The 144179-nt window shown below is 39.7% G+C and overlaps 6 protein-coding genes and 1 long non-coding RNA gene across 15 annotated transcripts in view; 3 read left to right on the forward strand and 4 right to left on the reverse strand.

Moving 5' to 3' along the window:
- Positions 1-14677: 14677 nt before the first annotated feature.
- On the reverse strand, positions 14678-18577 carry LOC146698201 (uncharacterized). Of its 4 annotated transcripts, XR_014922889.1 has the most exons (5): positions 18322-18568; positions 17113-17189; positions 16401-16495; positions 15185-15346; positions 14678-14917 (listed from the first exon to the last, which is right to left on the reverse strand). It is a non-coding gene; the product is annotated as an uncharacterized LOC146698201 (long non-coding RNA). The 4 variants fall into 4 exon arrangements; XR_014922892.1 differs by having other exon boundaries at positions 14678-15397; positions 18322-18577; XR_014922891.1 differs by having other exon boundaries at positions 14678-15391; positions 18322-18576.
- A 2147-nt stretch (positions 18578-20724) lies between these two features.
- azi2 (5-azacytidine induced 2) lies at positions 20725-31456 on the forward strand. 2 transcript variants are annotated; one of them, XM_085473228.1, is made up of 8 exons: positions 20725-20897; positions 22367-22621; positions 23344-23460; positions 23709-23814; positions 25122-25255; positions 25604-25668; positions 26786-26910; positions 29418-31456. In XM_085473228.1, exons 2-8 carry the CDS (start codon positions 22388-22390, stop codon positions 29858-29860), a joined length of 1224 nt encoding a protein of 407 aa, XP_085329354.1. In that variant the 5' UTR covers positions 20725-20897; positions 22367-22387; the 3' UTR covers positions 29861-31456. The 2 variants fall into 2 exon arrangements, with proteins under 2 accessions (XP_085329354.1, XP_085329355.1); XM_085473229.1 differs by having other exon boundaries at positions 23709-23808.
- An 804-nt stretch (positions 31457-32260) lies between these two features.
- cmc1 (C-x(9)-C motif containing 1) lies at positions 32261-39670 on the reverse strand. Its single transcript, XM_085473230.1, has 4 exons — positions 39562-39670; positions 39042-39134; positions 33167-33257; positions 32261-32973 (listed from the first exon to the last, which is right to left on the reverse strand). The coding sequence occupies exons 1-4, from the start codon at positions 39578-39580 to the stop codon at positions 32853-32855; spliced, it is 324 nt and encodes a 107-aa protein (XP_085329356.1). The 5' UTR covers positions 39581-39670; the 3' UTR covers positions 32261-32852.
- A 13982-nt stretch (positions 39671-53652) lies between these two features.
- Positions 53653-59201, forward strand: eomesb (eomesodermin homolog b). Its single transcript, XM_085473231.1, has 7 exons — positions 53653-53911; positions 55164-55825; positions 55993-56147; positions 56534-56655; positions 57161-57319; positions 57670-57731; positions 57887-59201. The coding sequence occupies exons 2-7, from the start codon at positions 55296-55298 to the stop codon at positions 58668-58670; spliced, it is 1812 nt and encodes a 603-aa protein (XP_085329357.1). The 5' UTR covers positions 53653-53911; positions 55164-55295; the 3' UTR covers positions 58671-59201.
- Positions 59202-59853: 652 nt separating this feature from the next.
- ankib1b (ankyrin repeat and IBR domain containing 1b) lies at positions 59854-94015 on the forward strand. Of its 3 annotated transcripts, none has more exons than XM_085473232.1 (20): positions 59854-59987; positions 61942-62227; positions 63017-63317; positions 64588-64770; positions 65511-65628; positions 71055-71263; positions 73951-74039; positions 74175-74319; positions 75599-75765; positions 76276-76364; positions 78222-78352; positions 80976-81110; positions 82428-82514; positions 82805-82871; positions 83801-83946; positions 84354-84532; positions 84663-84714; positions 87826-87937; positions 90141-90184; positions 90741-94015. In XM_085473232.1, the coding sequence occupies exons 2-20, from the start codon at positions 62040-62042 to the stop codon at positions 91650-91652; spliced, it is 3354 nt and encodes a 1117-aa protein (XP_085329358.1). In that variant the 5' UTR covers positions 59854-59987; positions 61942-62039; the 3' UTR covers positions 91653-94015. The 3 variants fall into 3 exon arrangements, with proteins under 3 accessions (XP_085329358.1, XP_085329359.1, XP_085329360.1); XM_085473233.1 differs by lacking the exon at positions 59854-59987 and adding an exon at positions 60141-60244; XM_085473234.1 differs by lacking the exon at positions 59854-59987 and adding an exon at positions 60396-61802.
- Positions 94016-94203: 188 nt separating this feature from the next.
- On the reverse strand, positions 94204-101454 carry LOC146698206 (protein lifeguard 1). The gene is made up of 12 exons (XM_085473235.1): positions 101328-101454; positions 101102-101211; positions 100098-100235; positions 99586-99754; positions 99110-99188; positions 98584-98637; positions 98311-98401; positions 98106-98143; positions 97389-97476; positions 95777-95866; positions 95300-95347; positions 94204-94740 (listed from the first exon to the last, which is right to left on the reverse strand). The coding sequence occupies exons 3-12, from the start codon at positions 100197-100199 to the stop codon at positions 94588-94590; spliced, it is 912 nt and encodes a 303-aa protein (XP_085329361.1). The 5' UTR covers positions 100200-100235; positions 101102-101211; positions 101328-101454; the 3' UTR covers positions 94204-94587.
- A 17353-nt stretch (positions 101455-118807) lies between these two features.
- LOC146698207 (CUB and sushi domain-containing protein 3-like) overlaps positions 118808-144179 on the reverse strand; it is a 259780-nt gene continuing 234408 nt past the window's right edge. Inside the window, exons 60-71 of one of the 3 annotated variants that reach the window (XM_085473236.1) lie at positions 140736-140909; positions 135820-135993; positions 135335-135408; positions 134104-134215; positions 126705-126884; positions 126315-126380; positions 124317-124475; positions 123820-123932; positions 122988-123075; positions 122246-122479; positions 121982-122123; positions 118808-121266 (exon numbers count right to left, since the gene is read on the reverse strand). In XM_085473236.1, coding sequence (XP_085329362.1) covers positions 121107-121266; positions 121982-122123; positions 122246-122479; positions 122988-123075; positions 123820-123932; positions 124317-124475; positions 126315-126380; positions 126705-126884; positions 134104-134215; positions 135335-135408; positions 135820-135993; positions 140736-140909 — 1676 coding nt within the window. In that variant the 3' untranslated portion in view covers positions 118808-121106. Of the gene's footprint in view, positions 121267-121980; positions 122480-122987; positions 123076-123819; positions 123933-124316; positions 124476-126314; positions 126381-126704; positions 126885-134103; positions 134216-135334; positions 135409-135819; positions 135994-140735; positions 140910-144179 lie in introns of those variants that run through there. The other 2 variants (XM_085473239.1, XM_085473238.1) reach the window with 2 other exon arrangements.

Here is a 144179-nt window from a genome sequence, read left to right on the forward strand (position 1 = left end):
TTTTGCAAAAAGGCATATCGGGCTGTGCTGAAAACCTCCTTGTGATCGGTTTTGATCACTAGCAGACTCCTATAGCCACCCACAGGTTTTTGGGGCAGCACCACATACATCTTTGTGACCAATCACACCTAGTAGCAACCAACAACTACTCACCAACCAGTCAGGGAACACACATTTTTCCCAAGTAACCAGAGGTTCCTGGGGGTTGCTAGTTGGTCTTTAGGCCTGTGTGTGTGGTTTTAGGTGGCTCAGATGCTGACACAGTTACTGTTAACATCCACAACCTGGTGTTTCTAGCTATAAAGGCACATCTTCATTTTTTTTGTTAGATGTTTTTCTATTCTGCCTACTAAGATGGCTAACTGAGGCCTCACATCCTTATCTTCACGTGAGCTTGCTTATCTTAGCCGCTTTAGCCTCAGAAAACCAAATACCTGTGTTAGCCCTGTCTTGCCAACAAGCATAGAAAGAAAGAAAGAAAGAAAGAAAGAAAGAAAGAAAGAAAGAAAGAAAGAAAGAAAGAAAGAAAGAAAGAAAGAAAAAAAGATCTGAGTGCATTGCAAGATAAAGTAATAGACTCTTAGTCAAGGTACTCCCTTTTGCCAGTTTGTTACCATTTGGTTTTATCAAAATGTGATAAACAAAACCTGAAGACAACACTTTGATTACCGCACGAGAAAATAAAGGGGCACATTGTGAAAACAGACTGAATAAATCCTGAGATTTGCTTTTTAAATGTTTCAGATGTTTGTGAAAAAGCCCGCAGTGGGTCTGCATGAAAACAAGATGCTTGGCACAAAAGTGTAAGCAAGAAGAAAAGAGACAGGCAGAGAGCTTAGAACTCTGAAAAATTACACATGTAATCACCATACAAGCTCATATTTTTCAGACAAGTAGAGAAGAATAGCTTCAACAGAGTGGCTTTAAAGGAGGTGGATTTCCTCTAATTGCACTTCTGCAGCATGCCTATGGATAGAAATATGCTTTTTGGGGTGACACATGAGCCTGAATGAGGATATCTCACATATATACTCCAAAATACAGAAAAATAGGAAGCTTAAAATACATACATTCTCATCAGAAAACACCAACAATCTTCCCATTTAAGTAAAAGATTTCAATAAGTTGATTCAGCACTTTTCCAAAGACATCAAGTCCCCTATAGGCACATTACACTGCATATAAAGTGTGTGTAATGTACACGTGAAGGAAAGCCAGAAAGTTTTAACAGGCTTTTGGTTTGCACAGCCTTCAACCAGTATTGAGTCTCTCTCGTACAGCCACTCCTGCTAGCTTTCCTTCCATCCATCCATCTTTCTGTCTCACTGCATGCTCTCTCCCTCCTTCTTCTCACGCTTCACTCCTCACCCTTTTCTGCTTCACTCCCATCTTCCATCTTTCAGTGTCCTCCCTACATCCCTCCCTCCACAGCCAAGAGACATCCAGCTTCTCATAAGTCTTCATTAGAGCATTCCCAGGCATCCACGGCTGCATCGTGTAACAGTGCAAAGTCCGACAGCAACCAGAGAGAGAGAACTGAGCCCCAGAGACAATTAGCTCAGCCTGGAAAATAACATCATACTCCAGTCCAAAGTCTCTGTGTGTGTGCTGGGTTCCGGCAGAAGGGCTGAAGCTGGCTTTGATTAGAGCCTCATATAGAAAACATGAAGAACTGACGCGCCCGAGCACTTAATGACATACAATCAGCACAAGGATGTGCCGATATTTCTGTGTTCACAATAGGACTCTTTTGAACACAGCAGAGGCAACACTACTACAAAAGTTTCTTTCTCTAACTTATTAAGACTGGTGTGCACTTGGGTCCATAGGTTTTTGGAGAACTACGCATTTTTTGGTAGTTTTGCCTCTGCACACCACGAAAGTGGATTTTAAATCAAATAATTAAAATGTGACTGGAGTGCAGACTTTTAGATTTAATTCAAGATATTTAACAAAGTACTACTTTACTTTTCAGACAATAGAGCATTTTATATTTATAGTATGCTGTTTTCAGGAGCTCAAAAGTTATTGGACAAACTAACACAATTTTTTTGATATTTGAATATTTTAAATACTGTTTTTCGTAATTGGATGAACATTTTTTGGACATCACCTTTACTGGAAACATCTTCAGTTGCTGTTTGTTTGTGAGTCTCTTTGCCTTCAGCTTTGTCTTCAGTAACTGTAAGGCATGCTGTATTGGGGGAGATCAGGTGACTGACTTGGCTATTGAAGAATATCCCATTTCACATTTTGCTGTGGATCATTGCCAATTTGCTTTATGAAGTGTCATCTAATCAGTTTTCAGCATTTAGCTGGATCTAAGCAGAGAGTATAGCCCTGTACAGTTCAAAATCCAGCACCTTGGTTGAAACACTCTGTATTTTTACATTCATGAAGACAATTTTTTTCATAGTAGAAAATTGTACATCTACCTCCTTGAGAGTTTTCTTGACTTTGTTAGATTTATTGAAGGGTTTTTCTTAACACTGGAAAGAATTCTGCCATCATCCACTTCAGTTGTCTGCGAAGGTTCTCAGTCATCCAGGTCATCGCAGTCTAAGGAGCTTGGAAAGATGTTCCACCTCTCATCCAAGAAGCTTCTTCAGTTAGAGGAAGCTTAGAACTGACGAAGCTTCTCGGATGAGTGGTGAAACGTCTTCAAGAAACTTAAAGAAGTCCAATCGCTTTTCTTTCCAAGCTCTTTAGACATCCACTTCAGTTGTCTTCTGTGGACCTTCAGGTCATTAGCTCATTAGTGGACCTTATTTGGTAGCTGCTGCCAATTTACCAGATTTTCAGAAAACCTCAAACTCATCTTGAAGCTCGTCCGAGATTTTGAATAGATGCACCTGTGATATCATTTTGAAAATACTACATCACTTCATGTTCATGCAATCATTTTGTCAAAGTTCAATTTGAATTTCAATTTTGTTAAAGTCACTTCAATCACATCTTGAATGTTTCATTTAAAAACCCCCATGATGTTGTATGAAGGCAAAAATTACAAAGAAGTGGTGCCATGCTAAAAGCTACTGCTTTTAGAGGTAGTGTAAGTCTATTTACAGGATTATCATTATGTTTTTTTCCCCTCACCTGCATGATCTAAAAGAAATCAGAAAACTTCTTATAAGAAGAGAGTAAAGCCAGTAGACTAACAGCAGGTTCTCCCCTCTATATTGCTTCATATTAGTGCAATATGTCATATAGGTATGACACATGAGAGAACGGCGGTGACCTATCAACACCCAAAGAGACACCAGACAAATAAATCCCTGTCACTTTGACAAGGCCTGCTGAGTGTGTGACTGTTAGACATGTTAAGAAGCATCAGGTGTCCTGAGGGGTAATTCCATAGACAGGAATAGAAGGAATGGGGAAATTCCATTGCATACTCCATCACAGATAAGAAAAAAAAAAAAAAACACATACACAATAAAACGGATTAGTTTTTCATTTTCAGAATGCCAACATCGCCCACATAGGAGTTCCCCACCGTGCAGCAATGAAGGCCTCTTTTGTCATCAAAGATTATATGTGACCAAATCTGTCATCAATACTATGCTAATGTCATGGTTTTCACTCTTATCTGTGGCCACCCTCTCATTCCACTGGGTTCATGTGCCTCCGCGTGTCTTTCTGCCAGCTGCTTTATTTCAGCATTTCACATTGAAATCTTGTTGTTTCTTTTGCAAACGTATCCACTTGACATCATCGTTGCTTTGTGCCTGCCTGCAATACAATTACAGTAACTCCTCACAGTTGAATGCTCTGAATACCAGTCAAGGTGCAGCTTACATCCATGTCTGTCCAGATTCATTTATGTGGAGAAGATTCTGAAGCAATAATAAAAGGCATTTATGTAAGTATACATTTGCTTATAACGGGTCACAAAGTGGAAAACATGTACACAAATGTTTTGCATGGTAAATGGACTGGTATTTATATAGTACTATTCTGCTCTAACTGAGCATTCAAAGCAATACAAGCGCTTTCACCTAATCAAACACATTCATACTACTGCTTTTTTTTCCAAATACACAAGGAACTTGTCTAATAATCACACACTTGATGAATAAACGTGTTCAACTCAGGGTTCAGTATTTAGCCCAAGGATACTTTCCTTTCAACACTCCTCCAGCCTTTCATGCAGACTGGAGGAGACAGGAAGCAAACCTCCGACCTTCCAATTAGTAGACGGCCCACTTTACCTCCTGAGCCCCAACAGCTCCAGCTTAGCTTTTTAGCACAAGCCATCACAGTGAATGCCTAAAATTCAGTATTTGAAACTAAATTGTGGTCACTGTCTTCCTCTTTGTCCTGGGTTCAGAACATTGTGATTAGTCAAGGTAACCTTTGACCTTTTGGATATAAAATATCCACCACTTTACAAGTTTATCCTACAGGAAATTTGATCGTAAATACCATATCCCACTAAAAAAAAAATATATATATATATATATATTTTATCAGGTCACACCTTATTCATTTATGTGTTAAAATGAAGTTTGAAGCACATTTTTAAAAAAATGACTTAAAACTACTGAGAATGGAGATGGACACCCTGACAGCCTTCTGTTATGGGCGCTGCCAGTAAGGTGGCATAAAAAAGATCCAAAAAGTGCAACTTTGTTGTTCTGTTTTACATTTATGTGTCAAATAAAACTGATTTAAGGGTGTATTTGAAACCCATCTCCCGTAAATCCAGTAGTGGAACAGCTGAGCATAAACAAAGCACTGTAAAATATAAGCTACGGTTTGCTAACTAATAAACATAACCTTAATAAAACAAACAAAAAAAATCTAAGAAAAAATACGACCTGCCATTTAACACCGTAAAGCTGCTTTGAAAATACATTTCTTCAACACAGTTTCCTGACCTCTTGGCAAGTCACTATTTAAGGTATACCCACAGGAGCCAAGAGCATTGTTTATTGTGTTTGCTTTTTGGTGCTGGGAATCTAAAGGGGATTTTAAAAGGAGGCTTGGACAAAGAAAAGATTTTAGAAGACTCTAAAGTCCTAAATATATAAGTCTCTGAATAAACATCAGTCCATAGATGCATGCTGCATAACAATGAGAGGCAGAGCACAAATAGCAGGAGTTTATACTTTGATACCTATAATTTGCCCACATTATTTCATGCAAACAGTCTGTCAACTAAAAGAGAAAAGCTGTAATTGCATTTCAGAGAACTAAAAACAGAGACTTTAACGTCTGAATAAAAGAGACAAGACTGTCATGTAGTTTATTAGGCCTTCTTTCATAACATCTATCCTAACAAATCCACTGTGGAATGCACAGCAATGAGATTTTACAAACTGTCAAAAGGCACTACTTTCCTCCTTATTTCTACCAGTCCTGCTGGGTTTTAAAATGCATATAAGATCATATTACCTGCAAATGTGAGAAGAAGGATGAAAGCAAGAAACCACACAATAAGCACTTATATCGATTTTTTTTTGTGAATAGCCAAGCTGAGTTAAGAAGCTCTCAAGTAATTAACTAGAATTATTGTTTTCTTGACGAATAATGCCATAATTCTAATGTGGTCTTCCAGTAATAGTAAATTATTGTCAATCATTTATACCATATATCATTTGTATATGTGACATCTATGTGGCTGACATTCCTTAAAAAACCTGAGTCTCAGTTGCTGTTGTGTCAGGCAGTTTAGCTTGCCTCAGACTTGAAGCATCTTCAACATCACTGGCATCATAGAGGAAAGTGCTCCAACCTAGACGAAGCTCTGCCTGACAACTTTAACCTCAATTAAAGACAACGAAACTCCCTCCTTTCATGTTTTTGGTACTGTCAGATACACTCACCAGAAACTTAATTCAACTGCTTGTTAATGCAAATATCTAATGAGCTAATGAAGTTGTAGCAACTCCATGCCTGTAGACATGGTGAAGATGAGCATCAGAATGAGGAAGATTACTTTGAACATGATATGGTTGTTGGTGGAAGATTGAAAATTCCAGTAGACCAGCCAAATACAACTATCATTCTGGTGTAGAGGGAATGGTCCAAAAAAACAGAAGAAGACAGAAAATATCCAGTGAGCAGCAGTTCTCTGGAAGAAAATACCCTGCTGATGTCAGAGGTCAGAGGAGAATGGTAGCTCAAATAATCACTTGCTACAACAACATGCGGGAGAAAATCTCTGAATGCACAAACTGTCAAGCCTTGAATACTTGGGTACACCAGCAGAAGAGCACACTTGTCACTCCTGTCAGCTAAGAACAAGAAAGTGAGCCTCAAAACATTTCAGACTGGTTTCTTGAACATGACAGTGAGTTCACTGCATTCAAGTGGCCTCCACAGTCACCAGATCTCAATCCAGTAGAGCAACTTTGGATGTGATGTTGGGATGTGTGGAATGGGAGCGTCACGTGATGGATGCGTAGCTGACAAATCTCCTGCAACTGTGCGACGCTGTCACATCAATGCAGACAGATATTTCTGATTGTTTCCAGCACCTCGTTAAATCTATACTACAAAGAATTAAGACAGTTACGAAGGAAAAAGACAATCCAACCTGGTACAAGTAATAAGGTGTACCTAATAAAGTGACCAGTGAGTGTACAATTATACACTGAAACCAGCTTATGCGGAGTACTACGTCATAACAAATACTTATCCATCTCACAAAGAGACAAATTACTGGAGACTGTCAATACCCAAACTCTCATAAGCAAAAGTGAGTATGCACCAGAACATATTTCATACACAACACATAAGCACACCTCCGGTATCCACACGCAAGTGTCTAAATCACACAACCACTGACACGCACCCACACACTGAGCAATCAGTGGTGCCAAGACAGACATCTCTCTCCTGCTGACATCCCCACACAAGACTGAAGATGAACCGCTGTCACACTGTCAAACCATCAAGAAGAGACAGAGGAAGACAGACAGGCAGGATAAGAGAAAAATCAAGAGTGCACTACAGAGAAGGGGAGAAATGCAAAGACTTCTTCCTGAGATAAAAATGACAAGCACAACAACAGTCTGTGATCTTCTGAGGGCAGTTAAGTCATGCTTGCTGTTTGATGTTTTGATGCTTAACGGGGACGCGCTAAAACAACAGCTGGCCTCACAGTCCCTACACAGGCTGCAGCAAGTGAAATAGTCCTGCTGTTTTAGGATGAATCACCTACTTGGTATCTGGAGAAAATGGTGTAGAATGCATACTAATGAATAACAGTGAGATGCACACTGGACCCCTCAGAATTGTGCATAACTAACACAAAAGCACACATAAACTACTATTTACAGATTATTTTTCCTTCTTACAGTGCTCAGACCTACTCCCCTGGTATATTTTATACTTTTTCCCTCATTTATCTCCAGCTACTTTAAAGGAGGAGTGACTCATTTCAATCAACCGGATTTTGGCCCAACTATGAATAACCTTGGTTCTGTCAAAAAAAAAAAACAACCTCCGCTTACCTCCGCCCATTCAGTTCAATTTTCACCACAGCCAGCTATCAAATGGGTCCATTCAATGAGATCACAAATTCCTCTCCATTTCATCCATGCAGATCTTTAGCCAGGCTTAGCGCAGGCTGTGTCTAGACCAGATCAGGATTTTTCCGCAATGCTGAGATGATTTTTCCATTTTTTTCTTTCTTTTATAATTTATTCTAACAAAATTACTGCAATCAAAATCTGAAACTGAAAGATGATGATTGCATTGGAAAAATATCACTTCATATGCTGCACTGAGTGAAGAGAAAGTAAAACAAAACAGAACAAATCCCCCCACACAGGTAATTATTTCACACTGACACACTTAGCTCAGGAAACAAAACTCATATGTTAATCAGAGTGTTATGTGTTGCTGATGCAGGAGAGCGTTTCTTAATGATACATCATGTCAGAAATGTACACTTTCCTTTTCTTTTATGTAACAATGAATGATGCATTTCTTACACAGGAAACTGAAAGCATAAACATTACAGGCCCAAAGAAATGTGCAGTTTCGCAATTATTTTTGACCAACATGTTTGCTGTTGTTTGTTTGCAAAAGTGTTGAGCCACCTCTCATTTCTTTATTTTGCTTCTAAGAAGCCAGATTGTGTGTTTTTTCAAAATAGTCTAGAACAGTAGTTTACTGCCTTTCATGGACATTGGCTGCTTATTTCCAGTCCAGTCCTTCTATCTGACCATTCTGAGAGGATTAAGGGTTTCTCTGTGTGTTTGTTTTTCGTGTTAAGTCTTTTAACAATGACTTATGAATCATTCATGCATAAAAAAGGCACCCACCTTAAGGGATGAACCAGCGTTGTGTCTACACATGACAGACCTCTTAGCAAAGAACCAATTTTAAGTTGTATCTTCAGGCGCTTCGTTACTAACAGCCTGTTGCAAAAAGTGGTAATTTGTTCCAATTTCTTTAGCTGAATCTATGAAAAATGACAAAGATAACACAGTTTGACAGCCATAACATAATATTTTTGTACTAACAGGTTATTTCTAAAAAAGCTATTAGCTGACTGTTTGGCATAACAGTATGTGAAAGTCATGTTCTGGAGAAATAGGGGGAAAAAAAGATCATAGACCTGGCACAGGAACTGAGAGATGTATCTGGCCCTTCAGTTGATCCATCTAGTGTTCACTGAAGCCAGTGAACAGAAATGGTCTCAGTGGGAGGGTGGCTATCAAGAAGCCATTCTTAGGGTAGGGAGAAAAGGTTGAAATATGCAAAATTGCACAAGAACTTGACTGAAAATCAGTGGCAACAGGTCTTACGAAGTGATGAATCGAAATTTGAAATTTTTAGATTAAATTTGTGCAGAAGAGGTCAGGGGAGAGATAAAACAGTGAGAGTCTGGAATCATCTGTAAAACATAGTGTGGGCTCTCTCGTGGTTTGGGGCAGCATTTCAGCCAGTGGTGTTGGAAATCTTGTCCAGATTGATGGAATTATGAACAAAAAGTACCATCAGATTTTGAGCCACCATGCAAAACCACTAGGAAAGCATCTGTCTGACAATGGCTTCATTTTTCACCATGTCCCTAAACACACTGTCAATGCAGGAAAAGCATAAATGCATTAAAAACACACACACAAAGGAACACCATTAGTCATGGATTGGTCTCCCCAGAGGTTCAAGAAGCCTGCAGAACTATTCCTACAGATTACTTTAAGACAAGATATCTTGCCTAAGAGAGCTCAGGCTGTGCCTGATCATACCAAATATTGACTTTCAAGCTCATAACATACTCCTGTGTTAAACTGTCCACAAATGTTCGCTTGTTGTTGCATCCTTCGACGTTTGAGCGCAATAAAATTGTGTATTTAGATTATTTATTTTTATATTGATGCAGCCCTTTAATGAGCCCTCTCCTCTGATGGATAAACAGCTTGCTTGTAGTGGAAAAAAAGATTAAGTTAAAAGGGGTTGGACATTTCATTTTACAGCATTCACATCCAAAATTAGAGTGGACTGCGGTCAATTGTCCACAGCACTGTAGAGGTGAGGCAGGTGAGGCTGAGGCACCCAGCAGTGCTTCTGCACCCAGCAAGGGCAGTCTTAATGAATAGCGAGATAAATGATAAATGTGGCCATATGGTGGAGCCGGCTGGCCAAGACAGGGGTGCTAGCAAGCTAAACACGCACACATTCACACATCCTCAAATATCTCGCTTGTTAATCCGTACCTAGAATTGAAGAGCCATCAAACTGCATAACTCAAGATAGCAGCAGGTAGGGGTTAAGGACCTCTAGGCTCTTTGGATAGATGGGGGTGTTACGGCCGACTGTGAAATCATCACCGCACTTCCTGTCAAAAAGTTTTACAGAAATTCGAGCGAGGACACAAACTGACTGCGCGTGAGGCAGACTGTCACTCAGCAGCAGTGACTTTTTAATTACAAGCATTGTATGTGCCTCACTCATAAATGCAGGAAGTCTTCTCAATTTATATGTGCTTCTCTGGTGATTTGCTGTGTGTGTGTGTGTGTGTGTGTGTTAACTGAATCAAAGTAGATGAAGCCATATGCTGTCTGTCATACTTTGTAGGCAGTCACTTTCTTGTTTCCTCTCATCTGCTGTATACAATACTCCTCTCTCATTACTATTCAGCACGCCACATGCTCATATAGTGTAGCTACACAAACACACACACGCACTAACTAGCCTACAGATACACCCACACAAACTTTATTCACACACATAAACTCAAACACAGTGAACAAGCCATTGTTCTCCTTTCACAGCAGATGCTATCTCTCTCTAATTGGCTCAGCAAAAACAAAGGAAGGGCCTTGGATGCCCCGCTGCAGCTATGCTCTTCCAGTCTACAGGGATGTCCTCTGCAGGACCAACACACATACAGGGTCCTTGGATATGGCTGACCTCTGCGCTGTGTAAAGAAGGCCAGTTTCTGATTACATGGCACAGTTTCAGGGTCTGTGATGAATCAGTAAGCAGGCAAGTACACTTCAGTTCAGTGCACTTTTGAAACACAATATGAAAACACCCTGTGGGTTGCCAAGAATGCTCCAAACAATCGAGGTCCCCTGAACGCTACATGCAAATGGCGATTTGGAGGCTGAGCATCACATCACAGAATACGCAATGTTTGGTCAAGCCATTTTCTCATCAAGTGTGTTTGTCAAAATCCAGAACTCCTGCTCAGATCTCGCCCCCAAAAAGTTTACACCAGTTCTGCCAGTGCAGCTTCACACATAGCTGATGGGCGATAAGCCTTCACTGCATGCAATCCACAGCTGTCAAACTTCCTCAGTGTTGTGAAACACAGAGAGAGAAAAGAATAAGCGGGGTAAGTGTTGGTGCAGTTTAGTTCAGCACTGTGAAATATGACTGTACTGCTGGTATCATAGATCTTAACTTTAACTGCAGTAGTGCAGTGGTACTTGATGGGGTGTTATATAGCAGAGAAAAAGATCAGAGAGAGTCTACTGTGACCTACCATCCACACGCGTTTCACTGGTGATTAATAATAGGTGAAATTGTTCTTTTTTGCCAAGGGACAAAGATGAATGTATTCTGCATACCTTACTCTCTACTATTTCTATATCAGGCATAAAGACTGTAAAAGACAACTGATTAAGGGCCCAGCCTTCAGGCACATTACCTCCACAGATGCTGCCATTCGCTGTAATCACTCGAGTGCCTAACACACGGGGACAAATGACATAAAATCACAAGAAACGGCATCCCCTTCTGGCAGAAAGTGTGCATAGCAGGCAACTGCTGTTGGTTCAGACCTCGTGGTTTCATCAGTGCAGATTTATTGAGAGCAGATGTTTATATGAAAAACAGACATGAGAAGATCAGCCGACAACAAACCGCAACTGCAATCAAAAAGACACGGAGCAATAAAGCACCATGGCTCCTTTACAAGACGTTTTAAAGAGGGGGCTGCAGCAGCTGCAGCAACAGTTTGAAGAGGTTCAAAGTCCCGAGAGTTAGAAAAATTTATTAAGGACCACACAACTGATTAATACTTGTGTTCTCCTGGTCTGGTATTTTTTCCCCATTCTTTCTGTTGTTGTTGTTTGTTTTCCCACCAATTACGTGGGCTGAAACATAAATAATTCATGCAGCACTTAAGGATGAAAACACAAGACTGATAAACAACAAAGTAACTTCAGTCATCACTAATTCAGCATCTGCTAAATGCTTTTTCACCACTTCTTATGCCACTCAGTCTGATTACAGGATGCTTTCGTCAGCATGTCTGCGCATCGCATGTCCAAACAATCCACGATTAGATTCTGCCTTCTATTCCTCTCCCTAGCTTCAGTTGCTAATTTTAATTCAAGCTTTCTTCATGTTCCAGTGACTAATACAGCTTACAATCAAATGTAGAGCTAATTAGATTTTTCAAGTGACCATTATTTCTATAACATGTTGTCATAGAGCTGGTGCTTGCAAACATATCCCGAGTGCTCCAAAAGAGGACTTAATTTGGGCACTGAACTAGCACATGCATAATAATGACCTTATTTGCATATATTATGTCAGTCTGTTTAGTATGTTAATGCTTGGTAAACTTCTGGGCTTAATCGTTCATCTGACATTCTAATTGGGAGTTTGTGAATTGGTTACATTGATGCTCTGACACTTTTTATTCTTCTGCCAGGTCTTGTTGGTTCACGTCGCAGCCAAACAGCCTCTAGTCCTTCTCGACCACGAACAGAGCAATGGATTCACCAGCTTCAGAATATATTTGACAAACTGCAGATTTTCATGTTTAATTCAATGTCAGCATCAGGGGCGGAGCGTGGGGGTGGCTTACGGGGCTTAAGCCCGGGTTGTTTTGTCAGAAGCCCGGGGTATTTTGGAGTGTAATTTTTTCATAGTTAGATGCCTGGCTGACAACTGTATAAAACAAAAAGTACACACAATATTCGAAGCACATAGTGCACACTGTGGGAATTTACGACTGTGCGTGAATCCCCCCCTGATATTGGTATGATCCAAGCTCAGGCACTAAGCGACTGAGCGAGGGGGCGGGGCAGCTGCTGCCCGTGAGTGCGCTGTTGGAGAGACGGAGCCAGCCATACTAAGGAGAGCTTAAGTTTGACCAGGTACCAAAGCAAATCATTCGTACCGTACAAATAATGTAAATATGACGGTGCATCACGAAAGATTGATATGAAACTGATCACTTGACCAATATTACGTTACTTGCTCTTCAAGTGAATCAACAAATGGCAAAATGAAAAGCCGAACAAATGCTATTTTTTTTTAGAGAGTCTTAGCTTACGTGTGTTTATTTCATATTTTCAGTTCTTACCCTCCCCGACTAAATCGGTTTCAGTTATGTACTGAAACATAAGAATGGACATTCGAGGGTTCTTTCAAAGAAAAAACTCAGGTAAATGTTATTTTATATATTATGCTTTGTAAGTTGTTCAGTATATTTCTATGCAAAACAAGAGGGGTTTCAGTACACAGCAGGATATTCACATTTGTAACCAGATATTTACACTTTAGGGAGAAAATTTTTTTACTGTACAACATCAATTTAGAGTAAACTTTTGTTTTAGATAAATATTGAAATATATTTTGAATTAGTTAAATTTCAGAATAAAGAGAGACAGAGCTATTTTTATCACTTTCATCAAATTTAGGAGTACATGTACACTAAATTTATTGTTAATTAATAAGAAAACTCCAGACGATTCCATTCTGAGCTGAAGAAGCTTCTGATAGGTTAGTAGAGTCCATGTGAGTAAATTGGTGGCACAGCTGTGGATGCATATAAGGCAAAACACAGAGCCTGTTTCTTTGACATGGGAAAATCAAGAGATGTCAACCAAAACACCAGGAAAAGAACTGTGGAGCTCCATAAATGTGGCTCAAGTTTGAATACAATTTGGTGCCATTTGCAATTAAGAAATAAAGATAGTTTCTCTCTTTACTCTTAAAGTTAACAAATATGTTTTTATATTTATCAATCTAAAAAAATAAACATTTAGTCTGATTTGATGTTACAATTAAAAAAGTGTTTTTATCTGAAGAGTAAATATCTGGTTTCAACTGTATATTTGATGATTGTCAGCACAAAGAGGGAGAGAGAGGAGAACGAGGACAGAACAGATGAAGAAGAGCAGGTGAGACACACATGTTAGTCAAATGGTTGTTTACCAAAAGTATCACCGTATCATAGGTCCTCATGTATCTCGTACCTAGTGTTTCTTTTTAGGTTTGTTATTTTTCAAATTCTGTATTTATTAAGTTCTGCAGGCTTGTTTGCACAACAAGGCTAAATAATTATATAAACTTTTCTCAATCTAAATAGTGGACTTTGGTAGAATTAAAAAATAAGTGTAGTGCAGGTCTATGATGATTTTTAGTGCTACTATCATCTAGTTCTGATTCTGGTTCTGTCTTGGTTAAGTCCTCAGTAGTCCTGATTTTGAACTGTTGTAGTCCTGTTTTAATTCTGGATCAGTTCTGGGTCTGGTTGAATTGGGTTTTAGTCCTCGTGTCTTGATACAGCCCTGACTTTGTTCTGCCTTGCTGCTTAATTAAAAAACTAGTTTAAGGTGTCCTGCACATGTGATATATATTTTTCCCTATATGAAGTCATTCTTTTTTGAACAGAGCCTATTAATCTTTTAGTCATTTCTACACCCCCCCCCCCCCCCCCCCCCAAAAAAAAAAAAAAAAAAAATCCCACATGCATACTACTCTTTGGGCTAAGCCCCGGGTGTTTCAAATGTCTGGCTCCGCCTCTGGTCAGCATAGTGATGGTGCTTCTTTTGAAAGAAGTTACGAGGCCGGACTGCAATCCTAAAGCCCTCGACATTTTAGGGGATTTGACAAGATAATAAATGGCTAAAGCGTATTGTTCTGCAGGACACTGCGCTCTGGTTTGTCCGACGCAGTACAGTCAAACAATATATAATGACCTGAGCTGTAACCTCATTTGCTTCTGCAAGAATACTAAGGTAACTGTAAGGTAAAACATAGATAACACAAATATTTAAGAATAACCAAGTGAATAAACTAATTTTAACAATTATCTTTACAGCCCTTTCCCTTTTGAAATTAATACAATGATGTTAATATATATTTTAAATTACAGACAAAAAGTAGTAAAACAAGTTTATAAACTCATCATAAAGGTTTGTAAATACTAGTTTCACCATGGATTAAAAACACACAAAAATATGACTCTTAGATGTCCAAGAAAGGCAATGTAATATTTTATTTATAATACAGTACTTTGTTAAGCCAGCTGTACTAGTAAGCACAGTGAGCTATGAAACTTCACTATAATAAAAGCACTCACAAGCTACACTATAGTATAAACAGGAAAGACACTGAACAGCCTAAAAGCTCCGTGTAATCAGAGAGCAGACCATGTCCTCCCCTCAGCTCTCATTCACAGCGTGTTGTTGTATACCGGGGAAAATGTCCAGCACTATAATTAAATGCACCACAGTTGAATACAACAAGCAGACAAACTACTAATAAAAGATATTTTTTTAAAAACCAACAATAAATGGAAATTTATAGTCTTACAGAAAATATTTAGAAACACTTTTCCTTAAAATAGTAAGTATTCTTTATACTAGATCATATATATGGCTTCAGAGATATATATAAGAGTAAACATGTGTTATGTTGGTTTTTTTTCCTCTACCGCTGTCAGTCATGCGACCTTGATCAGCCTGCATAATGGACTCACAAAGTTGGAAGTCAGTCACGTGTCACCCTGGCATCCTCCTGCAGCAGCCTGTGAACTCAGCCTCTTCAGCTCCTGCCTGCTTGCTGCACTCTCAAACCTGAAGCCCTCTATGACCAAGGTCTCTCCGTCCTCCTCTATGCTGGCCCGACACTCCTGCTGATTCTGTCACAACAACAACAACATGCACACAAGGCTGTGCTGTGCACACTATGCCTCAGCACATAAAATAATAACAAGGTCATTTGTGCATCCTTTGTGCTTTGTTAACAGCTGCAATAGACAGAAGCTGCGCATTCATTTATGTGTTTTCTAGTGTGTGTGTGCGTGCGTACACACACTATTATATCTGTCCTGTGAGAAAAATTATTTATAGGGAGTCCTCACTCCTGCTAATTAGGTTCTAGAGGTAGAAACCTGGAGCTCAAATTTTATTTTTGTGAGACTGAACAGTCTCTCGTGGATCGCTGGTCGTCTTGTTTCCTGAAACGATTGGGCCAATCGTTACATTTGTAGGTGGGGCTGAGGCTGGCAACACGTGCGGATGAAATTGATGCAGCTGTCAAGGCTGCTGTAAATCTACTCACTGAAATAACAGCTCCTAAATCAGAACGACATGCATTAAAGATATTATGGTTTAGCAAATAGAATTCTTTTTCTGATTCTGCCCAGTGGTTCTGGCAAAAAGTTTTATTTATCCGTCACCCCCTGTGGCACTTTGGGAAAGAGGTCAGGAGGGTCTAGTCTAGTGCTTAGAGTGCATGGAAGGAATGGAAGACAATGTAAGAGATGTCCAGAGGCTAAGCCTAAAGTGAAACTAAATGGACTGAAACGGTTAACGTCTGTGTCAAATATATTTTATATTAATGGCAATTCAGATTTACTTTGCATATCCTTTTCTTGCAGCTAAGAAGAGAAATTAACTGGATTGCTATGCAACTATAGGGAACTCATAACCTGACCACTTGTGACCTTGTTATAACAGAAGTATAGTATCAGCTTCATTAAGTATGATAGAGACAGGATTAAATTAATTAAACAAATAAACCCATTTAAAAACAGAAAGACAGTGGGTTAGAAACAAAGAAGACAAACATTATGTAAACTCAGCCGGGTAAGTTTCCTCAAAGGAATATGGTTGAGATTTGACAAATAAAAATACTTGATTCTGGGCTGACTGTGGTCTGCAGCACAGTCACGTGGTTCACTGTAAACATACCATTCTTTGCTGTCTCTGGTTGGAGAGATCTAACGATGCACACCAATTCATCATCTCTTCAATGTCTCTCATAAGTAACTGAGCTTCTGACAACACTGTAATGACATTGATGCAAATACTCAATAATAGATACCACTACTAATACCCACAATGCTTTTACTAGTTGATTTTTAACAATTTCACTTCGGAAGTCTTTCTAGTCTTACTGACCACTCAGAGCACTTTAGACTACAAGCCACATTTAATCATACAATCATGCAATGCTCTCTGTTCTGTACACTTTAAGCATATTATCTGCCATTCATCTCTGTCTAATTTAGGCTCATCAATTAACCTGACACACAAGTCTTTGAACTGTGGGAGCAAGTTGGAGTATGTGAGGAAACCCACTCAGGAATAGGGATAACATTCAAACGCCACAAAGAAAAAAATATGTAACTGTGTTAGCCTCAAATAAATCCTGATCTCATGGACAGCAAAGAAATCTTTATTTCAATCTAGTGGCCTGTAATAAAGAGAACTCTAATTGTGAGATGTATTTATGATACCACCTCCACTCACGCAGTTACAAACAACACTTGTGTTGCATTATGACAGTTAAATGAATCTTGAGAACATTTTCTTCTTCAAATCACAAAAAAACAAATCTAAACAAATGTTTTTCTGAAAGCGAGTAAAAAATACTGCTAATATATGCAATTGCTGGGCTTACGCTGACGTGTCTTTGCCATGGAGATCTCAGATTTCTCTTCACATGTCATGTCAGTGATCTTTGCAGCTTCTCTTACACTGCAAAAGACAACATAGCACTTTTAGGATATCTGTGATACAACTGAGCTGATACAGTGAACAGAGAAAAATATACACCTTAATAGTTAATAGGATAATGCACAGAAATCATGAAAACAATTCAGTTAGAAATAAATAAATAAATGGACTGGTACTTAAAAAGCACCTTTCTACTCAACACTTCAAGTACTACTGCAAGTCTCATCCACCTAATCACTCACACATTCGTACAGCAATTTTATATATGCCTAAGCACTTTATAACATTCACAAACACACTCTGATCATGAATCAGAGGTAACTTGGGGTTCAGTATCTTGCCCAAGGATACTTCAGCATGTGGGCTACAGAAATCAGGAATTGAGCAATCAGCTTTCCAACTGATAGATGGTGCGCTCTACCATCTGAGCCACAGCTGCCCATACAATATGTTGATCAAATTCTTATTTTAATCAAACACGCTTCCATATTGCAGCCTACACATATACTGCTACTAGCTTTAGATAAAACTCATGAGGGCTAAAACCAATGCTTCTCTCACTTTCCATAAAGCAATTTCAATGTTTACTATGGACCTATTTAAGGTTAAAACCTCTTGATCAGCTAGTCTTTCGGTATGCAGACTGACTAGATCTACTGCTTTAAAAGTATCATGTGAAGGGATTATGAATATCAACCTGTTAAGCCTTGTTATGTAAAACTTTTAATTAGCTGCACTAAACCTATAGAGAATGACTAATATTTAAGATACCTTCAGGACTACACCATCAACTTACCATCAAGTTACCATCAACTGCACTGACAAAATACAAACATCAGTAAGGACGGGCTGCTAGGCATTAGGGAATTGCTTTTTACTAGGTTAACTGCTTGTAAAGGCAGCACTTTATAAAGAAGTAAATATCGCTATAATTAAAAGAAACACCCACATATAAAAAACATGATGTATGTCACAAACGAAAACTTAACAAAAGGTTATCAAGAACCTGAGCAATAAGCTAATGGTAAGTGCTACATTAGCGCTAGCAGCTAATCAGTTTTAGGTACTGTGACAAAAAATGAACCAAACCTGTGTTTTTGTTAACATTAAATATTTATTATTAGTATTATAACTATTTGATTTTCTTGCTTACCCGTTATATTTGGGAATTGTCACTGGAAGATAATCCTAATTTAGGCAAGTGGCAACTAAGGGATACCACAGTATAATGCGCAAAACTGATTTCTATACTGTCATTGGTTTGTCCCTTACTCGACCTTAAATGCCCCGGACCGTTACTGCAATGTCACTTTCTGACCAACAGATGGCACTCTTACAAATACCAAATCTGATTTGACCGCAATCGTACTTCGCGTTCCATACAGTGACGGCCTGTCCCGCATACAAGTGTGGAGTAATACGTGATTAGTGAAAAGAAGGGGTCGTTTGTTTGGTCTGCGTAGTAGAATAAGCTGGGTAAATGAAGACTGTATTTACAGTATTTGTTTCCTTTTTGCTTATTTTTCAAAGGAAATGCCCTTGTGACTTCTGTTATAATTTACTGTATTTGTCTTTATTGTTTTACATGAGGTATTGATTAAACTGAAAACCAACATTTTACAGTATTTTTGTTATAAGATTATGGATGGACAGTGCATATTTACGCTATGCCCAGCTGACTGTGCATTGTGCTATTTGATAGTTAAAGATTCGGCAACCCTAGCTATAACACTCGTGCTACTCGTGAAATAATTGCCTGTTCACTATTACCTTTAAACATGGTTCAGGGCATTACTTGTTTTCTTGCCTGTTTCTTAAGTCATTCTTTAGCTTAACAAGTAGTCCCTGTACTCTTTTGTCCTTTTAACACAAAAACACACACACAATAGAGAGCTAATTTTTAATCAATATAAGGACCACAAGTAAAAATATGTGCCAAGTTTTAGCTTTATCTATTAATATAGTGCCATGAAAAATATACACACACTACCTGATTTCTTTCTTTCCTTTTTTGACATATCTGTGACACTTACCTGTTTCAGATTGTATATATTGCATATTACAACAAAAGGTACCTGGAGCAAATACAAACCACATTTTTTAAAGAGTGATTTTAGAAGAAGAAGAAGAAGAAGAAGAGCCACTGGGGGGGGAAAGTCGGCAGGTCTTTTTTTCTTCTTTTCCAGACTTCTGCGCGGGAAAAAAGTCAGAATTCTAAGAAAAAGGTTAAAATTCTGAGATTAAAGTCAGAGTTCCATCAGAATTCTGAGTTTTTTTTCTCAGAATTCTGAGGTTTAAGTCAGAATTCTGAGAAAAACTAATTCTGGGGAAAAAGTCAGCATTCTGAGAAAGCTTCTGACTTTAATTTCAGCAAATTTTTTAGATTAAAATGTGTGTGTACATGCACAGACCACATGTGCATACTGTTGTACACATAAACTCACAGATGTATATGACAACTCAAGTTTGTGGCATTAAATTTGTATTCAACTTTTAAACACGTAATACATTTGTACTTGAGCATCAGCACATGAACTGATGGACAGACATTCTTCTTCGGGATTTTCTGGTAGAGAACAGAATTCATGCTTCCATTAATTACAGCAAGATGCCCAGGTCCTGAAGCGGCAAAGCACCTTCTAGACCAAGCCCTAAATCTCAGTTTTTCAGATACTTGCAGCAAATACTTCATCATTTGCTGCTGGAGATTTTAGGAGAGGAGAGGAAGTGCCTTCTGCCCTCGACTGTGACATGTGATATGTTTAGACTCAGCAGTCCATCTGCATCTTAAGGATAAAGGACACTCTTTCGAGGATGCCAATGTTCACATTTTGGACAGAGAGGACAGATGGTTTGAAAGAGGAGTGAAAGAATCCATCTATGTCCACTGTGAGTGACCATCTTTGAACAGAGGCGGCGGTTTACGACACCAACTCTCTGCCATCTATAATCCAGTTTTGAGATCCCTTCCCAGACGCCTTAACGCCCACTCACATCCTGGGCCATCTGACCTCAGGAATTCGCATGATAAGGTGGGGCCAGGTTTCACAATGAACACACCCGAAACTCTGGCTGATTGGGACCCACGCCTAGTTTCCCACCTTGGCTCAGGCGATTAGAGGATCATCAGGGGGTCCTTTTGTCCCTCTGTGGGGGGTCACTCCCACTAGGTTTATATCTGGGACTCTCCACCATTTGACCTTAGAACTGAAGAAGCTTCTCGGATGAGAGGTGAAACGTCTTCAAGCAACTTAAAGAAGTCCAGACGCTTTTCTTTGCAAGCTCCTTTGACTACGATGACCTGGATGACTGAGAACCTTCACAGGTTCATATGTTTAGAGTTGCAGCATTTGGGGGGGAGTCATATGAGAAACATAAAAGGTTGGAAGTATAGAACATGGAGCAAATATTTATATTTTTATGGCAGAATTCATGAAGCGTGTGGTATGCATATACCGAGGAAAGGATAATGGGAGCTATGGTGATCGTAACAGTGTGTGAGAAAGTGCACACGCTCTTTAAGACTGTGCTTTTACTTTGAAAGGACTTGAGCAGCGGAGTGACTCCCGGAAGTTTTTGTTTTTCTCACCTGTCAGTTCGGTCGAGACACGGCACCAGTGCCGAGCCTTGTCTCTTTGTTTTCTCCTTGAACCAGCTCTTGTTTTTTCCAAATTAAATGACAGTCCTATGTGGTCAGTCGATACCTAACTGAGGACAGCGTTTAACACGGTAACTGAAAGTCGAGAATAAAAAATAATCGTATCCTTTTTCTGCACCTAGCCAGAAGACGTTAGCCAAGCATAGCTAGCCGTTATCATCATAATAGATCAATCATTTTGATGCGCGGAGCTGTCGATATGTATTTATGTTTCTCTAAAGACCGTTGCTTAATTGTTGTGTTATTCTTATTGTTGGCTGTTTCACAACCGGACGTCAGGGTTGTTTGGTGTTTGTCAGCACTGTTCGCGGAAGCTAACGGCGTAACGTTAGCTTTGTATACACGCGAAATTCATTGATTGTTTTCAGAACGATTATAGATGTTTTCTGCTGTCGCTTTGTGTGGAAGATTGTGTTTTTTCAGCTGAGATAAGATTTTTAGCTGTTAGCTTTCCTGTTTTAAGTGGAGAAGTCTTAACGGAATTACGTCGCTCTTCTTGCCTTGTTTTGGATTCACGTCCACTTTCGTTTTTAAGTACTTGTTGTGGGTCGCTTTCGCTTTCATGCCGACTGTCGTCAAAGTCAGCAGTTTTCCTTTTTCTCTCTATTTCTCCGTTTCTATTCATCTCCGCGGGTCTATCAACCTATTCGGTAACTCTGCTTAAACTTATTTTTCTAAAGGCTTAGGCCTTTAGTGATAAAAACTTGGCTCCTGTGTGTTTGCTGCATCATTGCATGCTGACATCATCAAGAAGCTGCACCGTCTCTGAAACCGAGCTACTCCGAGCAGAAATTATCCAGGAGGGTGTGGGGGAAATGTCAAGTAGCTTTACTGAAACACTCATATCGTTCCTGGAAGTCAGCTCTGCTGGCACTTCCTTTAACAAAGGCATTCAAGTCAGTGTGAGATATTTCTTTGTAAATGTGCAGAGTTAAAGTTTCTTTTTGATAAATTCTTTTTCAGCCTCTCATTCAAAGCCATAGGCCAGAAACTTAGTGTACACAATGTTATGTACATGTTATGGAAATCACACATTGCAAATTGCCTTTTTTGGGGGGTAGATCTTTTGTAGACTATTACAGATCTGACTCCTTTATTGTTCAGTGTTGGTAATTGAAGAGGACCTACCTTCCAAGTACATTCATCCCTGGTGTTAAATCAAAATCATGTAATTCCAGTGTCAAGTGCCCAAGGGTAATAGGAAGCACCAGCACAAAATTGCATGCAATATGTGAACAAACTGATTTTGCATGCTAAAAACCTCTCGTTGTCTTTAGGGCTTTTCTGATGTCAACCTCTGGCGGGGCTTTCTTCTTTTGTGAAACTGTGGTTTAAAAAGACCATTGACTGTTAGGAGAATTCTACTTACAGACATTAAATGCCTTATGAATGAATAGAACAAGTTGACAGTGTAGACTGTTTGTTGGATAATATAGAAAATATTTATTTCTTAATATGATAATAAATCTAATATAGTTTGACTTTGTTTTTCTTCACACAAATATAGGATATTTAAAGAAGTTCTTCATGTATCCCCCAGGTCTTCTATCTGCCTCAGAATATGGCCTGTGTAGGTATGGATTCCCCAGCAGTGGATGATGACATTTGCATCCTTAAACATGAGACAGCCTACACCACTGCTGCTGAGAGTCCTGTGTCGGTGTGTGCCGGTGACGAATCGGTCGCCTCCCACTTTGCCCTGGTCACGGCATACGAGGACATCAAAAAGAGGCTGAGAGAGACAGAGCGAGACAATGCCCTGCTGAAGAAGAGAGTGAAGCAGCTTGAAGACAAGGTATAGATGGAAGAATAGAGTAGGAAAGAGTAGGAGGATGGCACAACAAAGGGAAGATGGGGATAGAAAAGAGAGAGAGAGACAAAATTTAAGAACATAGAGCTTATCATGCTGTCTAAACAACCAGAGAGCAATGTTTACAAAGGGTGACCTATGAACAAAGATGAATGATTTTTCTATTGTGCACGACTTCAGAATGATGGACAAACACAAAATACTAATATCTCACTGCAAAAAAAAAGAAAGAAAAATAACCTCTTGGAGTGTATGCATGTCAGCATCATTAATATTGTTTGTCTGTTGTCAAAACAGAAAAAACCCAACAATGAGAAATAAATGTGCTCTGTTTAAAAAAGAAAGGCGGTCTGGAGAAGTATGTCTTTGGCAAACACTGTGCTCATATTCAGCAGAGAAGAATGCTCTTGAAATTGGAATTAAGAACAAAGGATCCAGTAAACGGATATAGTGAGAGAGTGAGTTATTTGAACAGCAAAGGTCTTAATACCGATTGCAGACCGAAGCGAAAGTTGGGCACAACATGTGGGCAGAGCACGAGCTTGTTTGTTTAAAATCTGTCAGTTTTAGTTTTATGTGCTGCAGCACTTGGTCCATCAAGATAGGATGTGGTGGGAGGAAAGTGACTTCCTACCGCAACATTTTAAATTGAACATTTTTTTTCTCCTCTACTTTCTTCTCTGTTATTTCTTCTTTCACCACTGTAGCTTTTCAGGCCAGATGCTCATTCATCAGAGGGGCCCCAGTACGTGAACAAGGCCTTCAGTGCTTACCGAGGTATCTATATAGAGAAGGAGGACCTGCAGTTGGAGCTTAACAAACTGGTGCGTTTTACTGATTAATCTGAACATCTCATAAACTAACAGTGCAGCCAAGCTTAAAGGCTTAATGTCTTCCAAACCTGACAGTAGCTTATTTTCAAGTATAAGGATAATAAAGAGAGTTTGGTTTTTTTGCCCACCTGGGACTGCAAAAGTAAGAGTTTGAAACATTGTTTTAAATACACTGACTCTACCTTCATGCTCTTTGGCTCACTGTCTGTTTTGTTTTTTTGTTTTTTTTCCTCTGTCAGAAAAGGGAGACGAGTGAGAGAGAAAGGATTCTGATGGAGCAGCTTCACACCAAAGAGGTGGAGCTGCTTCAGCTGAGGACAGAAATGGACACCAGCCAAGGTACAGGTAGAGTACACAGGCCTGCTGTCTCTGAACTGTTCAGTGGAAATGGTTCTGTCCTCTGATGAAACAGATAGTGGACATTTAGAGCACATGAGATTTGGATGAAATACAAGGAAAAGAACCCTGTTCCTGAATTTTAATCATATTAAATTCAAGGACTGAAATTGTTTGATAATTAGCTATGTCGGACAATCGAAGTAATACTCTACTCTTTAAAATATCTCCATCCATCCATTTTCATGAGTTAAACCATGGTAGCAGTAGAGTATTTGAGCTAGTTCAGACATCCCTCTCTCCCACATGTTTTCAGACCATAGAAGCTATATAATGTCTTCTATGAGCTCTTGGTCTACCTTGGGATCACCTACTAGTTGGGTGTGCCCATTATACCTCGAAGCGACAACCTGATGAGAAGTTTGAAAAATCTCAGCTGGCACCTGTTTGGAGTAGAGTTGCAGATACTCCAGTCTGTTCTCGATCTGGATGTCCCACCTGCTTAACCAGCCACCCTTCAGAGGAAAGTAACTTCTCTTATTCTGTAACGGAAGCTTGCGGCCATTAGAGCGCGTTAACAGTCATTCATATTCCAGCATCCCCTGCATTACATCTGACACAGCACCAGCCCTTCTGTCAATCCATTTTATGCTCAGTCATGAACATGGCACGGTTCTCAGATTCTTTACTCAAACACCAGTTGTTTTGGTAGCCTCTTATCCTACCCACTTCACACTGAAAACCATTGCAGGCAATGTCGAAGGTCTGACGAAACCAGCAAAATCGTATCATTTTCAAATAATGAGAACTAATTGTAATATCCCAAAGGGTACACTTACATCCTCCTAAAGCTGAGAGGAACCCTTGACATCCAGAATGTGATTAGTAACAGAGTAACAATTACATTTATTTCAACACTTTTATCTAATACAGTACTAGAAGAATAAATAGTGTCATATAGTCAGTAGGGGAAAAAATCCAGCAACCTGATTTATATGATATGATAACATTTTTATGTTGCAATACTCTTAAGTACATTTGGTTTTTTTGTGGTTATATATAACATATATGTTGATTCAAGTACAATTTAAATACAGGACAGGCTCGAGTATTTTGACTCATGTGCCATTCTCCTTTACTTCCATACTACCTATGATTTTCTATGAAAATGTAAATGTAAAATGTTGCTCTATGATTAAACTGATGTTAAAATATTTGGTTGCTAAAAGTGTAAAAGTCAGTGTCTTTAATTAATTATGCCTTTTGTACCATTTGTAACACAAATTCCATCTGTTTTTCTGCGTGCTTGTCCACAGTGATGAAGAGCCTGAACAGCTCTCAGGACTCCTGGCAGGTGGAAAGGATCAACACTGAGCTAAAGATCCACAAACTGCAGGAAGAGCTGGAGAGGGTGACACTGGAGAACAATCGGCTACTAGAGAGAAGTGCGGTGAGTGAAACAGGGAAGAAGGAGTTTCAGAGAACAGGATAGAGGGGGCGCTTGAGATGAGAGACGCTCTTGTCGCATAACAAAAGGAGGAGAAATCGGTAGAGGTGTTAGGGCAGAGAGAGACAGGGTAACACTGGGAAACACAGTAGTGAAGACAAAGCCAGGGTGGGTATGCTACATCTTTAACAGTTGGGAGATGAACTCTTAAAAGACAGACGGACATAAGTGTGAGTTGTTGTGGAGTGGAGGATGCAGATTTGTTTGGTTTTTTGGGGGGGGAGGGTTGTCCGAAACAACCAAGAGACTGCACCTCCACTCTCTGTTTTGCATAACTTAACTCTGTTTTAGGGGGAGCCGCATGGCCTTAACGGACCAGACTTGGACCAGACCTGTGATGCAAAGTATAATGCAAGGTATAGTGTTTTATGAATATCATTAAAAAGTGCCCAACCATAATTTCTGTAACCTGTAGTTACGAAGCAACTGTAAATAGATGGGAAGTCTTGCCTAAAGCACAGTCTTAAGCAAAAAAATCAGTTTTAAATGATCCGCCCTGATGAAACTACAGAGAATCAGGTAGGAACACTGTTTACACGAAACTACAGAATATACTGTTTTTATGTCTTTGCTTTGAAAGCTAAAGCTTGTGAATGCAGTGCTCTGTATGGCCACAGTTTCAATTGTACTTGTCCTGTTTGGCCACTAGAGGAGGGTGCAGCGTTATGAATCTGCTCATCATAGACTGCATGCATGTCTGCAGCATGATGTGGAGGTAACCTCAAAAGTATATGAAGAGCTAGACCCTAAACTTGGGTGCTCAACACAAGTCAAATTTAAGTCCAGAATTTTGACATGCATAACGTCTGTATGGAATTTATTTATTAACATTTATTAAGAAAGAAAATGTTATAATTTGTCTACCTTTTTAATTATTTTAAGCACCACAAAAACCTAGTTTTTCCACCATAGGCTTTCTGTTCATGTTTTTTGCTGTGTGAGGCAGGTGTTAGGACTCAAAACAAGTGCTGATACATTTTGCATCTTTATAAGAGTGTTTTGTAGGTGTTGCCATCCTTAAATACATCACTGTTTTTATTTATTTTGTCTTCTTGTTTGTAATACAGATAATGTTATTGGCTGATTAAGCATCAAATCAACCAGTACTTGTTGTTGTTTTTCCTCTTAAGTATTGTCTGACTGTAGTCACTGATATTAATTGTGTCAGCAAAGAAGCACATGATCACCTTGGTATGTCTATAATTTATTTAATAGATTAATCTTATATGTACATTTAATCCACTAATTTTTGACTAAAATTGACATAATGGGTGGCATTTTGGCATTGTGAAATTTCAGTGAACAGGTGAATTTGACTTCAGAATAAGATTGTTCTAAAATATTTCCTTTTCCTGAGCGTACTCTATAGCTGCTCATGATATTTACCACAAGATCCTGTCTGACAGTTGGGTGTTTCTAACACCAGCTTTGAGGAAACTTGCATTTAAGTGAAATGCTTTGTTTATTGTGTAGGGAGAAGAGCATGCAGCAGACATACAAAGCTCTGTGTTCTGAGGTCGGCCGTCTCCATTCAGAGCTGAAGCACCAAACAGGCCTGATTAGGAAACTCAGGCCACTGATCAGTGAGACGCGACAAGGTGAGGCACATCTGCAGAAATGTGAGTGAGCTCAGGATTGCGCCACAGTTGGTGTCTGAATACAAATCATCCCATGCTTAATGTTTGTTTTAGTGCGTGTGATAATCAACTGTGCTCCACTGTGTCCTTTTCACACCACCTCAGCTCCTGTACAGTGAGGAGTCTCCTTTATAGCATTAATGCATTGTTGTGTAGGTCGCCACCTAAATGAACCTCCTAAAAGCAACCATACAAAATGTATTCAGTCTCTTCATGTCTTTACCCTAAAAATAATTGACATTTATATCATTCCCTTTAGGAACCAGGTAATATTTTTGTTTGTTTTATTTGACATTTTCTTGAATGTTTATCCTGTTCTTATCATATTTCATTTTTTCCCAATATTTATATATTTTATTTAATCTTTTACATTTGATCTGCTTTACATCTGATTTAACCTCAGTGTGTTTTTCATTCTTTTCCCCATGCCATTATATTAGCAAAGCAGAGTCCACCTCCCATAGAGGGCTCTTAAAAAGAAAAACTCAAACCCTACGTTGTTGTTGTTGTTGTACGTCACATCTGCACACACATGCAGTTCTTACCCAAGCCCCTGAAAAAAGCTTGCAACTTATTAAAGAAGTGAGGACAAATGATGAAAGATTAAGAAAACAAATTGCAACAATTGTATGTAGATGTAACTACAGAGTAAATTAATAGAGAGACAAACACATTTAGCTGATCTAACACTGTTAATGAGTACTTGAAGTAATTACAACAGGGAAACTAATGAACTGCTTCTGTTCAGTAACGGGAGTGTTTTTTTCCCCCTCCCAAGAAGTTTTCTCCTCCTGCTTCTTTTTGCAGTTTGTATAAGAGTGTGATAAGACTGTGGATATTATCAAAGTCCTCCAACACTTTGATAAAGGACATCATGAAATGGTCTATCCTTCCATTCCCCTCCCTCTGTGATGATGTATGCTACCCTAGGAGGGATTACCTCTGTTGTCGATTCCCTCGGAGTGTCAGAAGAGGAGACCAGGAGGTGAAAATTAGAACGAAATATGGCAAGAAAATAAATCTTGCCCTATTTATTCCACTGAATAAGAGGGTAATCCTGTAACTTAGATGAAGCAGATGGAGTGAAATGAGGAAAGCAGGAGCGGCAAAAGAAATGGAGCGGGGCAGAGGGAGGAGGGGGGTGTGCTATGTATTTATTCAGTCATACTGTGTATCTGTATTCTTCTAATGTTCCTCCTTTGGAATCACTTTTATTCAAATCCTAGACTCAGGAGACCATCTCATGGAAGCATAGCAGGGAGGGATGGATGGATAGATGTGTGGATGGAGAGAGGTATGGAAAAAAAAAAAGCAGGAGCAGATACTCTCATTTAAACTTTATTATTCGCTCAAGATGATGATTTGAAAGCAAAGCAATGATGTGTCTGTGTGAGATTAGGACATGTGATTTGTGTAAGGATATGCTTTGTATGAAATGAAAGAAAATGTGTTTGTGCGTTCAGGTCTGATTAGGTTTTGTTCTCGAGGACAAAATCTAATTATTGCTTTTGTTATTTACTGATTCCCAAGCGGTGACTTTTACATGGTGCAAAGGTTTCATTGTGGAACTCGCCGCCCGCTGCACAGGGTGCGATTTTTACTCCGGTTCTGTTTTTACACTGAGGTCTATTATACAGTTAGAGATCAGAGCTTAGATTTTTTTTTTTTTTAACCGCTTTAGAAACCAAAGTTTAATCCACTTGTTAAAAAAAAGAAAAAAAATACAGAGTTGTTATCTCAGTGCTAAATAAAAAAAGAAAAGAAAAAAAGACGTGTTTAGCTGGGTGAGGAAAGAGCATTTCATTTGTGCTGCCGACATCATTTAGTTAAAATGACAGAAAACACGCTATTTTTATTTGCTAGAGAAATTCATTAAAACAAACACCTTTACTGTCTAGTAAAACACTGCTAATAAGTGCAATAAAATTATTATTCTTTTTAAAGTTTCCAGATTTACTAAAAAAACCCATCTTGGAGTCGTGCAGGGTTTTGCAAAGTTATAGCATTCAGCCAAAAATCACCACTTAAGATCTGTCAGATTGATCAATCTTTATTTAATATTTCCAACGTCATGAAAGGCTCACCATTCTAAATATTAAGAACCATTGGTCTAAGTGACATATCGCTTGTAAACATGTCTAACGTGAAGGCAGGCAGCATTTGTTTATTCGTTATGTAAGGCTTTCAGTACTTGGCAGTGATGACTGAAAGCTAGTAGTGTCACTAAATCAACAGTGAAATTTGTCACTGAAGTATCACCAAAATGATAGAAAAGGTAATTGAACAATTGCCTCTAATATTTGTGCTTGTTTTACGGACATTGCCACAGTCCATGCAGTGATTGTCTGTGCAGGTCTCACTAGAAAAATGCAGTTTTGTGCAACCACATCTAACATTTGATTATCTTTTACCCTCGTTTTTCCTCATCCTTTTTTTTTTCTTGCACTCACCCTCCTCTCTTCCTGCAGCTGCCTCAACAGTTCCCGTCCAGTGTCTGGACGACGTGGAAAAGAACAACCACCCCCCAGTTCCTCGGCCATCAGTGCCTCGTCCCCCCAGTGCCCCCCCACTGCCCTCATGCTCTGGCCGCCCCTGCCCCCCCACCGGCTGTCCGTCAGGCACCCTGCTGCCAGATAGTCTGAGGGAGGACTGCTGGTACAACGGCCCATGGCCCCCCCAGAGTTGTTCGGGAGAGGGTCTGGTTGGGAGCGACGCCTGCTCCGTTGTACTTCCCCCGCCTCCCCTGAACCAGGCCTCTCTGGATGACAGTTCACGATCCTTCCCCAGTCCCCCAAAACCCAGTGACGCCATGTTCTGGGAGGGACACTCCGCTGCGTCCAACTCCTCGTCCTCAATGGGTAACTGCAGCCCCAGGAGCCCTCCCCATACAGATTGGGCCAAGCCTTATTAAGTTACAGTGGGAGAACAGATGATTAATAATTTATTGGAAGATAAATAAATGTTAGAAATTTGATGGAACATAAACAAATGGAACAATGAATAAACTCTCCAACCCTGCCACATAGCTACCACCTTACCTGCCTTAATGTGATAAGACCACTTTTGTGGGGCGGATGAGACTGGACCTCCTGGTTGTGGGAACTAAACGAGGCCAGATGAGGCCTTTTTCTTTTTTTTCTGAGGTAAAGACTTTAAACTCATTAATCTGCCATCTCTGCTCACCGCATCGGTGAACATTTCTGACTTTGCAGAGAAAAAGTTGATGAGAAATCCTCAACAGAATAGTTTGTCCATGTTTGTGTCCTTGTATGCGCATGCATAACTGTGTGCAAGTATGCATACAAGCAGTTTAATTTGTGTGTGAGCACATGCACGTGCGTGCATGTGTGTGTGTATATTCACATCCAACAGTGTGCCTGTATCTGTATCTCATCATAGGGCCTCTTCCACCATAAACTGTGGCTGTTGATCACTGGAGCCACAGCATAGTGCTAGAATTTGTATAACTGTACTTCCTCCAATGCAAGTCTTTTTACATTTGATCACTGTAAATTACAGAGGGTATGTAGTTCCATGTTTGTCTAATGGTCATGTGAAGGAGATGTGTTGGTAGGAGGAGTTGATGTGTTTGTTTTTGTACGGTGAAGACAGACATACATACACTGACTGTAGGATAATTACAGGTTTTGGCTCCAAATTTGAAATGCTAATTAAGTTTTCTTCTTACTGAGGTGGATTAATATCAAAGTAAAGAGAGAGAAGGCAGAGAAGGTTCAATGATTTCTCATAACCTTCACAACTCAAGTCTGTCTGGTATCTGACAACACCATCTATTGTGTTGCTTTCTTTTTTCACCTCTGAAGTGACATGTAGATGTAAGGCTGTGAATTGCTGGTTTCTTAGCACGGCATTTATTTTGAAGGACTCGCAGAATGCACCGCATACACTTGGCACATCATTTTGAACATTAGAAAATGTGAACTATGCACTGTGCTGATTGTTAATCCTGCTGTTTAGGACTGAGGGTAGTCTCTCTCTGGTCTCCCAGTAGTGAAAAAGTATAAACTAAGGGCACTGAAGAATCTTAGACCAAATAAACAGAAGAAACTGAAAGAAATGTGCATATCTGTATAAATGTATATGGTGGGCTTCAGTACTCTGCCAAACATGGTTATACACTCCAAAACTTAGCTTTTGCTTTTTCTCCCCCAAGATGCCTGATATGTCTAAGAGCTACCTGTGCTGGGGGCAACACAATAATGTAATAACCTGATTAAATATGAGATGTGACTTAACAAATAGGTGCACAAAGCACAAAGGCCCATGGGTAAGTTTCTTTGTTTTAGTTTTTTCTTATCTGTATCATGATTGTGGTCTTTTGTTCTTAATTTCTAAGAAATGTTATTTTACAGCAGTAGTTTCATACTTCTGTAAACAATTTGCAAACCAAAATGCAATGTACAGTAGATATGGATTATATTTTAGATTTACTGCACTTCCGGCTGTTTGTAAATATGATCGAATAAATGAATGAAAGGAATCAACACCGTGAGGTTGCGCTGTTTTCACTTCAAGCATGATGTTATGTGGTTTGTTAAAACTGAACACTGAACACAAAGCCACGATGATTAAATCATTTTTTTAAAGCTAAATATCTGCAAAGGGGACAGCAAGCCCTTCTCTGTACCACAAAGCCTAAATGATGAATTGAAACATCCATGTTAAAAAAAAAAAAAGAAAAAAAAAGTTGTTTTTCCTAAATTATCTTAAATTTTAAATCCTGTTTCACAATTTCAAACAAAATTTTAGTTTCTAGAAACAAAATTGTAGAGGGGGAAAATTGTTTAAAAAAAAATTATAGAAAATTTTACACTATCAACCTTAATCCCAGGCTATTGTCATGTTAAACATGCTAATGTTTGTAATGATCTAATTTTATAATTTGTAATTTTGTAGCTTATTATTTAAAGCAGTAGTAATATAGGACCTCTTTAGCAACTCTTTCCATCGGTGCCATTAGTACATAAGCAGTTGTAGATTATATACAATACATACTTATGCTGGTTGCTAATGGTAAATTGGTTCTTATTATAACCATAACAAAAAAATTATTAATGCAAAAAAAGTATGCATTTAGCTCAATTTAGCCACTGGAGGTAAAAGTCCTGAACATGTAAAAGAACAAACTGAGTCAGCTGTAGCTTTTTTTTCTTTTTACAATTTTTATAGTTCTGTTGATCCTGCTTTCGAATACACTAAATAAACAGAAAGGAAATTTTCACCGTGCGACTCTTTAGTCCCACTGCTGAAAAATGCAAACCATCATAAAAAACACATCTTTTAAGTCTGATGGAGTTAAACAGATATTAAACCTTTATTCAGAAACATTTCATGTTGACTGCCCTTAAAATTTTCTAATATTTGCAACAATCACATGATCACACAGGGTTTTATTATTACCTCCAAGTTATAGTGTACAAATCTCCATCTCTGATTTCCATTACTTTTTTTTCTCTTCTTTTTTAAAATCAATTCCTTTGTAAGTTATTACACAACAACTTCTGCAGGTGAATTTCAAAGCTGTGGGTCCAGCCAAAGGCAACTGAGCAGATTCGTCACTCGTGCCGTCACTGCAGGAGCAATAGACACATGTTCAAGTGGTTCAACAGGTGCAAAGCATCCCTCAGTTTACAGCTGCGCACCATGTGCTGCCCTGCACTGAAACTCTTCCAGGTGGCTGCTATATCACAGTACAATCACATATTTGTGACATTCTGATCACTCTTTATGATCCAAATAATTTCACTCACCTTTCACGCATAAGCATGTAGCTTTACAAGAAATACAACCACTTGTCCATAGCACTGCCACGTAATCCTGCAGTTCTGGGCAGAGTGTAAGTCTGTGTACACTTTAAAAATAAAGCTTGTTGTGTTGTTATTTTACATGCTAGTCGGAAGTTTTTGTTTCATGTTCTTGGCTGGAATCCCCGTCCTCTCAAATTCCAGCTTCTCTCGAATGTACTCCTGCTTGCACTCTTCAAAAAACGCGGGGTCCTGGTAGCTGGTGGAACACAAAAGGTAGACCTTCATCACTCTGATAGGTTTTGAGATTACTAAGACTTTACAGGCGGCAATTCAGAGAGTCAACAGGAGTGGGAGAGAGTAGGCAAGCGTGTGTAAAAGCTACTGGCGTGATTCTGTTATAACACATGGGGAGCCACCTTTCTATATGAGTGTTGTCGCACAATACTCACTGTCGTGTCAGACATTCCTTCAGGGCTGCGTTCTCCCCTCGACACTTAAACACCATGAAGAAACCAGACTCTTTACAGCAGTGGCTGAAGGCTGGAGGGAGGGAGAGAGAGGAGTGTAGAAGTCAGAAAGGACAAATCAACAACAAAAAAAAAAAGAAAAAGGGAAACTGGCTCAATGCGTACAGTAACCTCAAAGCAAAAATCACAATTAAGAGCCTACCTTTTTTTTACCGCAAACAAGAAAACGAATAGCTACGAGCAAACCGAGACGGGCCCCATCTCCACGAGAAGGAACCCAGTCGGAAGTCACCCTGCCAAGCCTCTTATCAAACCGAAACCCATGTTTCCTTGTTCATATGAGGACTGAACTTAACCGTACTATCCACAGAGTGGTTATATCTGTGGTCGCACTGCTCCCACATTAGCCCTGTAACAGTCATCCCACCATCCTCAAATATACACACGTCTATGCCCCCAAGAATTAAATATAGGTAATGCTACACTGAACACGGTGCCCAGTGAGGCCTGGAGATAGACGAGGTTATTTACAATAACTGAACAAGTAAGTGGAGCTTTTCCAGAAATCAGACTAGATATTATCAGAAATGTTAAACTTAAGAATTGCTGCTAATGGTTGCAGTTTTACTAGATATGTTCAACCTTTGCTGCCTTCCTTCTTCTCTGGCCAACATCAATTGCTGGTGCCTGTGCCCGGAAAATAAAACTGGAGCCCAAAACGAGAAGCCCTTCTTCTATAAAGATGCAACAGTGACTTCATGCCCCTGTTAGTGGTATTTTCCACATTAAAGGCACTGAACAAGGTGTCGACGAGTGAGTCTTCACCTTGTTAGCAAGCTCTTTCTCGAGGCTTTAATTAAAACCGCTGCCCCTGTGTCCCCTTCAAACAGCTGACATCGTAATTACCTTCATCTGCGGCATCAGTATGGTTATCACACACTCTTTCACGAGGATGCAGACTAACTGCAAAACCAATTTAGAGAAGCAGAACTGTGCGACTAATCTAATCAAAGAGCGCCTCATCCCTGTCCCACGGCACTAATAGAGGCTGCGTTTCTGATCGCACATGAATAGTTAGGATAAGGAGACGAATCTACGAGACTGGTTTCATGCGAAAAGAGGCCCTTCTGAAGAAAAGTGTGATGCCACCTTCGCTTTGAGGTCGTTCGGTTTGCCATTTTTACCGACGCAGAAGTGGCAGTTAGTGGAAAGCAGAAGCATGAGGCTTGAACATTTCGGGAGATTTGGTACTTTAGAGGAAGATGTGGTGTAAAAAGACCTTATACATAATTAGTTATGGTAGAAAATAAATGTTAGGATCTTGAGCAGGATTTATTCATTTCTAACCGACAAACTGAAAAATCCATTCATTCATTCATTCTTGTTTCCCCACCTTAAATTTAAGGAATTCAATTAGCAGCCAATCACTTTTCTGCAAAAACACAACAGTAATCAAAATGAACGTGTAGGGGTTGTTCAAAAACTTAAGACTCTGAAAGGCATGTGAGTCCTGACATGAATCATCAGCGTAGTAGGAAAACTCATCAGGTGAAACTACAAAAGGAGTTCTGTACAGGTCAGTGCTACATATCTGCGTGAACAACAAAGCCTACAATACACAACTGTGGGGTGTGCAGAGGCATATATGCAGATACCAATAACACAGGAAAACATACTTGTAGATTGTGTTGGTTCTTTTTTTTTTGGCACTGTCTTTGTAAAACACAATCACAGACGCACACACACACACAGGAGCCCAGTAGTGCAGACACAAACAGACAGAATAGATGATTGAGGGCGGAGGATGAAGGTGTGAAAATGAGTGGGACGAGAAACTTGTAATGTGAGGGGGGTTTCCACTACCCACAGCCCAGCCATGTATGTCCCATCACCTCTGTCTGCCTCCTCGTGTGAGCAGTACACCCTAGCTCATAGAAGCTGTCATCAGATTTCTAAAAACCACATAAAACCGTGACTGTCGGGCTGATGTGTTGCTGCAGTAAACGGGGCACACTGGAGCAGAGGTGTAGCCAAGTGCGTGCGTGCGTCTGTGTAGATAAAGAGGCAACTGCTGTAATGCCAATTAGCCTGCTACTCAATACCGGAAAGAAGAAGAAGTAGAAGGGTCTGATTCAAGAAGGTCAAGAGTAAAGTAAATTCCTGAGGAAGGAAAGATGCAATGTTGCAATATGACACAAAAATGGGGGCAGCAACATGCAGCGCCACATGCAGTCCCCATTTTGAAGAACAACGTTTTAATAACGCTTTAAGTTTATGCTTCCATTCCTGAAGCCTCTCTTAGACTCTTCTATCAGTCTGATGGCGTCTAATTATTTTGCTGTCATGTTTCAATGAGCTCCCCAAGGCCTGAAATATAAAGCAACATACCCCTCTCATCTGGCTTTACTTAACATAAGCAACAAGGCTAAGTGGTCACGCAAAGGTGATTATTCTCCAAAAGTTGATTCTGTTCATTGGGACGGAGCGTTTTCAGTGCGAGAAACGTTTCGTCACTCATCCAAGTGACTTCTTCAGTCTCAGCTGACTGCAGGTTTCCCCAATCTTATAAACAGTACATTTGCATAATGACTGAAACCAGCCCACTGAAGGAACAATGCGCTAGGAAGTCAGCGAAACGTTTCTCCCACTGAAGCCAAGGCAAGTTTATTTATATAGCACAATTCAACAACAAGGTGATTCAAAGTGCTTTACAGAGACATTAAAGAACAAAAACAAATAAAAAGCATGATATAAAATTGATTAAAGAAAAACCAAAAAAAAAAAACCCCGCTAAATCCAGATGAACAGAATAAACTTTTGGAGATTTACTTACCTGGATGATTGAGCATCCAATAAGACGAAGGTGATTATTGATATTAAGTCAGGGAGGAAAGCCAGGGTTTAACAACGAGCGCATTCACACTAAAGGTGTGGCGCTGACAGCATCTGACCAATAAAAATGGAGAGCCTGACTAGCAGGTGAATAGCTGACTTGTGGGTGTAGAAGAATTTTGACCCACTCTTCTTTGGAGAAATTTGAATTGAACTTAAGAGCCTTTAAGATTTGTTAGAGAGCACAATTCATGACTCCATCAATCGCAGTAACTCATCCAGGTGCTAAAACAGCAGCAGGCGCAGACCATGTTCGATGGCTGGTACTTTTTATGAAACGATGTGTTCATTTTTACACCAAATATAACAGGGCTCAAAAAATTAAAAGTTTAATTATGTTTCGCACAGGGCCAGGTAGGTTTGGATAGATTCCCTAACCATGTTACCACGGTGATGCACCCAAGTAAGGAATGATCGCCTTCATAAAACAGAAAACCCAATGTTAACCTTGAAGTTACTTGAACCAGCCCAAATCATGCTTCATACAGATCAATTCTGTGTAAACAATGAAACACCAATGCCCCGGCATGTCTCCTGTGCATACTGCTGAGTTGCTAAGCTAACCACTGTATAACATGAACAGCATTAACTACAACATTTTACCTCACCCTCAGTGTCTGCAATGACATCAAGTCATTTCTCTAAAAGATTGATAGATTGACACCCCTGCTTTAATGTGAACACAAACTCATTTTACACGAGGGCCACATATAGCTCACTTTGATCTTAAGTGGACCGGACAGGTGAAACTCCCTTTTCTATCAGTGCAAAGAAACTACATATTTAAATGTTTTTCTACATGATAAAGAAAAGGCTGCTGTGACATGCTGTCAGCATGAGTCTTTGGACTTAAATTGTAGGAGGAGTTGGGCTTTCTTGTCAGGGGTCTTTTTTTTTTGGGGGGGGGGGGGGACGCCAAAACAGTGGCCAACAGCGCTGTACGCAATGGCAGACTGGTGCCTTATTAGCAAGGAAATAAAGCAGAAAGTAGAGACTTCTGATGGGAAACTAGTCTTGAAGCACACAGGGAGATAGAGCTGTGCAGGAAGTGCGATTTTATCGTGGTGGAAGCAAGACGGCAAAAGTAAGTGAGGATTCATTAAAGTGTTTCTTTAAACATAAAGCAGGATTTTGGTCTGTTTTGCTGCCGTTCAGCTGAATTTTGTTTGGAGAGTGATGAGACCTGCGGGTTCTGGAATCTGGGAGATGTTGGCTTTCAGCACCTGACGGCATGTCCATGTACATGTCGTCGGGTGAACGGGGGGATTCACCCTTTGGTTTTACATCTTTTTTCCGAATCTATTTACCTGCTGTTTAATCGTTTAATATTTTAGCTGTTTGGTGATTGTTGAAATTGTTTTGTAAGCTTTTAGCTGAGATTTTAACATTTCTGTGGATACCACACGGGTCTATATTAAAATAACAGATCTGGTGGCAAATCCCATTAAAGCAGATGCTCTCCTTCTTGCCTCTGTTACTGGGAGCATTGCGGTTTAAGAGGTTAATTGTTTATTGCCTATTACTTTGTGTAGTATGAATGGCCATAAGGGAGGTTTTTATCAGTATGAAAAGCTGTAAAACTTTTGAAAATACAGTTAAAAGTCCAAAATTCCTGCTTGTGCTTGATTGTGGTGAGCAGCAGATCAAACAAGTTAAGAATTATAAATGGCTTCAAGCGCACATTCAGGCCTGTGAAACCCAAGATCGTTGAAATGCAGCCAGATGCTGCTCACTTCACGTTTTCACTCATTTCTTCACTTTTTCCTGACATGCTTGCATTTAAATCCAGCTTCCCTGTGTCTCTGTGTACCTGGCCTGAACCACTACACTTGCTGTCTTCAGAACTTGCCCTCCTCCTTTCTTTCATTTAACGCTATGATCCCAATCTGCCTTTGCGTGTGACTGGCTGCATGGTTTGTCCAACAAAATAAAGTCTCTCTTGACATATAAAATTGTGTTGTGGGCCACATTTTTGACAACCCTGCATTAAAAGACAAATTAAGAACAGCAATGTTACACCCTTCCCTCTTTCCAAGTATTGTAAATTTGCCATTGGTGTGAATGTATCTCTCTGTGCTAACCATCTAAAAGACTGGTGACCTACACATGGTATAACTGGGCTCTCACGCAGGGACAGCTGGGATAGGCTCCAGCCTTAAAAAAAAAGAAGAAAAAACAGAAAAAGTTTGTTGACGTGATGGATGTACAGGACACTAAGCTAATTAGCCTGTCAATGGCATATACTCAAGTCAGTGGTCAGTTATCATTGTGTTTTGTTTTTTTTACTTTGGTTTTGATAGAACTTGAGATATTTTAGGTACCTATGATCACTGTGCAGCTGAATCACTGTAGTGTCACCATGAACCAGGATATACCCAGGGCCTGAAGATAAAGCAGCTACCAGTACATCCATTGGTTACAATACATTTCTATTTTTAACCTATACCTTTCCAACTGTGGCAAATCAAAAATAATTTAGAAAAAAACAAACAAAGTAGACAAGTTAGACTGAATTACTTCCATTTCCATCTTACTGCCAATTGTGAAATTAGGCAAATGTTGATGTTCGCCCTCGTTTTGTTGACTAGCATCACAGTGTTATAGTTAGCAACTTGAATTTTCAAACTTTTCTAGTCAATCCCAATCAAAGCTCTGGGTACTCTGGTTCTTACTGAAGACCAAAGAAAAGTCTCTTTGAGGCACAGATTTAACCAAGATCTCTGCTTTTTTAAAACTAAAAGCTGTTTGACATAAGGCAGTGCACAAACACACGTTTTAATGATGGCTGCTTTCTATTTGGGTTCAGTTGTATGCTGGTTGACTCTAATGGCTTACTGGAACAATTAGGTGAACTGGCATATGTTTCTTGACTGTGACAGTTCAAAACGGCCTCCTTAAAAAGTGACCCTGCTGTGTAAAGTCGATTCCTGAGCGACACTTTAGTGTGGACAGGAGAAAATCCCACCTTCAACCTTGTCAGCACAGAGCTCCTTGGCTTTCTCCCTCATCTTCTTGGGGATCAGCACATCCTTCTCCACATGCCTCAGATGGGCTTCCTCTGACACGGCAGAGCAAAGCAAAGCAAATGTGAGTATCACAAGTAAGCATCACAATAAGCATCAACCGCATCAAGCCTACTGAATATGATTTCCCTTAATTATCATAGGTGTACGTGGGAGACATGCGTGCTTGTGCTCAACTGTCGTTAAACGCGGGTTACCGCACGCAGCTAAAGGCGAGGCATGTTTAGGACCATTAACTGAGACGCTGGGCACAGAAGTTCTCCTTTATGAGTAATTAACTCAGCATTTTCCTTTAGAGTGGCGACAGCCTCTTTAAGTGCATTTAGCTAACGTTATTATAGCGTCTCAGGTCCATTACAGTTCAATACAGCCAATAAAGAACGAGCTAACTCGGACAGCTTTGATTAAAAGTATGCCACGAAATACACGAAAAGCATTTGAGAGCATTACGGACTTTAATACCTGTATTTGTTGCCTCCATTGCGATGATGTTTCTTAAAACATTACCCCCACTGAATCAATGTGACCTAGCTCGCGAACGCTCAAAACACTTCCGCTGACGTAGTATGGTGGCCTGAAAAACTGCAATTCCCAGAGTCACTCTGGGCGGAGAAGCAGGAGGCTACAGGTGACCGAGTGATGCTTACTGGTTTAGCTCCACGCTCATTTCTGTGGAAGACTGAGGAAAAGGATTTCTTATGTTTTATCATATTAAAGAGACAGTCTCAGTTACAACCTTTATTATTAGAAATATCTCTTATTCACTAATGCGATTCAGGGAATACTAGTAATGCTAATAATATTAATTGTGATTAATTGTGATTGCACCAGCCACAGTAAGTTGCCGGTCTAGATGGGAGGTGGAATCAAAACCCTTAAACAAGAAGAAAACAGAACTATATACATTTAGAGCTTCAAAACACTTATTTTTCTGTTTTATTTTCTTTCTTTTCGTTATAAATGATGAAACGAAAGCTTTTACGTTCTCTGTTTTTTCACAAATTGAAGTTATTGGGAGTGTGAAGCTCCATGTAAGTGCTCTTTGTAAACAACGGTGTGCAAGTTATATCATGCAGAAAAAACATTTATTTATGTAATGTGTTGGTTTTTAGGAATTAATCATATGATGATATTAAATGTTTACATTTTACAACTAATTACGTAATTAACATTTTGCACTGTAAAAATAAATTTCACTTTCTTTTAGACCCTAATGCGACCACAGATCATAAACATTAAAACTCCATAAGCCTGTCAAAAAGCCATATACAGTTATGGTAAAAATACAGTAAGTTTTTACATTTCTAAACATATTAAATATAATTCGGTCCTTAACAGGTCTTAAATGAGGTAAATGCAACCCCAAATGAACTACAACACGTAGCATATTACACTGTGTCATTATTTATTTAACAAAAATTGAAACAAAATTAAGATGCAGTCGCTTCTTTTTTCCTGTGAAACCCTTACTGCCTCCATGGAGGGTAATTAAATGCACTTCACTAACTGATCATAAACAAGTGCAAGCACCTCTTTTAACAGCAGTTTTGGCAGTTTTTTTCGCCAGGTGTGTTTTCACACATTAGAAAGGAGAAAAGATATCGGTAATGATTTTAGTAACAGTTACTGCTCATAAATCTGGGAAGGGTTATAAGGCTGTTTCTAATCATCTGTCCTTCACTCTGCAGTGAGAAAGATTACTCACAAGTGGAAAACACTATCTTCTCAGATATAGATGTCCCAGCAAATTCATCCCAAGATCACACAATGCAATGCTGAGAGAAACTGCAAAAAAACCCAAACCCCAAGAGCTATATCTCAGACTCTATAGTCCTCAGTCAGCATGCTAAATGTTAAAGTTCACGACAGCACAATTAAAAAAAGACTGAACAAGTATGGTTTGTTTTGAAGGCTTGCCAGGAGAAAGCCTCTTCTCTCTAAAAATAACATGGCAGCGCAGTTTGGCTTTTCAAAATTGCATCTGAACAAACCACAACAATGGCCTTTGGACAGAAAAAGTGGAGTTGTTTGGCCGTAATGCACAGTACCATGTTTGGTGAAAACCAAATACAGCACAACAGCACTAACACCTCATACCAACTGTCAGCATGGTGGTGGAGGGTGATGATTTAAGCTTGTTTTGTAGTCACCCGGGCACCTTGCAGTCACTGAGTCAAGCAGGAACTCCTCTGCATACCAAAGTATACCAAAAACTCAAATCTGAGGTCATCTGCCTGACAGTGAAAACTTAGCCAAAATTAATTCATGCAACAGAAAAATGATTGCAAGCACATCAGCAAATCTATTACAGACTAGTTGAAAAAGAAAAGAATCAAGATGTTGCCAGATTGAAATGCTGTACATAAGCAAATGCTGGCAAACTTCAGTGAACTGCAGCAAAAAATGGACCAAAATTTCCCCGCAGTGAAGTGAGAGACAGAGAAAGTCATATAGAAAACATATTTCCAGTTATTCCTGCTGAAAGTGTTACTACGAGAATTTGAATCATGGAGTGTGTTTAGTTTTTTTTACACACTGATTCTACAGTTTTGCTTACTTTTTGTTGAAAAAGCAATGGCACTGTGCAATATGTATAAAAATGGCCTAGTTTCTTTTAACCTGCCTGTATAGTGGTGTCTTTTTTTCATGTGTCTAATCTCCTTTTTTGGATCACACAAACAAAAGACTTTTACAGGGATGTCATTGCAATGACTATTTTCAGAGTAACACCTGTACTTCCCCTTGTTGGCAGTCCAACGTGTCAACTTTGAAAAGGGCGTATTCAGGTTTAAAAAATGATTATGAAATAACTGTAGAAACACCTTCGGATAAACGTCCCAGTTTGTCTGATGACTGTCTTCCAAATAAAGTAGGTTAAGAGGCTGAAGCTGTAAAAACCGTACTATTATGTAAGCTATGTTGCATCAAATACAATTACATTGTTAGTTTTGTGTGTTTTAACTGCCAGGGCTTTTTTCTGTACTCTCAAACTATGTACAGTGGCTACACATTTTTAATGCAAGCAGTAAGACTTGTTTTTAAAACAATATTTGTACCATGTGGCAATTGTGAAATAAAATCATAGCAAAATCATTGAAAAACGACTCCTGAAAGTCAGCATCCAACCACAGTGTATCTGTACCTGAACCACAGCCTGTGTGTTGCGCACAGTAAGCCTGACCACAGTCAGCTGTGCAGCGGATCGGCTGTCTGGATCCCATGCAAAGAAGGCCCACCTGTTCAATCAAAGAAACAGGTACCCAGCTCACAGACATATACACACCTTTAAGAAAAAGACAGTCTTCACACATACAGACTACGATAAGAAACAGGTGTGAACTACCCACCTCCACATCCAAACCACACAGACACACACCCAGTGCACCTTTACAGCTCACACTCACCCACACACCACCACCGCCAGAGGCGATATAGTGAATCTCTAGCCCGTCTGCCTGTAGTTCTCACGACTCTCTGACCTTACACCGGTAAAGCTGTCGCTTTCCTCTGTGGAGAAAAACAGCCTTTTCATCTGAAAATCAAAGACCAGAAAGAGCAAATCTATGATTTCTACAAGCACAAAAAACCCACTCCTTTAACAAAAAGAGACCACAGGCCATCACCTGTATGCACACGTGTACATGCTTTTTATTTCATTTTCTTGAACCTTGAACTTAAACGAACAGATGGATATACACACCTCCAAGTCCAGACAGCACACTCTTCTGTTTCTACCCCTTCTCACACCAGGTGGGCATCTGCAGATTTTAATATCAGCAGAGCTCCTCCAATATGCAACATTCGCCAAATTTCCACAGCAGGGCCAAATGGGCCTCATACGAATGATTGCACAACCACTGAAGCAAATATGATAAAAATGATATTTTAATATCGCTTGAATTCTTGACAAATACAAGAGCTTTATGTGGTGCGTGTCATCCTGCAAAACTGTTTTGAAAAAAAAAGTAATGTAAGTCTACAATATACAAATATTTGATATTTATGAGCACTCAACAGCTTTCTGACCAAAATCTTTTTTTTCCCGTGATAAATCAGATAGCTCTATGAAAGCTTGATTTTCACTGTAGAAACAAATATAAAACAATGTTTGTTTTTCATCTCTATACAGTGTGTGGCTGTTTTACTATGATCCTAGTGCTGGCTGTACCTAAACGGGCCAAGACCACGTATGGTGCATACTTTGAATTTTTCAGGTTGAGTGGTTTCCTTCTGACTCCATGTTTTTTTTGTTTGTTTTTTAATGTTACCAATAGTGGTTTGGCTGCATTCACTATTTAATACAAGGAAGGGAAAAGACAGCTAATGCAGAGGTGCTTAACGATATTTCTTTTTCTTATAGGCTGTATTTAAAAAAAGAAAAGTGGTATTGTGCCAAAAGTACCTACATACTTTTACAAATCTACTTCCTAATTTACTTTGTGAAAGAGTCCCTGGTTCCCCTTTTCTATCAGTGGGTTTTATTTTTTTTCTCGTGAAAAAAGCGGTTGTGGTAAAACACACGTACAAAGTACATATAATGTACTGTTTGTGGACTGGTTACACACTGGAACATTAACTTTAAGAGAACTCCTAATTACATGAAAAATATTTGTTGTCCTGGCTTCTAATTAACTCACTGCTATGGGCCCACATGTTTTTGTTCTGTTATGTGAGAGAGTATTTGTTGTCGGAGATGTCAACAAATCTTTCTTGATGTGGCTTAAACGCATATGAAATTCTACGTTCGAGGAATTTCAAAAACATGAAATATAAAAAAAACATAGAAATTGAATCCTGAACAAGTCCAGTTGGCTCCATAGAGGAAAGCGCTACTACCCCAAGTAGCGTGCTGACTGATATGGCAGGGACATGGCCTCCCAACACTGATCCAATATTACCCAAACAGCAGGGCCCCATGAACCTGGCAGAAGGAGGTTAGCAAAGTTAAACCCTCTTACGACATGCCTCACTGCTCAGGGCCAACCACCAGCTCCTCCAACTGTCCACTGACGGCCACAAAACAAGGCCCCTGTCAGAGAATGTTAAAGGGTCATTGATCTGTAGAAAAGCAATTATTGTAGTGTTTGAACTTTTTTTATTTGTGAAATGGAGCCATTTAACACACGGATATTAATGGAGTGTAATGGCAACAAAGAATTTAATAGTTTGACAGCAACAACAATCAGGAACGGTTCCAAATTCATTTAAGGGAGAATATAAATAATAACAATATAAACGTGAATACAATCACAAACCTATAACTAACTGTTATAGGAATTTTGATGTGCATATTTAAAAATCTGTACTGTACATATATAGCGTGTTTTCCTAAAGTCTGCTCTTCTCTGCGGTGCAGAGCCACAGCAAGGAGTAGGAGGCGTGTTCTCATTTCCTCCGTCTGCTCGCCTGCTCCCATCTCCACTCCTTCGACTTCCAAGACATCGCTCAGCCGGCAGATGGGGTGTGGAGATGAGATTTTAGAGAGTGTTTAAGCCCAAGCCGCGGGGAGCCTCTTCAGGGTCGATAGAGAGCACATAATCCAACGGCTCGGGTGAGGGGATTACAAACCTACAGGCAGACTTCTGCTGTTGAGTCCTGCTGTGGGGCACCTTCCACAGGTCACCCCTGTGACATTTGGCTCCAGCAATTATTGTCAATGTCAACTAAACATCATTATATTAGGATGACTCCCTCCAGGATAGCTTCACTCACCTTTCCTGACTTCTAGTCATTGCTGCTAATATATTGGACTCAGTATTTTTGCAGAAATAAAGACTGAGAAACAAATTGATTAATTGAGTAATTTGTAAACTGTCCATGCCTGTTATCCAGACTATATGTATGTATGTATGCCTGGATAACAGGTTAATGCATATCAGGCCTACAGGTATGGAGAATTACTAGCATATTGTTTGTAAATGAACGTTCACATAACTTACACAATCCAATACAGTGTCCAATCAAATTGAAACAAAAAAGTAAAAGAAAAGATCCACGATTCTTTTCCTGCAGCATAACAATATTTAAGTAAAACAGAAAGCCTTTTTATTTTACCTTGGCTCTAGTTGTGTTGGCACCACCCGAGCAATGTCAGGATGCATTTCCTCTCAAGCAAGTGAAGGGGTCTGCCACTGTGCCACAATCTGCACCCGCTTCTCAGGCAGGCTAAACCCTTTGACACCACAGTTTTTAATTAAAATTACATTAGGAGTAATCAGCCAGAAGAGTTGGGGATGGAGGTTAGAGGGACTGAGGGAGGGGCAGGTGAGCGGAGGAAGGGCTACAGATGGATGGTGAAGGAGCAGAGTGTCATCCTAAACCAGCGATCTCTGCCGCCAGGTCAGCAAAGGCGTCGCTGTTGCCCTGTCTGCTTCATCTCTCTTATACTTCTAATAAACACTTTAAACAAAAGAGGTGACGACGGGAGAAAAAAAGACCCGTCGGCCCTTGTTTTGCATAACAGTGCTGTAGTGAAGCACATCACATGTGGTGAATACAACATTTGATAGCTGATACTTCAGTCCTGTCCATTTGTAAAGTGAAATTGTTGAAAGTTTTTTCCCCCCCTTTTCTTTTCCATTACAGGAGACACATCTGGCTTTTTCACTGCATCTGTAAAGGGGGAAGACCGAATGTTAATATGGCTTCCAGGAGAGGGCTGAAGAGAGAAGGGTACAAAGACCCCATTCGTTCTCGCTTGAGGACCTCTCACCAAGATAATTATAAGCTTTATAAAAGTACACAGCAAAAAATAGAAGAAACTCACCAAAAGAATGGATAGACGGGAAAAAGAAAATTACTTTTCCCCTCTGCCTTCGCTTTATGCCCCTTTTAACAAGAGACGAGACGGCAATGGATGAAGGAGGCCTTCTTCAGGAGGCATCCTGTGGCTTTTTGCGGCGAGGCAAAGAGGAACGAGGGAAAGCTCTTCTCTTGTTTCTTCCATTCATTAAGCCAGCACACCTTTGACCATTCTACAATGACCAAAGTTTTCCCTCATCTCACGGTCCATCTTGATAAAAAAGACGGAGAGGACAGACACGAGGACGAGGAGGGGAGCAGAAAAGCAGACCACACTATTTGAATAGGAGTTTGGTATAGAATCCACTAGCACTAAACAACACCAAAGAGAACATCTTGTCTTTTGATGAAGTTTTTTTTTTTTTTTTCCTCCATCTCCCTTTCCTTTCTCTGTTCCTTTTTTCCCCCTCAAATATGATCCTCTCTGGGCTTCTGCACCCACATTGCCTACACTGCGCTGAGTGTCTGAATGCAGTTAATTATCTAAAAGGAAAAGTTTGTACCTGTTGAAAAGCTATCCTTGGCTGCTCGGCTTGTTAATGCCAACAAAAAGCAGCCATAACGGATGGTCAGAGGACACCACATGCTGCGGAGAGCCTTTCAGACATGTCCCTAATAAGAATGCAGTGGTGAGAGCTCCTTTGAATGCACGCAGGGGAGAGAAAGATAGGCAAGAAGGAGAAAAGAAAAGAGAGGGGGGAGGAAAAAAACATCTTTTACCTCTCCATCTATAATTACTCCAAATGAAGAATAGGCTGAAGAAATGGCCAGGGAGACTTTCCATTATGATGGGGGGAAAAAAACCATCAAGCAGAGAAGCCAAAGCAAAAGATCGATAGTTTTTCAATGGAGAGAAGAAAGAGAAGTTTTTGTAACATCTCATAAGTAAGCATGTATGTGTGCTAGCGTGTGTGCGTGCGTGCAAGCAAGTGTGTTTGTGTGTACGCTCGAGGTAAAAAAGAAAAAGAAAAATCCCATTTGTGACTTCTAAATGCACAAAAGCACCGTCTGGACTCTTAAAAAGAGAAGCATTATGTCATCACGCTATCAGCCCCATAGTTAATATTCCTCAGTATCCTGCAGATCCAGTCTTAATCTTTGTATGCATGCACGGACTGGAAACTTACGGAAATGAATACTTGAGGGTGAGTCGTCAACATCAGAGAGAGACGTTGCCTGTCGGGGCTGACAGCTGCCTTTGATCTGCTGACCTGGGAGGAAGTATCATCTTGTGCTGTTAATGGCCTCTAAATGTTTTCACACTTTCACAGGGAGACTCGATTAGTGGTGAAAGTGGGGCCACAGTATTCGTCCCATCATCGGGACCTCATCTTTGCACTTTATATTAATACACAAATATGCACAGTAGTGACACAATGAAGCGGACATGGTGTTGCATAAAGCAGAAGTATGTACGGAAAAAGGAGGGGTTAAAACATGGGCCAGGTTTTAGAAGTATTGGCGATTTTGGATCCGGGTCCAAATTACTGTGATTTTTAAAAGAAACCCTTTTTTTCTTCTTTTTTTAACTTTTAACTCTTTTGACTTGACTTGTTAGTCAGTGACAGTTAAAACTTGCTTAATCCTCAGAAGATCCAAATGCACTGCCTCTCTGGTAGCCTAATTTTCTCAGCTGCTTTGCCACCAGCAGAGTATGAGTGGGCTATTTTTGAGATTTTTGTTTGTCGATGATCTGCTGTAAGAGGGTGACTAGCACTGAAGGTTTGGGAGCAATTGACAGTGCTTTTATAGGATCAGAAGGTGTGTGTAAGTCTGTAATAAATTACACCAAAATTGGTGAAAAACACACTTCGCAAAGAATGATGCAAATTAGGAACCTATCTAAAAACAGTATGTTTATTCAATATAGGCTCGTTGTTTCCACGCCGTGCGTGCACGCATTAGAAGGGGACGAGAGTGGGGGTTTAGAAGCACACAGGCCTCACGCGGGGTAGGTGCTAAAATATACAGTGAGAAAAACTCAGAAATTGTGACAGCTGAACAGCAGAGAGGAAAGGGGAGGGCGGACAAAACCAATCTAGTTTTACTTTCAGTATTGATACGTAGAATATTATCATTGGGGAAACAAATATATGTACTGAGATAAAGAAAATGTGAAAAGTTCTTTGCTGATTTTTATTTCAGCCGGTGTTTTTCATCATTTTTCATCATCATCATTTTTACTTCTGAAATAATCAGAGCAAAAATATAAGGATGTGGCAAAATATGTACAGCAAGTGTTTGTCTTTTATGGTGCCGTGAAAAATTTTACTGACATCACCAACGGGAAGCTTTTTCCTCTAAAATACAGCTGAAGTAAGCACACACTCACACATACACACACACAGCACGGGGAGCAAGGAAGCAGCCTCTCAATTATCAACCTCTCCTTGACGCTCTCGACACCTCATGTTTCTCTGTTAATGACTGGATTAAAGCTCTGATTAAGATGCACTTAACCCATAAACAGCAGCTCCCATTCACAAATCATTAAAAAGCCAATTAAAGCAAGCCCAAACCTCAATTAAGACTGACGAAGGCCAGATAATATTAGAGGGGTAAGCCCCTTTCCACTGTATTAAATAGGGGCTAGGAATGTGTGTTACTTGAGGTCGTGGTAAAAATTTGGTTTAGAACATAACTCCATTATGTGATCCTTGGTTTATAATGCTCCTGTTCAGCTAAGAGGAGCAATGCTTGCTGCCCCCCCCCCCCGTGGACAGAGAAGGCTGATTAAAGTGAAGAATATTGCTCTAGAAGTAAGAACATGCTGTACAAACGCCGCTTTCTGCATATATTTGAACATATTTTGTGAATTTCAGTGCTTTCAATTTTGAATTGTGTTTCAATTTCATGAATAATTTACACTGATTTGTCATTAAACTGTCTAGTGCTAGTGATTCTTTATTGTGTGCTAAAGTCCGTAACAAGTGGTTTTAATTAAAAATCTGGAGATTTCCAAGATATGGCAAATTTCCAACTTTGGATTTGTCAAGTTGAAAAAAAAACGGATAAAGAGGGCTGAAGGTAAATGCAAAAGATCTACAAATCACCCCCAATCTAATTATTACCTTCTTAGTTTTGATCCTTTGCGGTGGTAAACAAGGAATTCTAAGTCACACATGCAGTTTTGTTCCTAGCTGTTACCAATTCCGAGGTTCATTTCTACTTCCAAACTTCTAAACAAAGCCGATTAATTAACTCTCAGGATTATACCTCTGAACCATAAAGAGCTCACAAATTACCTTGGGGGAAGTGATTACAACCATGGAAAACAATAAATCAATCAATGAATCTAATGAAGCCTGCGTGCCGTCGCTGGCATTTCGCCCTTACTCCCAGTCATCTGTGGAATAACAATGGGAAAGACGGGGATCATAGTTAAATTGTTAATCATAATGTGATACCACAGTCAGCAGATTCCCCATATGAGGAAAAAACACGCTCTGGGTCCTGTTTGTCTGTTATGAGAGGGGACTTAATGCAGAAAATATTCTTTCCACCTCGCTGGAGAGGGCCACTTTTCTAAAAAATACAGAGGTTTTTATTTATTTATTTATTTTAACTGTTATTATGTCGATAAATATGGAGATCTCGATGTGCACTCTGTGTACAGATTGAGTTTGATGAGAGAATTTGTACATAACAGCTGATCGTTAAACCCAATCTTTTCCTGCAGCGCTGCTACGCTCAGTTCGACCTATCGTTGTCTTAATGACACAGATGAGAGATCCGCTACCTTTAAGTGGTTAGTGTGCAATCTTTCGTTCAGCAGCACCCAAGCAGCAAGAACAGTTGTCGCTTTAATATGTGCGGTAAAGACTTAGTCATTCTAACCACTTTCCCTCAAAAACGAAACAAAGAGTGCACTCATCAGTAAAGGCTTCTTTGAGGCCATTTTAATTTCCCTTGTTACTTTTGCTTATGATCTTAAATGCATCAGCCTCTGAGGATTCAGCTCTCGATTGTGACCCAGGACCAAATGTGCTTATCTTTTGGGGCTGCTGACACTGGCAGATTGGTGGGCAGAAATTCTTAACAGTACAGATTGGGTGATAATAACGTTGCACTCTAAACAGGGCTTAATTGCTTTTGGCCTGCGACTTTAAGAACGTCCCATCAGATAGGTGATTTTGGAAGTCATGGGTCTTGGCTGAGGAAAGCTTCTGGGAAGATGAAGCACGCGTGGGAAGTTGTGAATGGGGCGGACTGGCAAGGGCAGAGACTCGGAGCCCTCTTATTCTCTGCTGTTGTAAATGCCAGCGATAAAAGTCAAGAAATAACAGGTGTTTAACTTTTGGTTTGGACACATTTCGCAGACTAGGATAGCTTAGCACTACATGTTCATGGAGACATAACCTTTGTTGACAGACAGCACAAAAGCATTAATAGTATCACCGTGAAGCTGTTACAACCGTTACTTCACTGACTCAAAGTGAAGGTGATAGATTACAACATGGTTCCTGAGAAACACCCGCTTTTAGAAACCAAAAGTAAAAGCACGTCCACTCACATATTAAGATGGTGTGATTTGTCAAATAATTTGTCTCCACTACTTTACCATGCCGGTGTTTTGCCCCCCAAAAAAGACTTCCCAATGGGACTAATTGGTAAATAAAGGTTAAATAAACAGGACTTCATCCACCTCCTGTATTTGTAAAGAAATATTCAGAGAGATAGCCTCCCAGTATAAAGTCATGCAAACGGGATCTCATTAGCAAATGCAAATGAGAACCCACCAAATCTTCACAGAGAGGCAGAAGTGCATCTCCGTGGGATAGCTGGAACATGACAGTTCCCCCAACTGCCCCCACGCTGAGCACCAAATGTGATGGTCCACTCCTGCTGCTGCTCTTAACAGGATGTAGGACCAAACCATAAATGTAAGCAAAGGGGAGGAAAGAGGAAACGTGTAGCTAGATGCCCAATTAAACCCTGCTATAACAATCCTTACTGGTGACTGTATTAGAGAGGACTATCCTCTAGGAAATAGCTACATCAGCCATCTATCTAGTCATCATTGTGCTCAGTATAGCTGAGTCTGCAATATCTACTGTTAAGATATATAAATATTTTTGTTACAGATGGATTTAGATATGTATGTAAAAGTTTACTTTGGATCTGGTGAAAAAAAACTTTTCATGCAGTACTAACTCCCCATCCAATATGCAAATTACATCCCATATGTGCGCGGAGAACATATTTCTGGTTTCCTGTATGATCTGGGAATGCAGCTGATCAGCTATAGAGGACAGAAAGCTGAGATTACATTCAATTAAAGTGATAATTAATTTGATTTCTATGTCTGTGAAGTGCCGAGAGGGCAGTTCCCAGAAAGTGAGAAATACAAACCCTCTGAGCCAATCAGAGCTTTTGTCTGAGACAGAATCTGTCATGACATCACAAGCCATGGTGGGCAGGGTTCCTGGCATGGCCTCAGACCAGCAGACGTTCTGCTGCCAGCAGGGTGGCAGTGGCCTAGGGCAAGGCAGCAATGGCCAGGTCACCAGCTTTTTTCCTCCCGCATGCACGAGCGCTGCAGGGAGGGGGAACCAGCAGAATGGCAAGATGTCAGAAACAGCCCTTTAGACGTGTCAAACAGGAGGCACAGCTAGGGGAAGGTGTTCACTGAGCGTGACAGAGAGTGAGGCTATTCCACAGACGATCGGCCCAGTGACACATAACAATAAGGTAGCTGCATGGTGTAATAAAATCATTGAAGTATGTTTTTGCAATGAGATAAACTCATTTGATTAAAAATACACAAGTAATCTACTTTGAACAACATTTTTAGTCAGCATTTTAACAGTTCTTTAAAATATTCAGAATTTCACTTTATGCTCACTGGCTCGAAATTCATGATGCCACAAAACCGCATTTTTAATTATTAGATTTTTTTTAAAATGCATTATGTTGAACTGATGGTTAATCTGAATGCTGACATGCATTCCTCCTTCAGCGCATGAGTGTGAAAACACCCTCTGAGTATCAAACACTGCACATACACATCGCCCTCCATAAGGTTAAACATCCAACTATATAAAATACATAGAGGCACATTTTTCTTGCCAGAAGGAGAAGATTTTAAAGGCAGGTAATGCCTTTTTTTCTCTCTTCTTTTACTGTTCCTCACACGTCAATGTGCAAGTCCCTGCACTCCTGGGAAAAATAGAAGTATATTTAGAAACTTTTCGAGAATCTGCTTTCTCACTTGTGACTCATAGATTTTACCATCAAAACAGGTGATCACATGTGTTGCTGTGTCAGATTGATAGTATGCTAAATTGAGAAAGAGAAAGTAAATGGGAAGAAAGTTCAATTAAGTTTTCTTTTAATTTTAAATCACTACAAAGCGGCACTACAAAGAGAGTGGCCTTTTTAAAAAATACCTTAGAAAATGATCTATTTGGGGAGTTATATATACTAACAATTATAAAAAAATAAGTTCAATCAAGCCTGTTGTATGGCTGGTGAAGATGGAAACAGTTAGCCGGGTGGAAATACTTTAAGTTCAGAGGAAGTTTAGCGCCACAGAAACCCAAGACCAAAAAAACTGTGAATTCTACCTCCATATTCATCGGTTCCGTGAAACAATCAAAACAAATCAATCCGTTTATCAGCACAAACAACAGAAGCGTATTCCACTGTTTGCAGTTAAGATAGTTTTCATTTGTCCTGTTTGATGTGTGGTGAGTTCAGCCGCTTCACTAATCCTCTCACTTTGTCTTTGTCATGTTAACTTCCAACCAAGTGTTGTCTACTGAGGAGAAACGAGTGGGCATTTAAGATGTTGAAAAGGTGTGCCATTGAAAGGGTAACTCAGCATGAGTCAAGGTCTGGATTGGATTTTTTCCTTTGAACTTAAAAGTGGAAAGACAAAAAAAAAAAAGTCAAAGAGAGGAAACAATCTTACACGAGCCTCCTCTGAGTTTTATGGCCTTTTACTTTTACAAAGGAGACAGTCAAGAGGTAGATTTGTATGTGAATTCCACGGTAAACGTCTCCTTCTGCAGATATGTGGAATAAAATTACCTTTGGCTCCAGCGTCACTTAGGTTGAAAGACATGAATGTCTTTCTATCTCATATATTTATTTAGCTCAGTTATGACTAAATCTCAAAGCAGCAATATGACCCTCTTCACTTGGTTGCTCTTATAGGTGGGGCTCCTCACTCTCCATCCTCATTAGCACATTAGCGCTGAGCAAATAGAGTATCTGTAACCTCTGCAGAAGTGCTTTTCATACATGCTGTTATCCAGGAGAAAAAAACCCCAAACCAAAACAAAAACATTTATCATGTTCATAGTGGTAAACAGCTTCTTTATACTCTGACATGTTTCATATACCACTGCTGGTTAAAACGTGGACTGCCCGGTTTCCTGAGTTTACTTTTACTCACTTTTCTTGGGTGTTGCTAATTTCATGTATCTCTCATCTAAAACTTCAGTGTGGTATGTTGACAAAGACTCCAAATCCCTCATCTCTTTTCTTCATAGACAACAACTTTCACAATCAGTCACCTTATTACCTATATGACTGTCTAACACACTCAGGTTGCCATAAGCCCAGCACAACTGACTTTGCCCTGTTATTTTATTCTGCTGATGTCTTTGTTTAAGATTAGAAGATGGGAGCAATTCACGGCTGGATTTGGAAGCAGCTTCGCTTTTACACACCTTGGCTGTGATGCTGAGGATCCCCTGCCCCTCCCCTGGTGATCGGAGGGAGATCTGATAAAAGAGGCTGCTGTCTGCGCGTCATGGCCACAAGGAGAGAGCAGCGGTGAAAGCGGGACTGCGTCTCTGCGCTCCGATCAGTCCGCCTCCGCATGGCTCCGGTTTTATTATAAACTCTGCTGCCTTATTATTATTTTTCCGGACACAAACGCAGCATGATGCCGTTTGCTGTTTACAGCTTCACCGGTTATCTGTGCTGATTTTGTCTTAAGTTTTTAATACTTTCTTGTCTTGAAGCTTTTTAATTAGAAACACCGGAGGACCCTGGAGGCTTGGTAAGTTTGCAAATACAATTATATATATTTTCAAATGCAACTAATACATTTGCAGAATTTATTATTATTTATTATGATGATAAAGCTTTATTTTACATTTAAATGTGCAATAAATGCAACAAACAACTTATTTATTCAGCCTGCAACGAATTAACCCACAGTAAATAAGTTTCTAGTGTCTGGTTTATTTGCATTTCTTCTCCCACCCACCTCTGTATTAATATCGTTTAATTCCGGTTCTTTTGGCTTCTCACATCCGACTGTCTGATCCAAGAAGCATCACAGGTTTCTTCAAACGGAAAAATAATTGGCTATTTTTCTTTTTCACGTCGGCCATCCCGTTGGGACACAACCTCATTCGAACTGAATGCATGCAAATCCATTACCTCTGAATACTGATAGTATTATTTATTTACACGTAAAATGAATCTTCACGATTTAACTGCTATTATTAGTGTTATTACTCCTCTGAGAAGTAGGCCTACATTAAAAACAATAAAATAAACATGCATACATTTTTGTTCAAATTATTTGTTTTTGTTGGACAGCATTAAATTGAATAAATATTCGTTTCCATCGGAATATATTTAGGTCGGACAAATCTGCAATTTTATTTAGTTTTGATACTGAAAACGCTACGACTTTCAAAACTCGCGGGCGAGTTTCACGTCTACCCCCGTAAATCTGTGCATTGCTTCACGTTTGTCATATGATTTACAAGAAATTGGCTCTTACCTCGAAGCGAGTCCCAGCGAGCTTGTTAATATCGCTCCAGTATTTCCAATAACTGTAAATCCTGAGCTACTCAGTTGCACTTATATCATTTTCTTTTAATTATTATAGCCGAACTATTGAACTTGTGAATACAGTATATCATCAAAGAGCAAATAAAATCTAATAAAACGTGTAGTATATGAGCCGCACTGGAACGCATTTAGGGCTAATTGATTAGCTAATCGTGTTTTTAAAACAGCGGAGGAAAAAGTAAGAGGGGGGAAATGGCAACAAAAAAGAGCCTTGTTTTCAGTAAAGTTACTATTTTTGGGGAGACCACGACAACTGAAATCCAGCACTTTAAGACTGACTTCACATACTTCACAACCACACCCTGGTACGCCCACAAATATCTCCGGTGATATGGAGGTCATTTCCTGCAACCGTCTCACTGTGTATGCGACTTGACAGCTTGAGATGTGTATTAGGGACAACTTCAGGTCTTTTTGTAACCACTGTTTGCTTCTGTCTGTCTCAGTCATTCAGAATCCAGTGGATGTTTGCAGGGGAGCCTGTTTTTAGGAGCAGACACCTGAAAGGAAAAGAAGGGAAGGTGACATCCCTGATAGAGAGCAACATCAGCTGAGCCCAAACCAAGAGAAAAGCAAAGATGCTCGGGAGTGAAGGGGAGAGCAGTTCATATTCTTCTTCCAAAGACACGGCAGATGAGAGGCGCAAGTCTCCGGCTGTGGAGGGGGATGATCCGGTTGTTAGCAACAGGTACACGGAGCACGGGATGAGTGCTGACCGGTACTATATCCCATCCGCTATTTCTAAGCAAAGTCCCGAAGCAGCCAGTCATTGCTCTTTTATCCCCTACACCCCCAGCGGGGCGGTTTACACCCCGTCCAGTGCTGGAAGGTATCCCTCATCACTGCACCTGGGCTCCGTGTTGCAACCGGCCGGATTCCCTCCCTCAGCCCCCGGGCGCAGTCACATTAGTCCCACTTACCAGCTCGGACAGAGTCCCGGCTGCATCTACCCTCCATACACCAGCTCGGGCTCCGCTCTCGGTAACATGGCTCTACCCCCCGCCACCACCGGCCCGGGGGTGAGGTCCCAGGTTTATCTCTGCAACCGACCTCTATGGCTCAAGTTCCACCGACACCAGACAGAGATGATCATCACCAAGCAGGGCAGGTGAGATGGCAGGAAAAGTGTGCAAAGTTAGAGCCGAAGCTTTTCCCTTTAATTTCCTTTAACTGTCTGTCACTTTCTCTTATGTTCTTTTTCTTCTTCTTCTTTATTAGCAAAATATTTATTTTAATGTTCTGTTTCTTTGAATCCTCCCTCTCTGTTTTTTGCAGACGGATGTTCCCTTTCCTCAGCTTTAACATAGCTGGTCTCAGTGTGACAGCGCATTATAACGTGTTTGTGGAAGTGGTGCTTGCGGATCCAAACCACTGGAGATTTCAGGGGGGAAAGTGGGTCACCTGTGGGAAAGCGGACAACAGCAGCCAAGGTACCGAAAAGGGTACATAGTGCCTATTTTCTTTCTTTCTTTTTCTTTTTTTTCTTTTTTAAAGAAATATATTTTAAACTGAGTTGAATTCAACATTTCCCCTGCGATTTAAAAGCAAAATTCACCCGGATTTAAGACAATTTCATCCCCCAAAAGACTTTTTTTTTTCTGTTTAAAAACAAACAACAACAAAAAAAGACAAACAAAGAAAAAGAAATTCGCTTATTTTATAGCCTAAGCCTAACTTCTCAACTAGGCCATGGAGCAAAAAATGGGTTCCCCAGCTTTTCCTAATGGAAAGTCCCATGTTTTCAGTAGAATTTTGTGTAATTTGTTTTGGAAATCTTGAGTTTAAATATTGGAAAATGTATTTCTCTTTATTTAAGGGAACAAAATCTATATCCACCCGGAGTCCCCAAACACAGGGGCTCACTGGATGAGACAAGAAATCTCCTTCAGTAAACTGAAACTCACAAACAACAAAGGGATGAGCCACAATACTTCACAGGTACTAAACTCAAAGCTGAAAATAACTAAAGGCCTGTAACCCTCAAAATAGGTTGCAAATGGCAAAAAATTTTCCATTACACCAAACCTTCATTCAGTTGTTGTTTTCAATATAGATTAGTCTGTTTAATATAAACTGTAGTGATGTACTTTTACTATATTTTGTTTATTGGCACCTTGATAATTAATGTGGCACAATGAAAGCGTTTTGTATTCGGACTAATTCAGACTTGAAGAGCTAACTATATTGTTTGTTTTATTTTTTTAATTTGTGCTAGGAAGGAAATTAGTTTAGATATTTTTGTGTCTATGCAAAGATGATGTGATGAAATTAAACTACAGTAGTGCAAAAATAATGCTTAAGTCATATAATTGCAGGACACAAAGTTATTCACTGAAGCTTTTATAGATTAGAATTTTTTTTGTGAATAGCGGTGACGTTGGAAATTATAGAGTGCTTTAATTTTTTTTTCAAAATTAGCATTATTTTTTTTTTTACGCAATAGATGATTGTTCTGCAATCCCTGCATAAGTACCAGCCAAGGCTGCACATTGTGGAGGTGACAGAGGATGGAGTGGAAGACCTTAACAGTGACCTTAAGACCCAGTGCTTTACTTTTCCAGAGACTCAGTTTATAGCAGTGACTGCCTACCAGAACACGGATGTAAGTGTGGAAAAACTCCGGCCTCCCTTGGTGGTTGTTGTTTTTTGTTTTTGTTTTTTTTTTAATTTTATTTTAGATATAAGCTCCCATTAATAGGTCCTCAGAGCCGTATGCATGCATTATATTTAATTATTTACATACTGCATATTATAGCTTTTTAATCAGTTTAGAATTCCCATTTATTAAAACTTGTTCAGTTGGCATGGGAAGCCATTTCTAACTTTAATCAGCCACAGTTTTCCAAAGCAAGCTAAACATGAGGTCTATAGCTACACAAGCATGATGCTCCTTTATTCTTTGCTTTTCCAAATCTAAAATGTAGCTTAACCTTCGGCTGTGCCTTGTTTTAGATCACGCAGCTGAAAATTGATCACAACCCTTTTGCCAAAGGATTCAGAGACAATTATGATTCGTGAGTATTTTCTATGCGCTTACATTGCTGTGCATCTCTTTCAAAGCAAACAAATACATCATACTGTGGCTACACCAACTAATTGTGAAAGAACTTTCACATTGAACTGTCTTGACCTCATGTCTTATAAGTACATTTATTTATTTAATTTTTAGGATGTACACAGCTCCAGAGAATGACCGCCTTACACCGTCTCCTACGGACTCTCCCCGTGCCCACCAGATTGTCCCTGGCACCCGCTACGCGATGCAGCCCCTCTTCCAGGATCAGTTTGTCAACAACCTTCCTCAGAATCGCTTCTACAACAGTGAGAGAGCTGTACCGCAGACTAACAGCCTCCTCTCGCCTCAGTCAGAAGACGCAGCTTCGCAGAGGTGGTTTGTCACCTCAGTGCAGCAAGGGGGAAGTAGCAGTGGCACCACCAACAAGCTAGATCTGACACCCTATGAGGGAGAATATTCAAGTTCCCTGCTTCCTTATGGTATCAAATCACTGCCCATGCCTACTTCTCACGCTCTTAGCTACTACCCAGACTCCCCATTTACTACAATGTCTGCAGGGTGGGGGTCTAGAGCAGCATACCAAAGAAAAGTCACATCCAGTCTGCCTTGGTCCCCCAGACCCAGCCCCACTGCCAGTTTCCCAGAAGACTCAGAAAAGGTTAAAGCACAGATGGAAGAGGAGGTGAATGGTAGCGGAGCCCTGATTAGCTCCTGGACAGACCCACAACCATCAGCTCTTTCCTTAGACAAGACCAATTCCTATTCTCTGGGCTGCAAAAGAAGGCGTGTGTCTCTCAATGGTCCAAGCACGGAGGACTCCTCCAGCAACACCAAGTGTGAGGACTTGGTCTCTGTTCCCACCAACAATGGCTACAGCAAGGAAGCCCCCCCATCCAAAAGCATGGCAGCTTACTATCCATTTTACACAAACCCTTAAACGTTTGTTTGGTCTTCATCTGCTACCATGAATGAGAAATATTGTTTTAGCATTTTTTTGTTGTTGTTGTTTTTGTTATATGAAGACCCTTATTTTGTGTTGGCAGTGATAAATGTCTTTTTGTTTCTTTTGTGGCAAGACAGAAAATGATGAAGAAAAATTATGGCATTACAAGAAATGCACGTGGTACGATGAGCGTCTCCGTCTTAAGGCTTTTTGTTTGTTCCCAAACCATATATATATATTTTTAACTCCCCTTTTATTGAACTGAAATTTACAAAGTGCCAAAGCATTCGTTTAAGGTGCCCTGTTTTTTTTTTTTTTTGTTTGTTTTTTAAAGTGTGTTACATTTCATTGTTGCATACATTTATGTATCTACCCTTACACTGAGATTAAGCTATGTGTTTACAGATTATATATTGAAGGCCTGTTCATATGAAATGTGTGCATTCTTAAATATATGAGAACAATATGCTGTATATACCTTAAATGCAAAGTTCAACTATTTGATAATAAAAGGCACACATGTTATGTTGAGTTTCGATGTGGTTATTTCAAGTGAGTGGAGACTGCTAAGCCTCTGCTTAAATACAGTGTACTGTGCATTTAGTATTTGTTTGGTGTAGGTTGTGAATGCAACTGAGAAATACTTTCTGCAATTACTCACGAGGCGTGTGTAGGAGATGAAAAATGAAGAACGGCGCCACTCAGCAGTGTGATTTTTCTGTGGACTTTGGCGCACTCTAGTGGTCTTTTTCTGTAATGGCGGCTATTACAAATGATTAGCCTGTTGAGTTGAACGTCTACTCCATCCCATGTTCACTCCAGAGAAGCCTAAAGCAGAAGTGTTTATAGATTTACCCGTTTTAGAAAGATTTCAGGTATTTTTCCGTTAGTGTAAGCGCGTACGCCGTACTTATCTTACCTATTTCCGCTTCAGATATGATGCCCGGCTTTATGAAGGTGTAAATAGCTGTAGTTTCTAAGGGTAAAAAAAACAAAAACAAACTAAACTAAACTAAAAAAACATGCACTTGGTTGAAATTAATGTTAAAGCAAAGCTTAGGCTTTGAAAAATAAGCCGGCCACGTCTTTCTCGCCTGTTTTAGGGGGTTGTTTTGAAACCTGGCAACCCGACTAGTATCCAGCAGGAGCCACCAGAGTCAACGGAGAGTTGACTGGGGCAACAGCACAGCGCATAGCTCACATTGTTTATACAGGTTTGCCCCACATAACGAGAAAACTCTTTGCTTTACCCTTTGCGACTGACAATTCACTCACAAGGCCAGGTGTACAACAGCAAGATGTACAATCAGTGTAAGTCGAAATACTTGTTATTCATTGTTTACGGAGTTTTTCAACTGTACTTGCTACCGTCAAGTTGGCTAGCATCGAGATTAGCACGCTAGCTCAGCCAGCCTCTAGCGTGTACACTGACGTTGGTCAACGCAGATGCTAGCGTCATGAGGTTTTTTGTTTTTGAATATTATATAGCTAGCAAAGCAGCAGAGTGTTTTGTCAGTACCAGTGGCATTATCGACAAAAGGAATGGTTTGCAGCTAACGTTTTCTAAGGTTGGTTGTCGGCAGATTGGTTTTATTTTTAACCAGCAGTGGAACAAAGCGTTATCGGGGTCTGTTCATTAACACAACATGACACGCTGTCGTCGATTTTCTGCTAGCGAAAATGGTAAACACCGCACGACGTGGATACAGGCCTGCATGAAGTAGTTTAGTGACAAGTGGCGGCTACGTGGAATAACGTTTTTATTTTTCTCATGTTAACGCTAGCTGTTGCTGTGAGCTTTAGTTAGATGTGGTTGGTTGAAGCTGTAACGGGGGAGTGTCGTTGACTGTTGTAAGATAGGTTAATGCTGTAGTTATTCATTTAGAGAGCAAGCTCGTTGAGTAATATGTGTTACAAACTATGAGATTATATAACTGTTCAAAGATCAGGTGTTTTTCTTTCTTGCTTTTTTTGTATGCCAAGGTGGTATACTGTTTGTCTTGCTTTGTGATGGTGTCTGGCCACTGGGGTAATCACATGGCACACGCCTGATCTAAGGTGGTGTTCACTTCCACTGGCTGGTCTGTTTACATGATGGATAGCGTTATTTAAATGTACGACAATGATCGCAGGGGATGATTTCACATGTTAAAATGGTCGATATTAGCACACGTAAATGTAGACAGTATTTACCAACTGAATAAATGATAAATCATTCATATATGTAATACTTGTTTATTTTCCACCTGCCTCCATTCTACCAATCTTACTAAAGAGTGAAAACACGTCTGTGCCATATTGCTATTCTAATTGATGAATAGATAACCACGTCATAACTTTGGTATTCGTTTTGTTACAGTTAATAACACACTTTCCCAGAAGACTACCAAAGGTCTCACTCTTATCTTCCTTACTTAGTTTAAAGATTGACTGATTAGAACAGTGTGTCAGACCTGTCCACGGTCTTGACTCTGTTTATATAACAGCGCAAATAGTTAGCTGTCTTCAGTTACTTACTAACCTATGGAATGCTTGGTATTAATGGGAGATGGGGATTTTCGGTGAGTATTCATTCCTTCCATTGCACACATAACTTGTCTCCACCAGTGAGAATTTTGTTATTGGGAAATTGAATGCGTGTTATTATAAAAACAAATTATGCTGTGTCCTGTGTTCGGTCTGCTGCCGCTTACTAAAAATACATAAAGGTATCACATTGCCCTGACGGTCGTGACCATATGGTGCCCTGGTGGAAGCGGAAAGCGGACTTGCTGTGTGCTATTCTTCAGTTGAGGATATCTTGCTTCATAATGAGCCCTGGCCTCAGTGGGATGAGTAGCTTTGGCACAGTGAAGCGGAAACTCCTGGTGATGCCAGAGGAAGCCTTGTCCATCTCTGTGTGGGCTTTGTCCTCACTATGTTTAGGTATTCAAAAAAAATATATAAATAAATTCAAAAAAATAAAAAGAGAAACAGGGAGCTGGTTTACAGTGCAGTGGTGATGCTGACGCAGGAGCTTGTGGCAGAGCAGCCCGAGCACCCTTGAAGACTGAATTCTTGTTTTGTGACCAGAGGGAGTGGAAGTCAGCTGTACAAAACGAGGCAAAGTTGCTTTTCCTGAAACTGGTGAAAATATTTTTGATTTATTGGGATGATGTGGAAACTTGTATGACCGACAAACCTCTTGACCATTTTCTCGCTTGAAGAGCCTTGTTGGGCTCAGGCATAAAGACGTTTTACTCCCAATTTTTTGTCTTTTTATTAGGACATGCAGTATGCTGGCTTATTGGACTTGAACAGGTGGAAGACGACTTAAGAGGCTGCTGTCCCAGTCAGACCTTTGGACCCACGGTAGGGGACGAAATGGGGAACACAGCGACCAAGTTCCGTAAGGCTCTCATCAATGGAGATGAACTGCTGGCTTGCCAACTGTATGAGAGCAACCCACAGTTCAAGGAGGCTCTAGATCCCAACTCTACATATGGAGAGTCCTATCAGCACAACACTCCACTGCACTATGCTGCCCGGCACGCCATGACACGCCTACTCAGGTTAGGATATGGCCCAAATAAAAACAAATACGCAAGCAGACAGAATGTATACTTCATATTTTTGAGTGTTGTCAGTGAGGAAAAATTGTTATTCTGACAGGGCCTGATAATGATTGGGTCATAGATGGTTCTCAAGCTTTATGTCTAGTAACCCTTAACCTGACTTCTTCTCTTTTTTTATCACTCAATGGCAGCTTATTCCATCTTTTCACTTTTGCTGTATTTTAAAATTCAGTTTTTCTTTTTTCATGTTTTTTTTTTCTCTATATGTCTCTGTCCCATCTGTGTCTCTACATAGCCATCTGTTAGCAGCTCTCAGGAATGCAACATGCTGAGCTGGAATAGAATGACGTTCCAAGAGCTTCCTATCTGACAAGCTAACAGTGCAGACTGTGCTTGTTTTTATCCCACTCTGGCCTTACTCTTAAAAAAACAAGAACAGTAGTTTAAGTCATATAACTGGTTGTATAGCTATAATTCTAGTTTATGGTTTTCACAAAAGCAATGAAATGTTGAAATCTAAACTATTTTGGGAAGGAATTGACCTGCGTTGCAGTATACGGCTCTCCTTTTTTAGAATATTGTGCAGTTAAAATGCTGTAAAATATTCAGTTACACGAAAAGCTACATGCACTATGCATAACTCGTGTTTTTTTATCTTAAAAAAAAATCATGTTTACGTTCTGAATCAGCACTGATGTCATAAGAATTTGCAGTCTGTTGACAGTATCCCACAAAAGACAACGCATTACAATTTAACCATCTTGTCATGTTGTTATTCTCTTTTAGGTCTTTTCTCCTAAGCAAAGATGGCAATCCTAACAAGCGCAACGTGCACAATGAGACATCTCTGCACCTTCTCTGCATGGGGCCTCAGATCCTGACTTCAGAGGGAGCTTTGCATCCCCGCATCTCAAGGCCATACGAAGACGAACAGCGACGAGGGGAATGCCTTCAGATCGTGCTAGCATGGACAGGAGCTAAGCTGGATCATGGAGAGTATGAAAGGGCTGATGTCAATGCCACTGACAACAAGAAAAACACTTGCCTACACTATGCTGCTGCCTCAGGCATGAAGACTTGTGTTGAGGTGAGATTATAATAAAAAGATATTGCAGATATTTTCTCTGGGCTAGTGTAAAATTTTCTTAAGTGTGAAATTTTTGGGGGGTTATGATCAAAGCCTCTGTAGCTGTAAACTGACCAGTTTCACTAAGACAAGGGCAGAGAGTATATGAGGGGAAGGATAATAAATGAGACCAGAGTAACTCTGATGCTCACACACATCATTCAGTGTCTGCTCTTTTGTGTAATGAATATTTGTAGAATAGATCCTCACGTGTGGCCTTGTCCTAGAGTCAATCTTGACCTTCGGTAGGGAACTGTAATTTGCATCTTCTCATTCGCCCTCGCTGGTGAGTTTTTGGAAGATGCTGTGGAACACGGTACAACTTAATTAATCTCCTGGACAGCTCACACCAGATATAACAGTCAAATAGATTACGCGTGACTTTATTGTTATTGCATGTAATAGAACAAAATTACAAATGCTGCTCTTAAAATGTGCTTCAGGAAAGGCAAGCAGCCAATAGTTGGGAAATCCCCAGAAAGAACTGCTGTACAGCTGGTACTAATTTTAAATGATCGCATTTCTGCACACTGTCATTTATTTAGATGACTCTTCATTATAGAAATATTATTGTTGCCTTCACTCTAATTTCCCCCCAGAATCCATGCAGTTTATTACAAAATGCAATTTGCACCATGTGCAGAACATAATGTCGAGGCTGGCGATGCAGACAGGTATGTTGTGACAGAAAAAGAGACACCCTACTTCCAGGGTGTCAAGAAATGCCATTCACAGACAGTTTAAAAAAGTAGACTCAAGCACAGAAATGACAGTTACCAACAGAAGCCACCACCCCCCAAAAGACACATTATTAACGTGTGTGTTTTTCTTGTACTGCTCTCAATATTACCTGAGCTCCTTTAATTGGCACTTGATCATCAAGACTTAGTGTGCCATACTCTACAAAGAACTTTGAAGTAAAGTGGATATAAGTGAACTCTTTTTCAGTTTTCTCGAGGTGGGTAAGTTGTTGCTATTTTTTTTTTTTTTTTTTTTTTTACTGAAGTCATAATTGCAGTCTATATCAAAATAACTGTAATTACTGTTTCATGCCTTAATTGTGGATACTTTCCTCTGATTACTGTTACAGGGTGAGTGGTACTCCACTGTGCAAGTAATCACAGGTGTTTGGAACTACATATATAGTCAGCGAGCTTTAGTATCTGTTCTTGAATGCACGATGTGTGCCATTGTTCAATGCCAGATATTCCTCTTGTTTCTTCGTGCTCAGATGCTGGTGCAGAGAGAAGCGGACTTGTTTGCGGAGAATGAAAACCGCGAGACTCCATGTGACTCTGCAGAGAAGCAGCACCACAAGGAGTTGGCCCTGCGCCTGGAGTCGCAGATGGTCTTCTCTCTTGCCCCTGAGGCAGAGGGTATTGAGGCAGAATATGCAGCCCTAGATCGAAGAGAGGTACAGTATAACACACCAACAAGGAGTGGGTGTATAGCTTTCAGTTTATCACCCTCAGCTGGTGTGACTTAAAATGTTATTAGAACCAAACTTTAGTCCACAGCATGCTGTTTAAAAAAATCCCCCCAAAAAGTAATTTCACTGTTGTTGCTGTATTAGGTCAAACTGTTTTAAATGAGCTACCCTGGTCATCCTAGCCTGGCTGATCCCACACAGCTTCTGTATTGTTACACTTGATTCGTCCTTATAACCCTTTAGCTACATAAGTAAGGAATAGAAGCAACATATGATGGTAACTTTGCTCTTGGAAAAATCCACTAGTTGACTGTATTTCAGTGTTTACATTTTTGCAGGAGTTAGTCACATTCTTTACTTGAACTTGTTTTGGTTGGACACAAACAGACTCACAAATTACTCACACAAAACAGTCTAGCTTAAAACATGTGATCATCATCATCAGTTTTAGTTCTCTGGGTCTGGCTAAGTCCTGTGTCAGCAATCATTTATGTTTCAGGTGGTTGTAGTACTTATTTTCTCTTTATTTTCTCTTCCCCTTTTTTCACAATCTTTCTTTCCTACCATTATTTCACCCATCACCCTTTTCCCCAATCTCACCCACTGTTGTCCTCTTGTCTCTTTCTTTACCTTTCTCTGACAACCTGTCTTTTTTTTCCTTTTACTTCTTATCTTTGTCCTTACATTTCCTCTCTTATTATGTTCTTGTCAACCCTTTACTCTAGTTGTACGAGGGCCTGCGGCCACAGGATCTTCGGAAGCTGAAGGACATGCTGATAGTGGAGACAGCTGACATGCTACAAGCCCCTCTTTTCACTGCAGAAGCACTGCTACGTGCCCATGGTACTATTAAACAAACACAGTACTGGTTGTCCTTTCAATTATTTGGACTAGTAATATCCTGACAGCTTAATGGGTAAACATAGTAACATAGTAGTTAAACAAATGACATACATAGTTAAAGTATATGGACAAGGAAGCATTTGATACACTGGTTAGATTTAATTTAACACCACATAAAACACTTTTCAACACTTTTCAATATATATACACACACATCCATACATACACTTTAGTGGACGAGGTAAGTATACCCTTGGCCATGATTTGCATAATTGTTCACCTGTCTCAGATATTGGCTTATTAAAGTCTTTGACCGCTCTTCCATACAAATCCTGTCAGTTACAGAATGTTTAATCTAAGGTTTCTCTTACACACTGCCTGTTTTAAAATCCACACGACATTTCAGTGGGATTCAGACCAATAAGCAGGATCCTCTCAATAAGCAAGGCACGTCTGCATTGCAGTTCAGATTTTCCCTGCATCTTATTGTAAATGAACGCCTTTTGACACCAGTAGTAAGAAATGGCTGAAGACCCTTTGATGAAATGTTGTGGTATTTTTATTATACTTTTTATGTTGTTCTGTTTGGGTTTAATTTGCTGGAGCAAGGAGTCTGGTACAAATTGGCAGCTGTTTAATACAGTGGAATGACCGATCTTGAGAATAACTTCAAGACTTTTTTATGTCTTAGCAGACTTAGATATCTCCAGCCTTTTGCTGCAGACCTCAGACCTAAACATGACACCACACAATTTAATAGCTTGTAAGACCAAACCAAACAAGCTTAAAATAAGAAAAGCTTCTCCTGGTCACTCTCTAAGGAGGTTCTGTGTATCGGCACCTAATGTGAAACCCTGATTCTAATCTTGTGGCTGTGATGCTGTGAAAATGTGTAACGGTGCATTTTACATGGGGTTACCATGCTTTTTAAATGTAGAAATGACTACAAAATAGAAAATACAGAAAGTGTTTTTTGTATTTGGATAAGGGATTTATTTTCTATAAATATGCAGTACGCTGAAAGAATTGGACTTGTTCTGTTGTCACTGGAGAGAGCTTTTACATGATCTAAATGTAGTTTTAGTGAGCGTATTCATTTCAACAAACAATTTGAGAACAAACACTGCTTAATTAGGTTACTTAGGCTCGCGCCTGATTTACTGTAAATAAGATTAAATAATCCGCAGCGTGAACCATGGATTTTTATGTAAAATCCTTGGCACGTCTAATTTATTTTTATTACATTCTGTTATGTTTTTCCTAGAAATAGTAGTGTGCTGCAGAGAAAATATGCTTTCCTGAATTTGTCTTAATTACTTCACTCTTAACTTAGGCCTGGCCAAGTACTGAGTAAATATATCAGATTTTATTAGACTTGCGGTCTTAACCCACCAGTTTTCAAACTTGCTTCATTTACAGCTGGACACAAGATAGTGTGTTCAAGTGTTTCTGAAAGTTTTACTGATTTGAGGCTTTTGTAAATCGTTACTTCAGACAACTTGGCAAAAATGTTTGTGTATGACTTCACCACCTCATTTTTTAATTAAATGGGCTTAAGGGCTGTCTGTTGAGCTGTGTGCTACATATGAGACACACTTTTAAGAGCTCAGAGGCGGGAGATTGACCCCAGAATGGTGCTATATTTATTCAGTTTTATCATGGGACTGCTGAAACATTTCAGCATTTTGCATGTCCTGGAGAAGGGTTTTTGTACTCGCATGTCATTTCATTTCGAAAAAGCCTCATTTCCACAATTTGTAACAATCTCTTATCGTCTCCTCATTGCTCGTCTGCTGAACTGCTTGCTTTTCCATCTTTCTTTGTTCCTGACAATTTGTATTTCCCAACTAATTTTTGATATTTAAGACTAAATGTGAAGACTTCACTTTCAGACTCTATATAATGGCTAAAGGCTTTAAGATGGGGCCATACACATTGATTAGTTTTAATTGAATGGAGCTAGATTGGGATGGGGGTTGTTACGACATTCATTATCTAAAGGAGGCCATTTAGAGCCTTAGTCATTTGATTGGTGGCAAACCTGTCTTGAGGCTGATAATGGCCTAATTGCACAGTTGACCTGGTCGTGTTCCTTATTTTAGGAGGGTAGACTATTTGGACTCGGGCACAGTCCACAAGTTATCCAATATTTATACTGAGAGCCTCTCAAATCTGTCCGTGTCCTGATGCGAGATTAAACAGCTATTCTAAAACAGAAAACCAGATGGCAGCAGGTCTTTGTTGTTGGCAGTTTAAAAGGCTTAAATGCTGGTGGCTACTGGACTATTTCTATTGAGAATCCACACAAATGTAAAATGAGATTCACTGAAATGCATTTTTTGTCCATGAAATTCAAACTTAAGTCTTGTTTTGACAGGTTAAATGGGAATTCATATATTCAGTATGTTATGTCTGTTTTAGGCCTAATCATAAAGTATTGTAAAAAATGTAATCTTCAAACAGTCAGAAAATGTTTTTAATTGGCCCTGCTACATTGCGTACTTCTTATTTGTGTCTTGACAATAACTTGCGTGTTTATAGTTGCTAGTGAAAGGAAAAAAGTCTTTTCTTTATCTTCCATTTTGTGCTTCACAGAAAGTAGGTTCTGTGAATTGATATTGGACTCTGCGCTGTAGCTGGCAGGCTTTGAGCTCTTCAGAGCAGATCACCACATTTTTGGCAAGAGGAAAGGTTGTAGAATCTGTTTTCACACTAACAACAGCCGGCGCGATGATTAAACATCACTGTTCCCCTGATCTGGAATCGTTCTTCCCATTCTGTAAACCCGTCTACTTCCACCGTGAGTTTGCCTCATATTTTCTTGGGTGGTTTTTTAAAATTGTCAGCATTCACATTTCACTGCCACCAGCAACTGTGCAGGAGACACAACAATGCTGTGTATGGAGTGGAAAAACCTGAATTCTGCTGATAATGTCCTTAGTAACTTAAATAAAGATAGTAAACTAACTGCCTTCCCAAAGGGCAGGACATTCTGGATCACTATCATACTATAGTGAGCAGTTCCTGTCCCATCACCACTTGTGCTTTCAGTTGTTACTCTGGTCATGACACACCTGATTCCTGCATAAAGAAATACTCTTTCTGAAGCTTCTTTTTTCCTTAGATCGTCATTTTGTCTCTTTTACATCAACTTTATTTTATTCAAGCATCCCATCAGCACTTACTAAATGAACCAATACAGTGGGGCAAAAAAGTATTTAGTCAGCCACCGATTGTGCAAGTTCCCCCACTTAAAATGATGACAGAGGTCAGTAATTTGCACCAGAGGTACACTTCAACTGTGAGAGACAGAATGTGAAAAAAAAATCCATGAATCCACATGGTAGGATTTGTAAAGAATTTATTCGTAAATCAGGGTGGAAAATAAGTATTTGGTCACCTCAAACAAGGAAAATCTCTGGCTCTCACAGACCTGTAACGTCTTCTGTAAGAAGCTTTTCTGTCCCCCACTCGTTACCTGTATGAATGGCACCTGTTTGAACTCATCATCTGTATAAAAGACACCTGTCCACAGCCTCAAACAGTCAGACTCCAAACTCCGCCATGGCCAAGACCAAAGAGCTTTCGAAGGACACCAGGAAAAGTATTGTAGACCTGCACCAGACTGGGAAGAGTGAATCTACAATAGGCAAGCAGCTTGGTGTGAAAAAAATCAACTGTGGGAGCAATCATCAGAAAATGGAAGACATACAAGACCACTGATAATCTCCCTCGATCTGGGGCTCCACGCAAGATCTCATCCCGTGGGGTCAAAATGATCATGAGAACGGTGAGCAAAGATCCCAGAACCACACGGGGGGACCTGGTGAATGACCTGCAGAGAGCTGGGACCAAAGTAACAAAGGTCACCATCAGTAACACACTACAACGGCAGGGAATCAAATCCCGCAGTGCCAGACGTGTTCCGCTGCTGAAGCCAGTGCATGTCCAGGCCCGTCTGAAGTTTGCCAGAGAGCACATGGATGATACAGCAGAGGATTGGGAGAATGTCATGTGGTCAGATGAAACCAAAGTAGAACTTTTTGGTATAAACTCAACTCGTCGTGTTTGGAGGAAGCAGAATACTGAGTTGCATCCCAAGAACACCATACCTACTGTGAAGCATGGGGGTGGAAACATCATGCTATGGGGCTGTTTTTCTGCCAAGGGGACAGGACGACTGATCCGTGTTAAGGACAGAATGAATGGGGCCATGTATCGTGAGATTTTGAGCCAAAACCTCCTTCCATCAGTGAGAACTTTGAAGATGAAATGAGGCTGGGTCTTCCAACATGACAATGATCCAAAACACACCGCCCGGGCAATAAAGGAGTGGCTCCGTAAGAAGCATTTGAAAGTCCTGGAGTGGCCTAGCCAGTCTCCAGACCTCAACCCCATAGAAAATCTGTGGCGGGAGTTGAAAGTCCGTGTTGCTCGGCGACAGCCCCAAAACATCACTGCTCTCGAGAAGATCTGCATGGAGGAATGGGCCAAAATACCAGCTACTGTGTGTGCAAACCTGGTAAAGACCTATAGTAAACGTTTGACCTCTGTTATTGCCAACAAAGGTTATGTTACAAAGTATTGAGTTGTATTTTTGTTATTGACCAAATACTTATTTTCCACCCTGATTTACGAATAAATTCTTTACAAATCCTACCATGTGGATTCATGGATTTTTTTTTCACATTCTGTCTCTCACAGTTGAAGTGTACCTCTGGTGCAAATTACTGACCTCTGTCATCATTTTAGGTGGGGGAACTTGCACAATCGGTGGCTGACTAAATACTTTTTTGCCCCACTGTATGTGCTATACTGGAAATTAGACATTACATAAAGTGACGTATAATGCACTGGCAGTCAGTTATCGTAACTTTCTAAATTGTAGGTTATAAACTGTGAGCCTGTGGGACATCTCACCTTTCTGAAAAGAAACAATGTAATTTGCTCTTAGATCCTGAGCTATCCTGTGTCAGTGTCAGGAATAATTTATTACAAGTAATTAAGTTATCTCTGTTGTGTCACATGCATAAATGCACACAGCTTTTAGGAAGCTTGTGCATTGATTCTGCTGCTGTCTGATGCTTCAGTTATTTAAATAAACTCATGAAAAAAACTTTAAGAAATACGGCAGCAACCAATTAACTTCAGCACCTTGTTACAATTTTTTTTAAGCCACACACAAGGATCATCGTAAACTTTTTGTTAGACAACAGGTATCAAGTTATCTTATAAAAATGTGTGTCTGACTTCCAGTCCATCAGCACCTATTGCACTGCGTTGTTTCCCCTTTAAAAATTCTCTGCATACCGACATCTGCACCTCCAGTCACTGGTCTGATCGTTCGGATCAAAACATCATGCCACAAGCAGAGTTTCATTCTCTAGGTAGTATATACTAAAATAAGATGTCTTTTTTTGTGTCAGATTGGGACCGAGAGAAGCTCTTAGAAGCCTGGATGGCCAATGCGGCGGAGTGCTGCCAACGCTCAGGTGTGCAAATGCCCAACCCACCCCCAAGTGGTTGCAATGCTTGGGACACCTTACCTTCTCCCCGGACGCCTAGGACCACCCGCTCCTCCATCACTTCACCAGACCAAATCAGCCTCATGCCTGCTGATGAGGAGTCTTCTCTGGTAAGACAAGATGGCTCTTGTTTACTGCTACATCCTGAACTGATAAAGCTAGACAAATTAATTTATAAGGTGGATGTAACTAAATACGCTTTTTAAATCACTACATTAGGGTTGAAATCCACTTGCCATTTTTTTTTCTTTTTTTGCTGAAAACACTGTGACAGCTCTAGATTGATAAATGTAGGTCAGTAAATGGAGAAAAAAGTTTTAGCCATTGTTTAACTGTACTTATTGATAAAGAACGATCAAATGAAAAAGGATCACAGTCGGCCACAGCATGTTTTCCTGACTGATGCTCCTATAGCAGCAGGGGATAGCTTTAGGCACGGAGGTGCATAGATTAACTGGCAGCATTCCCATAAAATGTGTATAGCAGTGCATATTTAAATAAAATTCATGGAGTCCCAAGATTTTCTGAAGTGTTTCAGCTGAATTCTTTAAAATTTTATGATCACAGATGTCTTTCTGCATAATGATTCACTCTTTCCCAGTAAATATATGTTGCTAGAAGTCATTAGTATTCATGCCAGTGGTCTACCTTGCAAACATAAACAGAAGCAGGGCTTCCTTTTCTCATTTGTCATCCAGTGTTTTGTCAGTTATCATGTAGGCAAGTCCTGAACAGTGTTGAGTTTTGTTATGCTATATAAAATATGCTAATTTAAGATACGACATCCTTCATGTTGCGCTTTCCTTCTTTATCAAACATGATTGACGGCTGCACATGTCGTATGTTATATTATGTTATATTACTGCTGTATGTTTGGGCACGTCTCACTAAAGATGTCATGTTATTGTTTTCACAGTTTTAACATTGTTACACGTAAGGGAGAGTGTTGACTCTCGTGCGACTGTTTTGTGGGGGTGGGTAGTCCGCAGTGATGCCACCACCAGGGGTTAGTTTTAAACTAATTAAAAATACTGGAAAGTTTTTTAAGCACTTACAGAAGGTGAGTGAATTGTGATCAACTGTAGCTGCTAGACACTTACAGTCTGCACTGAGATATAATGGGGGTGCATACATTTCGTAAGTAAAATAGTTTTGGTTTTCCCTCCTTTGGCCTTTTGGGTGAAAGGTTGAGGGAGGTAGTGGTGGTTCAGTCACTGTAGATAATTATTTTTTCAGCTTTCAACAACTACACCTCCCACAGCATTAAAGTGTGCTCTCTAAGCTTCATGAAAGGTGTATTTTCCACCAGTGTTTTTACAAAGCCTGCAGTGAGGGAAAGGAACCTTATTGCCCTCTTGCTGTGAAAGGAGCTGTAAACTCCCTGTTTAATTGCCCACCTGTTATCCTGATCTAGTCTGGCATTTCCCGTAATTATAAAAAGTGTTTGGAAATTGACTTTTTTGTGAGCAAAAAGTAATATGTCCTGGACCAAAACAAAGTTTACTAGGCATCTAGCCTTTATCTCATTTATTGCTGACAGCAACTCATTTTGTTTACTGCTCGCTATTGGAGACTGACAATGCTTTATAAAAATCAGGGTTTGTAAGGTCAGCAAGGTCGGTTAGCTTGGGTTTAGACTTTATTCTGGAATAGTTTGCAAAATTGGGAATTGAGATGGCAGTGCAGTGTGAGAAATGCATACTGCAGACTTTTTTTTAAATATATAACTTTATGAAGCTTCTTTGGAAGAAAATGCTGTTTTCTTGGTTGTTAAATTTATTTCAAATTTGTAGTAATGATTTTTAAACCAAAATGATGGTACCTGGAGGGAGAATCAGATAGTTTTTGACAGTTTCTGAAAAGTATAAAGACATATCTTTTTGGATGAATGAATATATCCATTGGCGATGTGTGTTGATGGATAATAGCTAAAGCTGACACACTTTATTAATCTATAAATCAAGGCTGTCAGCTTCAGTTGCTCTCTATCAGGGGTTTACTTAAAACACCAAAACACTCTGGATTGAAACATCAAAGACATGAACATGTCAGACAAATGTCTGAGGGTATCTTAAGTTGTGCATCTGAAAAGGCGTAATTGAACTGCCCTGTGTCAATCGACTGAGTGTACTCAAAGGCCCGTTTAAAGGTTAGAGTTGATGATCTGTGAAAGAGCAGAATGTGATAAATACCTGCTTTGTTGAAGTACACTGCCTTCTTTATGTCTTGTGAGGATCAGTCTTTCACTGTAACAAGGCCTGTGTATTTGACTGTGTGTCAAATACACTCTTTGTTTGTGATTCAACTTTCTGTGGGTATCTGAAAAATAAATCTAATAATAGAAATGGGAATGAGCCACATGCTTAGCAGAGGTCATAACATTGGCACAGTGGCTTTTCATAAACTACTTCGGGCTACTGTTGTGTATAATTGTACACATTGACATATCAACTCAATAACTTCTCCACCTCTGACATGTCGTCTCACATTAAAATCGCCCTCACATCACAATATTTGGAGAACATTCCCAAGCCAGGACATTCTCAAACTCTGGCATTTCAAGCAAAAAATAGAAAAATAGAAAAACTCAGTGACTTTTTCAAAGACTGTAAACAGTGGCACGGTTATGTAACAGAACAAAACAGGACTATAACACAAGGACCTTTTGAAGTTATACCAGATTTACTTATTTTTTTATTGATTAAAACTGACTTAATTTGTTCAAAAAATTAAAAGAGTTTAAATAGAGTGTATCTTGTTGATGCTAATATTGTGGTTTGATATTTACGTCTCACAGTGTGGTATCTGCATCTCTTCCCTCTCCGTCTTTGAAGAACCTGTTGACATGCCCTGTGGCCACGACTTTTGTAGATCATGTTGGGAAGGGTAAGTCGTATTTTGGTATGGCCTGAGGATTCTGCAGATTGCTTGGGGTGTCTGTACTATGCATGCACAGATCTTATTCAGTGTTTTTGTTCTTTGCATATCTCATTTCTGACTATTATTTGAATGCTTTCAAAGTTTTCTGAATTTAAAAATCCAAGAAGGAGAAGCCCACAACATTTTCTGCCCAGCCTTTGATTGCTACCAGCTAGTACCAGTGGAAGTCATAGAGGGTGTGGTCTCCAGAGAGATGGACAAGCGCTACCTCCAGTTTGACATCAAGGTAGTGATGAAAACAAAAAAGGAAGGAATTGAAATGAACTGAGCTGTGAGCCTCCAGCACAAAATATTCAAATAATTTTGTCGGGAATAAAAGATGATTCTGGCGTTGCCGTATTGTGTTATGATAATATCATTACTCACTTAAATGGAAGGGTATAACTAATAAAGGTAGAGGAATTAAATCGGTTATGTGTGAAATAATCTTTACTTGAAACAATGACATTTTTTCTTGTCAAAGTGCCACAAGCAACAATGAATATTATTCATTTTTCTTTCAACATATTTTTATGTCTTCTTCATTCAGTTTAGAGTTGTAATTACACATTAGCAGTTTGTAAAATAAGTAATTTAGGGGCACTTAACAGAAAGAGTTCAACTTTGCAATGTTCTAGTGAGAAATGTCAACTTTTCTCTGTGACAAGTGGAGGACAGAGTGAGACTAGCAGCCACTAACCAAGTTATGATGCTTTGGTGCCGGGGATACATGGTTAATGCAGAGCAAGGAAAACAGAAAGGTGAGGGCACAAAGTATGGTAAGGTTTAACAAAAGGCATAACAGAGAGAGAGAGAGAGAGAGCGAGAGAGAGAGAGATTATTACAGAGAAATGGCTCTTTCCAAAATAAAAGCTATACTATACGATTCTTCTGGGGTATATTCTCAGCAGCATATTAAACATATCAGGTCCCCATAAGGAGAATCATGTGCTAACGGCTATGTATGTGTGTGTGTGTATATATATATATATATATATATATATATGTGTATGTATATATGTGTATATATATATATATATATATATATATATACACATATATATATATATATATATATATATACACATATATATATATATATATATATATATATATGTATGTATGTATGTATGTATATATATATATATATACACATGTATGTATGTGTATATGTATATATATATATATATGTATGTGTATATATGTATATATATATAATTTATTATTATTATTTATTCATTTTTTTAATTTAATTTAATTTTTTTTAAGAGCCTTTTTAGTTGAATTATGTTCAGGCTGTTATATTTATTTTGTGTTCAAGAATCTATTCCTTAAATATCGAGCTGTTGTAGATGGTCTCAGAACGCATACAGAGGGAACAATTTTATACTTAAACATCTTTAACAGATTTGAAAATGACTTTTAAATTAAATTATTTCAAGCTTTATTAGTGTCATCTACACTAAAAGGTATACAGCTTAATAAAAGATTGTTAAACTTCTGACTGACTTTTGCTTTTATTGAAGGCATTTGTAGAAAACAATCCGGCAATCCGATGGTGTCCAGAGGCGGGGTGCGAAAGAGCGGTACGCCTGAACACCCAGGGCCCTGGAGCCTCCACCTCAGATCACCTAAGCTTTCCCCTCCTTCGGGCCCCTGCTGTAGATTGTGGCAAAGGCCACCTCTTCTGCTGGTCAGTATTGTTTTTGCTTTTCAAAACTCCAGTTGTCCAAAAGAAACAGTAATGATGGAGTTAATGCGAAGAAATATTGTTAGGCAAATATTTGGGGTGGTTTTTCTGTTTATTTTTGTTCACCAATTGTTTTTTTGTTTGTTCACCATGCCTGACCTCATCATGTCCTTAATCAGGGCAGGGTAAGCTAGTTGAAGTAAAGAGATGAAATGGCAACTATAAGTTTTGGAGGTGCTTTGTATAGATAAACGTGTACAAAATGTGATTACTGACAGTGTCTGCTTAAGAAATTTTTTATTTGTGAAAGGTCCCTCATACAAAGGAAACTAACAAACAGAGAAAATTTAGGACTGCTGCTACTTTCCAAACCACAAAGATATAAGGTGCTATCCTAAAAGCGGTGAAATAGAACTAACAGTTAACAGTTAATTTATTTCACTAAAATGTTTTTCACTAGGTTCTAATTTTTAGTTTAGTATTAGTAACAACCTTGGTCTGTATGTGTTGCAGGGAGTGTCAAGGTGAAGCCCATGAGCCCTGTGACTGTGAAACGTGGAAGATGTGGCTACAGAAAGTCAGTGAGATGAAGCCTGAGGAATGTGAGTGTTTGTTGTTGTTTTTTAAATTGTGGATTTGTTATCTAAAACTATACAGGAATCGGTAACAAACTTACAGTATGTGGTTTTGTATTGAGACCTAATGTGAAATGGCATTTTTATCTGTTGAACCACAGTAGAGCTGGGCGATAGAACGATAACAATATGTATTGCGAAATAACTTTTTCTCGACAGAAAAATGAAACTATTGTGATAGACCTCATCTCTCTCTCTCTCTTCCTTTCTTATAAAAAAAATGAATAGCCAATACAAATTAAGTAGCGCAGAGCCGAACCAATCACAGCCGCAGTGTCACGTCACGTAACTTGTTACATACAGCTCAAGTGCCAAGCCGCACGTGTATTTGTTTGGGAAGCAGCCAGCCGCCGTGCCGGCCGGGTAATGGAGAAAATGAGTGTTCCAACTAGAGAAAAATCAACCGAGAGCTTGGGTGACCAGGTTACCGAAGAGAACACAGATGACGGTTCCAATGCTGGAGAGATTGTCGAAAGGAAAGGCCAGAGAAGTTCCGTAGTGTGAAGGTATTTCGGCTATTTGAAGTCTGACAAAAAAACAGAGTAACGCGCACTGAAATTGTGCCAAAAGCATGTTCCCACAAAGTCTAGAAATACAACAAACCTTTTTTACCACCTGAAGCAGTGCCACCCACTAGAGCACGCTCAATCTCTAAAAGCGCTAATTCGTCATTGAAAACAACAAGGGGAATCCCTGTGAAGCAGCAACAGTCAATTGAGTCGGCTTTCTCCAGCATCTTACCAAAAGCTAAGAGACATATCAACATAACGAATGCCTTAGCTTACTGTCTTGCTAAAGACATGCTACCAATAAAGAATTAAAGAATTAATATTTTGTTTCTAAGTGGAACTGACTATTTAGTAGTCTGTTTTGTTTGTTTTATTTTGAAACTTAAATGCTTTAGCGGCTACCTTTTGTGTAAGTTTGTAATATTTGCCTTTATTTTGCCTAAACTGAAGCCTCATTTTAAGTACATCTACCCTGTTGAACTTATTATGGGAAATAAATATTTAAATCAAAACAAGCTGCTGATTATTTCACATTTTACTTGTGAGCAACAGCACATTTAAATCTTACATATATAGTTATTTGGCTTATATCGTGATATATATCGTTATCGCCTGAAATGAAAAAAACATATCGTGATATGAAAAAATCTTATATCGCCCAGCTCTAAACCACAGAGTAGAATTGTGTTGTTACCTGGAGGTTACGGATCATAAAGAAGTTTATTAGCCAGTGTCTTTATTTGCCCAGATTTTTCAGAGTGCACAAAAGTGACTGATTTGGAGTTAAATTGCCTGGAACTCAACCACAGTAATTACAAACTATTTAGCATTAGGCCAATTAAAATCCACCACGTCGATGATAAATTATTAATTAAGACGAGCAACCCGCTCACTAAAAGTTTGTGGTGTTTAGAAACATTAATTGGACTCTGGGCAATCTAATAGATGATTTAAGATACCCCAGCTGCTCTTGAGTGCCACTTGGTTGATGTGACAGTCGGAAGATAAAGCAATTATTTGGTTTCGGAACTATCTTCCACTTCGATTTCCCCCAGATTCTGTTTTATCTTGGCATTTCAGCAGCACATCAAAGGTGCTTTGATAATAGCCAATTATTCTCTTTGTGTGTGTGTAGGTGGGTGCATGAGCATCTTGGGAGATGTTAGCAAAATATATTAGCAATATACATTAATCAGGCAGGACGATTTCCCACTCAGTGCATTGGTCTGTTTTGATGCTCTGGTAATAGCCATTCTCATTCTGTCTCATTATGCCTTTATTTGTTCTGTTTACCTCCCCCTCCTCCATGTTGAAGTGGCTGGTGTGAGCGAAGCTTATGAGGATGCAGCCAACTGCTTATGGTTGCTCAGTAACTCCAAACCCTGCGCCAACTGTAAGTCTCCTATACAGAAAAACGAGGGCTGCAATCACATGCAGTGCGCCAAGGTAGGCAGTCAGGCCTCTCATATTTTTCTTACCTAGACAGTAATCAGGTGATCAGTTTATCTGGTTGTTCTAGAAAGATATATGAATCAGTCGTTTTCTGTTGGAGAAAACAAACCTAAGAAGTTTAAATGAGCAACATGTGTGCAATGAACACGGTATACTTCTGTTTATGTTTTAAATGGACTTCAGAATCATCTTCTTTGACATACTGCACATAAAAATTAAAAAAAAAATAGTGCAAAATGCAGATTTTGGCATCTCATAGAAATAATTAGAATTAATTATGTGTAACTACCTTATTTATCAAATTTCAGTAAAGTTATCTAGAGCAAGTGTGGGTTTTGGAGGTCCATAAAGTGGTACAGCAAAGCTCCATTTAGCATTTTTTTTTTTTTTGATCAGTTAATTATATTTTATGTAGCCAACAGTTATTCATTGGCATATTCTTTCATATATTTTTTTTTTACCAAGAAGCATTTACAAATTGACATTTTATCATACAGTGCAATGATATAATAACTCAAGGCTTTTATGCAAAGTACTGTTCTCAGTGCAAACAAACTGTCAGGTGGGAGATAAAGTTTATTTGCACACAGTATGTGTATAAATGTCAAAATCTCATTTTTAGTTGTACAGATGGCTCTTTAAACACTAGAATGAGCCATTTTTACTCCTGATTCTCCACAAGCCTTTCTCTTTCTTACACCACGCTCAAGACAAGCTGTAGTATTTATACACAATGGTATTACATGATCTGTCTAGCAGATGACTACAACTTTCTGAGTTCTGTCAGATCAGACTATTAGAATAGCTCTGTTTTATACTGTTCTGTTCTCACTTAACACCTTTTTAAAGGAAATGCAGTGTGCATAGCAAAGGGGCAACTAAGGTACCTGTTGATGTTGTGAAATGTATGTGTAATTACAGTATGAATGCATGCTGTCATGTTTACATGTTAGCAGATAGCTTCTGTATTGGTCCACCAGTGTAAATAATACAGGGTTAAATTGGGTGAAATTACAAAAAAAGGTTTGCATAGCTGTAGGAAGTAAAAGAGAATTATATTATAGATTTAAGTGATGAAAATCAGCTTCCTCCAAGGGTCATCTGGGCTTTCTTTTAAAGATAATTTGAAGAGCTTGGTCAATCGGGAAAATATCAAAGTAGAGCTGCTACTTCTCCACATTAAAAGGAAGCCATTTGAGGTGGGCATCTAACTAGAATGCCTCCCGGACATCTCCTGAGGTGTTTCAGGCATGTGCAACTGGGAGGAAGCCCCAGGGTAAAACCAGGGTCTGAAAGAGAGATTATGTCTCTCGGCTCAGCTGGCTTGGGAATGTCTTGGTATCCTACCAGATGAGCTGGAGGTATCTGGGGAGATGGAGGTCTGGGCATCTCTGCTTAGACTGCTGTCCCTGTGACCTGGACCTGGATAAGTGGAAGAGGATGGATGGATGGTCAAGGGAGAGAGTGAGACCAGCAATCAGACATAGTCATGTTGCTTGACTTTGTCTCTGTTACTACCACTGTTGCTGTAGGGGAGGCAGTGCAGTCATACAGCAAAGATCTTTTTGTCTCTCTGACACCCCTGTCACTGTTTGCACTGGTTAAATAGGCTGACTAGAGATGGACATTAGTTTTGGGTGAATGGAGTGGCTTTCACAAGCTGAGAGGCCACAGAGGGCTCAGCCTCTTGACCTGTTATTACCTGGTAAGAAACGTCTTTACCCCTGTTGCCTGGAAACACGGGACTCAGTGTTGCTAAGGAACCTTTTGTCTTTTTGCTGCCATTTCCTTCTCTCTGGTGTGGCTTCACACTTTTTTCTTGTCTCAGGATTCTCTTTCACATGTCTTTTTGTGTCTCTCCATCCACCCATTCATGTCCCCTCACTCTCCTTGATTTTGTATTGATTTTTCTGATGTGTCATATAAGCAGAGAGTTTCCAGGACAACTGATGCCTCAGCCTTAAGGTTTTGTGATACTCCAGCTAACCTGTCACCCACAGAAGTGCTTGTAGCATGGAGAAATCACTTATACCCAAATAGGCTGCAGATTGGAGAGGCTGTAGTGTTTTGCTGTGTTTTGTTGTTCTTTCTCCATCGGGACTTGCTGCTCTCAAATGCAGTCTGAGTGCCTTCTAGTGGCAGCAGGCTACAAGGATTCACGACTCTGTTCAAACACCTGCTACTTGTACACTGTAGAAAAAGAAATGGATGAGAAGACAAAAGAGATAAAATGGATACAGGTGATTACATTAGTTTAATGAGCCTTAGAAGTCCTTGACCCTTAATTATAATTCAGTTATGATTTTTACAAAGATCTGTTTTTGAAAAAAAAAGTGCCTTTCTGTCCTGGTAGATCTGATGTTGGGTCAGTCTGATATTCTCACCTTTGGATGGGTATATTAATGAAAACATGTCTGTAGATGGGGAAAGGTATCGTTTTGGCTGTCATTTCATATACCAGGATAATTGTTTTTCTCTGACAGCAATTATAAAAAAATGTGTCTTTTTCATTTTGTCATTAAATGTAAATTACCCCAGTAAAGCAGGAGTAGCATTAGTAATTGGCTTTCCATTTTTTGATGTGACAGCTGACCAGAGCTGTTCTCTCTCCCTGTAGTGTAAGTACGATTTCTGCTGGATCTGTCTGGAGGAATGGAAAAAGCATAGCTCATCTACAGGGGGCTACTATCGCTGCACTCGCTATGAGGTCATCCAGCAGGTGGAGGAGCAGTCAAAGGAGATGACTGAAGAGGTACATGCATACACTCTAGATGTTAACACGATATTATTACATTCTCTGTGTTTTCATATTTTAAACGCTTTCGGCCCAGTTAACCGAACACTTTGTAAAATATGACTCAACAGTATAATGTAACAACAGGGGACCAGAGCTGAGTGATGGCAGTTGTTACTGGGGGAGCCCTCTGTTATGATGATGTAGAGTGAATGTCCTAAAGGAGCGGGGCTGGGGTTGTTTCATATTGTATTTTATTCCTAAACGTCATGACTCTTTTAGCAACTTGTCATCGTACTCCTACACCATTATCAGACTCACAACAAAAAAGCAGAAAGCTTGGTGCATTATAAACTCGTGTCTGTTTTAAGTTCACTAATTCTTCCTCTGATTCAAGCCATGCATACATTAACCAGAATGTGCTTCCACTTGTCCTAGTAGCCAGTAATATAGCCTTCAAGCTCCTCAGCTAAATTTAAAACGAGCAACCGTCTACAGAGCTGTAGTAAGCTTGCTTTCTGGTTCTGTTTTCTCAAACTCAGACATTGACCTAAGTGACATTACTTATAGCAATTTATCAGATTTTGTGCAAGTCCCTGTGGAACCAGAGAAGAAATGATATAACTGTTTACTCATCTGCAGTAGTACTCTCCAAGGCCTGGAGAATGGCAATACATAAAATTGGTGGAATTTTCCTTGAATCGCATGATGGAATAGTTAATTATTTACAGATTTTCTGTGCAGAGTTGATAAATATATTTTGCTGCACAACCCAGTCTTACTGTAATACACCAAGTCTCTGTCTGTCTGCAAACTCCTACATGATCAGGAGTTGAGCAGCTGAAGTATATAACACACAGGTATATAGTAATGTAGGCCTTGACACCAGTTGGAAACTACCTGGCAACTGCTGGTTGCTAGGGAAAAATATTTCCTGCTTGTTGCCAATGGTTGCTCGAGGTTAATAGCAGTTACTGTGAAATCATTTGCTAAAACCACAGTCATGTACGTCAAGAGTCACTGACCTCCTGGTAACCAGTCGTTACTATTGAAAGATGTATATTCTCTGACTGGCTGGCAACTCGTTGGAAGGGTTTGCTTGCTGGTACTAAGTGAAACTGCTTGCAAAGAGGTAAACAATGTTGCACTTGTTTGCATTTGGTTGCCAGAGGGTTACTGACCAGTCTCTCGTGTACTCTCTAGTCACACATAAATAGTATCATTTGGTGGACTTACTTTTGCTCCTTACAGTTAAAGTATTTCGGCTTTCTCTGTGAGAAGAAACACCATGCTCAGGAGATTGACTGTGGCTGGTGTCTCATCACTGTTTTGCAGGCTGAGAAAAAACACAAGAGCTTTCAGGAACTCGACCGCTTTATGCACTACTACACACGCTTCAAGAACCACGAGCACAGCTATCAGGTAAACAGACCAGACTTTGTCTTCCAGTGATGTTGCATTTGCAGCTGTTATGCAATGAATGCAGACAGTGAGCATTTGTGTAAAACTGGTGCATGACCCATAGTTTGGATACTCTCCAGTGCTCTAACTTTAACATAACTAACATACGGTATATTTGCATTCTGTTCATCACAAATAAATCTGTTGTTAATTTATTTGGTCTCACGTGGCATTCTCTCTATTGCTTGGTTTAGCAGGAACCTCAAGATCATTTTTGTTATTGAGTAAAATTTCTGTTTTTCTCCCATTAGCTAGAGCAGCGTCTATTAAAAACAGCCAAAGAGAAGATGGAGCAGCTTAGTCGAGCACTAAGTGGAAGTGAGTATGCAGTCTGCCGTAACGGCGTCAACCTTTATTATCCCAATCCTAATTCAGTTCTTTAATATTGAGCTTTTGGAAGTAGAGGAGAAGGGATAGAAAACTGAGGTGTTTTAATATTATTTTAACAACAGCATTCAGTTTAAGCATTCAGTAGTGTGAGGTTACAAGAAAGATAACATTTTAACTTGACTTTTTCAAAACCATGTCAGTAAAGGGAGCTTCTGCCTGACTAGTTAGCTGAGTGATGCTGATGTACATCAGGTAAAGCAGTAGATTCTGATTGCAGTGGAGTTAGCTCACATAGTGGCGGTGGCTGTCAGCTGGCAGAAATGGAAAAGGTTCCAAGTCGGTCTTCATGAGTTTGGCTTAACTGAAAGTTTGCACAGTTTATCCTACATAATACGACTGCCGACAGCTTTGAGTCTCCAATAATCAGTTTTGGCCATCACTATTGTGTTTTCTGACGCAGTTCAGAATCTGAGATGCAGATAAAAATTCTATTTCAGATATAAATTTGTCTTCTATTCAGCATGTCTGGATTGCTAATTTACACATTTAGTGAAAAGATTTATTCAAATGAGAAGAAAATGATTTTCCCTTAGGTTCCAATTTTTTTTTTTTTAAATCTCAGTAGCTGTTAAAAAGTGAATTATAAGTCACTATTCATCAAAGGCCAGCAGTGTTCTTGGCCCAGACTTCCCATCATACTAGACACCTCAGTTATAACTTAAAAGTGCAGTCTCTTCATGTGCTTTAGTACAGTCAAGGAGTTCTTTCATATGCTTTGTTTCAGGATTTCTTGTCATGTAATACTAATCGGCTCAAAAGCAAAGTGAAGTAATTGAGGCAGAGTAATGAGTGTCCTGTACAAAAGCATATCCCATATTCATGTTTGTTATCTGACTCTCCCGCCTTCTCTTTCCCAGGGGAAGGAGGCCCACCTGACACTACATTCATTGAAGATGCAGTCCTAGAACTACTAAAGACTCGCCGCATCCTCAAGTGCTCTTATCCTTATGGGTTCTTTCTGGAGCCCAAAAGCACAAAGAAAGAGATCTACGAGCTTATGCAGGTTTCAGGCTTACTTAGTGAGAGGAAAGACAAATGTTCACAGTGGTCTAGGCCATTAGATATGTGAGACTAAAGCTTTCTACTGCATGATTCTCACAATCTTCCCCAGTTATATCTGCACATCTCAGCTTTTAGTTAAACATCTAGTGCTGTATAATTTATGATCACCCATATAGATACAGGATGTACTTTCCTGCTAGTTTTTATAATGTGGCCTTTCAGATGCTGGAGAATGAATCGGCACGGCTCCCATAGGTCTTACAATTCCTTAAACACCTGTAAAAGTAATAGTTTTTTTTTTAAGTAGATACATAAACAGCTGCCCCACAAGTACATTTGTTAAATTGAAACTTCAAATCCTGCATTTGTACACTGTGATTGCTAAGTCACCTGTCTTTCTGCCCCCAGACGGACTTGGAGATGGTGACTGAGGACTTGGCACAAAAGGTTAACAGGCCTTATCTACGAACACCACGCCACAAGATCATCCGTGCGGCTTGTCTGGTACAACAGAAGAGGCAAGAGTTTTTGGCCTCAGTAGCCAGGGGAGTGGCCCCTAATGACTCACCTGAAGCCCCAAGGCGAAGGTAGCATACAGACCAGTACCTAACTTTGTTAAAATAACACATTTTACTTCTTTTTTTATTTTATTTTGAGAGCCAATTCCTGTGTGATTTCAGCTATCACAAGTTTGCCATTAATTTCTGTCTTTGGCAGTTTTGCTGGTGGAACGTGGGACTGGGAGTATTTAGGCTTTGCATCACCTGAGGTAAAAGCTGATTGGTTGGACTGTAAACTTGAACAAAATGCATTTGTCTTTTTGTGTACTGAGTGGTTTAGCCAATGATGGGTTTTTCCTTGTCAGATGATTGGGTTATTTAAACAGATTAGAGGTACATAGTAAGAGTTGGTGATTCCCATTTGTTTTAGCGAAAATTAATTCACTTAAAGCTAACAAATGTAGCCAGATAATTGTATTGGTCCAGGTTTACTTGCAGCTGCCCTTTACACTCACACCCACATGTCATAATTGGTGCCACTGTTTCTAAACAAAACCGGCTTCTGGCTTGTTCAGGTTGTTGCTGTGTGCTCTGAAGTGCTTTGAAACCACATTTGGACTCATTATTAAACTTACTGGTACAAATTAGGAAGAAAAAGACATGTTAATCCTAAAATGTTAATTTTTCTCAAAGGCACAGACTTCCTCTCTTGGTCACAAATTATTTTTGGATAACAAAGGTTTGTTTGTTTTTTGTTTTCTCCCTGTCGTTACTGTTCTTGAATGTAATAGTGGAGCCACTCCCAGATTTCAGCATGCCATTGGAAGTTTAATTTTGTTAATGTGGAATTTTTAATATCATGAACTGTCAGTGTTATTGATGCCGTGATGTTTGCCCTATACAGTATAGTACAGTATTACATATTTGTAAAACATATATTATACATAATATTAATTTAATCAGTGCCCTTTCAGCAAGTGCCTGTTATTTGTAATGACACTTATTTCTGCTAATAGAGAGTACTTATTGTTTCAAGAAATTACTTTATTTATTGCAGAAATATAAATCATAATTAGATATAATTATGTTGTGTAATTAATTATACAGTGTCATATGACATCTTTTAATAAAGTCAGTATGTATATTTAAATCATTTTAACGTTTCTGGTGACCCAGAGATCGGCATGTTATTTAACACACTGGAGCAAGCCAGATGGTTCAGTGTTCCCTGTGCAACCGTCAGGAATGATTAAAAGCACAGTATGCTGGCGAACACCTAAGTAGGTTGCGCCTGATCATTACACATTAGTAACAGGTGTTTGTAGTTAACACTTAGAGTCATAAAAGTGTCGACCACATAATGGTTTGATTACTGACCTGTCTTCTTTTTCTGCCCAGCGTGATGTATGCACTTGGTAATGGTGCATATGTCAGTACATTGCAGATACTACTACAGGTCTGTTATTGATTTTTCTAGACTGTGGCAGTTCTTAAACATACAGTTCTTTTTTCAGAAGAATTTGCTCAGCTTAAGAGCGCCATCACTCTTTTGGCTTAGGCTCGTGTAGCTTCTATCTGAAAATTCAAATCTCACACCAAAATAAGCCTCTGGGGTTTCTGTGCAAATCCTATAACATTTCAAAGCTGGCAATGGCCAATAGACATTTTAAGGGGGGATGTTTTGACTTGTATCAGTAAATAAAGCACAAAATGAATTAAAGATGACTCAGTTACATTAAATATACCAGTAAGCCCTGTAAGTCACTTAGCGGCATGCAGTACAGTAGGACCCTTCGTAAATGGAATGTAAACACATTTATACATTTGCACTTCATTTACAATGACTAGTCAAAATATGTGTGCTAAAAAAGATCTGTTGTCAGGAAAGCACCACAGAAAATATTATTATTATTCAAATCAGCCAAGAAACTAAGCCAACAGATCTAAAACAGTAACTTGTCTTCTGACATGATAACAAAACTACGTACAGCGGCTCTTGTTTTTCTATTTAGCATTTTGCTTCTTCTAAAATGTGCCATTATTTTGTAGGAAGTCAGGTGCCACATGCCGTGATACTTATCTTGTCTCTCATTGGTTGACATTCTTAACAAGCTGGAGATCCCTGCATGCATTGATTTTGCTAACTACTAATTATCTCTATCTTTAATATGCATCGATACTGTGCAATAACATTAATGATTATAATACATAGGCCAGCTGATGCAAGTATTTATGTTGCAAAAACGATTAAATTTAGCTTGGAACATACTAATATAGACATACAGTAGATACTGATGGCAGATGCTGAACACCAAGCTTTTATTTGTTATTGTTTTTTGCCTGCTGGTTAAAAGCTTCTTTCTCAGTCACTGTCAGTAGTTGGTAACCCCATAGTAACAAAGCCAGATGACACTGCCTCACACACTTCCATATGTCTCCTCCATGCTTCTTATAAAACCTGCATCACTTCATAGTGGGTTATATTTAGCACGGTGGAAGCATGAAAGAGCTTTTGCTTTTGATGATATTTGCATGTTACTCAGTGAGTTTGGCAGTTGAGATGATTGAATAAAGAGTGCAGAGGTACCGATATGTTGATTTGGTGTATGTAGCCTTTTTCATGAAGAGCGGTCATGCATTTATCAGTACTTTAAGAGGGATAACAGCACTGGAGTTTTCATTCGTTTGGCACTTGACTACGGATGAGTGCCATCTCACAGTTTTAAATCTATGACTTTGACTTTACAGGAATTCCATTTCAAAAATGTTAGCTTGAGTTGATTTAGATAACAGACAAATTCACTGCTTTTCCCTTTGAAGAGCTACACACCAATGAGCCAAACTGTTAAGACCACCCATCTTTCTGTGCAGTCAAAGTAGCTGCCAACCAGAAAAGCATAAACTCCATATGACCTCAAAATAAGACCTGTGTGCTGGGATAAACAGGAACTATTTTCCTTTGCCACGTTTTTTTCCATGCTAATCTGACCAAAGTTTCAAGTAGTGAGGTCAGCTGATGTGCAAATAATCCCTCTTAACCAAAGGTTCAGGTATCAGACTGCTCTACACCCTGCTTATCAGATATTTTCTCATGAGTGTAGAGGCACACCCACATAATGTTCGTCTTGTGTTTGTAAGACATAGCTAATCAAGAAGGTCGGTTTAAAGGGAAGGTAAGTGGTTTCAGTTAGTGAATGAATCAAAGACCTGCATATAGTCCCCTCAACCCCCCCCCCCCCCCCCCACACACACACACACACTCACACACACACACACACACACACACACAGAGTTATTAACTCAAACCTGCTAGAATCAGTTTCCTTGTAAAAATCTCCTTCATTGCATTTTTATAGTAATGATTGTTCTTATATTTTAAGGAGTACGCAGAGTTCCAGTACAGACGGCGGCATAGGCAGAGGCGGCGAGGCGACATGTCCAGTCTCCGTAGCAACACACCTGACCCTGACGACCTCAGCGACAGCACTTTAGGTACTTTACTTTATACAGGGTTTCTCCTGTGATGGCTATTTCACATCGTGATATTCAGTTTTTCTCCCTTGTCACAGCTTGTTATTTGCATAGCTTAAGTTACCACGTGAATTTATCGTGTGATCCATCTGAATGCAAAATCTCTGGGTTCTAGTTGGCCTGATTTTTAGATTGGGTCCAAACGCCTGAGACTATAACAACTATCTGGTGCACAGACAGTGCGCAGATTTAGACACCTCAAGGTTTGCAATGTTTACAAAAGATTTTGATTGTTTGTGTATAAAAGATAAAAGAAGTTTTCTTGTAAAGTTTAGAAAGTTCCCTTGAGTTGTATTTCTTTCATTAAAGCAGGGTTCGATGGACCTCAGGTAGATTTGATCGACTGTTCAGCTAAATTAACTTAAATTGGTCATCTCTTATAATCACAGCTGCTTCAGGCTCTCAGCAAAAAAATTGCTTAGAGAATAATAGATCAAAACTGCATCTTAATTAAAAAAGAACGTCAAAATTCTATTCTATATTCTTGGGAAAAAATGAGACCTTCTGTTTCTAATCATGGATACATTTTTCTAATAGTGCAGTGTGACTGTGAAACACTTAGTGAAAAGAATATTTTTATATTCATTAAAAGTGTGATTAATTAAGATCAGGCCTACATTTGTTATCAGTCCAATTGGTATACATCCTGGAATGGCACACTGACTGCAGCATGGAAAAAACAAAAACCCAGCAGATGGATGGAATGGGTCAAAGTGCAATTTGTAATGGCTGATACAAAGCATTTAAGGTGGAATGATCTTTTGAGTAGAAAACTATTTAAAGATAGATATAGGGAAGTACTGTGTACATGTGATAGGAAGTTTTATAGAAGTCAGTTCTAGAAATGAGAGTTATAAGAATTATTCTAATCTGAAACTGTTCTGGTAGGACATTAATAAACTGAGAACTAGAGACTGCAGAAAAGACCTATTGAAGTTCATCTTAGTGATGGTGTGGTTTGAAAGTATAGAATGAGATTAAATGAGAGCTAGATTTTCTTGATTTGTTCTCAGGAAATCACATTGTGATGAACTTTGATTTTTGTTTCTTTTATTAGTGACGCATGTAATTCAAAGGATGAGTTGAATAGAAGCATGACTCATGATGTTTGTTTCCATGTTTGAATTGTGATGTTACAAAGAAGTGAAAAACGCTGTAGACAAGTTACAGTTAAATTACTTGGGTGTAGAAGAAATGCCAAAGAAAGTATTAAAGTCTCTGTTACTATTAAACACACATTTCTGTTGCTTTATAATTTGTTTTAAAGGCACAGTCTTATTAACTTTGAATGAATCCATCAGAATTGCATAAGTGCAGGTGCAGGTTTGCGAAGCCCCACCATCTTGAATACAGTGGCTGATGTTTTCGTTATCTCTTTCTCGTCCTTCACTACTGCTTTCTCTCCCCTGTCATTTGCACCTTATCATCATCCTCCTTACCTCAAGCCTCATTTTCTTGCACTCAAGTTAAGGCTCTAGCTCTGTGTGGATTAAGAATGTCTAACTTTAAAGAACTGTCTGTTTAAACAGACAATTAAATGGTAACGTTTCAAAGCTCTTCGGTGAATTCAGGCCTTACAATCTGTTCCAGATCAGTTTATTTTTTCATGTTGTTGGAGTCATGGTTAATGCGCCAAAAATATTAAGATCCAGTCAGATGCTTCCCTGGCAGTATTGTGTCAAGTGGAGAAGAGTCTTAGTATCCACCGGTACCTAAACAAGCACAGGTGCACTGCAATGATTCAGTTACATTATTTGTTTAGAAATATTGATTTTTACTAATTAGTTTTTCCAAAATAGAGCTTCTGGAAAAATGACACTTGCTTGAATTCAGTAAGCATTTCTAATCTTTTGTGTTTCTCCATCATCGTGGTACTTTTATCTAGGCTGTATGGACTGAAAACAATAGATAAAACTGGAGGGTAGCTAATAGGTTTTGTTTTGTGAGCAAAGAGGAATTGCTCACAGATACAGATACAGTTAGTGCAGTTCCTGGGGTTGTGACGGGTTGCTGGTCCTTCATCAGTGTGTTGACTAAACTCAAGATGATGTTACTAAATTGAATACTTAGCAGTAGATTAAACTGAGTAAATTGATTTATCCTGCATTGATTTAGTTCAATAACCAGGTTTGACTTTTTCTTTGTTCCTTTTTTTCCTATAAAGACACACAGGATGCTGGAAGTGGACGCAGACAAGGTCCTATGATGGTGAGTAAACATTTATCTCGAGCTCAAACGGTAACGTAGTTGAAATTATTCCTGAAGGCATTTTTGTCTTAGTACTGTGAATTATTAATGTCGTCTTGATTCTTAGCGGTTTCATATTCACTAGTTCACCAAATGTTCAGTTAATAAAAGAGTAATATTTGAAACTGAAACCTACGGGGTTTTCTTTTTCTTTTTTTTTTGGACTGGGGTTGGGGCATGAATGACTTGAAACATACTGAGTGATGCAGCGATGTTGTGTGCTGGGACTTTATATATAAACACAGAGTGAGTGGTAATGATAGTTTTGAAAATGTAAAACCTTAAAACCCACTGTGAGCTGACTGCAACAAAGCAGCTATAAAGAAAAACTGTCTTTGCTTTCAGGTTTGTGTGTCAAAGTGTCAAAACTGCAGCAGCTGCTATTTTCCTTGCCTTGTCACTATCTCCATCTGCTGCTACTGTTAACTTTTTTAACAATAGGTGCTGCAGGTTATACTTAAAGTTAAGTTTGAAAACTGCTGATGCTCTACGACACTGGATCCTTTTATTCTTGCAGGGTCTGGGTTCGCTGGATGACGATGACCCCAACATTCTTCTGGCTATTCAGCTGTCACTCCAGGACTCAGGGATGGTCGGGAGTGTGTCCAGTCATGAAGTACTTGCCAACGAAGCCTCACTCGGCGCTATTGGCACCTCCCTGCCTTCGAGGCTTGAGCAAAGTGCTCCAGGCATCGAGGTCCCCCCCAGAGCTTCTCTAAGCAGCTCAGAACTGCTGGAGTTGGGAGATAACTTGGTGAAACTTGGCAACATCAGCAGCCAGTACTCTGCTGCCACCGGTGTTGCTATCCCTGTACAGCACGGTGACAGTCATCATCGGGCATACGGTGCTTCTGTGCCCATACCAGTGGCTCCTGGTTGCAGCAGCTCTTCAACAGGCCTCTTCTCTTCCACCGACACAACAGACTCAACCACATGTGGCAGCCACGACCCATCCTCATCCTCTGCATTAGCAGCAAACGCTAACCTGCTGGGCAATATCATGGCTTGGTTTCATGACATGAATCCTCAAGGTATCACTCTGGTACCCCCAACCTCCTGTGACAGCGACTCAGTCCCGGGTTCACTCCATAGGGGCGAAGGAGAAGACGATGACAATGTCGGGGTGGTCGTCTTCCCTGAAAACAGGAAGCCTCAGGAGGTGATGGCAGATGTGGGGTTCTGCTCTCAGAGGCTGAGTGAGATGGAGGAGAAGGAGTGCACTGTCGCTGAGAGACCGACCCAGTTAGATCTAGTGGGGCTGGACACCATGCCGCTACCTTACATGGGAGCCCATGACGCAAGCGGAGGCCATGCCGAGCGCAGAGGCTCAAAGGTGTGCCACGTCGACACTCCGCGATGTGACTCTGTGTCTGATCAGCTGCCAAGCACCAGCTCATCTGAGTGGGAAGATCAAGTGCACTTGGTATGATCTCTCTAACTGAGATGGCAAAGAGCTTTTAAGGAAGGCCAAAAACCACTACAGATTGCAAAATGAATAAAGAGGAGGAACGTCTGTGCTAGCTATTCAGGTGGAATGTAAACAGAGTGGGGAATGTGTCATACTTGACCAGAAAGTGGGGAAGACACAGATTCAGATTTAAGTGCAACAAGATGTGTTTACTGTATTGTCAGCCTTCTGCAAAGAAAGTACTAAATAGAAGAGATCACAGTTAGTTACCAGTTTCAAGGGTGACTTATAAAACAAGTCTTGTACTAGTAAAAATACAAATAAGTAGCGTTTTTTGTTTTTGTTTTTTAAATATCAGATTTAGAGACTTAGGAGCTTTAGAAACTTTAACCTACATAGTTATTTTCCACTGGACTAAAAGCCTACTGTATCAGTCTGGATCAGGTCTGATGTAATTCAGCTGTACTTAGTGAGCAGATTAACAGTTTGCTCCAATATTCAATCGAAACAAAGCCGGCTGAGATGGTTCTCACTCCTGTCCAATTCTGCCTACTTCATGGGTGCCAAACACTGACTAGCAAAAGCACAGTTTGCAGTCACCAAGTGGATTCTCTAAAGCAAATTGTGCCTGCTTTTTACAATCTCAACCACTCAGCTAAACTTTAATGTGAAAGGGTTGAGCCATAATTTTCTTTGAGATTGCAGCTCATTGATACTCTGAAAATGTCACTGGCTAAAAGCTGCCGTGAGCCGTGTAGAACTGAGGCTTCAGGCCCTAATGGATTTGTACTTTATGTAAAATATTCACATTGGCAAAATTTTGATTAATTATTCAACTGAAAAGTAGTTGGCCTCCTCAAAAACATTTCAAAATGGACTTGACAGTGGTTATTACTCCCCAACACAGGCTGAATCAAAAAACAACGAATGCTGACGGGCCCAGAGGGAGTGCTCGTGATTCAGTTTGCACCTTTGTCACAGCATGTTCTGAATTCCATTGTAGCTTGTCTTAAATTAATGTTTTGAGTATTGCAGCCGAACGTGGAGCGCGACAGACTAAGTAGACAGTGAGAAGCCTGCTTCATACGCCGCAGGGAAGGCCATTGAAATCAGGCAGTCGTATTCAGACTCTGGTAAATTAATTACTCACGCCCAAGTCACTGTAATTTATCTCTGGGTCCTGTTTTAAAAGTAATAAGCAAAGCCTTTCAGATCTTTGCAGATTTTCCGGACTGCAGGGTAATGCATGGGGGGAAAAAAATTAAAAATCATGAATGTGTACAGCATCTCATCCTCATGGGAAGTCCATGTCTTTGAAACGGTTCTCTCTCTGGAGTTGAGACACACAGTGCCTTTGTGTAAATCACCATGATTCACTTTTTCCTTTTTTCACACTTTTTTTTTCTGAGTGCTAATTTAAAAAAAAATGACAGTGTAAACAAAAACAGAAACACCTGTTACCTTAAAGTCGTTTCTCTCACATTGCCGTTGATAGTGTTCAGACGTGCTCATCAGAAATGTTTGTAGCAAGAGGCTTTTTTGTTGGCTCTTGTGGTGATATGTTAATAGATGACACTGACTCTTTTTTCTTCTTTTTTTTTAGCGATTTGGTGAAATACGTTGTAACGACGAAGTCACACTTTAAAGAAAAAATCTTATTCCCAGATATTTTGAAGAAAGGTTTTATTTCTCTGGGTTTGTGCAGTAAGGCTTCTTGCCCTACACTGAAGTGGTTCCCGGGGTTTAGCATCTAAAAATCACTGCGCTGATTTCAGAATAGGTTAACCTACTGTTCTGTATCGCTTGTGTGTGAGGAAAGTTATAAAGTAGGTATTTATTTGGAATAAAGATAATTCATTTAAATAATGGATTGTGAGTAACCCATGTGAACTAAAACACACTAGTCAGTGTCTTACCTTTAAGACGTGATTATGTTCTTGTACAGACTGATGTCTGGCTGAAGTAAATGACCTTTTTCTCTCTCTCTCTGTCCCCTTGCAGATGTATAGAGCAACATTAAGTCTAAAGATAGTGATTGCTTTGATAAGTGTCTGGGTGCCATATGGTTAATGGAACTAACTTTGTCGGACTTGGTTAATGGAAGTGCTTTTATCAGAGGAGATAACATGCGTTGCCCTTTTTCTTTAGTAGTATGCTGTGCATGTAACGGGCACACTTTATACTGTCACCTCATATGTTCAGGTGATTTATTAAAAAAAATTAAAAAAGGTATATAACATTTTGTAACTCATTGAGATTTTCTATTGTAAAGCAACTAATCCTTGAAATGCTATTTGCACTTTCATAGTTTATACTTGATACATTCCCTCTTTATATGAAAAGTGTTTGATGTGTGATGCCAATAAACTATGTGTTGAGTTTTACTTTGCGGTTGTCTCATTTGTAATAGTCATTTATGACAAAGAAATATTGCAGATGGTTTTATTTTCATAACACTGACCAATTCTTTTATTGGGTTTTCATTCAAAATTAAACACTTTTATATAATCTTTGATTTAACAAGTACCTAAGTGACTAGTTTGTGAGTTAAAGAGTAATTTTTAGAAACAAATATTCAGTATATGTAGTTCTATGTAAGAATTGCAACAGGGCAGTATGTAAATCTGAACTCCTAAAGGAAAAAAAAATAAACAAGTAAACATCCATAAAGCAGACTGCAGTGCGTAACACATGACAATCATAGGCAAACTTGAATATACTGACAGATGTCTGGAGACGTATTCAATATGAATCATGGGCTCAGTTTCCCAGACATGGCTTAAGCCTAGACTTGGACCAAAAAAAGTTTTTCTGTGGAGATCTTCAGTGTTTTTGCTTTGGGGGGCTTAAGCCATGTCTGGGAGACTGGCTGTCTGTGTTTACCAAACTCAACGAATTGATTGCATGTGTGCAAGAAGAGTATTTTAAGGGGAAATCCTGCCATGGAGTTTAAGTGTCAGCGGCAGAGGCCGATGAGCTGCAGCAAGAAGAGGAACAGGGTGACGACGTCCAAATAGAGGTTGAGCGCAGCAAAGATGTACTCCTCGGGAGAGACTTGATACTTCCTGTGTTTTCCACCCAGGATCATCTGAGTGTCAAACACCAAGTACTGCGGAGAGATGGACAGAAAATGAGATGCTTCAGCACTGATCTGTGAATCGAGAACGCGAACTGGTCTGCAAGCAAGCGCGGGCACTATTAACTATTTCTGAGAGATGGGACGGTGCAGATAAACAGGCCACACAAATAATCCGGGAGTCAGACTTGTGCAGCTGAAAATAAGTTGTGACTTGCTGCTGACAGCCTGTTCAGCTCTGTGTGCAGCTGCAGTTTGTTCCACCGGCTGACGAGATGGGTCACAACATTTGCTGCGAATGCCAAAGGCACACAGAGAGGTGGCTGTGAAAAGGAAGCCCACTACTGTTAAGTGGTGCATAATTGAAATTAAAGGGCACAGGGGCATCAAAGTCGCTCTCTTTTCACTAACAACTGGTATCAGGCTGCTTCGCCCTGGGATCGCGTGTTGCATCATATACACTCACTTGACAATAAGCCCTCTTTGATGGTGGTTTCGTTTTATTTCCATTGGGGATTTTAATTCTGTTTTTCATAGCAAAAAGAAAAAAAGTGCTGCGGAAAAGAACTTTCTGTTACCAAAGTGTACTTACTAAAGAAAACAGCAGTGTTCCCAGGCAGGCATATACGATGTAAACATACTGCAAAAGAATCACACACACTCAGGAGAGGCATTCAGTAACACAAATTTAAAACAAAACATTTTTATTCTAGTGTGCTGTGCTGCTTGTTTGCTGTAGGTAGTAATTAAGCCAGAAACTTTTTTTTTTGGTCATTCTGGCTGTTTTGTTTGGTTTACAGGCAGTCAGAGTCCAACTACAACCTAAAATCTGCAGAATGCTTATTTATACCCGCTGGCAACACTAACAGCCGACACAGTGAACGCCAGTGTACATTTAAATCCTAAGAGGTTTGAGTTTACGCTCTCTGCTGTATAGTCTGCTCAGCACACGGGCCTGTGCTTTCTAGGGCCAAAGACTCTGAGGCTGTACATCCGGTCTGTCAGCAATTCATTTAAAACCTGTTCCCACTGCAAACACACTGGTTAACAAAGAAGCTCTTTAATTTACCTGTGATCGGAGGATTGCACAGAGGAGGGCGAATGAAAAGAGGGTCCAGATAAGCACCCACAGGCACCCACTTGCTGTGGTGAAGTCCCACTGATGCCGCAAAGGAGGGATAGGAAATGAGAAAGACAGTTAATGTGACAAGCCCCAACATCTCTCATTTGTACTCATCATTCTCGTAAAATCCAGGACACTGAAGGCTGTTCTCATTGCAGCTGTGCTCTGTGATAGCTACAGATTGCAGTCGAGACTCAAGAAAATCAAGACAGTTCTGGTTATAACAAGTGAGGATAAATAATCAACAGGCACTGAGCAGGGGGATTGAAGGTGGCCTTTTCGCCTGCATGCCCTTTATTTATTTTTTCCACACTGGCATAAAAAAAAAAGATGGCAGTTGCTACAGGAGAATCACTAGCACTGATCACCTGAGGAGCTATGGGCTGCAGACGCAGTGTCAATGCATCACAGTGACAGAGATTAAAAAGCTCTGTGAACATTGTGAACTGCAGAGCAAGAGGTGCTGGAAATGGCAAGATGAAAGCGAAGTCATAAAAAATAAACTACAAGTGTTTGCGGACGCTCACTCAGCCCATAAAACTATATTACGGGCTTAGGGGTACGCTTCCCTCTATATGTCAGCTATTTAAACCTGACCTGCGTACCTTCCTCCCGCTGATTAATAACGAGCAGAGAGAATTAAGCACCAGATATATTCTTAGTATGATTATCAGACAGCTGCTTGCTTGTTCCATCCACTGTGAGCGAAAATATAAATGTCTCCAGCTCCTTCAGATACAATAAGTGGCAAAGTGTGTGAAATGCCAACCACCATTTAGCAGCAATTAAAAGAGGCTCTAAATGCAATCTGAATGTGGCTGACATCTTCCCCACTGGCTGTGTGATTGCTTTTGTTCAGAACATGAGGCGTTTATTGAAGAAGCATGCCGAGCTATCAATGAAGTGATTCTCAAAAGGTCTCCTAACTTGCTCCAGCTAATAAAACGCTGCAAGTTGTAATGAAACTTTAAAATGCCATGTGCACAAGCATAAGCTATTATATATATTTTGAGAGCGGCATCTCAGAAGAAGATGAGCATGATCAAATAAAGAATAAAAAATCCTCAGCGAGCGAGACTTATTTGGGATTCGTTGGGATGCTTATTATAGAATTTTAGGTGAAGTTTTTGGTCATTTTTTTAGGGTTTCAATCACAAAGTTGAGAAGTTTTGCTTGATAAAAAGCTTATTTTTTTTCACAATTCATGAAAGGAGGCAGACTGAAAAGGACGAGGGCTGACTTATATAAAGAATTCTATATGGCGAGAGTTATCTCAGCCACACGGGGGCTTAACCCTCTGGATGCAGGGAATTAACCCAACTTACAAATACACTGATCTCAGCAGGAATCTTAGTTTTGCCAGGACAGCAAACTCATCTGACTTTGAAAACTCTGCAGGTGAAAACCTGTCCAGCAGCTGAGCTTTACACGTTCCCTCTGACTGCACAGGAAACACAGCTGAGTGTATGGACATTTACCATTGACTGTATAGTTAAGGCGCCGTGTTTCACTTTTGGCTGCAGTGCAAACTGAGCTCAGAGTGTGTGACAGATCTTACCTTTGACTGCATGGCGAACAGGCTCAGGGAAAGGGACACAAATGCTGTTGCCCCAACAGCCCACATGACTGCTTCAGCATTAAAATACCTGCAGACAGAAATATCAAACAGTGCAGTAAGAGCTGAATCATGTCTATCTTGGGGTGGATGAGCAGCGGGGTTTGGTCTATCCTAAAGGGAAGTTCTTATAAGAATTTTTTTTTCTCGAAATATGCATTTAACTTTGAGCACTGGACCCCCCCCAACCCCACCCCACTGGACAAGTATTGAATAATGTATTGCCTGCATGCATTTCCTATCAGCTATAGCTTCAGTTATAGCAATATCCTATAAATATGGTAATTTTAATGCATTATTGATAGTCAGGTCTCATCTGATGCCTTTTTCTGACAGAGTGACGTGCTGCTAAAAAAGAACCGTCAGAAAGATGGAGGGGAAAAAAGGGTAACTCGTGTTTACACAGGCACCGAGAAATACAGAGAAATTGGTTTTGAACTATTTGTGATGTGCTCAGATTTATCTTCAGCTGAAAAAAAATCAGAGAATGTGATCCCATGTGCCTTTTAATTTGGTAAACCAGCGCTGATAACATCTTATCTGGCATGATGGCTTCATTGCTGGCATCGAACACGCTATCAGATATGGATCAAATAGGATTATTATTGTGCAAATGAGTCTGCATCAGGTGGGGACTCATCTTTGTAAACAAACACTCACGCCGCCACAGATGCAAGCATCAGGCCCTCTGCAACAGTCTGAGGAAGACAGGGAGAAAGGCACACAGGCAGGGAGAGGGAGGGAGAGAGGGGAAGGAAAGGGGGAGACAAATGGAAAGTAAATACATGACAAAAAAAAAACTGTGAAATAGAGCAGGTGTGGTGGTGGTTTAATTTGATGCCTGGCTGGTACTGCCTCTACTCACAAACAGGCCCAGGGCAATAAAATTGAGGGGGACTCGACGCCGGAGACTGTCACAGCATGACAGGGCCACAATGAGGACGAGTACCACCGCCCTGTTTCACACACGACACAGAGTTTACCGGCATTAGCATATAATAGGAGAAACATTATGGATTCACTGAGCGCATTATTTATATTAAGATGAGCTTGTGATTTACTTCCGTGGACTCACATGAAGCCCTTTCTCCAAACACGAAATCCAGAAAATCTAAGAGAACGTTTTTGAACAACTTACATCATGGTGTAGGTGAACCAGTAGTTGTTCCATGCCCATTTCCTAAGTGTGTCCCTGTTTTGTTTTTTTTGTTGTTTTTTTTTTTTGGGGGGGGGGTGATAAGAAAAGGGAAGGGAGAAAGAGAGAAGTGTTTAATAGAGCTGCCATTTATCTGATAGAAGCAGTGGAATGATTTTATTAAATATTAACAGAGAGCAGTGCATTGTGCACATGGGAGCTGAATACAATTTATGAAAAGAAATGACTGTTGCAGTCTTCCACCACATCCATTATACCAAACACAGGGAGCTTTCAAACTACTGCAAGCACAAACATTAGGCGGACTATATACCACCTTGTTTCACCTCACTATGGTGATTTGAGAAGGGCCCCAGTGCATGTTTAAATTTGTGCAGGGACGACTTTATGCACTTGTTCTGCCTCGTGTTGGTGGGCGATGACACAATTAAAAGCCAGCAGATTACAATAAAGGACATTTCTTCTTTTCTCTTTGGAACAAGAATGGCCTCGTGTGATTGTGTCTCACCAGTAAAGAAAAGCGCAGATGATCCCCACAGTCACTAGCAGCTGAATCATCAAGGTCAAGTAGACTTTCCTTATAAAACCTGTTCAGAAAAAAAGAAAAACAGATCCAGAAACACAGAGAGGTGAGACAGACAGGAGAAAGACATGCGACAACAACAATCTGTCAGAGTGAAGCATTGAGGCAGGTAAGGCTGCACGCTGTTGCCAAAAATGACTGTTTTCACCAAACTTGCATTCCTGCCTCTCATTAAAAATGATTTGTGTTGTGTGGGAGGTGAAGAGCTGCGACAGGCTGCGAGCAGAGATCACAGAACAATTTTCAATTCCAAATCAATTTTCAAGAAAACACTGCAAAGCAAATGAGGGGAGTAAATATTGCTGATCCTCGTTCGGCTCTGACCACGCAAACAGAAACGCTCATTTCTCTCGCCTCCTGTTTCTCCCTCTCTTTATTGATCTACTTCCTTCGACCCTCACCTCTCCGTATGGCAGCGTCACTGAAGGCGCTATCCTCTAAGCCGGGAGAGTAGACGGGTGGAGATTGGTCACATTGCTGGTTGTCTCCACCTGCTCCCGGGCCCACAGGATGGACCATGTTATCATAGGTTCCAGGAGGGGAGACCACTGCAACGCTGCCCTTCTCCACCTGGATCATTCAGACAACACCCGAAGTTTAGATTCAAAACTTTTTTCTTGCAAATCATAAAAAAGGCAGAATGATGTGATTAGAGGCTTTAGTGTTCATTTTGAAGTAACTTCATGGAATTAAACCAATAATCCATGTGTAATTAAATGTGTAAGCACACATTTAATTACACATCCCAACGATAGCATGATCAAAGGCTAGTTGTGTGTTGGATTTGGGCTCATTCTTTACGATAGCGGCATATTAAACCCTAAAATCAATGTGCAAAATGGTTTCTCTCACTGCTTAATTTAATTTTTTTTCCCTTTGAGGCTAACAAAAATGATTGTGAATTGCTACTAACGTCATAGCTCATCCCAGTATACGAACTCTGTCCATGGTCCCCGGGGCTGTACGGAGGGGGCTGAGGATATCCACCGTTTCTGTTGTCATAAGTGTGGTCCATTTGCCCAAAAGTCAGCAAATTTTATCAGACACAAAACTGCCAAGGTAAAGAGAATTATTAGACAGACAAGGTAGTTAAGGTCACAAAGACATTCCTCTGGACAGTGTCAGTGCTTTCATCAGTGATGTTAAATTGGCACACGGGGCTATGTCAAATGGGTGATTATGAAACCATGCATCACACAAATACAAGGCCCTCCATGACTGGCATCCATAAAAATGGCCCTAAAACTTAATCTATTTTCAGTGTATGTATATTTAATGGCCAAATAGATTGCATTTAATTGATCTCAGAGGAAATTTAGTTGTCATCCACAGACAGACAATAAATGCAAGGATTTTTTAAAATGTATATATGTATAGTGAACACAAGGGAATAATAAATCCCCCCCCAAGTTCCCTAGTTCTGCATTAATCATGAAAGAAATGAAGTCATAACCAGCTGCTCAAAGATCAATGCTGCATGATGTACAACTGCAGTAAAGCAGTGACTACACATAGCAGTTTGACAGAAACAGCCGCTCCCTGTGCACATCCGTCTATTCATTATGGTTTAATGAATAACAATTTCCACTTCCTGTAATATCCTGTAATGGCTTTTGCACTCGTGGCAGCAATAAATCATTTGCTAGATAAAAATCACATTTTGACTTTTCGTCTTTTTCAGCTCATCTCTCCAAACTGGAACAAAACAAAGCCTAAAACTGTGTTTTCTAAGGTACGAAGTGGACTTTGTTTTTGTTGGCTTACGCGGGCTGAAAGTTTGGAACATTAAATCCAAGTTCTGACAAGATGACAACAGTTTTAAAGTCTATAAAAAAGTGTCCAGCTGCTGTTTGACTCAGGTCTGTTCACAGAAATCAATCCGTACAACTCCAGCGAAGCTATTAAAATATGCCTTACCTCTGCTGTGACGACTGAGACCACGCTCGGCTGCTCTTCCTGTAGCTTCAGTTTCCTTCAGGGCAAAGTCTACTTGCTATCAGCTGGTTCCCACAGAAACAGGACTTTTGCTGCAGGGGGAAAGGATGTATTCCTCATTAGTCCTAATGGGATATTAAGATGAAGTTCTGAAAGTGACATTAAAGCAATAAGGCTGGCACTTTGACAGAGTAAATTGGGATTTTACCTTCTGTGTTCCACCTGCACTGATCCACACTGGAATGAGTTTATACTGCTTGATTTCACATGTTTAATAAAGGTTTTCCCTCATATTTCAGTATCCTGGAATGATAAGCTGCTGCATATGAAAAGCCTGTAACATTTCAACCTGTATCACACAAAAAAGGCAAATGCAGGACAATGACACAGTGTGAGATCCGGCGAGGCGTATGGTCTTTCTGGTTTACCTTGGTTACTCATTGATAGCACCCTGCACACACAAACCATCCAGTGACAAAGAGAGGACTGGACGATGTAGGACATCAATCCAGCCTATACAAAGGGATTATGGGTACTGAGTCACACTGAGAAAGAAGAGCTAAAGGCATACTGTGTGAAAATACAGAAAGCAATGTAGGTCAATACCATTTTTATGCTTTCCCATGAAGAACTGGCTCTCAAAGAGTTACATTTAACACCATCTATTAATCAGAAAGCAATCCAGGATGAGTCCATTTTTATATATACATGTATGTGCATGTGTATGTATGAAAAAAACAACAACAAAACAGTAAAATATAATTTCCACTACTTAGCCTCGATTGGATTTGATTACAGCAAATTACTGTATTGATGTGATATTTAAAGCGATCACATACATGATGATCATAATTCAAATCTTAAAGAAAGCAAAAACTATTTTGCAGTCCTGTAGCTTTATTTGGATTTTAAACACAATTACCTAACATAACTGTATAATTAAAGGTGTGTCTCTGAGTGACTATAGTTGTGTATACATAAAAAACAAAGCAAGAGCAAAATACACAGAATTCGATGCGAGTTTTTTCTTTTTCTCTTTTTAAGCCAGATAGTCTCCCCCTGATGTACAGAAATTATTTATACATTAAGCAAACACTGGGGGGCACTAGTCTCCCGTGCTTCTGCTAATTGCAGTGATTTGGATGTGACTCTCCTCCTCTCCTCCCCCGCCCCGAAAACCCTTCTCACTCTGCCGCCTCACCCACCCAACCAGCAACATGAAATCCTCCAGAGAGCTTCCTTAAACCGGCTGCCTCGTCATTTTAACAACTCAGATCAAATCCTTCATTTCTTTCACCTACATGTGATCTTTCTGTTCCTTATTACTAAAAGAAAAGAAAACATTGTCCTTCCTGTGCAGCGACAAATAAAGAATAACATAAAAAAGGAACAAAATAAATCATGTCTGAAGGCAAAGTGACTTCCCCCCCCCCAAGCAAACACAAACTCTCGCTCTGTTCTCCACTGATTGGTGTGTCAGTCAACACAGACTAGGTTTACACTGCCTGCTCAAATCTGATGAGCTTGTTCTCACCTATTCATCAGATCTCGGTCGGATTTGAATGGGCGACACAACAAACACAGTCACATTTGAGCAGGCAGTTGAAATCCAGCCTGTGTTGACGCACCAATCAGTGTGGAGCCCAGTGTGAGGCCACATTTAACACAGATCTGACTGCCTCAGCGCTGTCCAAACACAAGCAACACATGAGGCGGGAGCCACATGGATCAGAATGTGTGCAGAGCAGAGAGCTGTATCCAGATCGTGATATGCAGAATGGAAGAAGAAATCTATCAATCTAAACATCCATCCATCCATCCATCCTTTAAGACAGAAAAATAGAAAAAACTTAAAAAATATCGGAAAGAATAGAAAACAAAAGAAGAAAAGGCAGGCAGGAAGCGAGACATAACTTTGAGTCTGTCCTCTGTCTCGATGCAGACAGATTGTGACAGCTCTGTTTTGTAAGACTGCTACGATGCTCTTTGGGGCTTTAGGGGCCGAGGACCACAGAGAGGAGTGTTCTGGTGTCACTGGAGAAGGGGAGATGTAGCCATCATATGAGTCTCTCTTTCTTCCGTGTGCAGCGGTGAAATACTACTTCTCGCCCGCTCTGGCCACAGATGGATTTATTTGGAGAATTGAAATTGTGGTTTGTGTTGCCTCAGAGAGCCCCGGCACGGGTCGCAGGGTCTGAACCACTAGATGCCTCTTCATTTCTAATTTACAACCCTTCTGAAGCTGCTAATGTAGACTTTCAGCAGAATGTATGGCTGATGGGAGAGTTGTGCAGCGGCTCACGCTGCACAGTGGGAATGCATGTGTTACTCTAAATTATGAGACACCCTGCACTGTGCTACACTTAATAATATGAGCTAGTCTGGCTGTGCCTAGTAAGAAATATTATTTCAATGAAATGCACAATTCTGACAGCGTTTTGACTTATTATCAGGGCCAAATCAGCATTGCATTGAGTTTTAGAATGACTTACATTATCTTGTTAAGCAAATGAGTGTAATACAAAAGGCACAGCTGCAGTCAAACTAACTCAATGGACATAATTAAGTGAATAAATGACTGTTATCCACAGTTGATTTAATATATTACAGTACTGTAGCAGAGAGCACAATTCCACATGAATTTATCCTTATTAGAGTCAGAGTTTACATTAGCTGTGCCTACAATGAGCACTCCATTACTGAATTATAAATAATCTTCAGGAAGTCTATCAAATCATATTCAATGAGAAACTTCACTTTTTAGGTGTCGTCAGCGGTTGTGCCGACATACCCAACTTACATTAACTGCAATAGTCCGCGAGAAGTCACTTTCATCTGTCCTAATTTGTCGTGAACATAAACATATTAAAGGGCTGCTAGACTATCTAATGCAGGGTTTTTGCTAATGCCCTTTATTGTCTGCTACTTGCTGCCAAAAAGTTAACGCTAAATAAGTTGGCTAAAAGAGCTGAAGCTGGATGGCTGATTCAACTTTGTAACAAATGATCAGATGAAATAATTGGATAAGGTGAAAAGAACTCTCACTTAAACCTCTATTACTGCCTTTGGGATTTTACTTTAAAAACCCCATTTCTAAATGACTAAATTGGGTTAGACAGATTGAAATGTGTGTAAATCCATTTCAGACAGGAGCCTTCATCCATTTATCTGAGAACGAGACAGGTCCTGGCTTCCAAAATGCCTCAAGAGCAGTCAACCAATCAGAAATATAGCTATAAACAGTTTCAGAGCTAATCAGCCATTTAGAATGACCTGCGTGCCAAATCTGTTAGGACTCACCAAGTGACACTAATGGCAAAAACTCCACTAACTGAAATATTAATTAGATATTTCCAGTTATAACTAATGTGAACAAGATGAAAAAGAAAGTTTTAATAGAAACTAAACTAGAAAAACTAAGTGCACCCCAATGATTCAGTAGCATGTAGATCCGCCTTTAGCGGGAATAGCTCAACGTAATCTTGTGTGTATGACTTCATTAGTCTCCCACTAAAGAGCAAAGAGCAAACTGATAAACTTGTAAAGAGGTGGTTACACTCACTGATGATAAATTAATCAAGTACATTTGATTATAGCAGCACCTGGCTGCTCCTTTCCCTCTTAATTCCTATTGAAGCAATAAGGGTGCACTTGGTTTTCCACAAGACTGCAAAGAGCGAAAACTTTCTTTTTCACATGACTGTGTTATTCCCAAAGTTTTGTATATGTTGTGCATCAGCGTGTATCAACACTGTGAAGTGCCAGTCAAGTCTGTGCATACAGCTCAAACTGCTAATTACTAATGTCTGTCAGCTGTATGAGTGGCCAGCTTGTTATGGAGAGGAGTGCTCTCCGTGAAAGACACAAAAATGACTGATTCTGCTCACTGCAGCCTCTCAGACAAATAAATATAAATGGAAGGTGATACCTCCAATCACTGTTTTTCGAACTTCGAGAGAATACACATCGGTGATTTGTTTTATGCAGTTCTGGTGTCAAAAATGTGGTCTTTGGAGAGGGCTCTCATTTTCTTTTGTCTGAAAATACCAATCAATTTTTCAGTGGGACTGTGGAGCAGTTTAATGGTGCCCCTGTTACTCTAAGGCCTCTAAAGCAAACACCGCAAGTCAGTTGACCCTAAGAAAAGGAAAGTTTTCCTACACTTTGGTGAAAAAAATAATGCCACATTGCACTATTTAAATATTATTTTGGTTATAACAGTGCGTCTAAAACAAAAAAAAGTATGAGACTAGTCACCAGAGGACAAAGAAAGTCGTTTTAGCCCATAATATCATAGTGTTGAATTTTTGCTTTGCAACAATCCCAGCAATTAAGAAACTTAACTCTGGCACCATTGGGAGCCTGTGAAATAAACAAACCCAGTACAGTCACAATTTTAAATAACAAAGTGAGATAGTGATGCAGTATACTTAGCAAAACATACCTATTTAGAAAAGCTGTAGTGACTTAAATTGCTTGAAAAAGTCACAATAGTTTCTTCCTATAAACAAGCACAGGCATATATAGGCCTTTTGCTTTACTCCAGTTCTCTAAACATGTGGGTTAAGATAATCATTATTGGCTTAAGGAATTTATTGAAATGTTTTTAGAGAGTGCGGTGAGTTGCAGTGCATGCAATTTTCTGAAAAAGCTTCTACTGTCACCTTATTCTAGCTAATTAGCTCTACTCCTCCTTAAATAACTACGAGTTTCCAATTACAGCCCAGTGAAAACATTTCCCCAACTACTCATTGTGAGTAAGTAGTTTTGTCGCCTAAACCAAATAAACTTCAAGTCCAAAGTGAAAGTGATGTCAAAGAGGAAAACCTCTATAAAGACAACAGAAGGTAACACATCCATGTACTACTGCATGTAGTAGACTGCCACTGGCTGTGACCACAGAGAGAATCTCTGCGGAGGCACAAATCTGCACAGAGACTAGCGCTGATCTTCTAGCTCTGACACAGCTGTAACTCTGGCTGTAGCCATGGCTGTGCTTTGCTTGTTACAATTCTTGGCGGGACGTGTTGCTCTTAATGGGTCCAACACCGATTCCACGCAGCCGTCGTGCGTGCACGTTTAGGACTACTCTGGTCTTTGGGGAAGACACGTATCACGGGACGTTCAAATGGTAGCGGTAGGACATTTCCGCAGCAGCGCAGCAACGGCTGAAGTCTGAACACCAACCGCACCCAGGCACAACATTCCCACAGTGACAGCCAGATTCCGAGCAACATCCAACCACAACATCACAAACCAGCAGAGGAGCTGCAGCTGTGCTCACAACCAGCAGCTGTACTGTCAGAGACTGGCCTTTTACGCGTCATGTAAAGTGTCACATCACCTCTTCTTTCTGAAGCAGTTTCCCAGATCTGGCAGCGTACTATAAATGAGCTGGACTGATAAAGCAGCGTGCGAGTCCGCTCAGAAAGAAAAAATTCAATATCAGAATCATCACTTTGACCATTTCTGGGCTCTGATGCTAGTCATGTCTAATTGTATCCTCTAATCTTACAGGTTAAAGGTATGCAGGAGGAGGCAATAATGAAAAAAAAAACCCACACAGTGTATGCAAACATCTCTCCCACACTAAACGAATTCTGTTGGATTTTTTGGCTTTGGCAATCTTTTCTCTCCAGCTCCTCTCTGACTCAGTCTCACTTTTTAAAGAATGCACCAAATTAACTTCTTCTTTTTTCTATGTTTTCTTTTTTTGTATTTAGCTCAGAGCTCAGTCACACATTGTGTTACTTTGCTGATAATGAAAGTCATTATTGCATTAATCAGTCACAAATAGCTCCCTGGTAATTTTCATGTGTTTCAACAATTCTCGCACAGCTGTGTCACCAAATTGAATTTCCAAATGGTTTCAGGTTAATAACCGCGCTGCTGACCGACAACCACATTTGCGAGAGTGCTAAAGATGTCACGGGCGTGTTTCGTCTACCTTCAAATGATTTACACTTATTTGCACGTGGACAGTTGTGGAAACGCTCCCATTTTTGCGCGCGAATCGTCCTCATTTTTAACCTCAGTCAGTTGTTCGAGACGTTAAAAGGCCTCTCATGCGACCAGCTGAGGGCATTCCGACTGCTTTCTAATGGCATTAAGACGCCACATGAGTTTGGGACGATTGGGACGATTCGGAGTAGAGTGGGGTGTCGTGATGGTGTGAAAACATTGAGGGAAAGTTCCTTCAAAGCCATGGCAGTGTCTGACAGGCTGGGTACAAGCTGCCAGGTCAAATATTGGTTGGAGCTCTGTGAAATCCCTCCGGGTTAAGAGCAGTCGTCATCATGGATAAGTCTCCTCGTCCTTACGTATTCCTGCAGCACACATATCTAATAATGCAGAGATTTTTGTTGTGGAAACCGTACAAAACAGGGATCAAATTACTGATGTTTATCACAGCTATTGTTGCCGTATATGCAAAACAGCAACAGAAAAACATCAATCACAGTTTCTCTCTCACAGTCATACGAGGCAGGCGCAGCCCTGTTTATGACTATATGAGCAGAAATCTAATGGGACACAAATAGATTTCCTTTTATTGTTTAACCAGAGTTATTTTATAACGTGCAATATGCATAAAAAACATTCTTACTATATGAACGGATGACTCAACGGATGACTGTGAAAGTCTCCTTCAGCAGGGCAGATAATCAAGTCCAGAGGTGTAAAGTAAGTGCAAACCAGTATAAAGAAAATGAAGCCATTGTGAAAGACAGCAGGCAGTCCAGGACAGATGGATGTCGCTCGGCTGTGAAGAGGCCAGGCAGCCATTTGCTGTCAGATGCTCCCTGTCAAAAACTGGGCAGAGAAGATTTTAGTTTGGATCTTTTCTTCCCTGACAGAGTGTATTCAAACAGAGAAAATGGATTTCACATGAGCAATGACAACCATAGAGCAATAACTGACAGTGGCATCTCATTGCCGCTATGGCTCTGACAAGAGGAACAACTGCTGCCACCACCCAGTGGTCAAATGTCAGCTGGTTTAATGACACAGTTCGCTTGGTTAATAATCTTACATGGTATTTTGAGAGTTTCTTTAACTGGGGAGGGAAACGGGGTTTATCTGAGCAATCTTTCTGCATGAAATCCTGAGTGTATAGCTCCTTATTTGTTTACTAAATACCTTAGAAATGATCTGAAAGTTCCATAAAGGATTTTACATTTAGTTGTCTTATGGAAAGCTGATGTGAAAAACCTTGCTGCAAGTGAATTTATAGATCATGACGCTCTATTTTTCAGTCTCTTTCCCAAAAGTAATGGAGGCTATTATAAACAGAGTTTTAGAAATTTTACAAGAGGGAACATAGGCTACTTTTTTAATGTTGTTAGAACACTGTCAACATAAAACCATCCACTTTTTCATTATTGAGCTTCTAATAAATACCCACAAAAGATCTTGTTTCCCATCTGAAACAGTATTCTTCACAAGCACTTGATACTATAGAGAAACACTGAATAAAAAGAAAAGTGTTAGTGGCTTTAACCGTGTATTCAATAACTACTGAAAAGACTTTAAAGGGTTAATAATAATAATAATAATAATAATAATAACTTTATTTATAAAGCGCTTTCAAACAAAGTGCTGTACAACTATTTAAAACTAAAAAGATAAAAAAAATAATAAAAGCGATACATAGCAATACAGGTAAAAGACACAATGCAAGTTAAAAACAGTAAAAATGTAAAAACTAAAAGCCATAGAATTAAGACTTCTAAGATAAGGTGAACAAATGTGTCTTCAGCTTAGTTTTAAAAACCTCCACAGAGCATGCCTGCCTAACATCTTGAGGGAGGTTGTTCCACAGAAACGGGGCACGAAAAGAAAAAGCACGCTCTCCAATTGTCTTTTTTCTGGCTCTAGGGACCTTTAGAAGGCCAGAGTCCCGAGATCGGAGAGCACGGGATGGAACGTAAAGATGTAAAAGGTCGGAGAGGTATGAAGGTGCCAGTCCGTTTAAAGCCTTGTAGGTGAGCAGCAGGACCTTAAAATCTGCTCGAACCTGACAAGGTAGCCAATGCAGAGATCTCAGAACAGGGGTAATGTGCTCAAATTTCCCAGTTCTTGTTAAAATGCAAGCAGCTGCATTTTGCACCATCTGTAGACCTCTAAAACTTTTCTTTGGTAGCCCAGAAAGAAGAGCATTACAATAATCAATACGTGAGGACACAAATGCATGGACAAGAATCTCTGCAGTATCGCTTGACAAAACTTGTCTGATTCTGGCGATGTTCCTCAAATGATAAAAGGCGGTCTTTGTTATCTCTTTTACATGAGACTCGAAAGAGAGCACCATGTCAAACCACACGCCCAAGTTTTTTACCTTGTCCCTACAAGGCTTTGATTTGGATGAAAAAACTCTGTTTGACTTCATTTCTCTAAAACTGTAATTTTTTAACTTTTTAAATATTGGCTGATAAAAGTAATGCAGATACGTGATATTGCTGAAAATCCAAAGGTAAAAATGTTGTACTTACACAAAAAGTCTGTAAAAATTACATATCTCATTATCAGCATTAAAAATTTTTTAGGACACATCAGAGCTGAGTGTTTTAATCGAGCCCTGATAGTGCCAGCTCAAGTCAAGAAGCCACAAAACATCAGATTTTTCTTTCTCCGAGGTCCTTAAATATTCACAGGGGTTTTTGAATCAGTGTGTCAAAACCAAAATGGAAAAATGAAAAATGCTCAGCTCTTGGTGGCACTGGATAAAGGACGCTTTGGTCACCAAAATCCCTCTTTTCAGACTTGTGATAAACACTGAAACGCCATGGTAACCTGGAGAGCAGTCACACAGACATGTTGAATAGACCAGTCCTGCATGGACGGGCAGAATAAAGAAGAGGCGGACACACGAGGGACTGACAGCTAGCAGCACTGTCGTATACTCCTCCAGGCTGACCTGTCCTTGTTGCCACATTCATTCAGGACACACTCTGCTGTGTCACTTCCTTGGTGTCTGGACTACTTTTGTTATTCAAGCTTTTGTACATCAAGAAATAACATTATGTACCTTCAAATCATCTCTCCTTCCTGCACTCTCATTTGTGCCAACAGCTATAGTATGTCTATGCCAGCGATGGGAACAAAAGGCCTCTGTAGAGTCTGAGTGGAAGATCCTGAAGAGCCTTTTAGATTTCAGTTAGTTACTACTTCTTTTTTTTTTTTAAACTCTTCATACAATATGATACCCTCAAGTTAATACTGAGAATTAATCGACATGTTAACATATTCATATTGTAATAGCCTACAAGGCACCTCCTATTAGTTGTTGTACGAGGGCACAACCATAAAATCTTTGAATATGTAAAGATGATGATGTTTCACTTACTTAAAGGTCTTGCTCTTTGTTTTTAAACTTTGCATAGCACTTTATACTGTTTAATCCCCCTGTTTCCAAAAATGTTGGAATACTATTACATGCAAATGTAATGATTTACATATCATTAAATCCCTATCATAAACTGAAAACATGTTAAATGTAAATGAAATTTAAAAACAAACTAAACAAAAAACTAAAAAACTCCTATATGTTCATTTTATGTTTAAAAATGGTAAATGGCCTGCATTTGAATAGTGCTTTACTTAGTCCCCAAGGACCCCAAAGCGCTTTACACTACATTCAGTCATTCACCCACTCACACACTGGTGATGGCAAGCTACATTGTAGCCACAGCTGCCCTGGGGCGCACTGACAGAGGTGAGGCTGCCGGACACTGGCGCCACTGGGCCCTCTGACCACCACCAAACAAGTGGTTAGTATCTTGCCAATTTTCGCTGCCACTACTTGCCACTAATGCCACTGGCATTAGTGGCAAGTAGTGTTGAACTCCAGGCCTCGAGGCCAGTGTCCTGCAGGTTTTAGATGTGTCCTTGATCCATCACAGCTGATTTAAATGGCTAAATGACCTCCTCAACGTGTCTTGAAGTTCTCCAGAAACCTGGTAATGAACTAATCATTTGATTCAGGTGTGTTGACCCAGGATGAGATCTAAAACCTGCAGGACAGCGGCCCTCGAGGGGTGGAGTTCGACACCCCTGCTCTAGGGTAAAGAGGGAAAGGACCACGGAGCTTTGATCGCTGTATGGGTCAAAAGGCAGAGCACAGGGATGGGGAACTTGCATATATGCAATAACACTGTTCTTGCCTAATGATGTATATACATGTTTTGGAGCAACAGCAAGCATCAGTGCTTTGCAGTAAAGGAGTCCTAGTGCTAAACTGGCCAGCATATAGTCCAGACCTGTCACCCACTGAAAACATCATAGGGTTATAAAATAAATACAGAGGAGCCCGAGTTTCTGAGCAGCTGAAATCCTTTACCATGTAAGGATGGGACTAAAGTATTTTCCTACAGGAGCTGGTCTCATTAGTCTGCTTAAAGAAGGCAGTTCCAAAAAGAAAGAAAAAAGAGCTAATGAAACAAAATAGGAAACATGCTCCTAACTTTCTGAAACATGCTACTGGCATCAAACAAATTGAGTGTGTTTATATTCATTTACATAGTGTCCCAACATTTTGGAAACGAGGTTGTAAAAATCAGCAGGGGAAAGCAAGTCATCTTGTTATTTGTCTCCAAATGGTGCAAAACCCAGAAAAATGGCATAAAGTTCAGAAATAACCTCACAGTTGAAAATTGTGGCCAGATGGCACATTCTTTGGAATCTGGAGAGGACAAAAACGGGACCAGCTAGAGTCATAGCCAAACAAATCTTTCCTATAAACAAGCTTTGAGCTTTGATAATTTTGTGATTTAATTACATGAAGCTCACGTTCTTGTTATACAGGCCTGCTATAAGTCAGATTTGAATAAGACTGGGAGGAGATGACGCACACACCTCCTTAACATGTTGCTCTGGTCCGAGAAGACGGTTTGGCGAAATTTAGTGACGAGCCAAACAGAAGCGGCAGCAGACTGTGGGGACAGTTCGGGTCATCCATCAAACTGTCTCTGAAGAGACTGTAACTGCTTTCACACTCTTCACTTTATGCATTATGCTGCCTACAAGCAGCAAAATACACAGCCATTATGTAGAGTAAACATCTAGAATGAATGTATTAAATGTGTGTTCAAACAAGCGAGCTATTTGGATTTATCTACTGATAAATCAGATCGGATGGATAAAGATGGTGAGCTGAGGCGGTTCCCTGAATCCCAAAATGCAGCTCTGCCTTTTTGTTTTTCTGCTTTTACTCTGAACAGAAGGGTGTACAAAAAACACACCTCATCCAGTGATCCTTGACATCAAAATTGCTCCTTAATAACTATTCACACACCACCTCTGGTGCCTTTCCTCCCACTGTGATATATTTAAGCTCACGGTTAGTAACCAAATGCTGAATAGTGCTTAAGAAAGGAAAGACAAACCCACTAAACACAAAAATAAATAAACCTGCGTTTAGATCTGCCACTTGGCTGACTCAAATCTTTGCAACAGGCAGCTTTGGCGCTTCTCCGTGTGACTTTAATGGACAACGTCAGCCGCTCCTTTTCAATAGTTGCTGCAGGCTGTGGCACATCAACATGAGACCATGTAATTATTCCTCACAGGGAGAAAAAAAGTACTCAATCATATGCTCAGATAGCATCACGTGACACACTTGACGTACACGACTTATACTTCCTGCAGAGCTTGCATGATAACATATCCAAAATTTCAGAGCCCTATGATTTGCACGACAGTTCTTTACTGAGAGGTTGTATATCATGCCCGAGCGCTTCATCGACAGGATGAAATGTCATGTATTAATTCATGGCTCATACATTAACTGCAGCATTTCCCCTTCATGTGTTTCTCAAAATGTTGCAGTATAAATATTCGAATCAGTGTCCCGAACCATCATGTTTTTTTTTAAGTGTGTCCTTGGGTGTCAGGTTGTTTTATGCTGGTGAAGTCTGTGGAGCGCATTATCTGATATTCTTTCCATTCATAAGACAGCCAAGCCACACAAAGGAAAAGTGAATCACTAGCTCTGTCGGGCAAGAATATGGAATAAATGCACTTGCTGTGATGTTCTGTGTCTTCCTAATGTACAGATTTGCCTCACAATAAAGTCTGTGTTTCTTGTTGTGTCATGCGTAGCTACTGTTCACTCAAAGAAAAGCAAGAAAATCAGCGGGACGTGTTTGTTACAGTATTAGCAAAATCTAAGAGATAAATTTGAGAAAATAAAAAAAACAGAGAAGAAATGCAGCGCAGTTGTTTCTTTAACTCTGAATACAATATTACATATGTTCTTTCAATTAAGACGTCCAACAACTCAATGACAAAACAGAGTGATCCAAACAGGCTCCTCTGTTTCTTTTCTCTGGATCTTCCTGCAGGGAATTTTGGAAAGCGTAGGAGGGTTTTGTTTTTTGGGTTTGGATGACTGCTATGATTGAGGCTTTGTGAGCTGATGAAATTACAATAATGCACCGTGTTTTTTTAAAAAAAAGCACGTCCTTTGTAAGGCTCATCCTCCAAACAGAGGAGTACATTACCAGCTTCGGTTTGATGTCTTGAGGATTTGCCTTGTGGGAGAAGTGATTTTGCTGCAACGAAGAATGCAGCATGTGGCAGATGTGATTGGCTGGTCAAAAGCATCTTTTTCAAAGAATGTGGAAAATATACAATATATGTGTGCAGGCGTATTTTCTTCTTCTTTTTTTCTACATCACACTGAGTCAGCTCCCTTCAGGAGCGCGTCACAAGGCATTAGGAGCTAAATTATAAAATTTACACAATTAATTGGTGGAAACGGGGGAGCTATTAAGTCGGGCACCCTGTGAGCAATTAGATCAAAGTTGTCACGTGCCACCAAAAGCTACAGCGTTCACAGCATGCGTATGCTATATCAAGGTCATATGTAAGGCTTTGTAATTCCCCTTCCAGGTATCCTCTGATCTGCATGTCGAGGTAAGTGCGGATAAAGAGCTACGAGCAGGTGGCAATGATACATTTTTTTAATATTATATCTCACAGCCTGTGTCTGAGACCGCTGTTTGAAGCACATTGTTAACAGTGTCATCATTTCATCAGGCATCTAGCTTAGAGTGTCAGGCTCTCAGAAGTTTGATGATTTAATGTGTATTATCAGTTTGAATCCAAAAATCACATGACTGGTCAGTATGCCTCTGTTGCAGAAGAAAATAACAGATGTTGAAATTCAGTGAACACAACCTGTTATTTGCCAGACTTTACTGTGTTGCCAGCATGACCTGACAAACACATGGTGTATTTTAGGGTTTAATGTCACTAAAATTTGTTAAATTAAACATTTTTTTCTCCCTTGTATTTTCAGTCAGTATTTTCAAACACTGATTAAAAAAAAGGCACAAAGATCTTCAAATGTTAATCTTCTAAAATGATTGGTTTGCTATTTGGGAAGCACGTTGTAGTGGAAAGCATAGACTTAAATTACGGAAATCAGAGCAGGAAATCATTCTTTATTTGGGGTGTAGAAGAAGAAGAGTCAAACAGCCAAACAAAGTCCAAAAATCCAAATGTAGGTGGGACACATCCAAGCAGGCAAGCACTCAGTATGACACAACAGAGAATGCAAGGAGGCAGAGGGTTTAAATATAAGGAGGAGATGAGGGCAGGGTGGAAACACCCGATGAGCTACACACAGCTGAACTAAATCTGATAACAACATAGAAAAGGTAACTTAGAACAAAATCAAACCAAATAACCTAAAGAACATGACTAACTGAAGACAAGAACAAAGCTAAGAACACCAGGCCAAAACCCACGACTGTGACAGCTGCCTAATTAGAAGACAGAAGTTGATGCCACTCTCATGTCCATCTGCTAAATAAGAGGAAGCCTATTTGCTTTGCTTTGCTTAGCTATAGACAAAGATGTTAAACACAGAAACTGTCATCCTGGCTTTGTCTACAAGTTAAAAGAAAACACTTAATGCTTGGAAAAATATTAAAAAATAAGTATTCTTTGTAGTGGTGGTTATGGCAATTTACAGTTAGTTTCTATGAGCCGTTTGGGATCCTCACAGCGACAACGATAAATCTGGGAAAGAAAACAAAAAACTATATTTCCCAGTCAGTTAGACCATTGCATTTTCTTTCTTTTCTTTAAGTAGAGTACCTAAAGTACTGGGAAGTCCAGTACGACATATTTATCTTCACGTGAGCAGTATTCTATAAAATTTACATAGGCCATGATATACCTGTAACCTAAAGCACTGAGGAAGGAAATAATGTTACAGTAAATGTCTTTGTCGTGATTTAAGAGGAGAGCTGCCAGATAACTAATCATTTTGTAAGAATCTTCAAAATCCCCAAAGTGCTCTGGATCTACAATAATCCTGCACCACTAACTACCCTCGACACACACACACACCCTCCCCCAGTTTTTTATTTATTTTTTATTGCTATGATCATGCTTGTTGGCCCCAGTTATATCAACCGTCATATACTACCTCAGTCTGCCGTAAGCTATTTCCCTGCAGCCCTGTGATTTAACTGTGGGTTAAACATTTATTTAGCCGAAAAGGTTATAGAGGAATTTACATTATTCATCCACTTTAAGATTAAGAGTACATTAAACTATATAACTCTTCCAGCCCCTGCTCTCGGAAACGGTTCAGAATATTAAATCCCAGTCCATTTTCCAAGACATAACCTTTACATGAATTTTATTGTTATGACTGGCGAAAATACTTCTACTAAAGCCATGATTCATTAGGAATTTGTGTCCCTTAAATATCTTCCAAATAAAGAAGTGTTTCAGGTTTGATTCTTGGTGGAAGACATGGTGGGGAAAAATAGAAAAACCTTACAAATGACAGAAAAAAAGCCTATAGAAGCTAAGAAATAAAATTTTCATTAGCTTTATCTGCGTTTGAGTGCATCTCTCACTAATATTTTACTGTCAGCAGCTTCCCATTTGTATCACGAGCAGTCCACACACCTGAGGACATTATCTAACTTGGTTTAAAATGGTTCATTTACTTCTTTAAAAAAAAGAAATGTATACCAAGAAAGGGGATGGTTAGTCACCTCACGGTTCAGGCCATTAAAGCCAAAAGTTTCACATATCAGTAAACCAGCAACTTTCCTGGCTTCTGCTTCACTCTGTAAATGTAATCTGTTATCCGATGCAGGCAAAGAAGCGATTCCCTCAACAGTGGGCACTCATATCAGACGAGTTCCTGTTGGGAAATCTGGAGCGATGTATAAAAATTTCCATCTATGACGTAAAGTGTCAATATAGCTGGCTGGGAATGTTGGTGAGCCCTTGATGAAAGTGGAGGAGCACCGCAGGGTATCTGAACATCAAAGGGAGGCAGGAACATCCCATCATTGTACCCGGGCATGCACCTCTGCAAACTGATTTTCTTTACCAGTCACAGGCCCACGCCCCAAGACTACCAATGCCTCATATCATAATCAGGACAGAGAAATCAGCTTGCTGCACTAACATGCAAAGTCTTCAGATCTTAATTGTGCATTTATAAGCATGGCGTGGTACAAACTGCAGCAGAAAGCTGACACTGCGAATGCTGTTCTAAGAACAAACAGAAGAGTCACGTCAGTGTTTAAAAGGTCTTCACACGCACACCTAGCAAACACCATGAGTCTTTCTGACATCCTCGACTATGCACGGCTTACTTTACATCATCACCCCTATGGCAAAGCCTGCTTGATGATGCTTCAGTGGAACTTCAATGTAAAATCCTTCTGGCAAATATTTCTAATCCATACACAAATCCCAGGCTTAAATATTAAAGTGCATGCTTAACCTCGGGATGAAATCAAACCAATTCATGTCACTCATGTGCTTGCGGGTTGATTGTTATGAGGCTTCTTCATACATTCCTTATCGAGTATTCTGTGATCTCTGCCTCGCTCCCTTGCTGATCACCTCTACTGTGATACCACAGTTATCTCCTCTCTTCCCAGTAGTATCAGTATCAGTAGGACACTAATGAATTTCTCCTTCGTATAGTTTGTTTTGTTATTGTAATTTGTTCAATTTGTCTTCCTTAAAAGACTTCACAGACACTATTTTCCGCTGTTTTCTAGAAAGGTAGTCTTGTTGACAAATGCACACACTTTTTCATGCATGGTAAATTGAGTTCTTTGTAGGGGAACAGGGTTTGTTTCTCTCAAATGCCTCAATTTTCACATGCATTTTGTAGAACTTGCGCTCTCTCTATTATGCATAAATGGTCAATCATCCAAATTGCTGAAATCCAAAGAATTGTGAAAAAAAATTAAAAATAAATAAAGAACAAAGAACACCTGTTATACATTTTGCATGCAAAGCCAAGTACACTGAAATGCATTTTCATTTTTGTGCCCATTCCAGAGGAAATTTGTAAGAAGCAACACACAAAAAAGATTTGGATCAGTAGAGACAAAGAGACCTTTAAAATCCAGCAGGTTTTTTTCATTTTTTTATTTTAAGCACTGTTTGAAAGTGTAAGACTGCATTTATTGATCACACTGACACATGGCAGACTTCAAAGCTCTAGAGCACAGGTGTCAAACTCCAGGCCTCGAGGCCGGTGTCCTGCGGGTTTTAGATGTGTCCTTGATACATCACAGCTGACCTCCTCAACATATCTTGAAGTTCTCCAGAGGCCTGGTAATGAACTAATCATGTGATTCATGTGTGTTGACCCAGGGTGAGATCTAAAACCTGCAGGACAGCGGCCATCAAGGCCTGGAGTTCGACACCCCTGATCTATCTACTCTATGCAGTCCTCAAACTAAGTACACCCAATGATTCAACAGCACGTAGAACCACGTAACTGTTTTCTGTATGACTTTATCAGTCGCTCACATCACTGTGAAGGAATTTTGTCCGAAGTTTCTTTATAATGCTGCCTCCGTTCTCAGTTTCTCTCATAGTATTTCGACTGGGCTGAGGTCTGAACTTTGACTGAGGCACTGAAACACCTTCATTCTTTTCTTTTTCTCTTGGAGATTTGTTGTTGTGCTTGAGATCATTGTTCTGTTGTATGACCTCGTTTCACCAAGCTTCACATTTGACTGTACAATACTTTGATATACAGAGGAGTTCATGGCTGACTCAATGACTGCAAGCTGCTCAGGTCCTGTGGCTGCAAAACAAGCCCAAGACAACGTCTTGATGATATGGTGTTTGCTTTTCATCAATGGTGCTTAGCATTATCGCCAAACATCTCTGCTGTGGTCTCATCAGTCAAAGAAACATTATTCTAGGAGTCCTGTTCGTTCAGAGGCAACCTCACAAATCTAAGCTCTCATGCCATGTTAAGAGAGAAGAGGCTGTCTCCTAAACAAACTTCAACACAAGCCATACTTCAGTTTATTTCCAATTCTACTGTCATGAACTTTGAAATTTAACACAGTAACTGAAGCAGGTGGGGTTTGAGATCTAGCTCTTGGGTGTTTTGCAGTTTTTCTGAGCATTGCATGGTCTGATGAAAGATGAAATCCACTCCTGGCATTGTTTTAATACACAAACCTGAATGCTCCAGTCCAACAAATTACCAAAGTTTGCGCTTTTATAGAGGTGCTCACACTTCCAGGTAACCAATTCATCAAGTGTATTTGACTAGCAACACCTGGCTGTTACTTACCTCCTTACTTCCTATTGAATCAGGAAGTGTGCTTATTAAAACTTTCTTTACAAAGCAAATAAACTGCAGTTTAACAGAACCAAGCAAATCAGAAATAAGAATCATCAACACATGTTCATTATTTTATATTTTATATATAAATTAACGATTTATACATTGCTGATAAAGAAAAAATACAAATTTTTTTGATCTTACATGACATTTACATGTGAAATTTTACACAACATATTCAATAACTTACAAATGCTTTAATTGCATAAAAAATATATCTCTTTACAAAAGTTTTGTTATATGTACATGTTCTTATTCACAGGTTTTTGAACGGGATAACAACTGTGTGGTACATTTAAAAGCATTCTACTCTACTCCGGAGTCTCTGGGTGTAAGACTGACCGTATACTGTTTTGACCAGATGCATTTATTATTTTTTTTCATCCATAAGAAATGTGAAACTTGCAAAATATAGTACATATCGATAACACAAGACATCTTGCCAAAGAATGCCATCAAGTATCAAAACTGTATAAATGTACAAAATGGAATAGCAATGACAGGAGTCAACGTAGTGGTACAAAGTACTATAGCAGCAATTGCTATACTGGATCACTTTTTGCCAACATGCACAGTTATGAAACTATGAGCTGCTTTTTGATGCCTCGTCACAGATAAACCCTCTGACATCACTCTGCTAAATCATTGCAAACTGTGCAGATAAATTACACCAGTGTGCAGTTTTACTAATACAATATATGTAATGTCTTTCTTAAAAAACACATGCCCATACAGTATTCAAGGCACTGCAATGATGTAGAAATGTGATGACAGTGTCAAATTCTATACTTTTTTTAAAATATTTAAAACATAACTGGTCTTGGATGGGAGTTTAAAATGAATGGTGGTTCATGTTTAAGTGTGCAAATTCTTGTGTATACTGTACATTTGTTGGCAGAAGCTGATGGTTTCAAAAAAAAATTGTTTCAGTGTTAATAAAACAGGCCAAGGCCGTGTATTCATCAAGTGTCTTAGAGTAGGAGTATGAATAAAGAATATACTGACTAAGGCACGGTTTCCCAAAAGAATTGTAGAACACACACCGCTCTGAAAATTAGAGATGATGGGGTAGTTGCGCTTATTTTGTTTTTAAGAGTTACTCTAACATAAGGCTGTCAAAATATTGATTAACATAATAAAAGGCTCAGGCTGCCCACTCACATATCAATTTACTGACTTCCAGGCTTAAATGAACTTCTGGGAAACCTGGCCAGTTGTATGTTCTGTGCAGTGTAGTTATTCTTGACCTTGTTTTTTAAGAAAACCTGAACTAATTAGGCAAGCAACTCCTACTTTGAAATTCTTGATATATACAGGCTCAAGGCCGGGGGTTACTTCACTCCAGATTTGGCTCATTTGGGGCACAAAGTTTTTCTGAGAGGCAAAAACCATCAGTGGAAAACCTAGCTACCAGTTTAATAAGTCCCAAAATCACCGATTCACTGACAAGTACAGAACGGTTGGCCTTGTCAAACTGTGCGAACATTTCAGTCAAAAACAAATTCATTGCAAACATCAATAAATACTAATGCTAAATATATCTCTGGTGAAGAAAATGCACTCTGTTGTCGTCAGAAGCCTAAGCCTTGCCAGTGGCACTCGGAAAAGTGTGCTGCACCTCAGTAATTAAATCCCTGGCCATACATTTCCTCAGTAGGAGGTACCACCCAATTAAGAGGTATAATTGACCATATAACTTTGAACAGACTTCAGCATCGACGCTATTCAAAGAGAGCCTGTTTCTCTTCTACCACTTCATCTGCGCTTACACACCCCGCTGCTTGGAAAACAGAAAACAGATTAGATTGATCAACTCACAGTTGAGAGGCTCCTCACCTCCATGACAGAAAAATAATTCTCATCAGGATGATGTAAGACTAAGACGAAAGCAAACAAAACAGCGTAGATCGGGGCTGTTTTGTTTTTTTGTTTAGTTTTTTCTTTTTCTTTTTTGTTGTAACAGAAAACATTAAAATTTTCATTTGGTATTACGAAATAACCCCTCTATATTTATACTACAGAGTATAAAATACTCTATTTTATCTATATGCCGCAGGCTCTTTTATTTATAAAGCCAACACTCACAGAGTGCAAAAAAACACTTCTCTTCACCAGACTAGGGGAAAATCTGAATAGGTGCGGTACCTACTCGTCCTCACTCTTTCATCTTTTACTTTGTGTATACGATCGATCGCAACCACCTTAAAGTGTTGCTGAAAGTGTGCTTTATGTTTCTGAGCAATTCGGTGACTTTAGAAACTGGGAAATATATAAATATGTCTATATATAGTCACGTGAAACAAACCCGGAGAGGTCGTTTTCTCCGGTCCTTTTTCTGATACTCTATAGACATCAAACCATGGTGCAGATGGTGTTGAGATTGGGGTCAAAGCGGACAACTTTCCCCTCAGCAGCTTTCGTGTTCGTGTTATACATGGGATTCTCAAAAGTGGCCTGTCCATTGTTGTTCTCGTGGACAGAGCATCCTGTGTACTGCGCTTTATCTGTTTTCCTGGGGAGAAAAAAAAAAAAGGATGGAAGGGTGCATATTAGTTAGACATAGTAAGCCAATTATCTACCATCCTTCCAATCATATAAACACTTTTCCATTATCTTGGTCCGGACTGCTGTAGCTGGTAAATGAGACTGAATTGTAATTACTGTTGAAAAGAGCAGTCAGAGGTGCCCTGTGCCATTTCTCTGGTAGGTAACATAATGAGTGCAAAATTTGCATGAGTGCAAAATGTGCATGCTATGCTCTGAGAGCTATTCCGTTTAAATTAAGGGGAAATCCTTCCATCTGCACACAATACACACCCTGTGCATTACTTACACGTGTGAACATATAGCAAATTACGCTTTGTATGAAAGCCATTCTCATTAAAAAACCTAAAGCATGCTGCTGTGTAATACACTTTAGATGGTAATACGTTGACTAATATTGCATCAGGCTTTGAAGTCTCTCACAAGTAAGTTACTGTATTGAGTGAGGAACTTTACTGCGATAAAGCAGACTCTGGAAGTGGGCCGCTGTGTACCATCCACTACTGGCTGCAAATGTGAAGACATCTAGAAATATCTGGGAGTCTATAACTTTGACATCAAGTGTGTAGTAAATTACTAAAGCTCAACCTGGGAACACAGACTCTACATTCTTTCACATGTGGGAACCAAAGAGATGTCCACTACGGCAGCTAGTGTGGCAGAAACCAGGGTCCACTACGTACCGCTGCTTGTAGAGATAGAAACCGAGGCCTGCAAAGATGAGAGCAAAGAAAGGCACGAGGATGGCGACAGCGACAGAACTGCTGTTGGTGGAGCCGTTGGTTTCAGGGTCGGTGAGCGTAACGTTCTCTCTCACGCTCAAACCTGCGACATGGCAAACACAACATTTAACCAGAGGAAATGAAAAACAGAGACTGTATGCAGGATATGCATTGGAAAAAAAAATGCAAAGAACAAAATAGAGAGACAAAAAACCAGAATGATACATATCTGTTGGTGGTAATGACGACGATGATGAAAATCATAAAGCTGGAGTTGGAGACACAGCAGCCAGATGATATCCATAATGATCATACTGATGATGATCACTGTGACTGCTATAATCTCCTGGAGACCATCATATGATGATGGCAGCGTTAATGTAGAGCACACACAAGTGAAGGGCAATGATGGTGGAGTGGATAATCTGCTGCTCGCTGTATGGTTGAGGTAAGAGGTGGCTGAAAGCAGGTACGAGGAGTAAGGCACTTTAAGTGTATGAATGCTGCCAGTATAATAGTATAACAGCCATATTATTCATATAGTATCTCAGGTAGTAGTTGAGTTTTTTTTAAATAATACTTTACATGAATGCCTTTAAAAGTGTCTTTGGTGCATGTGTGCTGGAGTTAAGTGTCCTTCTCCAACCTCTTCAGCTCAGATATCGAGACAAATTTAGCCTGTCACGAAGGAAAGTGACAAGCAACAACCCCCCGCTAAGGTTTAAATACCTGGGACTGAATTAGACTCTTGATTTTGAGGTGAAACATTTTCAAAAAACTTAAACAAGCTCTTAAGACTACCATGACCTGGATGACTGAGAACCTACACAGATATTCCACAGTAAAGTTTGAAAATTCATGCAAATTAATCATACACAACATGTTATTAAAAATGGAAAATGATTAGATGGATGTGTGACAGATGGCAATGAGGATTACTGTATTGGAAGGGGAAAAAAATGCATACCAAGTCGCTGTAGCCCAAACTGTCCGTAGTCTTTACTCTGTATGAAGCCTTGGAACACATAGCTACCGCCCTCAGGCTCAGCTGAAACCTGGCAGAAATGCATAACGGAGGTCTTGAAAAACAGTGCTTTGTTTCATCTGCATAAATAAAATCTGTGACACATCTGTTCTACGCATCATCAAAAACCTCTGCTATACCGTATTTAGCACGACAGCCGACAGATTCTGTCGTGCTACATTCAAAAATAACACTCTTGTTTCTCCGAAACTCTTCTGCAGAAGCTGTGAGCTATGCTATCAATAGCTCGGCGGTGTGCAGTTGCCTGTCAGTGGCTGTTATTAAGTGGACCTTGAAGTTTATTTTAGAAAAAGAACTTCAAATTTAACAACCAAAATGATTCTGCAGTTGTTCCGGGTCCCTTAGATCTCAGATGTACGTCTGAGCTTATTCAGCAAATTGTCAGTGTAGGTGCAGCGAAATGGTTTGTACACCGCGCCTGATGCATCTGAGGTTGAGCCAGTGTAAACATGCACCAGCGGGAACACACAGTAAGCCGAGAAATTACTATTCTGCTTGTGAGCACATTCTTTTCTCATATGTTATGATTTTTTTCTCTTGGCACTCTTAAGTAGGATCACAGCAAACAATAAGGACACAGCGGTTTCATTAAGTCCAGGGGAGGCTTATTTTTGGCTTCCAACTAGTTATAGCCCATTTCTCTCGTCATTCTATCTGTCTGACAGACTTAATAAAATAAATTACAGCTGCAGCGCCTGCTTTTTGTTCTCCAAAGATTACTTCCCGTGTGATTCAAATTCCTGTTTACACTCACAAATCCGTCCATTGCCCAGGTCTCATCAGTAATCCTGCTCAAGGAGCTGTGGGCCACTGCTCTCATCTGGTACAGCAGGAGCATTAGCCGTGCCTCCTGGCGTTTGTAGACTCCTACAAGGTAAGGACAAGAAGAGAAATGATGCGAGTAAAGAGATGAGGCAATGAGTGTGGCAGAATGATAAAAGCAGAGAGAAGCGAGCGGGGAAAATGAAGAAAAGCCGGAGAAGAAAAGAAGAGGTGAGAAAAGAAGAAACAGCTGGGGGAGGAGGGGAGGAGACGAGTGACTCTTGAGTGGGCAGTTAGTCAGTCACTCGCTGCAGACTGATACATCCGTCTTTAGTGCCAATAGTTAATTTCCACTCTCATGCATGAGATCATTTGGTGATTGACTGATTGACATGAGGCATCCTCAAAATAAATGGAAGTGCACACAGATTTGTTGAGGGGCGGTTAGGGGGGAGGATGTAGAAGACAGATGATTTATTGATGACTCACCAGAGAGCAGAAACTCCATGCTACTGTCTCTTAAAGTTACATTGACTTTTCCCGTTGTGGCATTAAAGCTGGCGACTGTTAAAGTCATTGGCTGCTTTTGGCCCTTGTAGTCATATGAACCCTTCCAGATGAAATCAGGTGCAAAGACGTCATCGGGAACTGTGGGAAAATGAAACCTCGCTAAGTAATGTCAAAACATTTTGTCATTAAAAAAATTACATCAAATTAACTCCTGGGGAACTACCGGTTCAAACACGTATATTTTAAACATCAAGTCAACATCATGGTTGTAATTCAAGCCGACTCCAACGCTGCAAAAGGGTAATTAGAAACGGCGTGGAATCAACATAACAGACAGCTGATAACAATCTCGTCATTCAATTTGAATATCAAGTTCCTTATATGCTTTGACAATCTCAGCCAGTGATAATTAAATACAATTTTAAAGCGATAACTGTAGGCTTGCTCTGTGAAATCGGCAGAAACTTTTAATATTATGCAGTGGAAAAACTTCTTCTAGCCTGCAAGAACGCAGAAAGGTGACGCTTTGTAGTTAATAGCAGGAAAAAACATTAATCTTGGTCTGAATAATAACCTAGTAATTACTGAAGAAGTGGGACTTGGTAGCTTGGGTCAATGGTGGTCACTTAATTTGTGTAAAGATGAGAATTGAAAATGCTAAAAAATAAAACAGAAACCTCTTTTTTGTGTTTTGCACAGACCCCTGGACAGATTTTCTTCTGTGTTTAAATGTCTTAATGCACTCTACTTTACTTATTTTTTAAAATTTCAATTTAGGCTTCCTGAGTAAATATGAACAGCTTACCTAGCCAAAGTATTTAGTATTGATAACACAAGCCTTGATGATACAGCCTTGATATGTGCAGGCTTTACTGACAACATTTGAAGCAGCCTCTTTAGTTTTACAGTGATATGTTGGTATATGCTACGTGCTTATATCTAACATGGACACAGTGATGGTGCCTACAATACAGATACCATGTTAACAATCTTACATTATGTTAGCATATCAGAATCTGCTGAATAACAGTTCAAGTACAGTTGAAGCTGACAGAAAAACATAATAGTAAAGAGCTTTAGTGCTCAGTAAGAATAGAAAAGTACTAAATAAGTACCAGTCCATTTGGCAAGGATGAAGGCTGTCCTAAAGGTCTGGAAAGAACCTGGCAGTAAAAATACAGATTTCATTCCGGGAGGAAGCTTCATGTTGGAAAGCTTCATGTTTGAACCACATATGCATCACCAATTAATTACAATTTCTATTAGCATATTCTAAACGAACACATTTAAAATTTTTTCTTTAATGCGTTACAGTGCTCTTCGATGCTCAAGGCAAATTCAGAGACTTTAGTATATTTTCATCATAATTACAGCATAAATTTACATGCATGTATTGTGGTACAGTTTTACAAGTAATTACCATGCTGCACCATTTTCTATTACAGATGAAACGCGTCGTACGTATATTATGCGAATATCGCTCCCTATTATGACCTGTTAATTTTGCCTGGAACAAATTGGATTTAAATCTTGTTTTGCAGTAATTATTTGCTCTAAATGACTCTGAAAGAGGCATATATTGAAATGGAAAAAGGAAACCTGCTGTATTTGTAATATAGCCACGGACAAATATGCACCACGCTCTACACCAATAATTTTCATCATTTTAATAATTCTCCTCTACGGCGGAACCTATAACCTGCAATACTACGCTACAACACTAGGTTTTGTGCAAGAGGCAATACATAATTATTATTTATGTGATCTGATGAAGATAAACATTGCTCACACTATGCAGAGTGCATACAATGAAAAAGGGCGAGCGTTGGTTGTACGGAGATGATTTTTTCCTGCTGTTTAAGAAACAAAATGTTTCTGTGCAGCAGTTAATGCCGAGCCTATCAAACGGCAGATGCAGTACAGGATTGTCGACTTCTGCATGTATTAAATGGAAAGCTCGTACAGTTCAATACTCACCGTTTATTTTAGGGCTTGGTGTTCCCAGTATATGTTTGACAGTTTTCTCATGCGATTTGGAACCGGCTGAAAAGAACATAAATATATCTGTCACAAAGATATTGTGATACGCAGCAGGGTCTAACAGCTGGAGGATGTTTCCAAAACAAATAGCACTCAGCTGTAACATACTGCCTGCATTGTACTTTTCCCTCTTTTGCTAAAACCTGTGGTGGCTATGCTCTAACGCTAACATTGATGAAACTTTGAGAAACTTGCTGGCAGTTATACGATAGGCTCACAGAACGCACCTCGTTATTGTTTTGGATGATTTATCTTTAACTCCAACTCTTTCCCTTCTTACCACTTTTTCAATCATTTGCCCCCCGCAGACCTTTGCCAGCCACGTACCTCTGCACACGGGCACCTTGCCAGTCCAGCTGCCGTCGGAGCGGCAGACACGGTGCTCTGAACCTCCGGAGAGGAAATAACCTGGCTGACAGGTGTACACCAGGGTGTAGCCGTACGAAGGCAGGTCTAGACCCATGACGTCAGCGTTGGCTGGGCTCCGCGGCTGCTTGCAGGAGTGAGCTGGATATCAAGCAGAGGAGCAATGTGTTAGTACACACACATTCACATCACAATCCCAGACATGCATACAAATAGAGTCGTGCACCACACACACACACACACACACACACACACACACACACACACACACACACACACACACACACACACACCTCAGAAAGATGTACAGATAGAGAAAAGATAATTAAGCTCTCACTAGGGGGAGGAAGAAGAAGATACAGGGGGTGGGTGGGGGTAAAAAGGGAAGTACGCATATCTTACAATTTAATTGAGTGCAGGCAGCTATTAGGAAGCATGCTGATACTTTAATATGTTTATGTTTCTGTTCTAATATGAATACAATCTTGTGGGTTAGGATATGCACTGCTTAACTTTACACTGAATTTTCCTCCAACGTGAGCGGGAGCCAAATTATATCCAAACCTTAACTGTGTCAGCTACCGGTCACAGATTGCAAGCAATAAGGAATGCCTGCATTTAAATGCTATAGCAGTGCAACACAAGGTCTAGGTGAACTCATTGTAATTCAGCTAGCAGCTGAAAACCCCCCAAAACATTTGGAGGTGTTTGTGTATATCTTGAAATAATCGAAAATGTTCAAGGGCAGGACCGAGCTGGTCTAAGCTCACTGGTGTCCTTGTGGGAAAGAAAAGTGCTGAAGCAAACGTTGTTTTAAACCTTGTGAGAGCGTACAGCATGAGAGCGTGCATGTACGGTGCAGCCTGGGCTGACTACACTGAGGAAAAAAGTGTGAGAGCTCCATGACAACGAATGACCAACCACTAAATAGTTTGTCATGTTTTATTTGGAAAGAATAAAATTCAGAAAGTGAAATCTCCCATCCACAAAAGTGTTGAAATGCGTTTTGTCTCCTGTCTTCTGTTTCCAAAAAGTAAAACAAAGCAGGGAGAAATTTAGGATAGCATTTAGACGAATAACAAACTGGGGGCAAACACTGTTATTGTCGTGTTGCCAAAACACCAGTGTCTTATTTAGTCTGAATTAAATATCTGAATACACTGATTACACTTAGCTTAAATTTTCACTTCAACAGTCTCTCCCTACAAAACAAAAGTTTATGCAAATCACCCTACAAACCAAAAAAAAAGCTGAGCATTCAGCCTCTGAGGCATCGACCATAATGTGAAAACAGCGAAATAATTTTGCAGTTTGTGAGTGAAAAAATATGTTGCCAGCTGTCAAATGGGAGACAGCTGCAAGTGAGTCACAGTACCAAATCAGTTCTTCATGGCGTCTTAATGACATTAGTGGCAATAGGGTGTGGAAGGGATGCCAGGATGAAACCCAGTTTGGGCTTTATGAAAGACGAGCAGACTGCTGGAAATTCCTCTTTCTGGATATTACTGCTGCTGGTGTTTGAGAAATGTTCAAGTAGTATTATATATGTGGGTGAGTGTGCATGTCTGCAAGCACAGTGTCCATTTTCTAGGAAGTTAAAGAGGCCCGTGAAGGTAAAGGTTGTGTTGAAATTTAGCAGAAAGCTCATCTAATGCATCATATACTTATAACTGGATGTAACAATTTAGCATGCATTAGAAAAAACTGTTTAAATCAACCGCGTGTGCCACACAGAACTTTTTTAATGAGGTGGTTTTTATTTACACAGTGCAAAAAAAAAGAGAAAGAAAAACCAAAACTACCTCTTTCAACGGGTTGTAGATATTAAAGCTAGAAACATAAAGCTATATTCCCTCCCTACTGCCTGAGGACAAGTCTAAGTAACTCCTTTAAAATGACTGTCAGCATATGTCCAGTGTGGTGCACAGTTTGTAGACCATGAATACTAAAGGCACTTACAAGGCCTGTGAATTGTACCAAACACATATCATGTTCCTCATCAGATTCAGCTGACAGTTTATTTACACTTCAAACGGCACAGTGGGCTTTACTTCTGAGATTACAAGGAGCCTCAAAGAACAGTTTTTGTGTCACACGACAACATGCAATGTTCTTCATTCAACGCTGCTATCTCTTAGCTATGGGGCTAGGGATACAGACTGAGAGGCAGAGGTAGATAGAGGCAGACACAGAGAGACAGCCATGCTGATGGATTTCTGTAAGGGACAAGAAGGTCAGCCAGCTTTAGTAACAGCAGGCCACGGTCGATAGCATAAAGTTAACTTTTAATCTGTTACAATGTTTTCTTTTCTTGTAACACACAACTTTATTTATTACAAGCAATCTCATTAATCTGTAGACATACATACAGGTCTTTCAGTTTTTCGATTTATTCAAGTTTTTTATATATTAGAGAATGAATAATAATATTGTTATATAACAATATAATCTGATAGAGATAACAAGAGTAAGAGCCAGGAATATTAAATTCTGACTTGCGTCCATTGCATCACTTGCATTAAATGTGTTGATAATCCCTCCAAGTTTTTGCTTTTGCCAGCTGTATAAGATTGGTTGGCTTCACTTTTAAATCCATTAAGTGGCTTCACAGTAACAGAGGACCATTTAATCATAGAGAAAGGTATTTTAGAGGATTTATGACTGTGTTTTGACCGAAGGTCACAACAGAGTGTTGGATCCACACAAAAGCACTCACACTGAAATACATATACATAACCACTAGGGGTGGGGGAAAAAATCGATACTGTGTAGTATCGTGATATTTTGTTTGCTAATAATGTATCGATACAGGGACAGCAGAAATCGATATTTTGTTACAAAAAAAGTTTTTGTGCTCTGACTTTAGAGCATGTTGATCAGCTCCTTTTTCTGAGCAAGAACCCTGACATTCCTTCACTGTCCAAATGTGTTTAACTTTTTTTTGGCAGCAATAAACATGACAGTTTACTTATTTTAATTTAAGACATGTTTAATTTTAATTAAGTTTAAAACTTTTTTATTTAATGTAAAATTATATTTTGTTTTAATTTACTTTCAAATTCTTCAGTTGCTGAAGGGGCTGCATGGTTTTCATAAATTGCATAGTTCAGAATAGCTATAATTGTACCAGATGGTTGCATTCAGTTAAGTTGGACTAGACTGTAATACAAACCATTCAGTTTGTCAACAATAAAACTGACTGAAATGAGAGAAAGACTGAGTGCGAGACTTTGATATTAGATAAAATGAATACTGATAAAGTTTACCTTTATGTACAGAATCTGAATATCGCAGATATTTTAAAAAAAAATCGCAATAATATCGTATCGTGCATTAAGTATTGTGATAATATCGTATCGTGGGATGTATGGTGATTCCCACCTCTAATAACCACTGTTTATCCACAATGTTTTTTGGGCCAGACACCCCACTGGGCCTGTGTAACCATCTCCAGGCATGAACGCATAAAAAATTACTTGGCTGTCATTAATTTACTGGACAATGATTTGCAGTTTTATTAAACCAAAATCTTTTTTTTGTATCTCCCATTCATAGCAACCACATGCACTATTTAATGACACATGCTATTGCAAAAAACATTCAGGCTGCTCAGTCCTAATGCTAGGAGTTACAATTATGAACCAACACAAGCAAGTTTAACTAACAGCACAGCACACAAGTTATTGTTCAGGTCCCTCCTGAATACATCATTTACCTCTGGGCTAATGACAACAGCAGAAGCTAATTGGAATCTAGTTAACAAACCTGAGGTTCAATCAATGAAGCTTGATTGGAGGTGTGGGTTAGAGCTACTGTGACTTATAAAAAACACATCTCGAGTTTTCTATTCACAAGAAGCCTGCGCCAGTGTGAACTGTGCCATAGTGAAAAGAGATTCTACTTGCACAAAAAAATTTATATGCATGACCTTCAGATTTAGAGAAGTCTTTCAATAAAAAATATTAGGAAAACAGTGTGGCATGAATGCATGATATCTGATGGATGTGATGCTGCCTGCCAGTTAATAAGCTAATGTGCCACAAAGTTTTATGGCAAGCTAACCTACTGACGATTAGAGTATTTAAATGACCAATGTTAATGTAGCATTAGGCTAAGAATGTTTCTCAGTCATTTATTTTGAGGGTCTTTCCTTAAACTGTAGGGTAAAAGATAGCGGTGACTGCCAAACATAAATTCTGTATTCTAAGACTGTGTTTTCAATTCCAGCTAACAATGACAAGAGGAGGTCAGGGGTAAAATCAATACATTTTTCAAGCCACTACAGGTGATGGAACAAGGCCAGAGAGCAGCTCCTGAAAAGTTGCAACCACAGTAGGCACACCCTGCAATGAAACTGCACCTGCTGAACAGCCCAAGTCAAGAAAATAAAGCAAAAACCTTAAAACATTGTTTTTTTTAATATATTATTTTATGCCCATTCAAGTAATTGTGGCTGGTGGGATGTTCTGTTGGTACACAATATTCAAAAAGGTTGCTCGCAGCTTCTTGAGGACTAATCAGTGCAGTAATGTGCACGGCGGGAATATTCAGGAAGCAAATCAAATCAATATCCAGTAGGCATAAACATGGCTTATATTTTATTTTTCACTCTTTCAGTATAAAAATATAAACTGTCTTTAGAGAAATGTAGAGATTTACTAAAGTTTAAGACTAGGTTGAGGCATTAACATTTCTTGTTTTGTCAGGTATGGTGGAAGTCATTAATCCATTATTAATCAATTAAGGCTGAAACCTTAATTACCATATTTAAAAACAAAGCAGGTAAACACGAATTTTAATGAGTTATGTAGCATAAATTTGCCTAACAATTGACTGAATCGTGTCCTCGGCTTCTGCTGTCCGTCTCGTGGCAGATAAAAGATGACGAAGAGCTTTAAATTAAGCACGGATATAAATTAAGAATATATTGTTACGCATTAGGCTTCCTCAGAAAATAATGAAGAGAACTAGTGTTTAACAAAGTGAAAGGGACTTCAAATTAATCTTCTCGTCTAGTGATTTGTTTTCTATTTTATTTTCGTGTTATAATATTTTCCTTTGTTAGCAGCAGAGTCATCTCGACTTTTTTGAAGACTCACAAAGCGGTGCAATACAGACTATATGTGTTTCACTCTGTAGCAATCATTTAACTGCATATAGATATTAATCCTCACCAAACACAGCTGCTCCCACACCTCCGGCAATACGATGTCAGTCTTTTAGTTAAAAATCACATTTTTACATATGAGTTTTATAATTTATAATAATATTGATTTAAATCTGCTCTGACTGCTGCTCTATTTTTGGGTATCCATCACAATGCCATTAAGGAGTCAGGGGAGGTGCAACATCCTGAATTATTCTATAGCGAGCAGGATGACAGGGTCAGCAGTTTGAAGATAGAGGTGGAGCAGGAAGGGCTGAGGAGCTGTCAAGTGTAGACAGGTATGTTTTTTGTAGTCTTTTCTGCTTTCAGCTGAAGTTTTGAGAACAATCTTAATTTAAAAAAAATCTTAATTTGAAAAAGAATCTCTGCACAACAACTGACTTTATATACAGTACTGCGTAAATGTCTCTTCTTTATATTTTGACAGGTTCATAATGGGAAATACGTGCAGGTATTTATTGAATATGCATATGCAAACATGTGCAAACATACATGAAAATACAGTATATAAAGCAACACCAGAGTTTGTACAGTTCTAACGAGCCTGAAAGTCAGTATTTGGTACCACATTTATTCTTCAACACAGCCTGAACTCTTACGCAGCATTGGTGTCATTTCTTCAAGCAGTCTTCAGGAATATTTCTTCCTGAAGGACATTCAAAGCTCTCCTTTTGATGTTGGCTGCCTTTTGTTCTGTCAAAATGATCCCACACTGCTTCAATATTGTTGAGGTCCGGGCTCTGGGGAGGCCAATTCATGACTGGTAGTTTTCCAGTGTGTGTTTTTCTATCTAGGGAAGCTTTTGCTGCATTGACAGTATGTTTGGGGTCTTGCTAAAAAATGAAGCTGTTATCAATCGGACTCTTTCCAGACGATATTACACGATGAAAATCTGACCGTACTTTTCCACGTTCATATTTCCAGCAATTTTGACAAGATTCTGAACACAACTGGCTGAAATTCATCTCCAAACCACGACAGAACCTCCACTGTGTTTTATGTGCACTTTTGCACCTCTCTCCTGACCTGTCCCGTGCATATTGATGACAATTTGAATCAATTCGAATCAAAACTTTATAATATGAATCGATCACTCCATGAGACCTGATTTTCAGTCCGGTGTGCCTTTAGGAATTAGGTGCCTTTTTCCATGCTTGAATTATTCACCAGTCAGTGTAAAGTAGCATTATAAAATCCTCTAAAACTGGTCAGGTACAAGTACTGGACTGATAATGAGTTGACCTGAACCTAGAAAGACCTCTAAAGTGTGAGATTTTATTTTTAATAAAACATATAAAACATCAAATTTCAATTAAATCATCATGCTCTGAATATAATGAACCTTTAACATGAAATTTTAATTTAGTACAGTGGCATCAAGTTTCTATTGAAACAGCTTCTGTCAGGTTTACCTGATTTGTTTTTAGCTGAGTGTATGAACAACAAAAACACAGCAGGCACATATTCAAGGTTTCACTATTCGTCTTAAACTCCTTCTTCTCCCACTACAGCAGATGCACAGACACACAGGGCTGCAAGGAAGGCAGAGGACGCGGGGCAGGTATTACAATGCCTCAGCTTGCTTCCTCAGCGTAAATGTCTCTGGGATTTGAACGGATGCCGTATATTTTTGTAGTTATGAAATCAAGATTACGAAATATCATCTGAAGCACATTATCATCACACAGCTGAAGTGTTTACATTGTGGGTGCTTAATAAAATGGAGTTTATTATAAGAAATGTTCCAGTAAAAAAACCCACTGTAGCTGAAAGGGTTTTACTAGGATACTGGACTACATCACATTTTAGAAAACCACTTATCTTGGCAAAGTGAATGGGCTAAACTACACGGCCATAGTTTGGTGTCGGTCGACTTTTCGGGGAGTTTAAACAGAAGGACAGTGATCACAGTGTTCAGTACAGTCTCAGGATGATGGCAGGTTGATTGAGGGGCAAGCTGCAATCTACTGGGAGGCCAGAGGTTATGGCAGGATTGAGCGAATGTGAAAAGTTGCTGAGGGGAGGTATCGACAGTGCGAGGATGGGTGCTACGGGTGTTGAGGAAAAGCAAAAACAGAGCGTCTGGAGCAGTCGGCAATGCGGATAAGCAGCGACAAGATGCCAGAAGGAGTAGTGAAAAACAACAACGAGTGATGTTAAGATATAGTTAGAGCATAAGGAACAAGCACTTACAGATGCAGGCTGGCTGGGTGCCAGTCCAGGTGAGATCTGGCAAACAGAGCCTTGTGGTGGAGCCCTGCAGTATGTGTCCCTGCTGGCACTGGAAGTCGACTCTGCTGCCCACCTGGCCACCAACAGACCGCACACAAAGTGAAAAAAGTCAATACAATGATGCAAATGCCAATAGGCTCCTAGCATCAAACTAAAGAGCCTGGAAAAAACACAGTGCACACCAAAGTTTTTTTTTCACTTTTTTAATGATTATCTGTAGCGTGTAGAGGCAGATGGAGGCTATTCCCAGAGGCGATGGCCCATGTTTGTGTTTGCAACTGATGCACAGACATTAAAGAGTGAGGAAGATGACTTTCTGGTTAAAATATTCAACTGCTTTCTGTTCTGCTAATAAATGACTTTTATTTCCTGCTACCATCCCAGTCGACTCTTTAAAGACATCATCAACAGTGAATTTTCTCATTCGGTAGTCTCAGGATATTGGTAAAAATGTTCAGTAATGCAGAAAAATGCAAGACTACAGCCATTACAAGCACTTATCTAAATAAGCTCCCAATGCTTTCATATGGGATAAATTACATATCACACATTCAGCTGAATGTCGTGGAGAAATTGCACTTGTAAGTGACACTCTAAAAGCAATAGGGAGGGCAAAAATAAAGCGAAACACACAGACTGAAAGCATCTCATCTCACTGAGCACAGATCAATGGTCATACCACCAGTTACTTATTTATTTATTTTTTTAAGATGCATTTTTTTCCTCCCTCACATCTCCCCACGGACATTCCAGGGGGTTGAAAAATCCAGTTGGTTTAAGGGGAATTATATGCACGCACTTCTCTGCTACATCCTTGCACCCACATAACATCATCCAAAGGAATACATGATAACTGTACCTACAAAAATCCACTGGATATTGCACATTTAGAAGAAAACGAAGGGTGATTAACACATCAGAGTTACAGTGAGTGCTACTTTGATTGGGTGCTTTGTGTTCACAGCTGTATACCTGTTAGATATAGTGGAAAATGTGGAAATTCTAATATTTCAAACACCTTTATACCATAAATTCTTAAACAAAACACACACACACACACACACACACACACACACACACACACACACACACACACACACACACACACACACACACACACAATCACCCCAGAATTAAAGTGCCTACAGCCATTTTTATGAAATGCATTCATTGCAATCTTTGCTCGGTTCACCTTAAAGCCTGTTGAGTAATTCATGAAGCCATGCTCAGGTGTCCCCGGGTTTTCACACGTGGTTCTCGTGGGCTCTGGAAAAATTAGAATGTGACAGTGAAAAAAAAAGATTTCTCTCTGGAGTTTCATTACTGATGTGGCGCAGTAACATGACTGGAAATAAAATGCATTTCTTGGTTTTCAATTTTCTTTAAATTACAAAAAAGCACTTTATTTTATGCATTTTCAAATATTTCCTTAGCAGCTAACATCAGATGAAAATAAAGAGGCACATAAATGATTTTTATACTTTGATTTAGTTTTACACCAGATGGCAACCTGATTCTCATTCACCTTCAGCCCTTTTGTTCTTTATGTTTTTGTGCATTTGTTTGCTGTAATATAATTAGGAATGAAAAATGTAATTACAGTGGAAAACTCCAAAACTGTTTTCAAACACTGAGATTTTCTGTGTTTAGGTGAATCAGCGAGTTTTGTTTCCTCACCTATACATCGGGGCTGAGATCCGCTCCAGGTCCCGTCTTCCTGGCACATGCGAGTTGTTGACCCGACCAGCACGTAGGGGGCACTGCAGCTAAACGTGACCTCTGACTTGAAGATGAAACTGCGTCCTTCTCGCCTTCCTTTGGGAGGCGTCCCAGGATCACCGCAGAACTTGGCTGCAGAGGAGGAAACGTGTAATATTGCTGATACCGCTCCTGATCAACAACAGCAGCACAGATGTTTCTGTAACCATACAGGACGTATCCAGGTGCAGTGTGAAGGATATATTCTGTTCGTGTGATTACAAATGCAGAAAATGATCTAGCTCCTTTTAAAAATTCAAACATCTGTCTCTTTTCTGCTGCATAACACAAAAGGAAGACTGCATGCAGAGAGTCAACTGAAAGCATTGTTCAGCTGAGTCTTCAGTATTATATTCACAACTAATAAGCTATGGGGGCTTCTTCTGTACCCACACATGATCAGACCACAGGAGCCAACACTGGTTTTGATTGCTGCTGTGAGCTTTGCTGTTTTTGATAGGCTTTTTATTACATCCTCTTTATTCACGTTCCCGCCTGTAAAAATCAATGTCTCTCTATATGATCCGCAAATTCTTCAAGGACTGAATTATTCAAATTGCATTGACATTATGCTTGTTGCACAAAGTCTTTTGCCCATTTTTTATTGCGTGTGGGCAGATGCATTGACGTCCTTGTCTCTGGATGAATTACTCTGTCTCTTTTTTTTATTATTTTTTGTTTCCAACACTCAACCTTGCTGGTGAGGGCTAATGGTGGGTATGTGCATATTCATTTTGACAGCAAAGAGGGAGTGAGAGGGGGGCGACGGCTCTCAATTTGAGATCAAAATAATTAGCAAGTGAATATTAATTTCTCTGACAGGGCCTTGAGGTTAACACAACTACAGCCATCTGCTGCTGTTGCTCTCCAGGCCCCTTGTATGGTATCATTTTTTTTTAAATGAGACTGAAGCCACAACCTCAGCAGATGATTCCCAATGGATTGCCACTGTGGCTCCCTCAATTTATTGCTTATAGACATCTAATCAAACTGACTGGAGTGATTTAGGCTGAATGGTTGTGATGTCCAGAGACAGTCTGCTAGTTTATTTTTCTGTCTTTTCTTTATTTAATGTTTGCACCTAGCAAGCCACTATAACCAAGTGGATCAGTGAAAGATACTTGTTGGATGTGGAGGATCCAGAAATGCTCAGTGCGTGAGAGTGCAGAGGTGAGAGTCACCGTCTTCAGTCACGCAGCCAGAGCACTGTGGGATCAAGTCTGTAATAAGGCAGGCACTGCTTCTCCAGACCTGACATGTGCTGCTACATGGAGGCCTGGAGACAGATAAGTTCTTGTTTGCTCTTTTCCCTAAAAAAAAAAAAAAAAAAAAGCCAACAGGGTTTTCTCACTTCCAATATCTGACACAATAGATATCGAGTAAAAGAAGTGATTAGAATCCAGCCCATCCAGGGATGTCTGACTAAAGCCATTACTGGAAATACTGTTAGCTGAGGAAAAAAATCCTTGGATTTAGGGATGGATCTTCTCCTGGAAAATGTGTTTCCCTATCCTTTAGACCCCCAGTGAAAATGATGCATTGCAAGCTTCTGCCCCCTTGTTTGCAGCGGTTTACCCATTTTTGATATGACAGCAAGCAAAGATGCAAATTCGGTTCCAGATCTGAAAAATGATTCTTGTCATTTCAAAAAAGGCATCGTAAGACTGTATGCAGATGGCACTTTGGAGGGTTGACAATACAGGCCAACCAGGTGACATGCACATCAGTCATGAGCTTTAGGCTGCGGGGAAATAATGTACTGTTTTATGGATATATAAAAGAAATGGCCCCAGGCCAAACCAAGCTCAGCATATTTAATGCGCCTGTGTGTTCCTGTGTATGTATATGTGTGTTGATGGAAGACTGAGAGAGACTAGTCAAAGTTTTTCTCGCTCTTTCCACAGCCACACTCTTTCCTTGATGAATTATCAATGCTTTAAGGTAATCATTATGCAGAGGCCACATTCAAAAGTTGCATCCCTGCAGACGCATGAACTAGCATTCTCAAGCATTGAATTTAGGAGATTCATATGTGTTGTTATAGAAAGCAGGGCCATGCATCTTAATCCTGTCTGGCTAAAGAAAGTTCAACTATTAAGAAAAGACTTGCTTTGCTGATTCATTGCACCTCCTGGAGTTTTGCTGAACTGTATTTCAAGAGAAAGTGCTGAGTTGAAGTTGATAAATTGCAGTTATATATTTTTTTAAACAGACAGCAGTGCAGCCATGCTGTATGTATACTAAACTGCTAGGCAGTATATTTAAAATGATTTCATACCATACAAAATATAACAAACTTATCAGGTCTGATTTGCAGCAAATCTGTATGATGTAGCTAAAAGGAATTTGATGATTCGTCCCGCTGACTTTATGATTCTGTTGGGAAATCTCCTCAGTAAAGATGGTAACTTAAGAAAATATTTAAGATTATCTTTATAGTTGCAGCTAATGCACAGATACAAAAATACTGCAGGCATATGGGCATTCACAGCTTGCCTGTGAAAATGGAGAGCGTCCCAGTAATAATGGCCAGTACCATAAACAAACTTTGACCACAGAAGAATTTACCTCTAATGACTTCTCAACTGATAATAACCACCAGCGCAGACTGCTGTAGATAGTGCATTGTTGTCACTTTAAAGCACAGATAATAGCCTTTTCTACACCAAACATGATCAGCATTTTTTCCCCTTTGTCTTCCCGTTTTAATGACTCGTTTATTTTCCTTGGTAAACCTCAGTGATTTATCATATACATGTTCCTACCGCGAGTAATGTAGCAGGAGAGCCAAGTTCTCCACAGAAGTTGGTTATTGGTCACACTCGGTGATATTTATAGTGCATTCCTCTCAATTTGTGTCAATTTAGCACAATCACTAAAGCATGAATTCTGCGTTGTGAGTGATAGGGCTATTAAATATAATTACCAATTCAAAAACAAGTCTCTGCCCAGATACACTTAACAGTATCATGGAACATAAAGGTTACTCACTCACGTTGCTGCGGGAGGTTGTTTTGGGGTAGCTGATGTGGAAAAATGATTGTAGTGTGCTGAGGGATGACTCCGCTCACCATAATTGGAGTAGACAACTTCCAGACATTAATCAGGTGGAACCTTATCCATTTTACGAACAGGCGACATGTTTTACTCTTAGCAGGCAAACAAAGATACAAGGGTACCTCAATACAACATGCATTTGGTTACTCAGCTTTGCTAGAGCACTATCAGGGCATGGCGCACAAATATGGTCGTTTTCAGTTAAGCAGGGTATAAATCAGAAAGCAGCGCGCATACTGACTTACAGTAAATGACTGCTATGTGGCCACTGAGTACAGCAAATGGCTACAAGCGGTACTATGCTTCTAGTAGCGTGGCCACAAACACGAGCAGTCTGTCAGCTGCATTTCAGAAGCTAAGTACCCAAATGGGCCCGCGTTCGCCTGACTGAAGATGGCCACAAGCAATGAACTCTGTCATCAGCATCAATTACAAGAGAGCACAGCAGCAAATGCACTATTTTCAAATGGGCTCAGGGGGCTTTATAGGTTCAGTCTGTTGTGATCCAACATGTGATAATGAAATACTACAAACATCCCAATTTTCCTCTAATTCAAAACCTTGCCAAAGTAACTGTATACACAATAAAACGCTATACCTAATAGAAAGTCGAGTATCTGACGGCAGAGATTTCTTGCACACGAGGGCTGCAATATTTAATTTGTAGGATGCAAAATTCAGCACTTCACTCAGCACGAAAAGGACTGCCTATATTCAGCAGTTAAAGTGGCGATACTTCAAACAAAACAGCGGCACTTGAAGGGTTTGAGCAGGATTATTTTTAGTGGCTTTTGTTTTATTCTACTTAGTCCTGACTGATATTCAGAGAGAAGCAAATGCATGCAAGTACTCTAGCCTTCTTGATATTTCATTTCTGTCTGACTGATACAATGCAGGAATGATTCAGATGACAGCGAGACACTCTTGAGCAGTCATGCATCCCAGAGGTTATTATTATGCTTGCAAAGATGATTCAGAGAAAGGTCTTAATGTAGTAAGACGCACCCGACACGTCACTTGTGGCTGTGCTCGGATCATCATCATCATCTTCATCGTTAATATTGTAGCTTTGTTACTTAGGCTAGAGGTCAATTCACTTTTCATTTAATCAAAATCCAAATAAGAGCTTCGTTTTCACGTGCTAATGATGAAATATTTATTTACGTCTTCAGAAACGGGCAGGATCTAACGTCCAACTCCTCTTTGCATTTTTCCAGCCTTCATTTAAGAAATACGTTTTTTTTAAAATTTACTTTAAGTGGTTTAAGGGTTAAGTATGATTGAATGCTTACAAAAAAGACCCTGATGTTGTAACTTAGGAGATCAGATATAATCTCTGTTCTGCATCTCTGCCAGACTGTCTCATTTCATTTGTATGATCCTTAAGCAAAATTCCTTGACTTTCATTAACTTGAAGTAACCTTTTAAAGCAGCAAAAGTGGTGTATACGGGATTTTGCCTTGGAGGGCACAACTTAAAACTAATGTAATGCATGTGAGAAACAAAATTATATGCAGGTATAGAGCTGTCTGGAAACTCAAATACATGTAACAAAAGGATGCAAGACTTATTTTAAGAGTCAAAAATCATAAGCCTGATAATGGTTAAAAACGGGCAAAAACAGTCCAATTAAGCTCACTGTTGGAATCACCGAGTTTCTGACAGTCTCAGAAATGTCATCTGGTTTATTTCAGTCTAAACATAGAGAGACTTCCTGTACATTACAATCATCCTGAAGGCACTGTGGGCATGAATGAACGTAGGAAACGATGACTCACGCAAGCACTGAGGCAAGTCTCCGCTCCATGTCCCGTTCCCTGTGCAGGTTAGCACAGCAGGAAAAGACAGCTCATAGCCGGGTAAACAGGTGTAACTCACGCTGGTTCCCCACTCCAGGACTGAGCCCTCAAGGAGGCCGTTGGGGATGGATGGGGGTGTAGGACAGGTGACCACTGTAGGGATAGAGTGGATACGCAGGTCACAGACGCATCAGAGTATATTCAAAGCACAAATCAGAACGAATTAAGTTTGAGTGCAATGCTTAAAAGAGGGCAAGACTCAAATTTCAAATCTCAGCAAAATCGTCAGAACTAAAAAATAGGAAATAGTTCACCTTCCCATTCTGACACTCTCTGATTTTAAGGGGGAGAATCGATGATTAGTGTGTACCGCCACCCTCTGTAATAGTTGAGGGTCTAAAGCAAATTTGAAGTATTTAGAGTTATAGATAGAATATAGTCTTTGATAGTTTACTGGAATCATCTATGGTTCACTCTCTGACATAGTCTGAATATTTGCTGGAAGAAGGTATTTTGCAAACGAAGACTCTCAGCTAAAATATAACTTACAACAAGAAAATGTTGTGACTTGAAAATATTGGGTTTAGTAGCCTTGGATGCCAGCAGGAGAGGTCAAACGAAACCTTGAGGAAAGATTGTTTTTCTTCTGCCTTACAGCAAAGGTGAGTTACATTCAGCAACCAAAATGGCTGCTGAATGTAACTCAAGGAGAACAGACAAACAACTACTGTGATTAATCTGTATTTACAAGAATATGGCTACACATGTACTGAATCTTACATTTCAAATTGAAATGTTGCTAAATATTAATTGCACTGAGGTTAAGATGGCGTAAGATGGATGTAAACACACAGTAAACACAGTAATACACTCACTTTTCATCCAAGAAATATAAGCTTTTATCATCCTATTCATATACTGATGGTTAAAATGTTTCCTAGAGACCTTTATTTAAAAAAACAAACAAAAAAAAAAACTAAAAACCAAGTCAGGTTAAAACTGGTCAATGCAGTGACCAAAACCCCATTACACCAAAAGCATCAAATTAAAAGCAGCAGAGGTGGCACTAATTCACCATTCTGCATAGTGTGGATTACAGCTGAAAATGAGGTCTTTAGCTCAGAGAAATAGTCTGTGTTTTGACTGTGAGCGATTTCTGTTTGGAGAATACAGAATAATTTCTGTGCAAAATGAGGGGGGCATCTTGCGTCTGTGTAAGCCGTAAACTTTCAGCTCAACAAATGTAATAAATGAATGCATAATAAAGCTCAGAGTTTGTTCTGACACACTTGGAGATGAACCCGTGGGGACGCAGATGGGATATGGGTTTTAGAAATGTGAATAAATTAGTGCTGTTGCTTTATACCACTGCTATCCTCCCTCAGCACCCATCATTACCCCCAAGTCTTTTTCTCCCTTCTTTCTTTTTGGCATTCTTGTGTTTGGTTAAACACTTGAACAAACATCTGCAAACTGAAGTCGAGCCTTATCCGAATCTTTCAACTGTGGCAAGTTCAATTGATTCGTTTATATTTAAAATACATGCGTGCTTGTTACATATGGCTCCCTGACAGAGAAGCCTTTAATTCTCTTCATCTTATTTTCACAATTCAAAAATCAAAAAGTTGTGACATGAGAGTGACGTGGGGATAGAAGGCAGGCACATGACGGACAACTTCCTTGCCTCGTTAGCGCAACTTTTCATTCTCTGCACAACAAATTACAGTAAATGTGGAGCAAGCCACTGTGGGATATTCACACATCCTCTCAAAGGTGGAACTGTCTTTTTGTTCTCAGTTGGCAGCAGATCCAAGATGATTTCCATATGGACATTTTGCAGCAGCATATACAGTATATATGAAGTGTGCTATAATCAGAACAGTATTTAGGCCACGGTGAATAGAGAATAAAAATAAGAGCAAAAAACCTTCTCGTGCTCCAATCTGTTTTTTAATGTTTTGTTTGTTAACGTAATTTTGTTTCTCAAGGAGAAACAGGTTCACTTAAAATTATTTCCCTTTGAAGTTAATGAATCAGTAAAGAGTGCCTTCAGTTTGGGATTTCCAAGTTGTTGCTCTGGGAAAAAAGGGGCACTTCATTCTGAATTATCTCACTAAAATGCGTAGCTGGAGGCTGTAAAGTAAAAAGCAGGTTTGCGTGTGTATTTCAGTGATCTTACGGTATATCTGTGTAAAAGACACGAAAGGGGGGGGGGTTATAGAAAATGTATGAGTGCACGTGTGCAAGTAGGCAATTTACACAGATTAGAAGAGTAGGTCTTGTAAGTAATCCTGTAAGCACTGCATCTGAAATTACTTGCTTTAAAAAAAGCAGAGAGTGTCCCCATTTTCGTAAGTAGTTCTAAGCAGCATTAGTGCCTCTTAGCTGAACATGCCAAACCCGGGATTCAAACTGAATCCTTGCCGGGCAAGGCTTAGGATGCGTCATCACACACAAACGCTGTGGCTAAAACTGATGCTCATACACTAAGTGCAAATTTATGCCCAGGCTTGGCACATGCAAAACCTCTTTGTCTCAATTTTTCTCCTCTTGGCTTTCCTCTCACTTTTTTCCCCTCGTCCCCCTCCCTTTCTTAGAATACTAACTCAGTTTCCTGTGGCACAATCATCCAAAATCTATGACAAGGTGACAGATGCCAGGTGTGAGAACTTTAAAACAGCTCACCTTCAGTGAACTGCAAGCACCTTCAACTTAAACCCAATCGTGAAAAATGAACAACAAAAAACCAAAAACAAAACAAAAAAAACTTGTGCAAAAATAGGCATTGTTTTTAGTTTCACATGAAAGAAAAGAAAACAGATATTTTTCCAGTCCTTTTCTGAGATGTCCCACTGCGTAGGCTGTCAGGGAGAGTGATGATAAAAAAACGTATGATTACCAGTGTGCTTTTCTATTGCTTGCCCTAGATAGTCTTAGAAAGAGACCAAAGGACAGGAAGAACACGGCGACAGGGGGAAAGCAAAGCATAAAACGTCTGTACTCCTTCTTTATACCCCATCCACACCGAGGAATGGAAAATTAATGTTGAGCACCCACTTAGTAATCAAAGTCCTCTCTCTCTTGCCTTTCTTTTATTCATTTATCCCATGAGAGAAATAAGTGCTATCGGAAAAGCGAAGGCAGTTGAGAGACAGAGGCAGGAGGACCTTGTGGCTCACTGACTAATGCATACAGGTCAGTGGGAGCTGACAGCATTCAGGCAGTGGCAGCGCTGGGAGAAAACGTGAGTGTGCAATCATCTGTGTCTACGTATGCATGAGAGAGACACTTCTGTAATTGAATGCCCCCGTGTGATTGTATTCAGGCACAGCGGTGTGTGAGCGAGTGTGATGAGGAGGCCTAAGCTCTGGGGTTTTGCTCCTTTCCACGCCACCCCCATTAAGCGTAGCCGGATTGAGGACC

This window comes from Copadichromis virginalis, linkage group LG11 (genome assembly GCF_057382275.1).
Source record: "Copadichromis virginalis isolate Kocher_CV1m ecotype Utaka linkage group LG11, C_Virginalis_male_GT1.1, whole genome shotgun sequence".
Taxonomy (NCBI): Eukaryota; Metazoa; Chordata; class Actinopteri; order Cichliformes; family Cichlidae; genus Copadichromis; species Copadichromis virginalis.

Excerpts from the sequence above, each read along its gene's own strand:
- azi2 (XM_085473228.1), top strand. The coding sequence starts at position 22,388 with ATGGCCTGTGTAGGTATGGATTCCCCAGCAGTGGATGATGACATTTGC. Across the intron at positions 23,815-25,121 it reads GGACACCAGCCAAGGTACAG|TGATGAAGAGCCTGAACAGC; the intron begins GTAGAGTACACA and ends GCTTGTCCACAG. Across the intron at positions 25,669-26,785 it reads GATGCAAAGTATAATGCAAG|GGAGAAGAGCATGCAGCAGA; the intron begins GTATAGTGTTTT and ends TTTATTGTGTAG.
- cmc1 (XM_085473230.1), bottom strand. Across the intron at positions 33,258-39,041 it reads CTGTGCTGACAAGGTTGAAG|CCTTCAGCCACTGCTGTAAA; the intron begins GTGGGATTTTCT and ends CCCTCCCTCCAG. Across the intron at positions 32,974-33,166 it reads AAGGAATGTCTGACACGACA|CTACCAGGACCCCGCGTTTT; the intron begins GTGAGTATTGTG and ends GTGTTCCACCAG.
- eomesb (XM_085473231.1), top strand. The coding sequence starts at position 55,296 with ATGCTCGGGAGTGAAGGGGAGAGCAGTTCATATTCTTCTTCCAAAGAC. Across the intron at positions 56,656-57,160 it reads TGAGCCACAATACTTCACAG|ATGATTGTTCTGCAATCCCT; the intron begins GTACTAAACTCA and ends TTTACGCAATAG. Across the intron at positions 57,320-57,669 it reads CTGCCTACCAGAACACGGAT|ATCACGCAGCTGAAAATTGA; the intron begins GTAAGTGTGGAA and ends GCCTTGTTTTAG.
- ankib1b (XM_085473232.1), top strand. The coding sequence starts at position 62,040 with ATGGGGAACACAGCGACCAAGTTCCGTAAGGCTCTCATCAATGGAGAT. Across the intron at positions 63,318-64,587 it reads GCATGAAGACTTGTGTTGAG|ATGCTGGTGCAGAGAGAAGC; the intron begins GTGAGATTATAA and ends CTTCGTGCTCAG. Across the intron at positions 83,947-84,353 it reads AGATCTACGAGCTTATGCAG|ACGGACTTGGAGATGGTGAC; the intron begins GTTTCAGGCTTA and ends TTCTGCCCCCAG.
- LOC146698206 (XM_085473235.1), bottom strand. The coding sequence starts at position 100,199 with ATGGACCACACTTATGACAACAGAAACGGTGGATATCCTCAGCCCCCT. Across the intron at positions 97,477-98,105 it reads ATGCTTGCATCTGTGGCGGC|GTATTTTAATGCTGAAGCAG; the intron begins GTGAGTGTTTGT and ends TTCTGTCTGCAG. Across the intron at positions 94,741-95,299 it reads GAACACTGCTGTTTTCTTTA|TACTTGGTGTTTGACACTCA; the intron begins GTAAGTACACTT and ends ATCTCTCCGCAG.